A 144,179-nucleotide genomic window follows, 5' to 3' on the forward strand; every position below is an offset into this window, starting at 1 on the left:
AGTCAGTCAGTTAATTTCAGTCAGTCAGTTAATTTCAGTCAGTCAGTTAATTTCAGTCAGTCAGTCAGTCAGTTAATTTCAGTCAGTCAGTCAGTTAATTTCAGTCAGTCAGTTAATTTCAGTCAGTCAGTCAGTCAGTTAATTTCAGTCAGTCAGTCAGTTAATTTCAGTCAGTTAGTTAATGTCAGTTAGTCAGTTAATTTCAGTCAGTCAGTTAATTTCAGTCAGTCAGTCAGTTAATGTCAGTCAGTCAGTTAATTTCAGTCAGTCAGTCAGTCAGTTAATTTCAGTCAGTCAGTCAATTTCAGTCATTCAGTCAGTTAATTTCAGTCATTCAGTCAGTCAGTTAATTTCAGTCATTCAGTCAGTCAGTTAATTTCAGTCAGTCAGTCAGTCAGTTAATTTCAGTCATTCAGTCAGTCAGTCAGTTAATTTCAGTCAGTCAGTCAGTCAGTTAATTTCAGTCAGTCAGTCAGTTAATTTCAGTCAGTCAGTCAGTTAATGTCAGTCAGTCAGTTAATGTCAGTCAGTCAGTCAGTTAATTTCAGTCAGTCAGTTAATGTCAGACAGTCAGTTAATTTCAGTCAGTCAGTCAGTCAGTCAGTTAATGTCAGTCAGTTAATGTCAGTCAGACAGTCAGTTAATTTCAGTCAGTCAGTCAGTCAGTCAGTCAGTCAGTCAGTCAGTCAGTGACACATTCCCCCGCCTCCTCACCTCCTCCTTCCTCCTGTCTGAGTTGGGGAATGCTGGTTGGCTGAGCCGCTCTCCTCCTCCTCCAGCCGTGTGTCTTCTGCCTCTTCCTGGCCACTGGCCAGTAAGATCGCTTCTCTTTTTGGCCTATTGGGAAAGGGGTCTCACAACTTTCTTCCTGATTGGCTGGGAGGAGAGTCAGTGTGATAATAGGGAATATTCATTCTCTAGTGTCACAAAGTGGGTGGGGCTCAGGACGCAGTGCTCTGCCCCCGGGCCCACCCTTTTTTGAAGCCTATTAGAGCCTCTGGGCTCCAATCACATGCTTCAATTAAAAAAAAAAAAAAATCCCCCATTGGAATCCATGCATCCAGCGCCCAGCATGTAGATTAGTGATCCAGAGGGGGGGGGCGTCCCTGCGCCCCTAATGGACGGGCCGCCCCCGCTTCCGACCCCTCTGGGGGTTCAGAACGGTTTAAAGGGACGGCGGGGAAGGGATATAGATTGTAACATGGGACCTTAACCACTTAAACCCCGGAAGATTTTACCCCCTTCCTGACCAGGGCCTATTTTGCGATTCGGCACTGCATTAATTTAACGGACAACTGCGCGGTCGTGCGACGCTGTACCTAAACGAATTTGACGTCCTTTTTTTCCACACAAACAGAGCTTCTTTTTGGTGGTATTTGATCACCTGTGCGATTTTTACTTTTTGCGCTATAAACAAGAGACAATTTTGAAAAAATAACAATATTTTTCACATTTTTTTGTATGAAATTCCCAAGAAAAAAAAAATGTAAAAATTTAAATTTTTTAACATTTTAGGTCAATTTTTTTTTTTACCATATGTTTGAAAAAAAAAAAAAAAAATCGCAAAAAGCGTATTTTGATTAGTTTGCGCAAAAGTTATTGCGTTTACTAACAAAGGGAAAGATTTTTGTCATTTTTGTTGTTTTTTTTTTTAACGCATAATGGCGGCAATCTGCGATTTTTTTTTTTTTGCGGTACTGCGACATTGCGGTGGACAGATTGGACCCTTGACTGACATTTTTGACACTTTTGGGGGGACCAGTGACATTACTGCAGTAATCAGTGCTATACATATGCACTGTTACTGTAAAAATGACACTGGCAGGGAAGGGGGTTAACTTTTTTTTGAGAGGGAGGGGTTAAGTGTGTCCCTAGGGGCGTGTTTCTAACTGTGATTGGCTGTGGCTTGATGTGTAAGAACAGTGATCAACGGTCCTACATAGCAGAACCGTATGATCTCCATTCATACACAGGGGAGAATGACAGGCAATAGGAGAGACTGGTGTACAACAGTGTTAATTTCGTCGACTAAAACCGACTAAAACGTTTTCGTCGACTAACACAATTCAGATGACTAAAATACGACTAAAACTAAAATGGCATTTTAGTCAAAAGACTATAACTAAAACTAAATCGAAATTTGCTGCCAAAAATTAACACTGGTGCATGCTCAAAGCATAAATAATAACATATTCGATTTTTCACTCCAGGACCAGCAGTAGTATATAATGAGTTTGGAAATTGTAGAGAAATGCTTAAATAATGCATTACAAATTACAATTGAACACCCATTTGATTATAGATGACTAAAATGAGTTTTAGTCGACTAAAATGTAGGGCGTTTTAGTCGACTAAAATATACTGGAGTTTTAGTCGACTAAATACGACTAAAACTAAAACACTTGCAGAAGACTAAAATAGGACTAAAACTAAAATGCCATTTTAGTCCTAAGACTAAGACTAAAACTAAATTGAAATTTGCTGCCAAAATTAACACTGGTGTACAAGGGACTAGAGAAGTCAGAGAACAGCACTGGAGATCTTGAGGACATCGCCTGTCTAGGAAGGGATCTCGGTCGGTGGGGGACAAGCCCAGCAGGTACCGCATCTGAGGCCAGGAGGGCCATCAAGCTTTACTGGTCTTTGTGCCGTAAGGTAACTCAGACCCACTACATCTGGTACGCTCACATCTTACTTATCCTAAAAATCACTCGATCGGCTATTGGACCATAGGAGGATCCAGCACTGAGCACTTGCACTGAAGTGTAATCAACTTTCACCAAGTCACTCATGAACTTTTTATTGGACTCTAATTTGGCACTATTATGCACCTTTATGACACTTATGTGGAATTCTCTACCACAAGAGGTGGTTTCTGCGGGAAGTATGGTGGCTTTCAAAAGACTCTTAGACGTACATCTCAAGGATCAGAACATTAAGGGGTATGAGAGATGATTACAGCCACACACACCTACACAGGGGGAACTGGATGGACTATTGTCTTTATTCAACCTCACCTACTATGTAACTCACGGGTTCCACAGTTGACTCTGCACAGCCTGGTGGAGTGAACGGCTGCCTCTGAACCAAGGAGCTCCTGGGGGCGAGCTGACGAATCATGGATGATTTGGCTCTCCCTCATTGGTTGCCCGCACAGTACTGTCTCCATAGTGGAGCACTTCCACGTGCTTGTGGCGTTTCCCCCGGGTGTGACGAGCCCTGACTGCAGCTGTCATTTCCAAGTGCGCCGGCCATTGCCGGCTCCGTCCATCGATCTGGCATCCATTGGGTTTGCCGCCCTTCCCCAGGGGCTCCAGGGTTAGAAGCAGTCATAGGGTTTGCTGCCTGTCCCCAGGGTTAGAGGCAGCCGTTCACTCCACCAGGCTCAGCAGAGTCAACTCCGGCCAGGGGAAACGCCAGGAGCGAGTAGAAGTGCTCAACTATGGAGACAGTGCTGTGCGGTCAACCGAGAAAGAGCCAAATCATCTGTGATTCCTCAGCTTGCACCCCCCCAGGAGCTCCTTGGTTGGAGGCAGCCATTCATTCCATCAGGCTCAGCAGAGTCAACTCCAGCTGGGGGAAATGCCAGGAGTGGGCAGAAGTGCTCCACTACGGAGACAGTGCTGTGCGGGCAACCAACGAGGGAGAGCCAAAGCTCCGTCCATCGATCTGGCATCCATTGGGTTTGCCGGCCCTTCCCCAGGGGCTCCAGGGTTAGAAGCAGTCATAGGGTTTGCTGCCTGTCTCGAGGGTTAGAGGCAGCTGTTCACTCCACCAGGCTCAGCAGAGTCAACTCCGGCCAGGGGAAACGCCAGGAGCGAGTAGAAGTGCTCCACTATGGAGACAGTGCTGTGCGGTCAACCGAGAGAGAGCCAAATCATCTGCGATTCCTCAGCTTGCACCCCCCCAGGAGCTCCTTGGTTGGAGGCAGCCATTCATTCCATCAGGCTCAGCAGAGTCAACTCCAGCTGGGGGAAATGCCAGGAGTGGGCAGAAGTGCTCCACTACGGAGACAGTGCTGTGCGGGCAACCAACGAGGGAGAGCCAAAGCTCCGTCCATCGATCTGGCATCCATTGGGTTTGCCGGCCCTTCCCCAGGGGTTCCAGGGTTAGAAGCATTCATAGACTTTGCTGCCTGTCTCCAGGGTTAGAGGCAGCCGTTCACTCCACCAGGCTCAGCAGAGTCAACTCCGGCCAGGGGAAACGCCAGGAGCGAGTAGAAGTGCTCCACTATGGAGACAGTGCTGTGCGGTCCACCGAGAGAGAGCCAAATCATCTGTGATTCCTCAGCTTGCACCCCCCCAGGAGCTCCTTGGTTGGAGGCAGCCATTCATTCCATCAGGCTCAGCAGAGTCAACTCCAGCTGGGGGAAATGCCAGGAGTGGGCAGAAGTGCTCCACTACGGAGACAGTGCTGTGCGGGCAACCAACGAGGGAGAGCCAAAGCTCCGTCCATCGATCTGGCATCCATTGGGTTTGCTGGCCCTTCCCCAGGGGCTCCAGGGTTAGAAGCATTCATAGGGTTTGCTGCCTGTCCCCAGGGTTAGAGGCAGCCATTCACTCCACCAGGCTCAGCAGAGTCAACTCCGGCCAGGGGAAACGCCAGGAGCGAGTAGAAGTGCTCCACTATGGAGACAGTGCTGTGCGGTCCACCGAGAGAGAACCAAATCATCTGTGATTCCTCAGCTTGCCCCCCCCCCAGGAGCTCCTTGGTTGGAGGCAGCCATTCATTCCATCAGGCTAAGCAGAGTCAACTCCAGCTGGGGGAAATGCCAGGAGTGGGCAGAAGTGCTCCACTATGGAGACAGTACTGTGTGGGCAACCAACGAGGGAGAGCCAAAGCATCCGTCAATCATCAGCTCGCCCCCAGGAGCTTCTTGGTTGGAGACAGCCGTTCAGTCCACCACGCTCAGCTCTGGCCGGGGCAAACCCCAGGAGCGGGCAGAAGTGCTCCACTATGGAGACAGTACTGTGTGGGCAACCAATGAGAGAGAGCCAAATCATCCATGATTCGTCAGCTCGTCCCCTGGAGCTCTTTGGTTAGAGGCAGCTGTTCAGTCCACCAGGCTCAGCAGAGTCAACCGAGGGATACGCCAGAAGCGGACAGAAGTGCGCCATTTATGAGATAGTTCTGTGTGGGCAACCAATGAGGGAGAGCCAAATCATCTGTGATTCGTCAGCTCGCCCCCTGGAGCTCCTTGGTTGGAGACAGCCGTTCAGTCCACCAGGCTCAGCAGAGTCAACTAAGGAACCCGTGAGTCACGGCCTTTGACACCGTTCACCACAAACGCTTACTGTACAAACTAAGGAAGGTAGGTATGGACCATAAGGTGAATACCTGGATAGAGAACTGGCTCCAGGGGAGAGTCCAGAGGGGTGGTGATTAATGGGGAGTACTCAGATTGGGCGGGTGTGGAAAGTGGGGTCCCCCAAGGTTCTGTCCTGGGGCCAATTTATTCATAAATGATCTAGAGGAGGGGATATCAAGTAAAATCTCAGTATTTGCAGATGATACTAAATTAGGCATGCCAATATCTTCTATGCAGGATGTGGAAATCTTGCAAGCAGACCTGAACAAAATAACGGGGTGGGCAACTACATGGCAGATGAGGTTTAATGTTGAAAAATGTAAAGTAATGCACTTGGGGGCCAGAAACCAGAAAGCAAGCTACTCACTAGGGGGGGGGAACCTCTGGGTGAGTCTAGGATGGAAAAAGACCTGGGGGTACTGGTAGACAACAGGCTTGGAAGTGGCATGCAATGCCAAGCCGCTGCAAGCAAAGCCAACAGAATACTGGGATGTATAAAAAAGGGGATTCACTCCAGAAATAAAGAGATTATTCTCCCGCTCTACAAGACTCTGGTCCGGCCACATCTGGAGTATGCTGTCCAGTTCTGGGCACCGGTCCTCAGGAAGGATGTGCTGCAACTGGAGAGAGTCCAGAGAAGGGCAACAAAAATAATTAGGGGAATGGAGGACATCAGCTATGAGGAAAGACTACAAGCACTGAACTTATTCTCTCTGGAGAAGAGACGATTGAGGGGGGGGATATGATATCAATGTACAAATACTGTACTGGCGAACCTAGCATAAGGAACAAACTATTCAGAGAAAGGAGATACAATAAGACACGTGGCCACTCACTAAAACTAGAGGAAAGGCGGTTTAACCTTAAAATACGTAAGGAGTTCTTCACTGTAAGAGCGGTAAGGATGTGGAATTCTCTTCCACAAGCAGTGGTATCAGCAGGGAGCATTGATAGTTTAAAAAAACTATTAGATGGGCACCTTAAAGAGGTTGTAAACCTCAGAATTTTTTATTTATTTTTTTTAAAAGTACACCTGTAAGGCAAACACATAATGATCTAGTATGCATCGCATACTAGCTCATTATGATATACTTACCTTAGAACGAAGCCCCGAAGCGCTGACCGCTCACCTCTTCCATGGGTGACATGTTCTGTCACCCTTCTTCCGGGTTCACAGCATCCGGCCATTTGATTGGCTGGACCCGCAATTACGTCACTCGACGGTTACGACACGGGGCTCTGAAGGAACGGCACCAGCAGCCGTTCCTTTAGAGCGCATGCGCCAGTGATGTCACTGGCTGCATTTAAGGTAAATATCTCCTAAACGGTACATGTTTAGGAGATATTTACAGTACCTATAGGTAAGCCTCATCATAGGATCACCTATAGGTACAACTTGCAGAGGAGGGTTTACTTCCTCTTTAAAGACCGCGTTATAGGGGTATACAATGTACAACATACAGGGGGTATACAATGTACGGTTAACAGCAAACGCACACACTCATCATAGGTGGAACTGGATGGACTGATGTCTTTTTTCAACCTTTTTTTTTTCTTTACTTATTTTGTTTTAGAAGAAAATATACTCACCTTACTTCCTCTTCCTCCCTCTGCGGCCGCGGCCCGCGCCGTCACTTCCTGCTTGCATTGATTCCTGGGAGCTGAGCGTCATCGCTCCCAGGAATCAATGCGCCTGCACCGGCCCCACTCGTCAGTTCCATTGCAGGCGCAGCATTCCCTGCTAAACAGCTTCTGGGCATGCCTAGAAGCTGTGCAGGAATGACGTGCCTGCACCGGACATGACGAGCGGGGCCGGTGCAGAGCATTCTGGGACAAAGAGGATCGCGCTGGCTTCAGCTGCCCACACCTGAGATGGCAGCGTTGGACAAGACATTTTCAAGGTAAGTATTTCTTCTAAAAAAGGTATGTGCGACCCCAGGACAGTTCAGAGGCTATCCATTGTGGAATGTACTAGCCCTGACTGTCCCGGGGGTATTTTTATTAAAAAAAAACTTCCCGAGGGTGGAACTCCGCTTTAAGGCTACGTTTCCACTAATGCACCTACAAAGTCGCGCATTTTCAAGTGCGACTTGTTTGCGACTACTTCTGGGGACTTCAGTGCGACTACCTTCTATGAGGGACAAGTCGCACTGAAGTCGTTCAAAAGTAGTGCAAAAACCTTTTCTCAAGTCGCTGCGTCTTGAGTCGCAGCAGTTAGAACGGTCCTAATTGAAATGGATAGTTTTTGACTTGTCATACGACTTGACATGTGTAAAGATGCACTAGTGGAAACGGGGCCTTCGATAGAACTTTTTTTCTTCTCCTGGATCCTTCCTGTGAGATCTACAATCAACTGCCAGACTGGGCGAAGGGCTGGATTAATCTAGATCCAGTGGTCACCCCAGTCTGGCCAGTGCGCGCAGACCACAGCTTCGTGCTAGGTCGGCCGAGACATAGCCCCACTGGACAGGGGCTTGCCTGCTAGTTAAACGCATTGTGGGGGTCACATATGACCGAGCCTCGGCCTGAGTCGCAGCGTTCCTCATAGCCGACAAGCCCCCCCTTTTAAAGGTGAGGGGTTCTGTTTGGAGCGGTGTCCACCTGGGTTTTGGGGTGGATGTGGGACAGTCGGACCCCCATGTTTCCCTCCTTCCCATTAGGCACCCCCCTTTCATCTATCCCCCATCCTAACCATAACCCCACCCCCTTTGGCCAGAGTGCTCTTTCCTCTGGAAAAACTCCAGAAATTGCAGGCTGCAATTCGTCTCCTGCTGTCCAGCAGATGATCATCCCTTCGGACTTGCATGCGGGTGCTGGGCCTGATGGTGTCCACTATCGAGGTGGTTCGGTTTGCACAGTTCCATACGAGGTCCCCGTGACCGAGCCACAAACCTCTGCACCTTTCTGTTGAGCCGAGACGACAACAGATCCACCTCGGGATGCCCCACCGGAGACACAACTACAACCCTAAATAGTACACAATGAATGGAGGTCTTCTATTGTATACAACGGTCACGTGATCTGCTTTGATTGGACACAGCAATCACATGGTACCAGCAGTGGCCCCGTAGAGTGATCTGTCATTGGCTGTGAGCCGAGACGCCAACAGATCCACCTCGGGGATGCCCCACCGGAGACACAACCACAACCCTAAATAGTACACAATGAATGGAGGTCTTCCATTGTATACAATGGTCACGTGATCGGCTTTGATTGGACACAGCAATCACATGGTACCAGCAATGGCCCAGTAGTGATCTGTCATCGGCTGTGTCCAGTAGGTCAGTGGTCCTCGGGGCCCACTAACAGGCCAGATTTTAAGTATTACCTTGGGGAGATGCAGACTAGAATACTGCAATCACTGAGCAGCAAATGAGATCACCTGTGATGTAACTTAGTTATCTTGCAAACCTGGCCTGTTAGTGGGCCCCGAGGACCGGAGTTGAGGACCACTGCAGTAGGTGACCGATCACGGCATGGGCCCGCACAGGTGTATTCTGGGTAGGACGTCATACGACATCCATCAAGAACTGCTTCCTGCCCGGCCAATAGACAAATGATGGCAGTTAATTATGGTCGTTATTTTTCTTTGCTCACTCAGGGAGGTTGAATGCACAAAATGTGTAATTTTTACTCCTTTATGATAAGTTTAGCAGCACAGAAAGATGAGACAACACGTCATACAGATGGAGGACACACGTCATTGTCAGTATATTATCTGAGTGCTAAAGCAGCTTTTGCATTAAAAGAAAACAAGCGAGCCGTGCTGGATCTTCTGGTTCCATCGCAAGAATTCCACCACCAATGACCATCCAGCAGCAGGTCCGAGACGCGTTCTGTCCTCGGAGGAGATAAAATCTATAAAAATAACAGCGATTCTCCCAGACGTCTACACACAGACTGATCGCTTTAATCTCAGCATTGTAAAGAAGCGTACAATTCAATCAGGGACTTCTCTACACCCATGAAGCAGAAACACAATTAGAAGGCGACAGGAAGGCCCTGACCCGGAATGCCCAGAGGCGCGGTGGGCGGAGTTTGGCAGGGAGTTCTTAGTGGAGAAGGGACTGTTGTGCGTTCAATGGCGTGGGTTTGGAAGTCTTAGGGATTTTACGCCACAGCAGCTTTCTCAGCTTTCTCCTTGTAGGTCGCCATCATCTTCTTGATTTCTGCGATCGCTTTGCCAGGGTTGAGGCCCTGAAATGAATTTACAGGAAGAAGATTTTTAAAACAAGAGAGACAAAACCGGATCCAAATGATTGTCAGCATGGCATGGATCAATAAAGTGATTGATTTGTCAGCATGGCATGGATCAATAAAGGGATTGTAAAGTCTGTTTTTTTTTTTCCCTATAAAAATGACAAACCCGTCATACTTCCCTCCTCAGGGTTCCTCAAACTACGGCCCTACAGCTGTTTCAGAACTACACATCCCATGAGGCATTGTAAAACTCTGACATTCACAGACATGACTGGGCATGATGGGAATTGTAGTTCCTGAACAACTGGAGGGCCATAGTTTGACGGGGATGGATTTGCACAGAGCAGTCGGGATCCTCCTCTTTTTGGATCCCTCCTCTGTGATCCTGGTCTCCACCTCCGGTCGTGTGCCCCCACAGCTTGCTATGGGGGAACCCTGAGCTGAGTCAAAGCTCCGTGTCCCCCTGGCCCCTCTCTCTCTTGATTGGCTAGCTGACTTTGATTGTGTCTCAGCCAATCGGGAGAGAGAATCTCGGATGGCTGAGACACTCATGGACATCGCCGGACAGAGAGAGACCTCAGGTAAGTATTAGGGTGGCTGCTGCACACAGAAGGCTTTTTATCTTCATGCATAGAATGCACCTTCTGCCTTTATAATCACTTTAAATTGCGTTCTGAGATTTTATTCAAAGTGATCACACCACAGAGGAGGAGTACAAAGTTCAGGCCCACACAGGACCCTTTCACTAAGCAGGCTTTCGACACAATGCCTGACAAAGAGGTCCTGCATGATCGCTTTGATTAAAACCTTTGGAAGCTATGTGATGATCCAGAGCAGTGATCTCCAAACTGCAGCCTTTTGCTTGCACTTATCCAGCCCTTGGGGCACTATTCCTCCCACTGACACCAATGATGGGACACTATTCCTCCCACTGACACCAATGATGGGGCACTATTCCTCCCACTGACACCAATGATGGGACACTATTCCTCCCACTGACACCAATGATGGGGCACTATTCCTCCCACTGACACCAATGATGGGACACTATTCCTCCCACTGACACCAATGATGGGGCACTATTCCTCCCACTGACACCAATGATGGGGCACTATTCCTCCCACTGACACCAATGATGGGGCACTATTCCTCCCACTGACACCAATGATGGGGCACTATTCCTCCCACTGACACCAATGATGGGGCACTATTCCTCCCACTGACACCAATGATGGGGCACTATTCCTCCCACTGACCCCAATGATGGGGCACTATTCCTCCCACTGACCCCAATGATGGGGCACTATTCCTCCCACTGACCCCAATGATGGGGTACTATTCCTCCCACTGACCCCAATGATGGGGTACTATTCCTCCCACTGACCCCAATGATGGGGCACTATTCCTCCCACTGACCCCAATGATGGGGCACTATTCCTCCCACTGACCCCAATGATGGGGCACTATTCCTCCCACTGACCCCAATGATGGGGCACTATTCCTCCCACTGACACCACTGATGGGGCACTATTCCTCCCACTGATACCAAAAATGGGCACTATTTCTCCCACTGACACCAATGATGGGGCACTATTCCTCCCACTGACACCAATGATGGGGTACTATTCCTCCCACTGACACCAATGATGGGGTACTATTCCTCCCACTGATACCAATGATGGGGTACTATTCCTCCCACTGACACCAATGATGGGGTACTATTCCTCCCACTGACACCAATGATGGGGTACTATTCCTCCCACTGATAACAATGATGGAGCACTATTCCTCCCACTGACACCAATGATGGGGCACTATTCCTCCCACTGACACCAATGATGGGGCACTATTCCTCCCACTGACACCAATGATGGGGCACTATTCCTCCCACTGACACCAATGATGGGACACTATTCCTCCCACTGATAACAATGATGGAGCACTATTCCTCCCACTGACACCAATGATGGGGCACTATTCCTCCCACTGACACCAATGATGGGGCACTATTCCTCCCACTGACACCAACAATGTGGTACTACTCCTTACACTGACACCAAACAACGGGGATCTACTCCACCCACTGACATCAACAATTAGGCTCTCTCCAGTCCGGTCACATGATCTCTCCAGTGGCCATCTTTAGTGTAGAGGAGAGATCCCAGACAACGGCTGCAGTGCCTGGGCAATAACATCACCCATAGGCTTACTATGGGGCACAGATTGTCCGCTGTCCCTCCTCTACACTGAAGCTGGAAACCAATCATGTGACTGGACCAGCCAGGCCTTAGCATAGGCAAGCATAGACTTTTCCTTTACAGGGTAAGTTAGAATAGGCTTAGAACAGGGGTGACAGCAGGTTTAGGCTCAGCTAGGATTGGACTACTTCCACTTTAATCCCTCCCTCCCATATAAGATGGTGGCACATTGGGCAGTTACCTTGGGACACGTCCTGGTGCAGTTCATGATGGTGTGGCAGCGGTACAGCGAGAAGGGATCCTGCAGTTGTGCTAAGCGTTCTTCTGTGAATTCGTCTCTGGAATCGATCATCCAGCGGTAAGCCTGCGGGGAGAGATAGGAGAGTTCTGAGGATGAAGCATTGGCCTCTGAGGAATAGACAACCCAGGACACGAGGACCATCATTGTACTGAATAGGAAATAGGAATGAAGCACCATCACCCCAATATCATCCTGAGGTCTTTCCTACTTTATAGGAGATGAAGCAGGGAGAGAGGAGCCACTTATTACCTGCATGAGGACAGCCGGCCCCAGATACTTGTCCGCATTCCACCAGTAGCTGGGACAGCTGGTGCTGCAGCAAGCACACAGGATGCACTCATACAGTCCGTCCTAAAGAGACACACAGTGATAGATCAGCCAATGGTAAAATTTTCATACCCCAACATTTTACATCTTCATTGTCAGCCCAAACAGGTCACCAGGACAAATAGAGAGGACGATCCTCACTAATGGAGATAAAGCCTGCAATAAAACCTGACAAAATGTTCTACCCAGAGATAGGGAGGCAGACTAAGGCATGGGTGCCAAGGTGAGCCATTTGGCATGTGTGGGGGCTCAGACTGGCCCGCTGGAGGATTCTCTGGGTGGGGCCTGGCTCTTTACAGATAAATGGTCACTGCCATATGTTGTCATATATAATGCCTGCGCCCCCCCCCCCCCCCCATGCCAACAGCCTTCCCCCTTCATGACATTTCATAGAGGACCTTTAGTGTCAGCCCTCTTCCCAGTACCAGTGTAGATCTGCCTGCAGCTATCGCTGGATGAAGAAGGCCACCTGTTCACCTACCCTCTTCCTAGTGGAACTGTTCGATGCAACAGGTATGAATTGGGGGAGGTGTGCAGGAGCAGGAACCCGGCAGTGCTCCAAGGGGGTGAAGGCGCAGGAACCCGGCAGTGCTCTGAGGGGGGGTAAAGGCGCAGGAACCCGGCAGTGCTCCGAGGGGGGTGAAGGCGCAGGAACCCGGCAGTGCTCCGAGGGGGATGAAGGCGCAGGAACCCGGCAGTGCTCCGAGGGGGGTGAAGGCGCAGGAACCCGGCAGTGCTCCGAGGGGGTGAAGGCGCAGGAACCCGGCAGTGCTCCGAGGGGGGGTAAAGGCGCAGGAACCCGGCAGTGCTCCGAGGGGGGTGAAGGCGCAGGAACCCGGCAGTGCTCCGAGGGGGGTGAAGGCGCAGGAACCCGGCAGTGCTCCGAGGGGGGTGAAGGCGCAGGAACCCGGCAGTGCTCCGAGGGGGTGAAGGCGCAGGAACCCGGCAGTGCTCTGAGGGGGGTGAAGGCGCAGGAACCCGGCAGTGCTCCGAGGGGGGTGAAGGCGCAGGAACCCGGCAGTGCTCCGAGGGGGGTGAAGGCGCAGGAACCCGGCAGTGCTCCAAGGGGGTGAAGGCGCAGGAACCCGGCAGTGCTCCAAGGGGGTGAAGGCGCAGGAACCCGGCAGTGCTCTGAGGGGGGGTAAAGGCGCAGGAACCCGGCAGTGCTCCGAGGGGGGTGAAGGCGCAGGAACCCGGCAGTGCTCCGAGGGGGGTGAAGGCGCAGGAACCCGGCAGTGCTCCGAGGGGGGTGAAGGCGCAGGAACCCGGCAGTGCTCCGAGGGGGTGAAGGCGCAGGAACCCGGCAGTGCTCCGAGGGGGGGTAAAGGCGCAGGAACCCGGCAGTGCTCCGAGGGGGGTGAAGGCGCAGGAACCCGGCAGTGCTCCGAGGGGGGTGAAGGCGCAGGAACCCGGCAGTGCTCCGAGGGGGGTGAAGGCGCAGGAACCCGGCAGTGCTCCGAGGGGGGTGAAGGCGCAGGAACCCGGCAGTGCTCCGAGGGGGGTGAAGGCGCAGGAACCCGGCAGTGCTCCGAGGGGGGTGAAGGCGCAGGAACCCGGCAGTGCTCCGAGGGGGGTGAAGGCGCAGGAACCCGGCAGTGCTCCGAGGGGGGTGAAGGCGCAGGAACCCGGCAGTGCTCCGAGGGGGTGAAGGCGCAGGAACCCGGCAGTGCTCCGAGGGGGGGTAAAGGCGCAGGAACCCGGCAGTGCTCCGAGGGGGGTGAAGGCGCAGGAACCCGGCAGTGCTCCGAGGGGGGTGAAGGCGCAGGAACCCGGCAGTGCTCCGAGGGGGGTGAAGGCGCAGGAACCCGGCAGTGCTCCGAGGGGGGTGAAGGCGCAGGAACCCGGCAGTGCTCCGAGGGGGGTGAAGGCGCAGGAACCCGGCAGTGCTCCGAGGGGGGTGAAGGCGCAGGAACCCGGCAGTGCTCCGAGGGGGGTGAAGGCGCAGGAACCCGGCAGTGCTCTGAGGGGGGGTAAAGGCGCAGGAACCCGGCAGTGCTCTGAGGGGGGGTAAAGGCGCAGGAACCCGGCAGTGCTCCGAGGGGGGTGAAGGCGCAGGAACCCGGCAGTGCTCCGAGGGGGGTGAAGGCGCAGGAACCCGGCAGTGCTCCGAGGGGGGTGAAGGCGCAGGAACCCGGCAGTGCTCCGAGGGGGTGAAGGCGCAGGAACCCGGCAGTGCTCCGAGGGGGGGTAAAGGCGCAGGAACCCGGCAGTGCTCCGAGGGGGGTGAAGGCGCAGGAACCCGGCAGTGCTCCGAGGGGGGTGAAGGCGCAGGAACCCGGCAGTGCTCCGAGGGGGGTGAAGGCGCAGGAACCCGGCAGTGCTCCGAGGGGGGTGAAGGCGCAGGAACCCGGCAGTGCTCCGAGGGGGGTGAAGGCGCAGGAACCCGGCAGTGCTCCGAGGGGGGTGAAGGCGCAGGAACCCGGCAGTGCTCCGAGGGGGGTGAAGGCGCAGGAACCCGGCAGTGCTCCGAGGGGGGTGAAGGCGCAGGAACCCGGCAGTGCTCCGAGGGGGGGTGAAGGCGCAGGAAGCCGACAGTGCTCCGAGGAGGGGTGAAGGCGCAGGAAGCCGACAGTGCTCCGAGGGAGTGAAAGGCGCAGGAAGCCGACAGTGCTCCGAGGGAGTGAAGGCGCAGGAAGCCGACAGTGCTCCGAGGGAGTGAAGGCGCAGGAAGCCGACAGTGCTCCGAGGGAGTGAAGGCGCAGGAAGCCGACAGTGCTCCGAGGGAGTGAAGGCGCAGGAAGCCGACAGTGCTCCGAGGGAGTGAAGGCGCAGGAAGCCGACAGTGCTCCGAGGGAGTGAAGGCGCAGGAAGCCGACAGTGCTCCGAGGGAGTGAAGGCGCAGGAAGCCGACAGTGCTCCGAGGGAGTGAAGGCGCAGGAAGCCGACAGTGCTCCGAGGGAGTGAAGGCGCAGGAAGCCGACAGTGCTCCGAGGGAGTGAAGGCGCAGGAAGCCGACAGTGCTCCGAGGGAGTGAAGGCGCAGGAAGCCGACAGTGCTCCGAGGGAGTGAAGGCGCAGGAAGCCGACAGTGCTCCGAGGGAGTGAAGGCGCAGGAAGCCGACAGTGCTCCGAGGGAGTGAAGGCGCAGGAAGCCGACAGTGCTCCGAGGGAGTGAAGGCGCAGGAAGCCGACAGTGCTCCGAGGGAGTGAAGGCGCAGGAAGCCGACAGTGCTCCGAGGGAGTGAAGGCGCAGGTAGCCGACAGTGCTCCGAGGGGGTGAAGGCGCAGGAAGCCGACAGTGCTCCGAGGGGGTGAAGGCGCAGGAAGCCGACAGTGCTCCGAGGGGGTGAAGGCGCAGGAAGCAGACAGTGCTCCAAGGGGGTGAAGGCGCAGGAAGCCGACAGTGCTCCGAGGGGGTGAAGGCGCAGGAACGCGGCAGCGCTACGAGGGGTGAAGGTGCAGGAACTGGGACTGATCTGGAGGTATACGGCACACTATTGTTTACTGGCACACTGGTTGTCTAATGTTCGTACATTTCTGCTCTAGGTGAATAGGTTGCTGACCCCCAATTCTAACTCCCCATCCATTCCTTACAAAATCAAGAAGAAAAAAAAAATTAAAGACATTGTAACCATTTAAGGACAACATCCTCGATCAGAATAGAAGATATGTAAACTAGGGGACAATCTAATCCTTTAACATATAAAACAGCCAACATTATGGGGTCTTAGTGGAGTAATGGAGTATGAAAGTAGCAGGTCTGGGTGAATCCTCCTCCTTGTAGTACAGCGAGGAGGTCACTGAACTCACCAGTTTGTCACGGTCCTCTATGGACTGGTAGTACTGGGCCTTCCCCTGCTGGCTCTCATCCTTCTTCTTCAGATAAGGCTGAATGGATTTATACTGAGCGTAGAAGTTACTGAGATCCTGAAGAACAGAAGAAGTAGAAGATGAATGCTGACATCTACATAAGATCCCACCACCATATAGAGGAAGGGACCCCTTCCAGCATTACTTACAGGCACCAGGTCCTTCACCACGTACATGTGGGGGAGGGGGTAGATTTTGGAGACTTTGCTCAGGTTGGTGTCAATCTTTACAGTACAGGCCAGAGTGTTGCCGCCATTAATATTCATGGCGCAGGAGCCGCAGATACCTGGAACAGAGGGGACCGGAGAGCAGTTGACATAAGATGAAATATACACCACATACTGGGGCGTGCAAAATCTGGTGCAGCTGTGCATGGTAGCCAATCAGCTTCCAGGGTTTACGGTCACAGTTTTAACCCCTTCAATACCGGGTTCTTCTTCCCTCTTCCTGCCCAGGCCAATTTTCAGCGCGGTCATGCAGCACTGTACACATATGACATTTTCATGCCATCCATTGTGTACAACGGTCAGGAGATCTGCTGTGATTGGTCACAGCGATCACATGGTACTGGCAGTGGGCCGGTAGAGTGATCAGTCTGGGGACAGATCGCAGCCAGGGGTGCCTTCTGGCTGGACGTCATATGATGTCTTCCCAGAACAGCAGTGGTTGTACTATAGGCTGGGTGGGAAGGTGTTAACGAGCTGAAGTTAGAAGCTGATTGGCTCCCATGCACAGCTGCACCAGATTCCGAGTGCTCCAGTTTTAATAAATCTCTCCAGTTGTGCGGAGCTGCGTGATTCTCACCTTCTCTGCATGACCGGCGGAAGGTCAACGTGGGGTCCATCTCATTCTTTATCTTGATAAGGGCATCCAGGACCATAGGGCCACACCTGAGAGGGGGAAGGGACACAGTCAGCCTCTGAAACAGGATGGTAACAGAACATTATACAAAGGAACATCATATTTACAGGACTACATTACAAACACACCCATCCTCATTGATGGAGGCGGGGGGAGAAGGAAGGAAGGCTCATTGATGGAGGTGGGGGGAGAAGGAAGGCTCATTGATGGAGGCGGGGGGGGGGGGGGGAAAGTAAGGCTGATTCATGGAGGCGGGGGGGGGGGAGGAAGGCTCATTGATGGAGGCGGGGGGGGGGGGGGGAAGTAAGGCTCATTCATGGAGGCGGGGGGGGGGGGGGGGAGGAAGGCTCATTCATGTTCATGGAGGCGGGGGGGGAGGAAGGCTCATTCATGTTCATGGAGGCGGGGGGGGAGGAAGGCTCATTCATGTTCATGGAGGCGGGGGGGGAGGAAGGCTCATTCATGGAGGGGGGGGGGGGGGGAAGGCTCATTCATGGAGGCGGGGGGGAAGGAAGGCTCATTCATGGAGGCGGGGGGGGAAGGAAGGCTCATTCATGGAGGCAGGGGGGGAAGGAAGGCTCATTCATGGAGGCAGGGGGGGAAGGAAGGCTCATTCATGGAGGCAGGGGGGGAAGGAAGGCTCATTCATGGAGGGGGGGGGAGGAAGGAAGGCTCATTCATGGAGGGGGGGGGAGGGAGGAAGGCTCATTCATGGAGGGGGGGGGGAGGAAGGCTCATTCATGGAGGCGGGGGGGGGGAAGGAAGGCTCATTCATGGAGGCGGGGGGGAGAAGGAAGGCTCATTATGGAGGCGGGGGGGGGGAGAAGGAAGGCTCATTCATGGAGGCGGGGGGGGGAGAAGGAAGGCTCATTCATGGAGGCGGGGGGGGGGGAGAAAGCTCATTCATGGAGGCGGGGGGGGGGGGGAAGAAGGCTCATTCATGGAGGCGGGGGGGGGGGGGCTCATTCATGGAGGCGGGGGGGGGGGGAGGAAGGCTCATTCATGGAGGCGGGGGGGGGGGGGAAGGAAGGCTCATTCATGGAGGCGGGGGGGGGGGAAGGAAGGCTCATTCATGGAGGCGGGGGGGGGGGGGAAGGAAGGCTCATTCATGGAGGCGGGGGGGGGGGAAGGAAGGCTCATTCATGGAGGCAGGGGGGGGGGGGAAGGCTGATTGATTGGTGGCCGGGGAGGGAGGGGGGGGTGGAGGCTCATTGATGGAGGTGGGGAGGGGTGGCCATGCTGACCCATGTCCACAGACAAAAGCCCCTACAATGGGCACGCGAGTCTCAGAAGTTGACCACAGTTGAATTCAAGAATATTTTGAGGAACACAACAATAAGCTGGCGGTGTGGACTTGGCCTCCACCTTCCCAACTTTTTAAAGGATGGGGTAGTGAGGGCTTGGTCCAGGTGCCGCAGGGCACCCTCAGAGGTGTAGTGGAGTCCATGGCTGGACAGGTCAGGAGAGGGGGACCTTCCCAATGATAGGAGGGTGGGGTGATTGGTGTTATGTATTAGACACTTAGGGCCCAGGTAAGCCCGGTGTTGGGTGACACCTACGTATTCAGGTCCACCTCGTAAGTCTGCATGCGCGGTTTGTCTCCTGGCTTGTCGGGATCCCAGCGGTAGATTGCGAATTTCTTAATGCGGGCCGATGCTGCTGCAGCGGGCGCTGCGGCTGTCTGGGCACATCGGGTCACCTGAAAACAGAAATCACAGATTTACCCCAAAATGTCCCTTTGACCTTCCATGTTCTTTAAATACTTCCCATCAGTGGCGCACCGGGGCCGCCGCAGCATCCTGCGGCTGAACTGTGGCGACATCCAGACAATAAAACACACCAGGGAACGCCAATTGCAGCAAACCCCCCCCCCCAATTAAAACCAAGAATAAAATCACTGCACCCCCACAATATAATCTGTCCCCACCGGTCACTAATCTCTGACGGACAGCTTGGCCCGGGGGGGGGGGGGGGGGGGGAAGATAAGGGAAAAATAAAGATGAGATCCGCTACTGATCCGCTTTGCTGTCACTGTGCAGCAAAATCTTCACCACTTTCTGTGTACAGCGCATGTCATGTGATCAGCGCTGCGTTCATAGGGAACCCCGCCCCCCCCCCCCCGATATCCGTGTCACTCTGATAATAACCAACTTCAGGGCTGCAAAGGTTCAATAATTACTCTGCACTGACAGTGACTCCTCCCCTCCCCCACAATGAGATTATTATGCAGCGTCCCTGGAATTCGCAGTCCCAGCTCGTCGTGTGACTTTTGTCCCGTGGTCACCAGATGGGGGCGGAGCCAACATACCAAATCAGCGTCTAGAATGTGACAGAGGGAGCTCCGGACCAACACAGGAAATAGCAAGGAGGAATGTGTCAGATTATACCCCATTGTAGGAGAGGAGGGGGGATCCTCAGTGCTCGGTGGGGGGGGGGGGGGGGGGGGGGGGGGAATCTTCAGCACACCCCCTGCCCTGGGGGGGGGGATCCTCAGCACCCAAATAAGGGGGGGGGGTCATATACAGATTACTAATACCCCCATAGATAAGGGGGGGTCATATACAGAGTACTAATACCCCCCATAGATAAGGGGGGGTCATATACAGATTACCAATACCCCCCATAGATAAGGGGGGTCATATACAGATTACTAATACCCCCCCATAGATAAGGGGGGGTCATATACAGATTACTAATACCCCCCATAGATAAGGGGGGGTCATATACAGATTAATACCCCCCCATAGATAAGGGGGGGTCATATACAGATTACCAATACCCCCCATAGATAAGGGGGGGTCATATACAGATTAATACCCCCCCATAGATAAGGGGGGGTCATAGACAGATTACTAATACCCCCCATAGATAAGGGGGGTCATATACAGATTACTAATACCCCCCCATAGATAAGGGGGGGTCATATACAGATTACTAATACCCCCCATAGATAAGGGGGGGTCATATACAGAGTACTAATACCCCCATAGATAGGGGGGGTCATATACAGATTACTAATACCCCCCATAGATAGGGGGGGTCATATACAGATTACTAATACCCCCCATAGATAGGGGGGGTCATATACAGATTACTAATACCCCCCATAGATAGGGGGGGTCATATACAGATTACTAATACCCCCCCATAGATAAGGGGGGTCATATACAGATTACTAATACCCCCCATAGATAAGGGGGGTCATATACAGATTACTAATACCCCGCCATAGATAAGGGGGGTCATATACAGATTACTAATACCCCCCATAGATAAGGGGGGTCATATACAGATTACTAATACCCCCCATAGATAAGGGGGGGTCATATACAGATTACTAATACCCCCCATAGATAAGGGGGGGTCATATACAGATTACTAATACCCCCCATAGATAAGGGGGGTCATATACAGATTACTAATACCCCCCATAGATAAGGGGGGTCATATACAGATTACTAATACCCCCCATAGATAAGGGGGGTCATATACAGATTACTAATACCCCCCATAGATAAGGGGGGGTCATATACATATTACTAATACCCCCCATAGATAAGGGGGGGTCATATACATATTACTAATACCCCCCATAGATAAGGGGGGGTCATATACAGAGTACTAATACCCCCCATAGATAGGGGGGGTCATATACAGATTACTAATACCCCCCATAGATAGGGGGGGTCATATACAGATTACTAATACCCCGCCATAGATAAGGGGGGTCATATACAGATTACTAATACCCCCCATAGATAGGGGGGGTCATATACAGATTACTAATACCCCGCCATAGATAGGGGGGGTCATATACAGGGTACTAATACCCCGCCATAGATAAGGGGGGTCATATACAGATTACTAATACCCCCCATAGATAAGGGGGGTCATATACAGATTACTAATACCCCCCATAGATAAGGGGGGGTCATATACATATTACTAATACCCCCCATAGATAAGGGGGGGTCATATACATATTACTAATACCCCCCATAGATAAGGGGGGGTCATATACATATTACTAATACCCCCCATAGATAAGGGGGGGTCATATACAGAGTACTAATACCCCCCATAGATAGGGGGGGTCATATACAGATTACTAATACCCCCCATAGATAGGGGGGGTCATATACAGATTACTAATACCCCGCCATAGATAAGGGGGGTCATATACAGATTACTAATACCCCCCATAGATAGGGGGGGTCATATACAGATTACTAATACCCCGCCATAGATAAGGGGGGTCATATACAGATTACTAATACCCCGCCATAGATAGGGGGGGTCATATACAGATTACTAATACCCCCCATAGATAAGGGGGGGTCATATACAGATTACTAATACCCCCCATAGATAAGGGGGGGTCATATACAGATTACTAATACCCCGCCATAGATAGGGGGGGTCATATACAGATTACTAATACCCCCCATAGATAAGGGGGGTCATATACAGATTACTAATACCCCGCCATAGATAAGGGGGGGTCATATACAGATTACTAATACCCCCCATAGATAAGGGGGGTCATATACAGATTACTAATACCCCCCCATAGATAAGGGGGGGGGTCATATACAGGGTACTAATACCCCTCCCCCTATAGATAATGGGGGGGGTCATATACAGAGTATTATGGGGTATAAATGACAGCTCCTCTTCCCCTCCCCCTCTCTGACCTGTACGGTGCCCGCTGTCCTCAGCACGGAGCCGCTCCGTCTCAAGGAGAATACGACCGCCGCCGCCATCTTTCCCGGGACTCTCTGCGCTCCTCCCCGCTCCCAGCATGCCGCGCGGCCCGCCTACCATAGAGACGTGTGAAGGTCTGCGGGAGAAGCGAGGATAGAGCGACCGGCTCTGCTAGCCCCCGCCCCGTCTCTCTGGTTTGTTAAATAACCTGCCTGGTTGTCAAGGAGACGGAAAGTCATATGACGTGTCTGCGTGTTATGTATGTGGACTCTGGAGATGACGTGTATAGAGACCCGCCCACATCGGGAATTGCAGGGTAGCCATGGCAACAGGAAGCATCCACCCCACTAAGGTGAGGTGGAAGTCACTGCTCCCTTCATATAACAGAGGAGGACTCCTCTAACCTCCCACTGCATATGAGGGGAGAGAGAGAAGGGGTCTGTACTGGAGGTAGAAGGGCCTGTACTGGTGTTGGAAGGGGGAGGGGGTATCTGTACTGGAGGTAGGGGGGTCTGTACTGGTGTTGGAGGAGGGGGTACCTGTACTGGAGGTAGGGGGTCTGTACTGGTGTTGGGGGGGGGTATCTGTACTGGAGGAAGGGGGGTCTGTACTGGTGTTGGGGGGGTATCTGTATTGGAGGTAGGGGGGTCTGTACTGGTGTTGGAGGAGGGGGTATCTGTACTGGAGGTAGGGGGGGGGTCTGTACTGGTGTTGGAGGGGGGTATCTGTACTGGAGGAAGGGGGGTCTGTACTGGTGTTGGAGGAGGGGGTATCTGTACTGGAGGTAGGGGGGGGGGTCTGTACTGGTGTTGGAGGGGGGTATCTGTACTGGAGGTAGGGGGGTCTGTACTGGTGTTGGGGGGGGTATCTGTATTGGAGGTAGGGGGGTCTTTACTGGTGTTGGGGGGGGTATCTGTATTGGAGGTAGGGGGTCTTTACTGGTGTTGGAGGGGGGTATCTGTACTGGAGGTAGGGGGCCTGTACTGGTGTTGGGGGGGGGGGTATCTGTATTGGAGGTAGGGGGTCTGTACTGGTGTTGGGGGGGATATCTGTACTGGAGATAGGGGTCTGTACTGGTGTTGGAGGAGGGGGTATCTGTACTGGAGGTAGGGGGTCTGTACTGGTGTTGGGGGGGGGGGTATCTGTATTGGAGGTAGGGGGTCTGTACTGGTGTTGGGGGGGGATATCTGTACTGGAGATAGGGGTCTGTACTGGTGTTGGAGGAGGGGGTATCTGTACTGGAGGTAGGGGGTCTGTACTGGTGTTGGGGGGGGGGATATCTGTACTGGAGGTAGGGGGTCTGTACTGGTGTTGGGGGGGATATCTGTACTGGAGGTAGGGGGTCTGTACTGGTGTTGGAGGGGGGTATCTGTACTGGAGGTAGGGGGTCTGTACTGGTGTTGGAGGGGGGTATCTGTACTGGAGGAAGGGGGGGTCTGTACTGGTGTTGGAGGGGGGTATCTGTACTGGAGGAAGGGGGGTCTGTACTGGTGTTGGAGGAGGGGGTATCTGTACTGGAGGAAGGGGGGTCTGTACTGGTGTTGGAGGAGGGGGTATCTGTACTGGAGGTATGGGGTCTGTATTGGTGTTGGAGGAGGGGGTATCCGTACTGCAGGTATGGGGTCTGTATTGGTGTTGGAGGGGGGGATCTTTACTGGAGGTAGGGGGGTCTTTAATGGTTTTGGAGGGGGGATCTGTACTGGTGTTGGAGGGGGGTATCTGTACTGGAGGTAGGGGGTCTGTACTGGTGTTGGAAGGGGGAGGGGGTTCTGTACTGGAGGTAGGGGGGTCTGTACTGGTTTTGGAGGAGGGGGGTATCTGTATTGGAGGTAGGTGGGTCTGTACTTGTGTTGGGGGGGGTATCTGCATTGTATGTAGGCGGGTCTGTACTGGTGTTGGGGGGGGGGGGTATCTGTACTGGTGTTGGGGGGGGGTATCTGTACTGGAGGTAGGGGGGTCTGTACTGGTGTTGGAGGGGGGTATCTGTACTGGAGGAAGGGGGGTCTGTACTGGTGTTGGAGGGGGGTATCTGTACTGGAGGAAGGGGGGTCTGTACTGGTGTTGGAGGAGGGGGTATCTGTACTGGAGGTATGGGGTCTGTATTGGTGTTGGAGGGGGGTCTTTACTGGAGGTAGGGGGGTCTTTAATGGTTTTGGAGGGGGTATCTGTACTGGAGGTAGGGGGTCTGTACTGGTGTTGGAAGGGGGAGGGGGTTCTGTACTGGAGGTAGGGGGGTCTGTACTGGTGTTGGAGGAGGGGGGTCTGTACTTGTGTTGGGGGGGGGGGGTATCTGCATTGTATGTAGGCGGGTCTGTACTGGTGTTAGGGGGGTATCTATATTGGAGGTAGGGGGGTCTTTACTGGTGCTGGAGAGGGGGTATCTGTACTGGAGGTATGGGGTCTGTATTTGTGTTGGAGGGGGGTACCTTTACTGGAGGTAGGGGGGTCTTTAAAGGTTTTGGAGGGGGTATCTGTACTGGAGGTAGGGGGGGGGGTCTGTACTGGTGTTGGAGGGGGGTATCTGCACTGGAGGTAGGGGGGTCTGTACTGGTGTTGGAGGGGGGTATCTGTACTGGAGGTAGGGGGGTCTGTACTAGTGGAAGAGGGGTCTGTACTGGTGTTGGAGGGGGGTATCTGTACTGGAGGTATGGGTCTGTATTTGTGTTGGGGGGGGGGTATCTGTACTGGAGGTAGGGGGGTCTGTACTGGTGTTGGAGGGGGGGTATCTGTACTGGAGGTAGGGGGGGTCTGTACTGGTGTTGGAGGGGGGTATCTGTACTGGAGGTAGGGGGGTCTGTACTGGTGTTGGAGGAGGGGGTATCTGTACTGGAGGTGGGGGGGTCTGTACTGGTGTTGGAGGAGGGGGTATCTGTACTGGTGGTAGGTGGTCTGTATTGGTGTTGGAGGGGGGTATCTGTACTGGAGGTAGGGGGGTCTGTACTGGTTTTGGACTGGATGGGGGGGTATCTGTACTGGAGGTAGGGGGTCTGTACTGATGTTGAAGGGGGTATCTTTAATGGAGGTGGGGGGGGTCTTTACTGGTGTTGGAGTAGGGGGGGTCTGTACTGGTGTTGGAGGGGGGTATCTGTACTGGGGGTAGGGGGGTCTGTACGGATGTTGAAGGGGGTATCTTTACTGGAGGTGGGGGGGTCTGTACTGGAGGGGGGCATTACTAGCCATGTGACCAGAGAGAATTCAGGACCTCCCACGAAGAACACAGGGGCTATTCATGTAAGCTGAGAGAATTCAGGACCTCCCGCTCAGACCACACAAGGACTAGTCATGTGACAAGAAACAATTCAGGACCATCCCTGCAGCACCAGCTTTAAATAATTTCAGTGTGTGCACCTGCCTATCACAAATCTCACTGGATTTTTGGCAGGATCAACAGGTTTTTCGGTTTTAAATGGTGTGTATATATATATATATATATATATATATATATATATATATAAAACTACATTTCTCAGGAAAATAGGGGGGGGGGGGTAAAGATACTCTCCTGTTTTTTAAAGTGTTTTGTAAAATTTTATTGAAATTAATAAAAATTATAATAAAAAATAAATATATATATATATATATATATATATATGATATGTGTGTGTGTGTGTATATATATATATATATATATATATATATATATATATATACACACTGGTATTTGTGTGTGTGTGTGTGTATGTATATATATATATATATATATATATATATACACACACACATATCATATATATATATATATATATATTTATTTTTTTACTATAAATTTTATTAATTTCAATAAAATTTTACAAAACACTTTGAAAAAAAAAAAAAAGGAAAGTATCTTAGTATCTTTATCCCCCCCCCCCCCCCCCGCCTATTTTCCTGAGAAATTTAGTTGGTGTTGGAGGGGGTGTCAGGCTGAAGGATCAATGTTCCATATATGGTGGGATTGCCCCAAGATATTGATTAAGGATACAACATCCTAATTACAGATGAGAAAGTTGCGGATGACCCCTGGGGAGGTCTTTTTTCACAAAACTATCAGATCACAAAAAATTTACAAAAGTTCAATTGTTCCAAATCTGCTTAATGCTGCGAAGGGGACGATCCCAAAAAGATGCCTTGAAATTGAAGCCCCCCCCCCCCACTGTTAGGGAATGGTGTGGGAGAGTGGATTATATATAGGATATGGAATTCATGTGTAGCAGGGATGAAGAACGGCTTGATCATTTCTCGGTAAAGTGGAAAGACAACCAGAGACTACATACGATTATGGGGAAATTAGGGAAATCAGTATAAGTAGGACACATTGGAGACACATAGAAGTTGGGTAGGACACTGTGGTAGTCTGTGATATCAAAAGGGGAATAGAGGGGGGGGGGGGAAAGGGGGGGATAAAGATACTTTAAATTAGTGATCGACCGATATAATTTTTTTATTGCCGATACCGATATTTTGTGCATCAGATATACAGTCAGGTCCATAAATATTGGGACATCGACACAATTCTAATCTTTTTGGCTCTATACACAATGGATTTGAAATGAAACAAACAAGATGTGCTTTAACTGCAGACTTTCAGCTTTAATTTGAGGGTATTTACATCCAAATCAGGTGAAAGGTGTAGGAATTACAACAGTTTGTATATGTGCCTCCCTCTTTTTAAGGGACCAAAAGTAATGGGACAATTGGCTGCTCAGCTTTTCCATGGCCAGGTGTGTGTTATTCCCTCATTATCCCATTTACAAGGAGCAGATAAAAGGTCCAGAGCTCATTTCAAGTGTGTTATTTGCATTTGGAATCTGTTGCTGTCAACTCTCAATATGAGATCCAAAGAGCTGTCACTATCAGTGAAGCAAGCCATCATTAGGCTGAAAAAACAAAACAAACCCATCAGAGAGATAGCAAAAACATTAGATGTGGCCAAATCAACTGTTTGGAACATCCTTAAAAAGAAAGAACGCACCGGTGAGCTCAGCAACACCAAAAGACCCGGAAGACCACGGAAAACAACTGTGGTGGATGACCGAACAATTCTTTCCCTGGTGAAGAAAACACCCTTCACAACAGTTGGCCAGATCAAGAACACTCTCCAGGAGGTAGGTGTATGTGTGTCACCTTCACAACAGTTGGCCAGATCAAGATCACTCTCCAGGAGGTAGGTGTGTATGTGTGTCAAAGTCAACAATCAAGAGAAGACTTCACCAGAGTGAATACAGAGGGTTCACCACAAGATGTAAACCATTGGTGAGCCTCAAAAACAGGAAGGCCAGATTAGAGTTTGCCAAACAACATCTAAAAAAGCCTTCACAGTTCTGGAACAACATCCTATGGACAGATGAGACCAAGATCAACTTGTAGCAGAGTGATGGGAAGAGAAGAGTATGGAGAAGGAAAGGAACTGCTCATGATCCAAAGCATACCACCTCATCAGTGAAGCATGGTGGTGGTAGTGTCATGGCGTGGGCATGTATGGCTGCCAATGGAACTGGTTCTCTTGTATTTATTGATGATGTGACTGCTGACAAATGCAGCAGGATGAATTCTGAAGTGTTTCGGGGAATATTATCTGCTCATATTCAGCCAAATGCTTCAGAACTCATTGGACGGCGCAGATGGACAATGACCCGAAGCATACTGCGAAAGCAACCAAAGAGTTTAAGGGAAAGAAGTGGAATGTTATGCAATGGCCAAGTCAATCAAGTAGATATCTGCCGATATTTTCGGACATTTAAAATGTTTTTTTTATTTTTTACAGGTACTCTTGTGGAGGGATCTGGGGGTCTAAAAGACCCCAAACCCCTCCTCTGCACTTAAAAGCATTCAAAATGCCAAGTTTGGCTATTTTGTATGCTGTCATTTTTTTTAATTTGGCGCCGGATACCCGGAAGTGATGTCACTCATGACACCACTTCCAGGTTTTTACAAGGAGATCCGATCAGAGCCGAATGCGGCTTTGATCGGATCTTCGGCGGCCGTGCAGGCTGGTTGCCAGGTCTCCCGGGGGGACGGGAGACCCGGGCGAGCCGCAGAAGGCAGCGACGGGGGGGGGGGGGGGGGGACAGGGGACGGACGTCCCCTACCGCTCCTTGTAATGACAGCCGAGCGGCTTCTCAGCCACATCTGTTATCATTACAAGTCAGCCGACCGTCAGCTATGGACGCCGGTACCGGGGTGATGCCTCTAGCTGCAGGGATCACTCTGGTACAGCACTTTCCCAAAATATCGGCAATATCGGTAACCTCAGGGGCCGATTCAGGTATATCAGGGAAAGTGCAGATCGGCCCTCAATATATATATATATATATAAATCGGCCGATCCCTACTTTAAATGGTATATTTAACCCCCCCAAAAAAAAAAAATAAATCAGCAGGGGATTTTCAGTCTTGTAACACTTTTTGCACTCAGAACAATAAAGAGAAGACATCCGTATTATCCAACATTCCAAAGACTTTATTAATCTGGGTTAGTAATCAGACTTTACAAGGCAGGTTGGTGTTCCGGATGGGGGTGGCAGGAGATGAGGAAAACATTTTGGGACGACCAGGCTATGGAAATGGCCTCTTAGACCTGACTAAGGCAATTTGGAACATACGGGTGATATATACAGTACATAATGTATTCAGGTGACTGACGTCAACAGGTATTCGATCTCCTTCACACCCGAATACCAGGAGAGCCTATCACAGATATAGACTTCATATTCTGATGTGTTCTGAGAAAGTGAAGGGGGCGAAGGATTGACATGACAGATGAAAAACAAGTTACAAAATTTCAAGAAAACAGAAGTTTATGAAATAACAGAATATTAGTGTACAAAAAAATAGAATCGCATCCTTTTATAGGCAACAATACAAGTCCCAATTCATAAATAAAGAAGAAGAAAAATGGTAAATTGAGCGAGGATGGTAAAAATGTAAAAAGATGGAACTAAGAGGCTACAACTGAACCCCAACATCCACTCCTGCCATAGTACTGGGGTGGGGGGGGGGTGATCCCAATAACGTCCTTGTGCAACCTAAAGCATTAACAATACAGATACAAACAAGGACGCCTTATTCTGGAAAGGGGGTTATAATTTGTAGAAATAAACATCCACAATATATGGCCAAACTTTTGTGGATACCTGACCCTCACACCTATGGGAGTTTGTTGGACATCTCATTCCAAACCATCACCATCAATATGAGGTTGCCGCCTGCCCTTCCTGTGGCCATTCATAGGAAGCTGTCACACCTCCCATGGCTTTAAGGGACTCCACTGTTCTGGGAAGGCTTTCCACAAGATTTTTGGGATGTGTTTGTAGCCCATTTGTGCAGTCAGGATGTTGGATGACAAGACCTGGATCACTATTAAAGCTCCAATTCATCCAAAAAGTGGTGTTCAGTAAGTCAGAGCTCTGTGCAGGACACTCGAATTCCTGCACACCAAACTGGTCAAACCATGTCTTTATAGAGCTGGCACCACTCTTCTGTGAAGGCTTTCCTCAAAACTGTAGTGTGTGTCTGGGAATTTTTGCAGTAGGTTTGAGGTCAGTGTTCAGTAGGGTTGAGGTCAGGGCTCTGTACAGGACGCTCGGGTTCCTGCACACCAAACTGGTCACACCATGTCTTTACGGAGCTGGCTTTGTACACAGGGGGACAGTCATGCTGGAACAGAAAAGGGTCTTCACCAAACTGTTACCAGAAGGATGAAAGAGCACAATTGTCTACAATGTCTTTGTATGATGTAGTCCGGTTTTGTCCCATAAGTAGGCCAAACACTGTCCTGTCCCTTGGTGAGGCCATGTCTTTATGGAGCTGGCTTTGTATACAGGGAGGCAGTCATGGTGGAACAGAAAAGGGTCTTCACCAAACTTACCAGAAGGATGAAAGAGCACAATTGTCTACAATGTCTTTCTATGATGTAGTCCTGTCTTGTCCCATGAGTAGGCCAAACACTGTCCTGTCCCTTGGTGAGGCCAATCACTGTCTTGTCCCATAATGTGGGGAATCACTTTCCCTTCCTATGAGTAGGTCAATCACTGTTCTATCCCATGGGGAGGGCAACCACTGTCTTGTTCCACGATGCAAATGGCCATTTATATGGCGTTGTCCCCATCCTTGAATGGCCATTGATATGGAGTAGCCCCTCTCTTCCCATTGGCATGAATATGGTTTCCCTCCTGCCGCCCTTCCCACATACAATGACTTATTATAGAGTTGCCCCCTTTGGGTCTATAACATCCTGCAATCTACTAGGAAGACTCCACAAGATTTTGGCGTGTCTGTGGAATTTTGTGCCCATTTGTGAGGTCAGGATGTTGGATAAGAAGACCTGGCTCACCATTAAAGTTCATATTTATCCCAAAGGTGTTCAGTAAGGTTGAGGTCAGGGCTCTGTACAGAACACTCGAGTTTCTCCAAACCAAATTAGTCAAACCATGTCTTTACGGAGCAGGCTTTGTACCCAGGGGCACTGTCATGGTGGAAGAGAAAAGAGTCTTCACCAAACTGTTATCACAAGGTTGGAAGAGCACAATGGTCTACAACCGTGGTTCCCAACCTCAGTCCTCAAGTACCCCCAACAGGCCATGTTTTTATCATTTACATAAGAATATTGGTTATAATCACCAATTGACACTGCTTCAAAACATGACCTGTTGGGGTACTTGAGGACTGACATTGGGAACTCAAGCTCCTCCACACCAAACTGGTCACACCATGTCTTTATGAAGCTGGCTTTGTACACAGGGGCATCTTCACAGTGGAACACAAAAAAGTCTTCATCCAACTGTTACCACAAGGATGGAAGAGCACAATTGTCTACAATGTCTGAATTCAGATGTTTCCAGTGAAGGGTCCTGGTAATACCACATCATGCAAAGACATTGTACTCTTCCAACCTTGTGATAATAGAGCATTCGTGAAGTCAGGTACTGATGTTGAATGTGAAGACCTGGCTCACCATTAGAGTTCTAATTCATCCCAAAGGTGCTCAGTAGGGTTGAAGTCAGGGCTCTCTGAAGGCCCCACTCATGTTTTTCCATACCAAACTGGTCAAACCATGTCTTTATAGAGTTGGCACCACTCTTCTGTGAAGGCTTTCCTCAAAACTGTAGAGTGTGTCTGGGAATTTTTGCAGTAGGGTTGAGGTCAGTGTTCAGTAGGGATGAGGTCAGGGCTCTGTACAAAGCACTCGAGTTTCTCCACACCAAACTGGTCAAACCATGTCTTTATGGAGCTGTCTTTGTATACAGGGGCACAGTCATGGTGGAACAGAAAAGGTTCTTCACCAAACTGCTACCACAAGGTTTGAAGAGCACAATGGTCTACAATGTCTTTGTATAATGGAAAATTAACAGTGCCCTTCACTGGAGACACCTGATCTCCATCATTGGAGGGGGGCCATTTATAACTGGCCATATAGTGTACGTTTTTACTGCTGAGAGCTCAAATTGCTTTTAAAGGCCAGGAAATCTAAAACACAAAATATTGGCACGGATCAGTTATTACTTTTTATGCAGACACCAAAATCCAATACCCACAGTTCTTTCAATTTATATTTCAGATTTGTTGGTCCTATAACAAGGTGACATGTGGGACAGTGAACTTCAGGAAATCAGGAGGCCACAGGAGGAATAAACGGTTCAGATTTACGTACATAGGTGTGCTTGTTAGTATAAACCTTTATCAACAAATCCTTGCTTACATAACTCATATTTTATATTTACTGTATAGGCCGTCCTTTCGAATTCATAATGTAAATTGTGTTTCATGGTTTTGTGCTTATTCACATCTTAAAAAACAAAAGGTTCTTGCCTTGACTTTAATGTAGAAGTTATCGGAGGAAGGCCATGCCCAGTACGAAGGAGGAAAGTGATTTGATATACGAGCAACCTCTGAAACATCTGGGCAACAATGAAGGTGGCACCGTCTCTCAGCTGGTTTTCCAAATTATTTATTTACAGTTTAGAGAATCTATCAGGGGAGAGTGACATCATCATGTGTCCATACCAGGGGTCCCCAAACTCTCTAAACAAAAAAGGGCCAGTTTACTGTCCTACAGACTTTTGGGGGACCAGACTGTGCCCATTAGAGGTAGAACATGTTCCAGTATCAGTGGGAGTAAACAATGCACTATTTTTGGTATAGAATTGTGCCCTATGATTGGGTAGGAAGAATCATGCCCAATTTTGGTGTCACTGGGAGGAATTGTGCCCCATCGTTGGTGCTACTGGGAGGAATTGTGCCCCATCGTTGGTGCTACTGGGAGGAATTGTGCCCCTTCATTGGTGTCAAGAGAATGAAATATTGCCCCAAGGGCCTAATAAAAGCAAGGAAAGGGCCACATCTGACCCCTGGGCCACAGTTTGGAGATCACTGGTCTATACAATAGCTGTAGCATCTGAGTGGCTCTTGGATTCTGGTATCTGCTTTCTTGATTAGTGGCCCCACAACACAGGGATTGGGATTAGCAGTATTTTGCAGTCCTGATATTAGAGGGCTTCACTGCACACCGGATTGCAGGAGAGGACAGATGGGGAAATGTAGCTTCGCTCTCAATTGCCACTCTGTGGCTCTTCCATCTGCCACCACTTGAAGCTGAACGGCTTCCGGCGTACATTGGTGCCACAGTGCACCTCACCAAGTTTCTTGTGGTAGGACACTACATCATCAATGAAGGTGCAGGTCAGGTTCAGTGGCTTGAGCTGGTCGATGACATAGTCCTCCAGGCAGCAGGTCTCCTTGATGACTGGACCGTATGGCTTAGGAATTCCCAGCATCTTTCCCAGGACGATCATATTAACCTAAAGGAAAGCAAAAACAAAGGTGAAAGAGGAGCAAAGCATAAAGGCTAAAATATTTCTCATTCCATTACAATATATAGTCAAATGTTTGTAGATATCTGGCCATTACGTCTATATAAGCTTGTTGGGCAACCTATTCCGAAACCATTGCCATTAATATGGAGTTGTCCCCCTTTGAGGCTCCGCTCTTCTGGGAAGACTTTCTACAATATTTTGGAGGGTGGCTGTGGACCTTTGTTCCCATTTGTGAGGTCAGAAGCTGATGCTAGATGAGAAGAACTGGCTCACAATCCGTGTTCTAATTCATCCCAAAGGTGTTCAGTAGGGTTGAGTTCATGGTGGAATCAATCGAGAGACCTATACAGAGCCCTGACCTGAACCCTACTAAAAACCTTTGAGATGAATTGGAATGCCAATTGTGAGCCCAGGTCTTCTCATCCAAAATCAGTATCTGATTCACAATGCATCCCAAAGGTGTTCAATAGGGATGAGGTCAGGGCTCTGTGCAGGACACTCGAGTTCATCCAATCCAAACTGGTCAAACCATGTCTTTATGAAGCCAACCCCACTCTTCTGGAAATGTCTCATGAATCATTTTGGAGTGTGTCTGAGGGAATTTGTGACTATTCAGCCTAAAGAGAGGTGAGGTCATGTTGGTTGAGAAGACCTGGCTCACAACCCAATTCATCCTAAAGGTGATCAATAGGGATGGGGTCGGGGCTCTGTGCAGGACACTTGAGTTCCTCCACACCAAACTGGTCACACCATGTCTTTATGGAGCTGGTGTTGTACACAGGGGCACAGTCATGGTGGAACAGAAAAGAGTCTTCACCAAACTGTTACCACAAGGTTGGAAGAGCACAATTTATACAAAAAGGACAATAAACATCTGCGCTCAGACAAAAACCCTAATACACAAATAAGCAGCAAGATACAATTTGTTGATTACAAACTAAACCATAATAAAATAATTAGCAGCACTGGAAAAAAAATATATATAAATAAAAAATATAAATAATATATTTTATATATATATATATATATATAAATATATAAAAATAAATATATATATAAAAATAAATATATATAAATATATAAAAATAAATATATATCTATATCTATATATATATATATATATATATATATATATATATATATATATATATATATATATAAAAATAAATATATATATATATATAAATATATATATATATATATATGTATATATAAAATAAACTTCATGCAAAGTCCATTCTAAAAAGGATGTCTGAATATAAAAGTCCCCGCGCCAACTTCGAAGTGAGAAATGAATACACACAGCACCACAGTGATGGGGCAAATCAGAGGAAGTAGACCCTCAACTTTTATCTTCAGACATCCTTTTTAGAATGGACTTTGCATGGAGGAGCACAATTGTCCACAACAATGGTTCCCAAACTCAGTCCTCAAGTACCCTCAACAGGTTATGGTTTGGGAATTTCCATTAGATAAAATCTCTCAAATACCAAGCCATTGGCATTGATCGAAAACATGACCTGATTGGGGAATTTAAGGACTGAAATTGGGAACTCAAATTTCTCCACACTAAACTAGTAAAAACATGTCTTTATGGAGTTGCCCCCCTTCTCCCCAAAACCATTAATATGGATTTGCCCCCTACGTGACTATAACATCCCCCCACTTTTCTGGACCTTCCAGAAGAATTTGGAGGGCGTCTGTGGGAATTTGTCCTATCTGTGAGATCAGGTAATGATGTTGGGTGAGAAGACCTAGCTTGCATGTTGGGCCTCACATTGGGCGCCAAAAAAAAAAAAAATGACCTGGTTGATCAGCGTTCTACCTCATTCCATAGGTGTTCAGAAGGGTTGCGGTCAGGATTCTGTACAGGACACTTGTGGCACTTTTCCACTGCAAGTACCGGCTCGGCTCGGCTCCACTCGGCCCTGTTTGGTTTTCCACTGCTAGGTACGGTGTTGTAACGGTTCGGTACGGTTTGATATGGTTTGCTTTTCCACTAAAGTAGTACTAAAGTTAAGTGGGTGGGATAACAACGATTCTGACCAATCAGTGGCTAGTAGTGACTGCATGCAAAGGATTGTGGGACATGGTACCGGTATGGTACCTCTTGGAACCACAATCGAGGTGGTACTGTTTTAGAGAGCCGTACCGTTCGGTTCCATGTAGTGGAAAAGCGCCACCGTACCAAACCGTTCCTACACCGTACCATGCGGTACCAGCAGTGGAAAAGCACAAAAGTGAGCCGAACCGTTCGGTTCCATGCAGTGGAAAAGCCCCATTGGGTTCCTCCACACCAAACTGGAAAAACTATGTCTCCAATGGGAGCTTGTTGGACATCCCATTCCAAACCATCACCATCAATATGAGGTTGCCGCCTGCCCTTCCTGTGGCCATTCATAGAAAGCTGTCACACTGTCTCCACTGTTCTGGGAAGGCTTTCCACAAGATTTTCGGATGTGCCTGTGGAAGTTTTCAGCCCATTTGTGCGGTCGGGATGTTGGATGACAAGACCTGGATCACCAATAAAGTTCCAATTCATCCAAAATTGGTGTTCAGTAGGGATAAAGTCAGGGCTCTGTGCAGGACACTTGAGTTCCTGCACAGCAAACTGGTCACACCATGTCTTTATGGAGCTGGCTTTGTACACAGGGGGACAGTCATGCTGGAACAGAAAAGGGTCTTCACCAAACTGTTACCAGAAGGATGAAAGAGCACAATTGTCTACAATGTCTTTGTATGATGTCGTTCTGTTTTGTCCCATAAATAGGCCAAACACTGTCCTGTCCCTTGGTGAGGCCATGTCTTTATGGAGCTGGCTTTGTATACAGGGGGGGCAGTCATGGTGGAATAGAAAAGGGTCTTCACCAAACTTTACCAGAAGGATGAAAGAGCACAATTGTCTACATCGTCTTTGTATGATGTAGTCCTGTCTTGTCCCATGAGTAGGCCAAACACTGTCCTGTCCCATAATGTGGCCAATCACTGTTCCATCCCATGATGAGGGCAACCACTGTCTTGTTCCACGATGCAAATGGCCATTATATGGCGTTGTCCCCATCCTTGAATGGCCATAGATATGGAGTAGCCCCTCTCTTCCCATTGGCATTAATATGGTTTCCCTCCTGCCCCCCTTCCCACATACAATGACTATTATTATAGAGTTGCCCCTTTTGGGTCTATAACATCCTGCACTCTACAAAGTTGTTAGAGCACATTTGCCTACAATGTCTTTTACCGGGACCCTTGACTGGAGACACCAGACCCCCCATCATTTGAAGGCGGTTCACATATTTTTGGTCATATAGTGGATCTTTGTCACTAATTCCACTATGACAGCACCAGTCACCATCTTTAGTGGCTGAACCTACAATCAACCAACGAGACATCTAAGAAGAAGATACAGATACAAGTAAAGTTGATGCCAGCGAGGTCGCATTGAGCCAGGCAGAGACTGGACTAACCATATTGGGGAAAAACGCGGTAGCCTGTCCATCCTGCAGTTTGAACAAAGCTGGAATATCGATAATGTCATCTTCTGTCAGACCGAGCTCCTTCTTCAGGATATCACGATTCCAATCGATGCAGTGCTGCCGAGGGACAAACAATAAATAACGACCCAATCCATATATATTAACATGAACTGCTACTTTTATCCATACTAGCCATAGGTTCACTTCAATTTAATCAACCTACCTTGTACTCCTCCCACCCATCCACTGCAAGACCACTCTACAAATATATAATACTTCTAGGGTGCTGTATGAGGGGACCATGTGCTGCTTTTTCGGCCACCCCACAGTTCAGAAATCACAGCTTAACCACTTCTGGACCGGAAGGATTTGCCCCCTTAATGACCAGGCCATTTTTTGCGATTTGGCACTGCGTTACTTTAATGGACAATTGCGCAGTCGTGCGAATCTGTACCCAAATAAAATTGATGCCCTTTTTTTCCGCACAAATAGAGATTTTTTATGGTGGTATTTGATCACCTCTGCAATTTTTATTTTTTGCGCTATAAACAAAAATAGAGCGGCAATTCTGGAAAAAAACAATATTTTTCATATTCTGCTATATAACATTCCCAAAAAAAAAAATTTAAAAATCAAATTTTTTCAACATTTGTCGTTTGCTACATATTTCTGGTAAAAAAAAAAAAAAATCGCAATAAGCGTATTTTGATTGGTTTTCGCACAAGGTATTGCGTCTACTAACTACGGGAAAGATTTTACTAGTAATGGCGGCGATCTGCGATTTTTATCAGGACTGCAACATTGTGGCGGACAGATCAGACCCCTAACTGACATTTTTGACACTTTTGGGGGGACCAGTGACATTACTACAGTAATCAGTGCTAAAAATATGCGCTGTCACTGTAATAATGACACTGGCAGGGAAGGGGTTAACCCAGGGATGATCAAAGGGTTAAATGTGTACCTGGGGGCGCGTTTCTAACTGTATGGGGGCGGGGCTTGTGAAATGACCATAGAGACATGTGTTCCTATATAGAAGGATCACAGGCACTCTGTGATCATTCCAGGGAGAAGAACGGTCAGCTGTGTTCACAACATCCGACCGTCCTTCTCTCTCAGCGGGGAGCGATTGCGGGTGACCGGCAGCAATCAGAGCCACCTGCCCTGTGCATCGGAGTCCCCGCTGCCGAGCGGGGGCGGGAGCGGGCACGCTCGCCCCCTTTTCTGCAGGCGCGCGACCGACGTATACCTACGGCGGTTCACGCAGGAGGGCCAGCCTGCCGCAGTATTTCTGCAGTGGGCGGTCCAAAAGCGGAACTAAACCCATCAATTTAACAGTTTCAAAAAACAGTTACATCACAGCGCCCTGCCGCAGTACTTCTCTGATGTAAGCAGTGGGCGGGCTCTTGGGAGGAGTTAACCCATCGATTTAACAGTTTAAAAAAAAACAGTTACATCACAGCGCCCTGCCGCAGTACTCCTCTGATGCAAGTAGTGGGCGGGCTCTTGGGAGGAGCTATGCAAAATAAAAATTAAAATGCCCTCAAGCCTAGCTGTCCCTGGTCCGCCCCCTTCATTTATTGGATTTCATTTATTTTAATGTCAAGAGTCTCCTTGTGACCCCCCTGATGCAAGCAGTGGGCGGGCTCTTGGGAGGAGTTAACCCATTGATTTAAAACAGTTACATCACCGGCTCCTGCCGCAGTACTCCTCTGATGCAAGCAGTGGGCGGGCTCTTGGGAGGAGTTAACCCATTGATTTATCAGTTTCAAAAACAGTTACATCACAGCGTCCTTCCGCAGTACTCCTCTGATGCAAGCAGTGGGCGGGCTCTTGGGAGGAGTTATGCAAAAAAAAAAATGCCCTCAAGCCTGACTGTCCCTGGTCCGCCCCTTTCATTTATTGGATTTCATTAGAGCCTCCTTGTGCAACCCCAATGCAGTTTCCGATAATAACTCCCCCCCCCCTCCCCCCCACGTATTCTGGTATCCTCTGTACCTGGATAATGTACGGGAATTACTTCCACATTCCTCACCTGAGCGTATCCATTCTCCTTCACTATGATATCCGTGGACAGGATTTTGGTGACCGTCCACCTCTTGGTTTCAAATCCTGCAATGATAATCGGACATTCAATTTAATTGTATGAATCTACATTTACAGATTCCTAATCCATTTAGACACGGAGCTGCGCCCCCCCCCCCCCCATCTCTACTCATTGGCTAACTGACTTTGATTGACAGCAGCGGGACCCAATGACGGCCCTGCTGTGTCTTAGCCAAGGAGGAGGGGAGTCCGGGACGACTTGGACAGCTGTGGACATCGCTGGATTGAGAGGTGGCTCAGGTAAGTATTAGAGGGGCTGCTACACACAGAAGGTTTTTTTTTATCTTATAGCATAGAATGCAAAACCTTCTGACTTTACAACCCCTCTTACTTTTGTATACTTAATTCCTGTTATGTTTTGTATGTTTTTTAATCATTGGATCAATAACGGTGCATCTCAAAAAATGTGAATCTTATAAAAAAAAAAAAAAGAAGAAGATGGAGCTGCGTCTGTCGATAGACGATCGAGAAATTAACTTTTTGATGATATTCTAATTTATCGAGAAGCACCTGTATAAGTGATTATGCTGGCCATGCTGGGGGTAATTGCGTTCGGCTGCGTTTTCACCTTTACTGGCAATCCCACCCACTGACCCCTTGTTATGATTAAGCGCAATGCCGTGTGAAACGCGTTAACATCGCGCGATTCCTGTGCAGTTCCATCCGTCTACTTTACAATAAAGAAGCATTTTGTGGCATCCTGTTGTGGCATGCGCCGGTCTTCTCCTGGTTTCTTCAAAGCCTATCAAGGCGGGGCTGGCAGCGCCACCCACAGCTCAGATCTTAGATTGTAAGCTCTAACGAGCCGGGCCCTCCGATTCCTCCTGTATTAAAGTGTATTTGTACTGTCTACCCTCAAGTTGTAAAGCGCTGCGTAAACTGTTGGCGCTGTATAAATCCTATATAATAATAGTATTTTGACCAATTCACGGGAACCGCCATGTATGACCAGTCTAATAGGGGAGCGAATTAATAGATAGATTGCCATGTAAGTGACGCCACGTACCCTGGAGAATGGCCACGTCTCCGTGTCCTTCCTGCTTCTTGTCCTGCAGGATTCGGAAACAAGTGGCCGGACTGGCCAGGAGAAGGCAGAAGCCCTGGAAGATGAAGAGAGAAGAGACCCCCATCAACTTTCCCAGAGACCCCCACCGACCGACAAAATACAAACCACCCCATGCAGGTTCAAATGACAACTGGGATCCCAAAAGGCCTAATCTGATTGGTTGCTGTGGGACAATACAGACAGTTCTCACTGCGTGCGTTTGGACAAGTGTGGTGGCTTCTATGAACTAAGGAGCAGTTCAGGTGATACTCAAAACAGCCACCTGGTGGCAGCGTTACACAGCCTGGAGAGTTAAACCGTTCCTTTATAAGCCACACCGATTCCAACAGCACCCAGTTCAGCCTGAAACATTCTCATTCCGTGTTACAAGACCCGTGTGTAACATGATGTGCAATGCTCTGCAGTGTTCTGTATGTATGATGTGCAATGCTCTGTGGGATTCTGTATGTATGATGTGCAATGCTCTGCGGGATTCTGTATTGAATGATGTGCAGTGCTCTGTATGTATGATGTCACGTGCAATGCTCTGCAGTGCTCTGTATGTATGATGTGCAATGCTCTGCGGTATTCTGCATTGAATGATGTGCAGTGCTCTGTATGTATGATGTGCAATGCTCTGCGGTATTCTGTATTGAATGATGTGCAGTGCTCTGTATGTATGTATGATGTGCAATGCTCTGCAGTGCTCTGTATGTATGTATGATGTGCAATGCTCTGCAGTGCTCTGTATGTATGTATGATGTGCAATGCTCTGCAGTGCTCTGGATGAAGGATGTGCAATGCTCTGCAGTGCTCAGTATGAATGATGTGCAATGCTCTGCAGTGTTCCATATGCATGCTGTGCAATGCTCAGTATGAATGATGTGCGATGTTCTGCAGTGCTCTGTATGTAGCATGATGTGCAATGCTTTGCAGTGCTCAGTATGAATGATGTGCAATGCTCTGCAGTGCTCAGTATGAATGATGTGCAATGCTCTGCAGTGCTCTGTATGTATGATGTGCAACGCTTTGCAGTGTTCTGTGTGCATGATGTGCAATGCTCTGCTGTATTCTGTGTTGAATGATGTGCAATGCTCTGTGGTCTTCTGTAAAAATGATATGCAATGCTCTGCAATGTTTCGTATAACGGATGTGAAATGCTCTGCAGTGTTCCTGTATGAATGATTTAAAATGCTCTGCAGTGTTCTGTATAAATGCTGTGAAATGCTTTGCAGTGTTCTGTATAAATTGCAATCTACAGTGTTCTTATGAATGATGTGAAATGTGCTGCTGTATTTTGCACAAATGATATGCAATGCTCTGCAATGTTCCGTATCAATGATGTGAAATACTCTGATACTCATATATTCAGTTCTGTTACACATTTTAAAGACGTCCCTCCAACTCCCGCAGGACACAACTGGCGTGGTGGACTTACCTTCTGATTCGGCGCTGGCACAAAAGTCAAGAACTCGTCCACGTGACCCACAAGCAGCCAATCACTGAAGAGCTCGATGGGTGGCTGAACCCGCTGGGCTTGCAGGAAATCTCTCACCACTTTGGTCATCCGTCTACCGGAGGTGCTGCACAGCGCAATAAAAACAATTTACCGGAAACAATCAGCAAACACCTTTCCTGCTTCTCTGAATAATATAACGGAATTGGGCAAACTAAGACCTAAAATGTGCCACTGCGCCCCATCAGTCAGCCAAAACCCCGCCTCTGAGTTCACCATCAGTCAGCCGAAACCCCTCCTCTGAGTTCCCCATCAGCCGAAACCCCTCCTCTGAGTTCACCATCAGTCAGCCGAAACCCCGTCTCCGAGTGCCACATCAGTCAGCTGAAACCCTGCCTCCAAGTGCCCCATCAGTCAGCTAAAACCCCGCCTCTGAGTTCCCCAACAGTTAGCCGGGAAACCCTCCTCTGACAGCCCCATCAGTCAGCCGAAACCCCTCCTCCGAGTGCCCCATCAGTCAGCCAAAACCCCGCCTCCGAGTGCCCCATCAGTCAGCCAAAACCCCGCCTCCGAGTGCCCCATCAGTCAGCCAAAACCCCGCCTCCGAGTGCCCCATCAGTCAGCCAAAACCCCGCCTCCGAGTGCCCCATCAGTCAGCCAAAACCCCTCCTCCGAGTGCCCCATCAGTCAGCCAAAACCCTGCCTCCGAGTGCCCCATCAGTCAGCCAAAACCCCTCCTCCGAGTGCCCCATCAGTCAGCCAAAACCCCGCCTCCGAGTGCCCCATCAGTCAGCCAAAACCCCGCCTCCGAGTGCCCCATCAGTCAGCCAAAACCCCGCCTCCGAGTGCCCCATCAGTCAGCCAAAACCCCGCCTCCGAGTGCCCCATCAGTCAGCCAAAACCCCTCCTCCGAGTGCCCCATCAGTCAGCCAAAACCCCTCCTCCGAGTGCCCCATCAGTCAGCCAAAACCCTGCCTCCGAGTGCCCCCTTAGTCAGCCAAAACTCCGCCTCCGAGTGCCCCATCAGTCAGCCGTAACCTCGCCTCTGAGTTCCCCATTAGTCAACCAGAACCCCCCCCCCCTCCGAGTACCCCATCAGTCAGCCAAAAACCCCGCCTCTGAGATCCCCATCAGTGAGCCGGAACCCTGCCTCCAAGTGCCACATCAGTCAGCCAAAACCGCCACATTGATGCAGTAATTCATGCAAAAGGAGCCCCGACCAAGTATTAAGTGCATCCTATACTGTACAGCAGGGATCCTCAAACTACGGCCCTCCAGCTGTTGCGGAACTACATGTTCCATGAGGCATTGTAAAACTCTGTCATTCACAGACATGACTAGGCATGATGGGAAATGTAGTTCTTGAACAACTGGAGGGCCAGTTGAAGACCCGTGGTTTAGGTGGACGGCCATGTCTTGGTAGGGGCCCGGCCGGTCAGTTTAGATGGACGGCCATGTCTTGGTAGGGTTGCAGTTGTGCCATACTCTTTCCCATTTTCCCATGATGGATTGAACAGCGCTCAGTGAGATGGTCAAAGCTTGGGAGATTTTTTTATAACCTAACCCTGCTTTACACTTCTCCACAACTTTATCCCTGACCTGTCTGGTGTGTTCCTTGGCCTTCATGATGCTGTTCGTTCACCAAGGTTCTCTAACAAACCTCTGAGGGCTTCACAGAACAGCTGTATTTATACTGAGATTAAATGATACACAGGTGGACTCTATTTACTAAATTAGATGACTTCTGAAGGCAATTGGTTCCACTAGATTTTAGTTAGGGGTATCGGAGTAAAGGGGGCTTTAACCTTCTCCACAACTTTATCTCTGACCTGACTTTACCACCACTTGTAATCTACAATATTTTTAGTGGGGTTGGGATGGTCAAACTGTTTTAGATAGAAATTGTAGGTGTATTAGAATGGGACGTTGCCAGTGTAGGGGGGTTATGTCATATACGGTCCATACCGGTGTGCTTTGCGCACATGATATGTGTGTGTTGGCAGCACCTCTGGCGGGGGGGGGGGGGTATTCTAGGGTTTCCGAAGGGATGAGCTAAGCGCGGAGACCCTCGCAAATAACTATGCCCGCTCAGCAATGTGCCTCCATTGCCTCAAGGTGTTTACTGCCGTTTATGTGACAGCTGAGGATCTAGAATTACTCGGAGCCCGTCCACCCCACCGAGACAAGAGAGGGGACGCAGAGGACACGTTATATTCAGCGGTATACCTCTATCTCCCTAAACACCATCATGTCATCATTCGGGGGCCGGCTCACACTACTGGCTGTGTGGTAAACCCGCGTCTCCTGTGCATCTGGCAAACGCGGGTTGTGGTCACCAAAACGCAAGGGAATCGCTGTACCACGCCATTTGGTGTGGCGTGATTTAAAAAAATTGTGCCTACCGTACTATTTGCATGTTCCCGCACATATGGCAGCCCACTAAAAATATTGGGCTGTTGAAACACACAGGAGCACACAAATTTTTGCACGATCGGATGCACCCTTAACCACCCTGGCGGTCTGATTATGTCCAGATTTCTGTGCTAAAAGCGATACATTGTTTTGCATGGAAATCTGTTGTTTTATAATTTTAAAACTCACCTTCCCCTGCGATCCCCCACCGTCCTCCCGCCATCCTCCCGCCATCCTCCAGCCATCCTCCAGCCATCCTCCAGCCATCCTCCAGCCATCCTCCAGCCATCCTCCCACCCAGTGTTAATTTCGTCGACTAAAACCGACTAAAGCGTTTTCGTCGACTAAATTAACACAATTTTAGTCTACTAAAATACGACTAAAACTAAAACAATTCAGAGGACAAACATACGACTAAAACTAAAACAATTCAGAGGACTAAAATACGACTAACACAATTCAGATGACTAAAATACGACTAAAACTAAAATGGCATTTTAGTCTTAAGACTAAAATACGACTAAAACTAAAATGGCATTTTAGTCAAAAGACTATAACTAAAACTAAAATCGAAATTTGCTGCCAAAATTAACACTGGTGCATGCTCAAAGCATAAATAATAACCTATTCGATTTTTCACTCCAGGACCAGCAGTAGTATATAATGAGTTTGGAAATTGTAGAGAAATGCTTAAATAATGCATTACAAATTACAATTGAACTACACCCATTCGATTATAGATGACTAAAATGTACTGGAGTTTTAGTCGACTAAATACGACTAAAACTAAAACACTTGCAGAAGACTAAAATGGGACTAAAACTAAAATGCCATTTTGGTCCTAAGACTAAAACTAAATTGAAATTTGCTGCCAAAAGTAACACTGCTCCCACCGCCCTCCCGCCATCCCCCCGACATCCTGCCGCGCTGTGCTCTGCAGATGTCGGCACCTGTCTTTCGGTTCCCTTCCCTGCGAGCGTTGTGACGCAGGGGGTGGAACTGCCGGCAATATCAAAAATTTAAATACACCAAATGAGATGATAGAAAGTTGTGATTGGATTACACTGTATCATCCCATCTCACCACAGGATTTCACCTGGTGACTTTTCCAGTGCCCTGCCTGTGCTTTTCCAGTTCTTTGTACCTGGAAAATAGAGAACGACCATGGCGTCCAAAAAGCATTCCTTTTTACGCAAAAGTGCTTTTAGACGAACTGGAAAACAGCGACAGCGGAACGGAGTTACTTGAAGAACTGAGCGATAGCGATTGGTGGGAAAATTGGTCATCAGGTATGGAAAGTGAGGACAGCGAGGATTCTGATGTCTCTTTCTGGCACATCGCTCCGTTGGAAATTCTGAAGAATCATTTGATATTCTTCCCAAATTCCACATCTATGTGCCAGAAAGAGACATCAGAATCGTCGCTGTCCTCACTTTCCATACCTGATGACCAATTTTCCCACCAATCGCTATCGCTCAGTTCTTCAAGTATCTCCGTTTCACTGTCGCTGTTTTCCAGTTCGTCTAAAAGCGCTTTGGCGCAAAAAGAACGCTTTTTGGACGCCATGGCCGTTCTCTATTTTCCAGGCACAAAGAACTGGAAAAGCGCAGGCAGGACACTGGAAATGTCACCAGGTGAAATCCTGTGGTGAGATGGGATGATGCAGTGTAATCCCATCACAACTTTCTATTATCTCATTTGGTGTATTTACATTTTTGAAATTGCCGCCGGTTCCACCCCCTGCGTCACAACGCTTGCAGGGAAGGGAACTGGAAGACAAGTGCCGGCATCGGCCGAGCACAAAGCAGGAGGATGGAGGACAGCGGGAAGATGGCTGGAGGACGACTGGAGGACAGCGGGAGGACAGCGGGAGGACGGCTGGAGGACAGCGGGAGGATGGCTGGAGGACGGCTGGAGGACAGCGGGAGGACGGCTGGAGACAGCGGGAGGATGGCGGGGGATCGCAGGGAAGGGGAGTGTGATTCCCGGGGTAATCCCAACTGTGGCTCGGGGGTTACCGCTTTTGGTACTGAAAATGAACCCCGAGCCACACTCAGGAATACCGCCAGGGAGGTAAAGGAACAATTCAGTTAAATGACAAAAGTGACCCAGGGAACACAGCCAATCTGCACTCTCTAAATCAGCTAAAAAATAAATGTGTATGGGTGCTTCCGTGGATCTAAGCGGGCGGCGTGTAGGTCTCTGCACCTGGGCAGCACTTGAGAGAAGAAGCTGCTTTAGGAACAATGGAAAAAGAAGCAAGGCGCCTCTAAGTGCAGTAACTCAGATATTTATTGCCAAATAAACACTCATAAATAATCAAGCTGTGACAAATAAAAGAGAACTGAAGTGATCCAGGATGCCACCTGAAATCTGCAGGGCCACTGCTCTGGTGTGCAGATTCCAGTTGGCATCCTGGATCACTTCAGCTCTCTTATTTGTCACAGCTTGCTTATTTGTGAGTGTTTATTTGGCAATAAATATTTGAGTTACTGCACTTAGAGGCGCCTTGCTTCTTTTTTCCACTCTCTAAATCAGCACCTTTTATGACACCCACTGATTTGTATACAATTTTTGGGCAATCTTTAGGCATTTTGCCAAGGCACCCCTGAAGTAACCTGAAGGCACCCCAGTTGAAAAAGGCTGCTCTAAATCACCACCGTGGAATGAAGGAAAGAAAACTGCTGGATTCCCCCATCAACACAGTCAGTGTTGATGGGGGGGCTCCCCACAGTCAGTGTTGATGGGGGGGGGCTCCCCATAGTCAGTGTTGATGGGGAGATGGGGAGGGGCTCCCCACAGTCAATGTTGATGAGGGGGATCCCTCCCACAGCGCTACGGTGTTCTGCCAGCAGGGAGCTTTCCCCACCGGCAGAACTTAATAAGCACAGCTGATGGATATAGACGCCTGCGATGATCAGGCGACCAAAAAAACCCATACAGGCTGGTTGTACTGAAGTTGGTAGATGGATCGACCAGCCTGCCCATCGATGGACAGACATTCGGCTGGTTCCTGCTGAACCAGATGAATCTTGATCCGTCTATGGCTTAAGGAGTGCAGATGGTGGACCACCACAATTTGCCGACATGAGAACCAAAATAATCGGTGAAATCCTTACGTGGGAAAGCTGCTTCCGATCAGAATTCGTCCCAGTGGATAATTCTTGCCGCGGACGGTCACCGGCGGGCTCACTTCCAGATTCCCAAACGAGTCCAGGCTGGTCACCTCGTCAGCATCCGCCACTTTTGTCACATAGCCGAAATCTGGTCCCTGAAAAAAAGAAGAGATGGCGTGGATCAGGATCTCTGTTGTTGCCATGTGACTGTCATTTTCAAATCTAGGGATAGTAAAGAATTGAGCCTTTTTTAAGACTGGAGGAAATAAAAAAAAAAGTATCCATAGTCGTACCAAAAATAACATTTATTGGTAATAAATATTTCCTAATTTACGACAGAAAATACTATATGGTGTTTTCTGTTGGTTGAATTGGACAGGCTCCTTTTTTTTTTTCTACCTACTGTATGTAACATCAGATTCCTTATAGCCACACTATTATCGTTACTTGTTACAGCTCTACAGCGCATCCGGAAAGTACTCACAGCGCTTCACTTCTTCCACATTTTATTATGTTACAGCCTTATTCCAAAATGGATTCAATTCATTATTTTCCTCAAAACTCTACAAACAATCCCCCATAATGACAACGTGAGAGAAGTTTGTTTGAAATCTTTGCAAATTTATTAAAAATAAAAAAGGAAAAAAAAATCCCATGTACATAAGTATTCACACCCTTTGCCATGTACATAAGTATTCACACCCTTTGCTCAATACTTTGGTGAAGCTCCTTTGGCACCAATTACAGCCTCCAGTATTTCTGAGTAAGATGCTACAAGCTTGGCACTCCTATTTTTGGGCAGTTTCTCCCAATCTTCCTTGCAGGACCTCTCAAGCTCCATCAGGTTGGATGGAGGAGGGTCGGTGCTCAGCCATTTTCAGATCTCTCCAGAGATGTCCAATCGGGTTCAAGTCTGGGCTCTGGCTGGGCAACTCATGGACATTCACAGAGTTGTCCCGTAGCCACTCCTTTGTTATCTTGGCTGTGTGCTTAGGGTCAGCCAAGATAGGTTCATCAAAATTAAAAGAAAGAAATGCTTGAAATCTCTCACTCTGTGTGTAACGCATCTATATAAAATATATGAGTTTCACTTTTTAAATGAATTACTGAAATAAACTTTTTGATGATATTCTAATTTTAGGAGCTGCACCTGTAAAATACAAATTGAGTATTGATAACATTTTAACATGGACCTCGAAGGTTGACGCAACACCCCCCAACCAGAGCTGTGATGGCGGGAGAGAGGAGATCGGATTTTCGGTACCTTTACCCCGGTACTGCGACCCCCACATACAGGACGATGACAGGAGGCGGTAAAACGAGACGCGGCCTGGGAATAGGAGCAGAAAGATCCATCATGCGCTGATTACTGCGACCGGCGTGACAGCTGCTAAGCTCCGCTGTACTTGGCGTGCCGGAATGTGTTGCCTCTTGGCCGCGCACCCGAGCTGACCTTCTAGAACAAATTGTGATTAATCGACTGGCATCCTCCAATAAAATCACAAGACAACCTGCAAAATGCCCGGGAAACCTGCCCAGAAAGTTCACAGCTACTGAAGTCGGCACATTATGACCGGCGCGACACATGGCAGACGTGAAAGAGACGTCTTCACACACCTGACAGACTCGCCAATTAAAGAGACGCACGATTGGTCCGAGAACTCCAGAAGAAGGAACATTCACTTAGCACCCGGTTCAATTCACTAAACCAACATGCCTGCTTTTGGGCTCCATTCACGCCTGCGCATTTTTGTACATGCGTGCAAAATTGCACTAATGTTTGTGGTGTCATTCGTGTTTAATTGCACCCCAAACTCAACAAGCTGAACATAAAAAAAAGAGCAAAACATGCTGGAAAAACCACGCAAGTTTCAACGGGGCAAAAAAAAGTTACATCGGCTACTTTGCCGCGTTTGTCACGCGTAGGGTAGCCCCTTGAAATAATTGGGCTGCCCTTTGTATGTTACACAAATTACATGAACATAAAAACGTGCTGAAAATGCAAGGTGTAAATGGGTCTAAAGCCAGGGGCGTAACTACAGGGGTTGGAGGGGTTGCCATTGCAACCGGGCCCCATGCTCCAGGGGGCCTGTGCGGCTCCCCTGTACACCTGGATAGGAGGGGCGGCGGGGGCAGCATGTAGAGAAATCACTGTCCTCCTTTTTCTCCCTGTAGCTGCAGGAGGAAAATGGAGGAGATTGGTTCCTCTGTATGCTGCCCCCGTCACTCCTCCTATCCAGTTCACTTGTGTTCTGCTGTCTCTGGGCCCCTGTGTGCTCCCCTGGTCCCCCCCTCCCCCCCCCCCCCCCCCGACTGTGCTCCCTCCCCTCTCCTGCCGGCTTCTGCAGGGGATGTGCCACAGTAGAGAACCAGGAAGGGGTCAGTAAATGTAATTTATCAGCTCCTTCCTTTTCTGAATGGACAGAGTCATAGTCAGTGACATTGTAAAAAAATTAAAAAAAAATTAATGATAAAAAAATAATACAATTAAAATACCAGAAAATAAAAACTACTGACACTTGCAACTGGGCCCTGGCATTCCACCACCGTGGAGAGGCCCCAAGATGGCAGGAAGGGGGCCCACTGCAGAACTTGTGAAAAGGTCCCGCTGCGGGACCGTAATAAAGGGCCCACCGCAACGAGAGTAAAGGCACACAAAGCAGCTATTCCCACCCCTCCCCTTTGCTGCCTATTCAGAGAAGCCTTTGTATTTTGTGAATGAGTTCACATGATACAAAGGCTTTTGTGATTGGGCAGTGGGATGGGGAGGGGCAGGCATAGCAGAGACATTTATAGCTGGATTCCTGTAACTTTGTAAAAAGTGAAGGCACACGATGAGTTAAGTCCAAAGAGGTGCCTGACATCTCCTGAACTTTTCTCTATTATGTATAGCTCTGCTGAATCATACACTGACAGAGAGAAGCACGCAAAGCAGCTATTTCTTCCCCTCTCCCTTTTGCTGCCCATTCAGAGAAGCCTTTGTATTTCGTGAATGAGTTCACATGATACAAAGGCTTCTGTGATTGGGCAGGCATAGCAGTCCAAAAAGGGTCAAGACATCTCCTAAACTTATCTCTATTATTTATATCTGGCAGGTTTTTGGCTCTGCTGAATCATACATGGACAGAGAAAAGAGAGGCACACGCAAAGCAGCTATTCCCACCCCTCCCCTCTGCTGCCTATTCAGAGAAGCCTTTGTATTTTGTGAATGAGTTAACATAATACAAAGGCTTCTGTGATTGGGCAGGGGGATGGGAAGGGGCAGGCATAGCAGAGACATGTATAGCTAAATTCAAGGAACTTTGTAAAAAGTGAAGGAATCCTATGAGTTAGGTCAAAAGAGGTGCATGAGATCTCCTGAACTTTTCTCTATTATTTATATCTGACAGTTTTATGGCTGAATCATACATGGACAGAGAAAAGAGAGGCACACAAAGCAGCTATTCCCACCCCTCCCCTCTGCTGCCTATTCAGAGAAGCCTTTGTATTTTTGTGAATGAGTTAACATAATACAAAGGCTTCTGTGATTGGGCAGGGGGATAGGCTGGGGCAGGCATAGCAGCTGCACCAACTCTAATGCAGAAGATAAAGCATCAGCATTGGGCTACTGGAAATACAGCCAAAGCAGTATTCTAGGAGTAAAATTAAACTCACAGATGTAAATAAATAAAGATAAGCCCAGGGGGTGTCATGCACCTCCTTGGACTGAACTCACAGTGTGCCTTCTGTTTGTGTATTTATCATATGAATCTACATTTATGATTGCACACATTGCCTGCATAGATTCCCCCCTCCCCCCTCTGTCCCCCTGGAACACAATCTTACGTCACGGTTACTGAAATACAAGAAAATCGCCTTCTGTCTAAATATCCGTGGAGATCTGCATTGAGATTCAAATATTTTTTTTTTTAATCGGCTGCATTCACACATGCTTCTATTTAAAACACGCGGATCAGCAAGTCTTACTTCAATTTACACCTCGCTCAATCAGCACAGCTGCCCGTCACAGAGATTATCTGACAGATCTACAGTACCGGCGACCCTCAGATGTGACGGCCGGGGCGCGGGACCGATGGCAAAGTGACACCGCGCCATAACGATCACAGAGCGTGGAGTCATTCCAGAGAGCGAGGAGGGATAAAGTAACAACGGAGATGGAAACAGATTATCTCCATCCACTCAGATACATAGTGATCAGTCCGAGCCGGGAACACCGAGTGCTGACATCATCAGGAGGATTCTCACTTCCAACACTACGACTATCTCTACTGAATGGATGTCACCGCTCTCTAGTGAATGGACAGGCTGCATTCTCAGTGATGTCACCGCTCTCTAGTGATTGGATAGGCTGCATTCTCAGTGATGTCACCGCTCTCTAGTGAATGGACAGGCTGCATTCTAAGTGATGTCACCGCTCTCTAGTGAATGGACAGGCTGCATTCTCAGTGATGTCACCGCTCTCTTGTTGAATGGATAGGCTGCATTCTCAGTGATGTCACCGCTCTCTTGTTGAATGGACAGGCTGCATTCTAAGTGATGTCACCGCTCTCTAATGAATGGACAGGCTGCATTCTCAGTGATGTCACCGCTCTCTTGTTGAATGGATAGGCTGCATTCTCAGTGATGTCACTGCTCGCTAGGGAATGGATAGGCTGCATTCTCAGTGATGTCACCGCTCTCTAGTGAATGGATAGGCTGCATTCTCAGTGATGTCACCGCTCTCTAGTGAATGGATAGGTTGCATTCTCAGTGATGTCACCGCTCTCTAGTGAATGGATAGGCTGCATTCTTAGTGATGTCACCGCTCTCTAGTGAATGGATAGGCTGCATTCTCAGTGATGTCACCGGTCTCTAGTGAATATATAGGCCGCATTTTCAGTGATGTCACCGCTCTCTAGTGATTGGATAGGCTGCAATCTCAGTGAGGTCACCACTCGCTAGTGGAGATCTAACCACTAGGCTTCAAGGTTGTTAAACTTACCAGAAGTTGCCGTATGGGAAAGTCTTTCAGTCCTCTGTCTCTCGGTGAATCCAACACGACTGGAAAACTTTTATGTGGAGCATGAATGTACCCAAACTCCATCTCATCCTGTATATGAAACATACGGAGATTATTAAATCTGATATAACAATTCTTTACACCTCCATGATTCCATCTGACCATATATAGAATATATTGGGTGTGAAAACAATAGTACAACAACCAAAAGCAGTCGTATTACCAAAAGTATAAAGACATTTCTGGAGAACTTGACACTGGAGATACGAAGGACATGTGAGAGATAAACACTTCTTCACTAGATGAAAGCTGAAATCAGGCTTGCATGGGAGTGGCTGCTCTGTAAATAGTTGGGTGGAAGGGGGAGGTATTCAGATGGGCTCACGGAAGGAGCAGAGCTCAGAGTGACATCAGTATGGTAGTGTGTGACTAGTGGTCCATAAACAAACAGAAAACAGGGCAGTGACACAGAACTGAAGACTCTGGAAAGTGTTGGCACCCTATTTATGATCGGCAATGACAGAGCTTAGCAGTGGTGGGAGATACAAGAAGAACTCCCAATATAAATCTACTTCTGGAAATCTACTTATTGCACCAACCTGCATCCAGCGATCGCCGCGGTTGACATACTCAAAGCAGATCTGGACCTTGAGGTTGGCATCACTCACTAGATTGTTGATTGCCTTCAGGAAGAGGTAATTTTCTTTAACACTGTTGAAGGATAACAGAATAAATATCAAGGCCTTTTTCAAACCAGATTGAGCCAATCAGGGCCATAATGGAATGGGTCTCCCAGTGCCATGATGGTATGGGTCCCCCCCAGTGCCATAATGGTATGGGTCCCCCCCAGTGCCATAATGGTATGGTCCCCCCCAGTGCCATAATGGTATGGTCCCCCCAGTGCCATAATGGTATGGTCCCCCCAGTGCCATAATGGTATGGTCCCCCCAGTGCCATAATGGTATGGTCCCCCCAGTGCCATAATGGTATGGTTCCCCCCAGTGCCATAAGAGTATGGACCTCCCAGAGCTATAATGCCATCAGTCCCCTCCAGAGTCACGATGCCATCGGTCCCCTCCAGGGTCACGATGCCATCGGTCCCCTCCAGAGTCACGATGCCATCGGTCCCCTCCAGGGTCACGATGCCATCGGTCCCCTCCAGGGTCACGATGCCATCGGTCCCCCAAGGGTTATGATGGTATGGGTCCCCTGCCTCAGGGTCATGATGCTTTTGGTCCCTCCATGGCCATGATTGTATGGTTCCTCCCCAGGGCCATGACGGTATGGGTCCTCCCCAGGGCCATGACGGTATGGGTCCTCCCCAGGGCCATGACGGTATGGGTCCTCCCCAGGGCCATGACGGTATGGGTCCTCCCCAGGGCCATGACGGTATGGGTCCTCCCCAGGGCCATGACGGTATGGGTCCTCCCCAGGGCCATGACGGTATGGGTCCTCCCCAGGGCCATGACGGTATGGGTCCTCCCCAGGGCCATGACGGTATGGGTCCTCCCCAGGGCCATGACGGTATGGGTCCTCCCCAGGGCCATGACGGTATGGGTCCTCCCCAGGGTCATGACGGTATGGGTCCTCCCCAGGGTCATGACGGTATGGGTCCTCCCCAGGGTCATGACGGTATGGGTCCTCCCCAGGGTCATGACGGTATGGGATTTCAGTGTCTTTTTGAATTGTTAATGGTACAAATTTCTCATTTTAGGCTCATCGCTAGCCATAATCCTCTGATTCCAGGCAAATATTACTCTGTGATATTGAGAACCCAAAAGGGGACAGATACCTCCCTACAGCCACCAGATCATCAAAGTCACAAGTCCCCCTGCCACCCACAATACCTGCAGACGTAAACCTCAATAGGATCCAGAGTGTTGGGAGTGATTATGAGGGGAGAGATCCGAAATGCCACGGAGTCTGTGAATATTGGGGTTTCGGGAATGCCCTGGAATACAATGAAATCAAAGAGTGAGATATTTTCATTTAAATCCCCAGCTGATACATAGTCAACTTGCAAAAACTGAGATTAGCAACCGAATCCCTAAATTGTGAAATGATGACCTCTGAAAAAAAGTCTCAGCACATCAAATCTAAAGTGAACTCTGTCTAGTGGACATATTCATATGAACTTGTATATACATTTTTAGTAACAGAGTGCCTTTAACCAACGTGTAGCGCTAGTGGTACTCCAAAACCACCCCTAGGCTTTGATCATTGACTGAATATCCTAACATTTTAAGGATCCAAAAGTGATTTGATGTCTCACTTTAATATCACAGATCTTCCCAGTGGGGACAAAGAGCTTGTGGTCTACACAGGCAAAACCAGGAGGACCTCATTCTTTGGGAGACCTTCCGAGACAAGGTCCACCAAATGACTAGGTGGGGTTCCCCTATTCGGTAGAATGCTTCTTCCAATGGTTGTAATTGGGAAGAATTCCCGCACCCCCTTTACAGATTGCTAAAAAGAGAATTGGTGACAGTGACTACTTATCTGAGAGGCAAAAATTGTTTATTACTCAAGAAACCCCTAGTAACCTCTAAAGAAGCCCTAGGGTTCCACTGTGCCCTGGTTGAGAAAGGCTGAGTTAGATGTTAACTACCAAAACACAAAACATAAGTACTAGGTGGGGTTCCCCCAAAGGGAGACTCCATGGGAGTGGGAAGACCTGACCATAAGGCCATGTTCCTCTTAGCCAAGTCTTTCAGGGCAAGTCTGAGGACCTACACCCTACTAATTGTGAGGAGTTTATTATATCTACAGCTCACAGTACATTATCCTGGTGGTCAGTGGGAAGAATGCTGCTTGCAATTGTGGTTATTGGGAAGTCTACACAGTCGAAACCCAGGAGGACCTCATTCTTGTGGTCTACACAGCTGAAACCAGGAGGACCTCATTCTTTGGGTGACCTTCCGAGACAAGGTTCACCAAAGGACTAGGTGGGGTTCCCATATTAGGTAGAATGCTTCTTCCAATGGTGGTAATTGGGAAGAATTCCCCCACCCCCTTTACAAATTGCTAAAAAGATCATTGGTGACAGTGACTACTTATCTGAGAGGCAAAAATTGTTTATTACTCAAGAAACCCCTAGAAACCTTTAAAGAAGCCCTAGGGTTCCACTTTACCCTGGTTGAGAAAGGCTGAGTTAGATGTTAACTACCAAAACATAAGTACTAGGTGGGGTTCCCCCAAAGGGAGACTCCATGGGAGTGGGAAGACCTGACCATAAGGCCATTTGTCATCTCACCCAAATTTTTCAGGGCAAGTCTGAGGACCTACACCCTACTAATTGTGAGGAGTTTATTATATCTACAGCTCACAGTACATTATCTTGGTGGTCAGGGGGAGGAATACTGATTGCAACTGTGGTTATTGGGAAGAATCCCCTCCTTAAAAGATAGTTAAAAAGATCACTGGAGACAGTGATTACTTATCCAAGAGGCAAAATAATTCATTGCTCAAGGAACCCTTAGCATCCTCTGGAGGGGCCTTAGAGTTCTACTACACCATGGTTGAGAAAGGCTAAGTGAAATGGTAACATATCAAAATTGGCAAAATTAAGCCAACTCAACGTGGAGCGCCCCTTTAAAACCCTTCTCGAATTTCCTGTCCTCTGTGTAAGCAAGGGAGCCTGGGAAGTGACAGCGCCGGCCATCATAGCTGGCACTCAGCAGGCACGCTGATTATACTGTTAGCACGGAGAGCCGTCTTTAAACAGACATGAAATCAAAGCCGAGACAGCCGCGAAGAGCGAGATCCGTTTACCAGACTTGACCCGCTGCTGAGAGGGGTCTAAATTAGGAACGGGAGACAGGAAAGGGCAAAGCACAAAATCCGAACTGGAAAGGGACAATTGGAATATAAAAAAACATATCTAAGCTAAATCTCACAATACAACTAGAGAATACATTTCTCTATCGATATGCAGCTATAATCAGAACTATTCCAACATGGAGTATACTGTATCTCCCTATTACATTTGCAAGATTGGCTTCCCGTCTAGTAGCTTTTCATTAGCAGGGCTGCACTGGGCTCCTTGGTTTAAATCTCAGCCAGGTCACTATCAGCATGGAGCTTGCATGTTCTCCCCATGCTTGTGTGGGTTGTCTCCAGGGAGTCCAGTTTGCTCCCAAACTCCAAAGACAAGTTGATTGGGTAATTGGCTCCTGTATAAATTAGCCCTAGTATGTATGCACATATTGGCCAAGTACATCACATTCTAAATGAGGATTCCTAGCCTGAGCAATTTGAGAAGGGCTGAGGAAAGACCTGGCGACCTACTTCATAGAAAAAAAAAAAAAAAAAGGAAGAAGGGGGGTAGGTGCAGGCCCTTAGAATCGTTAAGAATTGAATACGAGATATATATATATATATATATATATATATATATATATATATATATATAAAATAACGCTTCTGATGACGTCTTAACGACGAAACACGTAGAGCTTCACTACGTCACTTCTGCATTAGGACATCACTTGACAAAAGAAAATCAATCCATCTACAATAATAAAAAAAAATTACAATATAGCATATAACACTTAATCACTAACAAAATATACCAGAGCAATAAAACTCTGTTTTAGCCTATGGAACTTATATAAAAATTGTTCAGAAGTCCATATGTTTCATAGGTTGATACAGAGTTTGATCGTTCAGGTATATTTTTTTAGTGATTAAGTGTTACATATTATATGGTCATTTTTTTTATCATTGTAAATGGATTGATCTTCTTTTGTCACGTAATGTCCTAATGTAACCACAGTCCTGAAGAAGCAGAACACCCTCAAAACTCGTTAACTGGCGTTTGCGTTGGGATACATCTGGTCACAATGTGTATCCCGACTATTTTTTTTTATAACTGCCTATTTAATACTTTTCTGGGGTAATCATCGTTGAAACTCCCACTTTACTTTCTTTGGTTTTGATTATATTTTTGGGATGAAAACGCCAGGAAATTATTCATGAAATATTTCCAGTGGCCTCCACATATTTAGTTGAACGAATACACACAAACACAGTCCCAATCAGTCACACAAGGGAATGTTCTCCTACTTGTCAAGTACATAGATTTACAACCTGATGGACAATCGTGACGAATAAGTCTCATGTGTTGTCACTTCCGTTCTTACCTCCACCTGAGTCTCCAGCAGGCTGGCCTTTATGGATATCAGACCATTGAAACCCTCATCTGGGAAGCGGAGACCTTCCACAAAGAACTCCAGCTCTCGAGTCCCCGTGTAGCGGGTCTTGTAGAATAACTTCTGCCTGCCCAAGACATGTGTGTACACCTTACCTAGAGAGGGAGCAAGTCACAGGCATCAGGGTGGAGCACACATATATTGGCACTGATGGTAAACCTCAACACTAGACCTCATCCTATCCCTGCTCTGCCTTCTAATATTTTATTTTCTATCCCCTAAAGCAATGGTTCTCAACCACTCAGCTGTGGTATCCCTCATTTTAGGTCTCCAGCGAGCCACTGACTTCCCATAGTGCCATTCAACCCCCCATAGTGGCCTGCCCTAGCTTACTGCAGAGCCCCACAGTGCCCTCCAGTCTCCCACATTGCCCCTGCAAAATCCTGAGCCTATTGGATCTCTTCCAGAAACCTCTTCCCCAACAGGGCCACCAAGTCTCCTGCAGAGTTCCCAAACCCCCTCCAGAACTATTATCCCCCAACCAGTGACATCCAGCTCCCTCCAGAGACCTGAACCCCAACAGAGCCATCAAGTCTGCTGCAGAGTCCCCAACCCACCTCCAGAACCTTGATCTCCCCCACTAGTGACATTCAGCCCCATACAGAGACCCAGTCCCCACAGTTGCCCCCAGATCCTTCCAGAAACCTCATGCCCAACAGAGCCACCAAGCCTTCTGCCAAGTCCCCAAACCCCCTCCAGAACCTTCATCCCCCCCACCAGTGACATCCAGCCCCATCCAGAGAGCCCATCCCCCACAGTTGCCCCCAGATCTTTCCAGAAACCTCATGCCCTACAGAGCCACCAAGCCTTCTGCCAAGTCCACAAACCCCCTTCAGAACCTTCATTCCCCCACCAGTGACATCCAGCCCCATCCAGAGATCTCACCCCCCACAGTTGCCCCCAATACTCCTCTAGCAACCTCACCCCCAACATGGCCACTAAGTCTGCTGCAGAGTTCCTTAACCCCCCCCCCCCCAAGAACCTTCATCCCCCCAACAGTGACATCCAGCCCCACCCAGAGACCCTATCCCCCACAGTTGCCCCCAGCGACCTGAATACTAACAGGGCCACCAAGTCTGCTGCAGAGTCCCTAAACCCCCTCTAAAAACTTTCTTCTCCCTTCTCCCTCCCCCCCCCCCCACCACACACACACACACACCAGTGACACCCAGCCCCATCTAGGGCCTTCCATAATTTCAAAATACTGTACATTTTTATTTAATGAGAACAAACTTTATTTTTACAGATGGGGCATGGAAGGTTTTGGAAGAATTTACCAGGCCCAGGTCTCAGTAGGGTTGGGAATCACTCCTCTAAAGTACACCAAATACTGTATCTAATAAACATGCCAACAAAGATGCAAATTATTAAACCCGATAAAAATGTAGCTGTGGGCAATGAGGCAATTTTACATTCCTTGGTTACATTTTCTTGACCATGTGACAGATCAATGGAAGGGTCCGCTCACCCATAATGGAGAAACCCCCAGACAGTTTCTAACCCCTCTCAGGGACACTATGAGATATGCTGTCCAGAATACTAATAGTTAACCAGCCAGCAAGGATTAGAGATCTGATACCTCTTGTTTAGTCTAATGTAGTTTCCCTAAGCTGAGACATTCGCGGGTGATACACAATGTACTAATAGTTCATTACTTCGGATTTTGCGACAGGCGCGATTTCGCTAATGGACAGGCTAATATACATTCCTGGCCAAGGGCTCGTTACATGCCAGGCAGCCTTATGTTGTAAGGATCTCGGGTGTCCGCTGCCGTACTAATGAAATGTCCGCAGGCTCTTGAGGTGGATCAGGTTTAGAGGATTCGGCATTTGAGGAGAAGCTGCTTCAAGAGGTTGAAAATTTGTCATTGTCAGTGGGGCACTTTGAGTGTAAGCCGGAGAGGACAGCTGAGTCCAAACCTCTGACACGGCGCTTCTGAATTCAGATCTTACGCGTCCCGCCACCGTACAGACAGGAAGGCCAATGGAGAGCAGAACGAGTTACATTTAATGATATGCTCAACAAAAAAAACTTTACCAAGTTAATCTGAATGTTTTGTAAGGTCATCATAAACCTTGTTTGGCATCTTTTTATATTATTAAATATATATTAATTCTTAGTACTATACATACAGAACACCAATCAGCAAGAACAGAATGATCAACCACCATAACCCACTGGGCCATGGACTCCATCAGACCTCTGAAGGTATGCGGTGATATCTGGCACCAAGTCCTCACTAACAGATCCTTTAAGTCCTGTAAGTTGGGAAGTGGGGCTTCCATGGATTGGACTTTCCAGCACATCCCACAGATGCTCGATCGAAAGCAGCTCTGGAGAATTTGGAGGCCAAATCAACACCTCAGTCATCCTTGTGTTCCTCAAACACTCCTGAATTCATCAGACCAGACCACCTTCTTCCATTGCTCCATTCTCCAGTTATGATGCTCCTGTGCCCATTGTTGGCATTTTTGGCTGTGAACACGGGTCAGCGTGGCCACACTGACCCACCTGCTTCCCCATACACAACAAACATTTGACATTTAGGCAGGATAGAGGGGACAGTGTCAGGGAGGCCGGTCCTGGTCTAGAACATTCCAATAAGCATGCCCTGTTGTGTGATGTTGGAGAAACCAGTCAAGGACCAGCATTACTGGAGCAGAGCGCCGTCTCTAGTTGCCAGGAGAAGAACTCCTCCAGTGAGGGCAGGAGCGAGGCTAAGGGTAAGGAAAGACCGATTCTGGTGGTAGGGGACTCAATTATTATAGGGACAGAGAGGGCAATCTATCACAAAGACCGTAAGCGCCAAACTGTATGTTGTTTACGGGGTGCTCGTGTTCGGCACATCACAGATCTGGTGGACAGATTATTGGGTGGGGCTGGGGAGGACCCACCTTTCATGGTACACGTGGGTACCATTAACATAGTTAGAGGAAGATGGAGAGTCCTAAAAAAATTATTTCAGGGACTTAGGAGCTAAACTGAGGAGTAGGACAAGGTAGGATTCTCAGAAATACTACCGGTACCTCGAGGCATCAGGAGATTTGGGAAGTTAACATGTGGCTGAGGAGCTGGCATAGAAAGGAGGGTGCAGCTCTGATGGGAGAGAAGATGGCCGAAAAGTTAGAGGGGCTTTTAAACTAGGTGATGGGGGGGTCCAGATGTAGAGCTAACCAGCGGGGAGTAAGGTTCAGCCGGCAATATTGGGGGCATTAACGGTAGGGTGACCAGAATTCCAAAGCCCAAGGTAAGTAAGTTGACAAATCCAAATTGCGGCCTCATAACATCTAACAAGGATATAGTATGCAACTGGACAAAATTACAAGGTTTGTATACCAAAGTCTGGCTAACAAGATGGAAGAACTTGTTATGGGACATAGGGAGAAAGGTTAGCTGCTAACGTATGAGGAGGAGTTTGATTTTATGGGAATTTCAGGGATTTGGTTTGACGGCTCTTATGATTGGGTGGCAACCATTCAGGAGTATTCCCTTTATCGCAGAAATAGGGAGTGTAAAAAAGGGGGAGGGGCATGCCTGTAAATCAAGAATGATGTGCATGTGAATATGAGGGAAGATATCACTAATGGAGCTAGGGAGGAGGTGGAATCCTTATGGGTAGAGCGTCAAAAGGAGGAAACTAAGGGGAAAGTAATACTGGGTGCAAATTACAGGCCCCCTAACCAGAGGGAGGAGGGGGAAGCGGACCTCCTATAACAGCTTGGAATGGCGGCAAGGATGGGAAATGTCATAATGGGGGATTTTAACCACTTTACCACCGGAGGATTTTGCTGTCTTACGTCCAGGCCACTTTTTGCGATTCGGCACTGTGCGATTTTAACTGACAATTGCGTGGTCATGCGACGCCGTACCCAAACAAAATTTACGTCCTTTTTTTCCCACAAACAGAGCTTTCTTTTGGTGGTATTTGATCACCTATGCCATTTTAACTTTTTGCGCTATAAACAAAAAAAGAGCGTAAATTTTGAAAAAATAACAATATTTTTCACATTTTTCTATATGAAATTTCCCCCCCCCCCCCCCCCCCCCAAAAAATGTAAAAAAAAATCAAAATTTTTTTACATTTTTGGCCAATTTGTTTTCTGCTACCTATGTTTGGTAAAAAAAAAATCACAATAAGCGTATTTTGATTGGTTTGCGCAAAAGTTATTGCGTTTACTAAGGGAAAGAATTCTGTCATTTTTGGTGGGTTTTTTTTTAACGAGTAATGGCGACCTGCGATTTTTTTTGCGGGACTGCGCCATTGCGGCGGACAGATCGGACCCTTGACTGACATTTTTGACACTTTTGGGGGTACCAGTGACATTACTGCAGTAATCAGTGCTATACATATGCACTGTTACTGTAAAAATGACACTGGCAGGGAAGGGGTTAATTTTATTGGAGAGGGAGGGGTTAATGTACGCCTGGTGCTTACTAACATGTGTGGGGGGAGGTGACTGAGTGACACAGGGACAGATCGCAGGTTCAGCTATGCTGAACCCTGCAATCTGTCACTGTCTGTCACTTAGGAGATCCGCCCGCTTTGTTTACACAAGCGGGCGGATCTCCAAACTCGATTCCCCGACGATCGGGGAAGAGCAGCGGCGATCGCCGCTGCTCCTCCCCTGGCCCGACTCCCGCTGTGACTGAATACAGCGGGAGCGAGCCTCCGGCGGCGTGCGAGCGCCGCCCACAAGGGGAGGAGTCCAGCGACGTAGGTCGACGTCGCTGGACGTGAACGAGCCACTGTGCCGCAGTAGAGGCACAGTGAGCGGGGGTAAAGTGGTTAATTATCCAGACAGACTGGGCAGATGGAACCGCCCATTCGTCTAAGGCTCGCCATTTACTAATTATTTTGTAGGGCAATTTAAAGGGTCAGATGGTGAACACACCAACAAGAAACAAGTTACTAGAACTTCTGATTACAAATAATACAGACCTGATTGAGGATTGAGGATATAGAAATACGGGGCAACTTAAGAAACAGTGACCACAGGTCAATTTGTTTCAGTATAAAATCAAGGAAATAGGAAACACAAGGGTAATACAAGGACACAATTTCAAAAGAGCCAACTTCCCTAAACTGCGCTCTTTGCTAGACAATAGTAAATGGGAAAGAATCCTAGGAACAAAGAACACGGAGACAAAAAATGGGACTGCTTTAGGAACAAAAAAAAAAAAAAAATAGGTATTGGCCAGTGCATTCCAGCAGGGAATACGTTTGAAAGAGCTAAAATAAACCCTGGGTGGCTAAACTCCAACATAAAGAAAATGCATATAAAAACAAAAGAAAAGGCCTTCAAAAAATACTGGCTGAGGGGGTCATTGTCGGCATTCCAACATTACAAAGAATGCAATAAAAAAAATGTAAAAGAGCAATCAAGGCAACTAAGATAGAACACGAAAGGAACATAACGGAAAAGAGTAAAAAAAAAAACCCCTAAGAAATTCTTTAGGTATATATATAGTAAGAAAGTGATCCTAAAACATATTGGTCCCATATAGGATGATAAAGGGAAATTGGCTATAAAGGACAGAGAGAAGACAAAAAGGTACAGTATTGTTAATGTTAGTAACACATCACAGTAAGCACCCTCATGGTTGACAGAAGACAGACTCAGAAAAAGACTTGAAAAACTTAACATAAAAAGTCACCAAGACCAGATGGCTTACACCCGAGAGTCCTTAAAGCGGAGTTCCACCCTCGTTATACATTTTTTTATAAAAATACCCCCGGGACAGTCAGGGCTAGCACATTCCACAATGGCTAGCCTCTGATCTGTCCCGGGTTGCACTTACCTTTCAGGAGAAATACTTACCTTGAAATTGTCTTGTCCAGCGCTGCCATCTCAGGTGTGGGCAGCTTGAAGCCAGCGCGATCCTCTTCCGCGTCCTCTTCGGTCCTCTTCCTTCTTCTTTGGTCCCACGATGCACTGCACCGGCCCCGACGTCACTTCCGGGTCTCGCGCGTCATCCCTCCACAGCTTCTGGGCATGCCCAGAAGCTGTTTAGAAGGGAATGACGCGCGCGCACCGGAAGTGACGTCGGGGCCGGTGCAGGCGCAATGATTCCTGGGAGCTATGACGTTCAGCTCCCAGGAATCATTGCAAAAACCAGGAAGTGACGAATCGCCGTGGCCGCCGAGGGGAGGAAGAAGGAAGTAAGGTGAGTATATTTTCTCTAAAAGGTAAGTGAAAAAAAAAAAAAATTGCGATTATCCATTTGTTTTTCAGGTGACCGGGAGCAAGAAGATGGAGGTAAGTATAAATTTCGGGTGGAACTCCGCTTTAAGGAACTCAGCCAGGTGATAGCCAAACCATTGTCCCTAATTTTTATGGACAGTCTACTGATGGGAATGGTACCAGCTGATTGGAGAAATGCAAACGTGGCACCAGTATTTAAAAAAAGGCCTGAGAGATATCCCGGGGAACGACAGGCCGGTTAGCCTAACATCAATAGTCTGCAAGCTATTAGAGGGGATGATAAGGGACTATATATAAGATTTTAGAAATAAAAACTGTATCATTAGTATTAATCAGCATGGATTCATGAAGAATTGTTCTGGCCAGACCAATCTATTAACCTTCTATGAAGAAGTGAGCTGCCATCTAGATAAAGGAAGGCCTGTGGATAAATAAATAAATACATTCCTGGCATGCCGGGAATGTGGTGAAATTTTCTTGTGCTCTCAACCAAACTGTCAAACTATTAAATGGCCGTTGTCATAACTGATCACATGTGCAGCACCTTGCCCAATGCAGATCAAACAGAAGCGAAGATGGCACCTTGGCTGAAAAGGATAGGAGGGTTTAGTTCCGCTTTAAAGCAAAATACATTTGGATCTAAAAGTTCATGCTTAGCGGAAAGCTTATGGGACAGAGAAATGAGAGTGGCCATTGCTGGCCTTCTTTTTAAAATGCTACTTGTCTGGCTATTTCCATCTTCAGCTCTTTCTGATTCACAGATCTGGAACAGGCATGCAGGTCATGAAGTCCGAGAGCCCCAAGTCTATATACCTGTTCCAGGACAGAGACTGAAAATATTTAACCCATTGGATCTGCATGAGGGTCAGGCAACTGGCATTTTCAGGTAAGGAGGTCAAAAAAAAAAAAGACAATTGGTGGAATGACATGATGTGACATACTGTGCAGATAGAAGACTCCCAAGCTCTGTGCATCCGTGGCGGAGACGTGAATCATCAGATGATACCCCGTAGGCAGTTTCTCGGGTCCTTTGATCCGGAGGACCATCTTGGACATGTCCAGGAGATCTGTGGACACAGATGGTCAGAGTTCACTCCTGGACAATGCAGAAAAAGGGAGTGAGGAGATCCTCCAATTACCTGTCTTGGAAAGCAGAAGATTATCATCTCCGTCTATTGTGCGGGAAACAAAGCTGTCCTTATCGCAGTTCACCAGCAGGATGGCCCCCTGACCGTTAGGGCCCCACGTCCACGAGGCCTAACCAGGAGAAGATCAGAGAACTTCATTAAACCTACAGCATACTATCTGGCTACATCAAAATCTCCACCTATATGAGAACACCACCCATGATGTATCTATGTTTTGTACATTGTAAATCGCACCCTTTTTTCCCCTGACACAATTGAGATAAGCCTAAAAAGTATACTCATCCATCACCAATAATGTCACCGTATGTGCTAAAGTGATCACTAAGAAAGGTGAGGAACATTCTGTGCCTGCTTGGATCAATATTTTCTCGAAGATCAGTATTTTTTCTCAAAGCCAAGAGCAGAATTTATAGAATGAAGGCATTACCATATCTACACCAGAGTGTGCCAAACAGGGTTCCTCAGGAGGTTGCTAGGCAAGGTCGTCATTTTCCACCAACCACCAATCCAAGCAGTAGTTTCTACACCAACCACCCATGCAAGAAAGTAATTGTCCTCCAGATGCCAATGTAAGTGGTCACTTCTATTCTGACCACCAATGCAAAGGAGGTAATTTTCCCCCAACCACCAATGTAAGTGGTCATTTCTAACCCAACTACCAATGCAAGAAGGAAATTATCCTCAAGATGTCAATGGAGTTGCTTCTACCCTGACCACCAATGCAAGGAGGTAATTTTCCCCCAACCACTAATGTAAGTGGTCATTTCTACATCAACCGTCAATGCAAGAAGGTGTTTATCCTCTAGACCCCAAAGTTGGTGGTAACTTCTACCCTGACCCCCCCAATGCAAAGTGGTGCCAAACAGGGTTCCTCAGGAGACTGCTAGGCAAGGAGGTAATCTTCCACCAGCCACCAAAGTAGGTGGTAATTTCTACACCAACCACCAATGCAAGAAGGTACTTATTCTCAAGACCTCAAGGTAAGCGGTTACTCCTATCCTGACCCCCAATGCAAGGAGGTGCCAAACAGGGTTCCTTCAAGAGGTTGCCAGGCAAGGAGGTAATTTTCCACCAAAGGCTAATGTAAACGGTAATTTCTACACCAACCACCAATGCAAGAAGGTAACTATCCTCTAGCCCCCAATATAAGCGATCACTTCTACCTTCGATCTATGTATGGCCAGATTTTAAACAGAAGGTTTTTATTAGACAAAGCAGCATTACAAGAGAAACAATTGCAGGCTTAAAACATAGTGCAAGACAATAGTTCTTTGAATAAAAAGGAGAAGGGAAAAGTTTTGCATGGTGGCAAGCTCCAAGTTACACCATACCTAGTAGGAGTCCAACCATTACATACTCAGTATACAGTATGTTAGATCATATATTGCTCTTAACCATCCTATATCCCCCAAGATTCCGATATGTAGGTCAAAGGATAGAGAGATATGGAGGGGGTAAGGTGCATGGTGGCAAGCCCCAAGTTACACCATACCTAGTAGGAGTCCAACCATTAGATACTCAGTATACAGTATTTTAGATCATAGAATGCGCTTAACCATCCTATATCCCCCAAGATTCCGCTATGTGGGTCAAAGGATGGAGAGATATGGAGGGGGTAAGGTGCATGGTGGCAAGCCCCAAGTTACACCATACCTAGTAGGAGTCCAACCATTGGATACTCAGTATACAGTATGTTAGATAATAGAATGCGCTTAACCATCCTATATCCCCCAAGATTCTGCTATGTAGGTCAAAGGATGAAGAGATATGGAGGGGGTAAGGTGCATAGTGGCAAGCCCCAAGTTAGACCATACCTAGTAGGAGTCCAACCATTAGATACTCAGTATATAGTATGTTAGATCATAGAATGCGCTTAACCATCCTAAATCCCCCAAGATTCTGCTATGTAGGAGTTCAAAGGATGGAGAGATATGGAGGGGGTAAGGTGCATGCAGGTGGGGGGGGGGGAGGGGGGACAGAAACAGAGGAGGAGCAGGAAGAGAAGGGAAGGGGTCTGGGGAACATAGAAGAGGGAGGAGGAGGGCGAGAGTACTGGGGGACAAAACGGGGAGGGAGAGCATAGGCAGGAGACAGGGAACCAGACCACCGGGTAGCCCTGGGACATCATTAGGATGACCGGAACCACCACTCAGCTACCATAGTTAACCCTCTGCATCTATCCATTTGGAACCAATTTTATCAAATTTCCTCGGACCACTGTCGACTCTGGTATGTAATTCTATACAGGGGTAAAGCTGAATTGACTGCATTCATGTATGGCCAGATTTAGATAAATGATCACTCTATGTACCATGAACTGTAGGTGTAATCCTTTTTAACAGGGGTTCTCAAGGGTTAGCAGTAAAAAGGTTGAGAAATGCTGACCTACAAAATAAACTGATCCAAAATCAAATGAACCCATAGTGGGCGCAATCAAACATTGTGTTCACAAATTTGCCAGAAATGTTTTGAAAAATAAGGAAAATGGAGCTGGTGACCCTATATTGGACCCAGAAATTATTCTTTGGTAACAAGGTCTGTCCCGACGGTTCCCACAAGTGTGGATAATTATACGTAGTACAATGCAGCCATTCTGTGCAAATGTCATCTTTAAGTCATCAATGATGTGAGGAGCCGTCAAAGCACATTTTACCTTATGTGGATTATTCTGCTCTACGACTCCATCGCGATCAGCGTCAACATCCAGGGACATCCCTGCCAGACAAAAACAGCACAAGACACAAAAATGTCAGAAGGATGAAAACGGAATGAGAGCTCATGGGGGGGGTGACACACAGCCTGACCTGAGCGCGAGGACCATGGAATATAGAATACAACGTAATAGAATATCGTTATATAAAAATACCAATAATGCAATAAAACCGATAGCATATCGATAATGGAAAGAGCAACATTGTCATTAAAAATAATCTGCTTATTTTTTTTTTTGTCCCACGATGTCCAGAGATTTTAGGGACTCCAGCAACACATACTGATTGGCACACTAATGCAATCTTTTCAATGGTATGGCGCGCAAATTATAGCATTCAGATCACAAGTAATAAAAGTAATGCAGTGCTGGTAGTGGATAAGTAAATATGTCACAAAGACTTACAAATCAAAATGTGCAAAAAAAAAAATAAAAAATCTGAATATATATTAAATATATATTAAGGTGCATTATAAATAAACAGTATTGCTGTTCATTAAAGTGCAAAATACCAATTCGTATATAATAAATAAATAAAAAAATAAATAAAGTCCATCTAATTCAAAGAAAATCGATAAATCTCTGTAGAAAAAGTCCACCAAAGCGCAAGGTGCAGAATCTCCTCAAGTGGAATTATATTCACTTTGCTGTGTATTGCCACCACTGATATGTGAGGTAGGAGGGAGGCTTACCAGATATATAGGACCCAATAGAGAAGGGGTGTCCAAACTATGGCCCTCCAGCTGTTCAGGAACTACAATTCCCATCATGCCTAGTCATATCTGTGAATGTCAAAGATTTACAATGCCTCATGGGACGGAGCTTACACTCTTTAGGTCACTCACGCATATAGAGAATAATAATTGTCCTCATGTCGTTAATGCTGGAATGCCTTCAGTGCTCAAAAACCACCTCCAAGTACATCACATCGCCCATATATGGAAATCAGTGGATATCCTCTTAAAATCACAGCCGGGATGTCCTTCATACAATCTCATGAAACAAAAAGGCTCACATAGTGTGTACCAATAAAGGAACTATTTATTTTAAAAGTAGGAATACTTACAGTATTCAATGGGAAAAAGCACTTGTACAACTATATAAAATCCAGGACAAAATGAACGCAACACCTGTAGCTGATCCGACGCGTTTCGTCTCACAAGACATCATCTGGTTCACATATCACTACCAGGGATTTTCCCCATCACAAATGGTTGGGTTTTTTTGGTGCACTAATAACCTGTGCTATTTTAATGGTGTGTTGCGGATAGTTTATTTGGCCAAATTATGGAAATAATTTTTTTAATTATTTTAAAAATTATTTTATCATTTAAAAAAAAAATATGGAGCTCTATGGTAACAGGAAAAAATTGACCCTTTAAAGTAAAGACAAGTTTTGCATTTGACTACATGTTAAGATCCTTCCGGTTTATTCTAATATTTCCTGAAATGTTTTTCTTCGCTCACAGTAGGTTTACTTTTTTTTTTTTATTGGGAACGGAGCTGTATACAAGAAATCATTTTTTTTAATTAATCTCAAAATAGTTTTTGCAGGACTTTATTAGTCCTGCAAAAACTATTTTTGAGATTAAATTAAATAGAAATAACCAACCTTTACTTAAATTTAATTTAAAAACAATCTAACCCGAACAATAACTTTATTTGTAGCCCTAGTTTGAATTATAGACTACAATTAAAGAAATATAATTATCATAAAGCCAGAAGCCATCTTGATTGGCTATTGCAGGGATTCTCAACCAGGGGTCCTCCTGAGGTTGCTAGGGGTTGAGCAATGGGCAATTTCTGCCTCTCCGATAAGTTCCCAATGACACCATTGTTCCTTTTAGCGATCTGTAAGGGGGGTAATTCTTCCCAATGATGACAAGAGTAAGGAGCATTCTTCCCACTAATGTGTCATGAGTTGTAGATATTTAATTTCTAGCAGGGGTTCCCCGAGACCAGAAATTTATTTCAAGGGTTCCTCTGTGTTGAAAAGGTTGAGAAAGGCTGGGCTATTGTATGGTCCTCTGACCGGAGCTGTGACCCCAAAGACATAGGAGATTACCATGGTCTGGGCTGAAGGTTTCTAATTTATCATAGGGGTGTAAGGGCAACATTTTAAAGCAGCGCCCAGATAACAGATGTAAGGTGGCAGCGTCTCTCAATGCAATCGTGAAGATTCCGAATGTCATTTTGAGACTCATACTAGAAACGCAACAGCTGCGGTGGGATCTTCACAGCGCACTCCGGAAGGATGACATCTTTAACAGGACAATAAGAGTTATATTGCAGCATGCGGTAATGCAAACTACAGCCTCCTAGAGCTCAATAATCGCCAAAAATAGAAGCTAATTTCTGTCATTTTTGTCGTTTCTTCGCAGTGACACTCTGCGTAGGGATCCGTAACACACACACACATGACCCAGAAGCCGGGGTTTAGGAGAACATCACGGGTGTCAAGTTATCCGAGACAATCCCAAACCTCCAAGGCTGAGGCTCTTCTCAGGTGACGACGGGTGGGGGGGGGGGGGGGGGGAATACTTATCTATCCCTCCATAGAGGATAACTCCAACATCCAAGCACACAAAAGCTCAAAGATGAAGCCTGGAGATTTATGGCTCTTGTGTGAAGTCAAAGCATATATAGATTATCATATCACTAGAGGGATCACAGGGAGGAGGAAGAAGGACCCAATTCCTATATATAGATCTTTATATCATTATCATGACTGGGTGACTAAAATAATAGACGGTGGAGGTGCAGTAGACATTGCATATCTAGATTTTAGTAAGGCTTTTGACACTGTCCCACATAGAAGACTTATCAATAAACTGCAGTCATTGAGCATGGACTCCCATATTGTTGAGTGGATTAGGCAGTGGCTGAGTGACAGACAACAGAGGGTTGTAGTCAATGGAGAACATTCAGAACAAGGTCATGTTACCAGTGGGGTACCTCAGGGATCTGTACTGGGACCAATTTTGTTTAATATCTTCATAAGTGATATTGCAAAAGGCCTCGATGGTAAGGTTTGTCTTTTTGCTGATGACACAAAGATATGTAACAGGGTTGATGTTCCTGGAGGGAAACGCCAAATGGAAAAGGATTTAGGAAAACTAGAAGAATGGTCAGAACTCTGGCAACTGAAATTTAATGTGGATAAGTGCAAGATAATGCACCTGGGGCGTAAAAACCCAAGGGCAGAATATAGAATATTTGACACAGTCCTGACCTCAGTATCTGAGGAAAGGGATTTAGGAGTAATTATTTCAGAAGACTTAAAGGTGGGAAGACAATGTAATAGAGCAGCACGAAATGCCAGCAGAATGCTTGGATGTATAGGGAGAGGTATAAGCAGTAGAAAGAGAGAAGTGCTTATGCCGCTGTACAGAACACTGGTGAGACCTCACTTGGAGTATTGTGCGCAGTACTGGAGGCCATATCTCCAGAAGGATATAGATACTCTAGAGAGAGTTCAGAGAAGAGCTACTAAACTAGTACATGGATTGCAGGAAAAAACTTACCAGGAAAGGATAAAGGACCTTAACATGTATAGCTTGGAAGAAAGAAGAGACAGAGGGGATATGATAGAAACATTTAAATACATAAAGGGAATCAACTCGGTAAAGGAGGAGAGCATATTTAAAAGAAGAAAAACTACCACAAGAGGACACAGTTTTAAATTAGAGGGGCAAAGGTTTAAAAGTAATATGAGGAAGTATTACTTTACTGAGAGAGTAGTGGATGCATGGAATAACCTTCCTGCAGAAGTGGTAGCTGCAAATACAGTGAAGGAGTTTAAGCATGCATGGGATAGGCATAAGGCTATCCTTCATACAAGATAGGGCCAGGGACTATTCATAGGATTCAGATATATTGGGCAGACTAGATGGGCCAAATGGTTCTTATCTGCCGACACATTCTATGTTTCTATGTTTCTATGTTTCTATTACATGGGTCACCAGCAGGAGGTCCTGATTACTCCATATAGATCTTTATATCACTAGAGGGTGACCAGCAGGAGGAAAGATAACCTGATTCCTCTATATAGATCTTTATATCACTAAAGGGGTCACCAGCAGGAGGAAGGAGATCCTGATTCCTCTATATAGATCTTTATATCACTAAAGGGATTACCAGCAGAAGGAAGGAGATCCTGGTTCCTCTATATAGATCTTCATACGACTAGAGGGGTCACCAGCAGGAGGAAGAAGGTCCTGATTCCTCTATATAGATCTTTATATCACTAAAGGGGTCACCAGCAGGAGGAAGGAGATCCTGATTCCTCTATATAGATCTTTATATCACTAAAGGGGTCACCAGCAGGAGGAAGGAGATCCTGATTCCTCTATATAGATCTTTATATCACTAGAGGGGTCACCAGCAGGAGGAAGGAGGTCCTGGTTCCTCTATATATATTTTTATATCACTAGAGGGTGACCAGCAGGAGGAAGGAGGTCCTAATTACTCTATATAGATCTTCATACCACTAGAATAGGGGTGGGGAACCTACGGCCCGCGGGCCATATGAGGCCCCCAAAATCATTTGGTCCGGCCCCCCGTGCTGCTTGGTCTGTCTGTCGCAGCTGAGCTGTCAGAAAGGAGCCAATGTTTCTTGTATAGTTCCGGGTCCTTTCTGTCTGAGTGAGTCACAGGTGGAGTGATATCAAATGCACTTCGCCTGTGAGGAGACTGACCGAGATACAGGAACCTCTATCTTCCTCCAGCGCGGCGCCGCTCCTGAGTCTTTAGCCAGCATTTCCCACCAGCTGTACCCACAGCAGTACCAGCCAGCACTGCCAGCCTGAGCCAGCAGTACCCACAGCAGTACCAGCCAGCACTACCAGCCTGAGCCAGCAGTACCCACAGCAGTACTAGCCAGCACTGCCAGCCTGAGGCAGCAGTACCCACAGCACATCAGTTATTTTTAAAACTTACCATGGCAAAGGGTTGACTGCGCTCCAGACTGACAGAAAACCTGGAAAACCAGTTGCGAGTAGCAACATCATCAATACCAGCTAACATCACACACCTCACCAAAGAGATGCAGTTCCAGCCATCACATTAGGGGTGAGTTATTAAATGTTTGACCAAATAGAACAGGCTAATTTTTAAGTTTATAATTTTTTACGGCCCCCAAATTATGTTATAAATATCCAAATGGCCCTTGGCAGAAAAAAGGTTCCCCGCCCCTGCACTAGAAGGATCACCAGCAAGAGGGAAGGAGATCCTGATTCCTCTATATATATATATATATATATATATATATATATATATATATATATATATAGAACTTTATATCACTAGAGGGGTCCCCAGCAGGAGGAAGGAGGTCCTGATGCCGCTATATAGATCTTTATATCACTGGAGGGATTACCAGCAGGAGGAAGGAGATCCTGATTCCTCTATATAGATCTTTATATCACTGAGGGGTCACCAGCAGGAAGAAGAAGGTCCCGGATTTCACTATATAGATCTTTATAGGACTAGAGGGATTACAAGCAGGAGGGAGGAGGGCCTGATTCCTCTATATAGATCTTTATATCACTAGAGGGTGACCAGCAGGAGGAAGGAGGTTCTGATACCTCTATATAGATCTTCATATCACTAGAGGGGTCCCCAGCAGTAAGAAGAAGGTCCTGATTTCACTATATAGATCTTTATATCACTAGAGGGATTTCCAGCAGGAGGGAGGAGGTTCTGATTCCTCTATATAGAGCTTTATATGACTAGAGGGGTCCCCAGCAGGAGGAAGGAGATCCTGGTTCCTCTATATAGATCTTTATATCACTAGAGGGTTCGCTGGGAGGAGAAAGAAGGTCCTGGTTCCTATATAGAACGTTATATCATTAAGGGGATCCCCAGCAGGAGGAAGTAAATCCTTATTCCTCTATATAGATCTTTATATCACTAGAGGGATCACCAGAAGGAGGAAGGAGGTCCTGATTCATCTATATAGATCTTTAATTAGACCTCATTTAGAATACTGTGTCCAGTTTTGGAGACACAACTGACATATTGATAAGATAGAACGAGTCCAGAGATTGGCAACAAAAATGATGAAATGTCTGAGGAATAAAACATATCAGGATAGACTTCGGGAAATTCATACGTACAGTCTGGAGGAAAGAAGGGAAAGGATGGACATGACTGGATCCTTTAAATCCATGAAGGATAAGGTTAGGGAGGGCAGAATTTTCAGTATAAAGCCAAGATCAAGAACACAAAGACATGACCTCAAACTAGCAGGAGGAAAGTTCAAATCGAACCTTAGAGAGTGTTATATTTGGGAAAAGAGTAGTTGATATTTAGAACAGACAGCAGTAAGTGAATTTTAATATGCTTGGAAATGCAGAAGGTTTGGAAAAGGAAGAGATCCCCTGAAGAAAGGATCTAAGTTATCCAAGAAAGCTTGCATCTAAAACTCAAGTGAGCCAATAAAAAGGGACGACAAACTCAAAACCTGCTGCATTAATCAATGGCCAAACATGGTGCAATACTCTACTACTAACAAACAAAAAACTATATACAGACGAAAAGGCAGGTGACCTTGATCTTGGCTTGCCGTAAAGTCCCCGCAGTTATGTTCCCACCACGGTGCCTTCTTACAGTGAACTATCAATCAGCCAGAACTGCACTGTCACAGCTGACCAGGAATATCCTGGGATTCTCTGTCCTGCTAGAATGTAGAGGAGGGTTTGCACGGTATGACATGAGGCCTATATCTGAGAAGGGACCTCAAGGACACTGACCTGGGGGGTCCTGACAAATAGCATATGTACAGAATTCTGCCCTTGATTTATATAGTGCTGACCCTGGCTGGAACCACCTCTGTGCTTCTCAGCAATTCCCCTCTATCATCCAGGCAGAGGGGGCTAGTAAAGTGGAATGCTTTATCACAAGACGGTGATAAAAAAAAATAAGAAGCAAAAAGGGTTCTTTTTTTACAACCCAAGTCTAATGAAAGCTCAAAATCAAAGTTCTAGGAGTCCAAAATGTTTTAATTTTAACATTGGTTCATAGCAAAAAAAAATATAAAATATCTAAAGGCTCTTCCTTTTCTTCAGGGCTATAAAACAGATACAGCAATGACCGTCGAAAGAAGAATTCTTATATTGATTCAGTCCACATTAAAACTATTCCTGTGTCTGTTTTATAGCCCTCAAATACAGGGAGATCTTTGAGCCCCTGGAACGCGTTGGCTGATTTATGTTGTTTTCTTGATATGAATAAATACCAATTTTACAAGATTTTGACCTCCGATTTGGTGCTCTTATTAGGCATCGTATATGTGGATCTTCAATTCTGGGACCTCACTTGAAGAGATATCCTATTTTTGTTGAGAGTAGGCTCACCGAAGGATTTTAGAGGGAAAAATCTACCAGTTGGCCTCGAAAATGTATTCTGCTTCATAAACTGCCCATCTATGTGAGAGCATCTGGCTATTTATATATAGGATGATATCTAATAATTTATATCTACTCGATATCTAATAATCTATCCATTAATTTATCTATCCATTAATTTATCTATCCATCTATCCATCTATCCATCTATCCATCTATCAACTCATCCACCAACCCATTAATCTATTCATTCATCAAACTATCCAGCAATCCATCCACCAACCCACCCATCAATCCATCCACCAACCCACCCATCAACCCATTCACCAATCCATCCACCAACACACCCATCAATCCATTCACCAACCCACCCATCAACCCATTCACCAATCCATCCACCAACACACCCATCAATCCATCCACCAACACACCCATCAATCCATTCACCAACCCACCCATCAACCCATCCACCAACCCACCCATTAACCCATTCAGCAACCCACACATCAACCCATTCAGCAACCCGCCCATCAACCCATTCACCAATCCATTCAACAACCAATTCCCCAATCCATCCCCCAACCCACCCATCAACCCATTCACCAATCCATCCACCAACCCACCCATCAATCCATTCACCAACCCACCCATCAACCCATCCACCAATCTATCCACTAACCCACCCATCAACCCATCCACCAACCCCTTCACCAATCTATTCACTAACCCACCCATCCACCAACCCACCAATCAACCCCTTCAACAATCTATCCACTAACCCACCCATCAACCCATCCACCAACCCACCCATCAACCCCTTCACCAATCTCTCCACGAACCCACCCATCAATCTATTCTCCAACCCACCCATCAACCCCTTCACCAATCTATCCACCAACCCACCCATCAACCCATTCACCAATCCATCCACCAACCCACCAATCAATCCATTCACTAACCCACCCATCAACCCATCCACCAACCCCTTCACCAATCTATCCACTAACTCACCCATCCACCAACCCACCCACCCACCAACCCCTTCACCAATCTATCCACTAATTTAAATATGGGGGTGTGTGGCGCGCTTCAGAAGTGGAAAAAAGTTAAAACTATTAATTGTGGTTAAAATATAATAAATGTGTAGTGTAAAAAAATTGCTGTTGTTACACAATTCCTTATCCTTGTGATTGTGGATATGTTGAACTTCAATCAAACCGAAATTTAAATAAATAAATAAATATAAAGTGTTAAATCAGGTATTCCAAACTATAAAGTGCTGGGTGCTTTCAATCTTCAATAAATACATATCATACCAACAAAGTCTTTAAACTCATTTAAATTAATAAAGTGCAATATCAGTGAATGTCCGTTTTTTCCATCCACCACAGAAAAATATATTCAGCTGTGTATCTTCAACTTAAATCACAAAGTGCTTCCGTGCAAAAAAAAGGTGCTGTGACTTGTTCCCCCACCAGGTGTCACTTCTAGGTGCTCTAAACTCTCACCTTAATGGAGTATATAAATCGCCTGTGTATATATATTTGACCCCCGGTTGGGTGATCAACGGCTTGTGTGTCCTGGCTCCAGAGTCCTATTCGTGGTCCCGGGATACCTCTCAGGGTCCGTATTGGGGTATAAGGGGTCCTTAACTCCTAGCACGACCTCGGGGCTCATCAAAACACAGAGGGCCATCATGGTGCAGTATTTAAAACCAGTTTATTCATAAAAAAAACGATTGCACTTACATTTAATCAACTTGTTATAGTTGATTAAATGGAGGAGGCCGCCAAAAAACCGGAAGTGACGTTACAGACCGGAGCCAAGTTCTCCCAACGCTATTCAGATTGTCTCTACGCCTATAACAAGTTGATTAAATGTAAGTGCAATTGTTTTTTTTATGAATAAACTGGTTTTAAATACTGCACCATGATGGCCCTCTGTGTTTGATGAGCCCCGAGGTCGTGCTAGGAGTTAAGGACCCCTTAGGACAAAAGCACCCCAATACAGACCCTGAGAGGTATCCCGGGACCACGAATAGGGCTCTGGAGACAGGACACACAAGCCGTTGATCACCCAACCGGGGGTCAAATATATATACACAGGCGATTTATATACTCCATTAAGGTTAGAGTTTAGAGCACCTAGAAAGGTTCCAATAGACTACGATCAAAATCTCTTGGGAAAAATGTAACTTATCCATCTACCCACCCATCCACTCCATCTACCCACCCATCCACTCCGTCTACCCACCCATCCACTCCATCTACCCACCCATCCACTCCATCTACCCACCCATCCACTCCATCTACCCACCCATCCACTCCATCTACCCACCCATCCACTCCGTCTACCCACCCATCCGATCCGTCTACCCCCCCATCCGATCCATCTACCCCCCCATCCGATCCATCTACCCCCCCATCCGATCCATCTACCCACCCATCCACTCCATCTACGCACCCATCCACTCCATCTACCCACCCATCCACTCCATCTACCGATCCATCCACTCCATCTACCCACCCATCCACTCCATCTACCCACCCATCCACTCCATCTACCAACCCATCCACTCCATCTACCCACCCATCCACTCCATCTACCCACCCATCCACTCGATCTACTCCATCTACTCATCCATCCACTCACCCACCCATCAACTCATCCATCTTCACATCTATCCATCTACTCCATCTATCTATGATAGAAATGAATCTTGTTCAGTTAAGTGAAATGAGTTGATAACTCACCGACTGCTGTGAGGTACACTCCAGATTTCTCCACAGGAGTGTCTGCCCCCTTTCCATAGTAGGCAAAGGTTATCTGGAAAAGACAAGCGGAAGAAAATCATTGCAGTCTCGTCATCCCAGTGTGACCATTAGAAGAGGAGAAATCAGGGCGTAGACCGACCCAATAATTCCTTCTTATTCTGCCCTCTTGCACATTCGTCATATGTTTTAAACATCCCAGATCTCTGTGGATTGAAGGTTTGTGTGGAGATTGAATGCCTAGGCCAGTGATGGCAAACCTTGGCACCCCAGATGTTTTAGAACTACATTTCCCATGATGCTCGTGCTCCCTGCAATGTAGCTGAGCATCATGGGAAATGTAGTTCCAAAATAACTGGGGTGCCAGTGTTTGCCATTACTGGCCTAGGGGTTCGACATGGAAGGACCATAGACCTGAACAGTGGTGAGCGTCTGTATGCGGGTATACAGTGGTACTAACTTACACTCACTTATAGCGTATGGATTTATACCCCCCCCCCCCACCCCTGAGAGATGCCAGTGGATAAACCAGCCAACCAGATGCCACCCAAATCTAAACTATCAGTTTTGAGTGAAACAAATCCAGTAATTCAGGAAGTGGCAATTAAAATCAACCTCCAGACAATCCTACCTTGCCATCGTTGATCTCCGCGCTGGGCTGCGTCATGTGTAACTCCAACACGGTCTTGCTAGACAGCGCCCACAGCTTCTCTCCATTGACCACCTTCTGCTTGGAGGCATCGCTGTTGAGAATCTCGGTCTCGATGTTGGGGCTGTGCCGCATGCTGAACCATTTGCAGTCTGCCGGAGAGCCGCTGGAGGGAGGAGAGAGAGGACATTGAGGCGACCCATTGTCATAAGCAGAGCTCCGACTGTCGGTGCTTGGAAATGGGTAACAAGCATTCACTGTGGAATGTACCATTGGGTCACAGTCTTGGGGGTGAGGAGGCTGAAGGAAAACACGCACAGAGGGCAGCACTGCACTGCTCTAGGATTAGAGGTACTATATGCAGCCCGTTCATTCTGATGTCAGACCTCAATCAGAGCACTTCAGGAATATTCATCAAACGCTGGGCTGAAGAGAGTCACAGTTATTTTTTGGTTTTTGCCTTTCACCTAAAGACACTCTAGCACAATTTAAAAAAAAAAAGCAAAATGTGGTACCTTTTATTTAGGGTTTAAAATGTTTTTTTTCTATTTTTTCCTTTGATGACCAAAATTAATTGACACCTAAAATACTGGGTTTAACATTATTAGCCCTCAGCTGAAGTGTTACATCCAAATCACCAAAGGAATGGCTTCACCAGAGAGGATTAAAGTTATGGAATAAAAGTGCGTGAGGCTGGTATAGGCGCTACCTAAATGTGACCCGTGGGTCAAAAATGTGGGGTGCAATCTAGTGCAAATGATAAATGGTGCAAAGAATGTGAGTACTTCTCACAGTGCTGCCCCACTACATATATACTAGAGTGATATTGTGGGGCAGCACTGTGAGAAGTACTCACATTCTTTGCACCATTTATCATTTGCACTAGATTGCACCCCACATTTTTGACCCACGGGTCACATTTAGGTAGCGCCATACCAGCCTCACGCACTTTTATTTCTGTCTCACCCTTGCACCTCAGGGGTCGGTTGGTGGCAGCTTACACCTATTATATGGGTATCGAATATCCTCTATATATTTTATTTTAACTTCATAGCGCTGGTCACCTTCTTTTTGTTATAAAGTTATGGAATGGCCCAGACCTGAATCCCATTGAAAATCTGTGGGCAGATCTGAAGAGGGCTGTGCACAGGAGATGCTCTCACAATCTGACAGATTTGGAGTGTTTTTGCAAAGAGCGGGCAAATATTGCCAAGTCAAGATGCGCCATGCTGATAAGACTCATACCCAAAAAGACTGAGTGCTGGGATAAAATCAAAAGGTGCTTCAACAAAGTATTAGTTTAAGGGTGTACACACTTATGCAACCATATGATTTTATTTTATTTATTTATTTTTACTTACCTCCACCTAAACGATTTCAGTTTGTTGTTCAACTGGGTTGTATGGTTTATAGGTCACATTAAAAAGGTGCAAAAAGTTCTGAAAATATTTATCTTGATCTCATTTTTTTTGTCATTTTAACAGGGGTGTGTAGACTTTTTATATCCACTGTAGGTAATAAGGTGAAGCTGCATTCACTTTGAATACTCAATCACAATTGAGGGAAATTAAAAAATTGTGTTTGTAAAAGATTATACAAAAATAGAATTGTGCTTGTATGTGATTGGATGACTGAAGTGAACACAGCTGCACCTCATTTGATATGTGATTGGCTCCTTCAGTCAGCCCCCACTCACTTTTTTTTTTATGTTTGGTTGCATCTGAATTAATGTCGTCTGTGACTTGTGCTGCGTTTTTGTATGTTGAATAAAATCCTTGTAGAAATGTCATAGAAAACAGCTGCATGAGGATGTGAAGATCCCTTCCTAGAGTGATCCCACGTGGAACATTTCCATCTCTATACAGCAGCTGCCTGCAGAGGGAATTCGGAGAAAGCGTCACCTCTCGTCCCCTTATACCCGAGACCACCAGATTAACAACCAACAAGAAGAGATTGACACGCGCCCATTCCCTGCTCCGCGTACAGCCTGGCTAAAACTGGCCACCTTTCCTAATGTGATCCCATCCGTCCGTCCGTCTGTAACAGTACTCTGCCTGACGACATCAACACTGGGAATTGCATCGCAGTTTTCTTATGTAATTTTGAGTTATTTTTATTTTTGAATTATATTTTTATTTTTCGGATTGTATTTTTCTATTAACTTGTGGTTGCATATTTTCATATAGACATTTTACTCTGGTCCTACTCCTTATACAAATGCCTATTATATCCACATACAATCTGTATCCCAAGTGCAGTTTATAACAAAGTTTAGGAACTTCTGAGCATTTGTATTCATTTATACATTGATGATAATTTATTGGATCCATTTGTATCCTTCTATATATTAATGATATTTTACTGGATCAATTTGTATCCTTCTAAATTGATGTAATTTTACTGGATCCATTTATATCCTTCTATACATTGATCTTTTACTGGATCCATTTATATCCTTCTATACATTAATTAAATTTTACTGTATCCATTTGTACCCTTCTATACATTGATCTTTTACTGGATCCATTTATATCCTTCTATACATTAATTAAATTTTACTGGATCCATTTGTATCCTTCTATACAGTGATGTCATTTTCCTGGGTCCATATATATCCTTCTATACATTGATGACATTTTACTGGATCCATTTATATCCTTCTATTTGTTGATGATATTTTACTGGATCCATTTATACATTGGTAATATTTTACTGGATCCATTTATATCCATTTATACATTGGTAATATTTTACTGGATCCATTTATATCCTTCTATACATTAATCTTTTACTGGATCCATTTATATCCTTCTATACATTAATGATATTTTACTGGATCCATTTGTACCCTTCTGTACATTAATCTTTTACTGGATCCATTTGTATCCTTCTATACATTGATGTCATTTTCTTGGATCCATATATATCCTTCTATACATTGATGATATTTTACGGGATCCATTTGTATCCTTCTATACATTGATTTCATTTTACTGGATCCATTTATATCCTTCTATACATTGGTAAAATCTTACTGGATCCATTTGTATCTTTCTATACAGTGATGTCATTTTCCTGGATCCATATATATCCTTCTATACATTGATGATATTTTACTGGATCCATTTATATCCTTCTATAAATTGAGGATATTTTACTGGATCCATTTGTATCCTTCTATACATTGATGATATTTTACTGGATCCATATATATCCTTCTATACATTGATGATATTTTACTGGATCCATTTATATCCTTCTATAAATTGAGGATATTTTACTGGATCCATTTGTATCCTTCTATACATTGATGATATTTTACTGGATCCATATATATCCTTCTATACATTGATGATATTTTACTGGATCCATTTATATCCTTCTATAAATTGAGGATATTTTACTGGATCCATTTGTATCCTTCTATACATTGATGATATTTTACTGGATCCATATATATCCTTCTATACATTGATGATATTTTACTGGATCCATTTATATCCTTCTATAAATTGAGGATATTTTACTGGATCCATTTGTATCCTTCTATACATTGATGTAATTTTACTGGATCCATTTATATCCTTCTATACATTGGTAATATCTTAGTGCAGAGATTCCCAAACTACGGCCCTGCAGCTGTTGCAGAACTACACATCCCATGAGGCATTGTAAAACTCTGACATTCACATACATGACTAGGCATGATGGGAATTGTAGTTCCTGAACAACTGGAGGGCCGTAGTTTGGGAATCCCTGTCTTAGTGGATCCATTTGTATCTTTCTACACATTGGTGATATTTTACTGGATCCATTTATATCCTTCTACACATTGGTGATATTTTACTGGAACCATTTGTATCCTTCTATACATTAATGATATTTTTCTGAATCCATTTGTATCCTTCTATACAGTGATGTCATTTTACTGGATCTATATATATCCTTCTATACATTAATATTTTACTGGATCCATATATATCCTTCTATACATTGGTAACATTTTACTGGATCCATTTATATTCTTCTATTTATTAATGATATTTTACCGGATCTATTTGCATCCTTCTATACATTGATTATATTTTACAGGATCCATTCATCTTTCATTGTCTATTTTTCCTATCCGAGATCCATTTCCATGTATAAATTATTTATCATTGTACACCGTAATTTTGAGCTACCCATCAGTTTCTTTTAATGTTTCCCTGTATACTAACCCGGATGAATGGGAGGCATTTCCCCGAAACGCGTTGGCTTTTCTGATCTGTGAGCCAACAACTTAATTAAACTTCCTAAATAGAAAAACGGCAAATGTGCCGAACCTTTATACTGAGCGTGCCTCTACACTCATCTAATATTATCCCAGGAATTGCAGGGAGGACCGCTAATGGTCCCTGTGGGAAATGTGATGCCAAGGAAGTATATATAGTATACTATACTACAGCCTGATGTATAGGCAAACATTGCATCTGAAGAGCAAACAAGAGACAAAGGAAACACGGCTAGGACTATCCTGCAAGGGGATAAAGCCAAAAAAGTGTCATGGCTGACACCTTGTTCCCACAATCCCCTGCTTCAGGAAAGAATAGCGCAGTAAGCACCCAACGCTATTTAGCCGCCATTTACACCTAGTCGGCCGCCAATCACACCCAGAAGACCAAAGTATGAATGATGGGGAGCGATGCGTGCAAGCCCAAATCTCAGCTTAATCTGCGAGTCGGCATCAGATGTTCTAGAATGTCTGTGAGACCTGAAGGAATGCATTGCGACAGCAGCGACGACGTACAGAGACCCGTCTCATGTATCCAAGAGAACCAGAATTCATAAATCACAGAGATCCCCCTTCAAGGGAAGACATGCCATCCCCTCCGAGGGAAAGAAACTTCTACCCCATTATCCAGAAAATTATCTGCAACAGAGTAACCATGTATGACACATAGCTCTGACATATACCGCAGCGCTGTACAAACACTGAGCCAGTCACATCAGTCTCTGTACCAGAGGAGCTTACACTCTAATGTCCCCTCCCCCCACAGTCACATCAGTCTCTGTACCAGAGGAGCTTACACTCTAATGTCCCCTCCCCCCACAGTCACATACTATTATTATTATACATTTATATAGCTCTGGGCACAGCGGGGGGCACAGACCCGGGAACCCAGCACAGGGATGGTGGGAACCCCTCATAATGGGCACAGACCCGGGAACCCAGCACAGGGATGATGGGAACCCCTCAAAATGGGCACAGCGGGGGCACAGACCCGGGAACCCAGCACAGGGATGGTGGGAACCCCTCACCTGGCTGTGATCTGTTTATGACTTGTGGCCCCTTGTATAATTTCTATATCCGGTACGGAGGGATGGACGCCGGCCAGACGCGGATTATATACATTAACAGCTGGCGGAGGCGAGAAGATTGTGGCTGAAGTCATTCGGCAGCGAATTGTTCGCTCAGTGCGATGGAGTCATGATAATAAAAAGGGGTCCGCACCACGCCGGGGGGGGGGGGGGATTTTATGAATGCCGTGACCTTCATAATAAAGAAAGCGGAGTAACTCTAGACAGATAATATGATATCCTGCACCACGCTCATCGCTCCCATTCATGTATATTTTATACAGAGTTCTCAGGACCAGGAGAGACACCAATCATCTTCTCATCTCTGCTATTCCTCTGCAAACCACAACCAACCCTCCGCCACTACCAGTCCTCCGCCAGCCACTACCAGTCCTCCGCCAGCCACTACCAGTCCTCCGCCAGCCACTACCAGTCCTCCGCCAGCCACTACCAGTCCTCCGTCAGCCACTACCAGTCCTCCGCCAGCCACTACCAGTCCTCCGCCAGCCACTACCAGTCCTCCGCCAGCCACTACCAGTCCTCCGCCAGCCACTACCAGTCCTCCGCCAGCCACTACCAGTCCTCCGTCAGCCACAACCAGTCCTCCGCCAGCCACTACCAGTCCTCCGTCAGCCACTACCAGTCCTCCGTCAGCCACTACCAGTCCTCCGCCAGCCACTACCAGTCCTCCGCCAGCCACTACCAGTCCTCCGTCAGCCACTACCAGTCCTCCGTCAGCCACTACCAGTCCTCCGTCAGCCACTACCACTCCTCCGCCAGCCACAACCAATCCTCCGCCAGCCACAACCAATCCTCCGCCAGCCACAACCAATCCTCCGCCAGCCACAACCACTCCTCCGCCAGCCACAACCACTCCTCCGCCAGCCACAACCAATCCTCCGCCAGCCACAACCAATCCTCCGCCAGCCACAACCACTCCTCCGCCAGCCACAACCACTCCTCCGCCAGCCACAACCACTCCTCCGCCAGCCACAACCACTCCTCCGCCAGCCACAACCACTCCTCCACCAGCCACAACCAATCCTCCGCCGGCCACAACCACTCCTCCGCCAGCCACAACCACTCCTCCGCCAGCCACAACCAATCCTTCGCCACAACCAATCCTCCGCCACAACCACTCCTCCGCCAGCCACAACCAACCCTCCGCCAGCCACAACCAACCCTCAGCCAGCCACAACCAGTCCTCAGCCAGCCACAACCAGTCCTCAGCCAGCCACAACCAGTCCTCAGCCAGCCACAACCAGTCCTCAGCCAGCCACAACCAGTCCTCAGCCAGCCACAACCAGTCCTCAGCCAGCCACAACCAGTCCTCAGCCAGCCACAACCAATCCTCCGCCAACCACAACCAATCCTCCCCCAACCACAACCAATCCTCCCCCAACCACAACCAATCCTCCGCCAGCCACTACCAATCCTCTGCCACAACCAGTCCTCCGCCAGCCACAACCAATTCTCCGCCAGCCACAACCAGTCCTCCGCCAGCCACAACCAGTCCTCCGCCAGCCACAACCAATTCTCCGCCAGCCACAACCAATTCTCCGCCAGCCACAACCAATTCTCCGCCAGCCACAACCAATTCTCCGCCAGCCACAACCACTCCTCCGCCAGCCACAACCACTCCTCCGCCACTACAAGTCCTCTGCCACTACCAGTCCTCCACCAGCCACAACCAATCCTCCGCCACTACCAATCCTCCGCCACTACCAATCCTCCGCCACGGATGAAGATCTGAGGAATCGCAGGAGAAAAAAATGGCCAGCAGCTGGAAGCAGCTGGAAAAATGGCCAGCAGCTGGAAAATTTCTGCTATGGTCTGAGCTGCTGAAATGAGCGCTGGAAAGGGCTTAGAAAATGAGACAGAAAAGATGGGAGATGCCAAAAAAATTACATAAGCAGAATCAATGATTTCAAACAAGTCTGGATGAAGAAGCACAGGAGGCACAGTAGACAGCAGCATTGCCAGTAACACACCTCCTGTATTGGGGAGCCCCCTTACACTGGATGAAGAAGCACAGGAGGCACAGTAGACAGCAGCATTGCCAGTAACACACCTCCTGTATTGGGGAGCCCCCTTACACTGGATGAAGAAGCACAGGAGGCACAGTAGACAGCAGCATTGCCAGTAACACACCTCCTGTATTGGGGAGCCCCCTTACACTGGATGAAGAAGCACAGGAGGCACAGTAGACAGCAGCATTGCCAGTAACACACCTCCTGTATTGGGGAAGCCCCCTTACACTGGATGAAGAAGCACAGGGGGCACAGCAGACAGCAGCATTGGCAGTAACACACCACCTGTATTAGAGCACTCCCATTCTGGATGAAGGAGCACAGGTGGCACAGCAGACAGCAGCATTGCCATAGATACACTAACAAACCAAAGCCAAACTCAAGCTCACACTTTATAATCAGTTACAGCAGTTTTTATTTTGGGAAAAGTTTTACATGAATAAATAAAAGCTGATCATTGCAAGCACTTCTGTCAGTGATAAATGGTTTGTCTAATTCTTGTAACTGCTACATCTGCAGGAGAGCTTGTGCTTTTGAAAAACAACAGACTTGCTGGCTGGATCACCAAGTGTAAATAAAGGAAAAAAAGCCTAAAAAAAAAAAAGAAAATGAATGCAGCCGTCACATCTAAGAACTGGTAAACTGCAATATAAGAAATTTTTGCTCCTGGGATTATTACGGCTTGAACATCCTCCTGCAGCCGATATCTGATCTGTGCAAACATTTTCAAAAGTTCATTTATACACACAGGATGCACACATTGCACAAGAGCTGCTCAGGAAGCGTCGGTGTATTCTGCGCAGGATGTGAGGGCGCTGCATGCCGACCGTTACTGACAACATTACATGGTGCAATATCCCTCACCAAATTCTGAGTCACAACCCACAATAGGGGAGTAATAAACCCAAAACCAAAAAATGACAACTTACCAATCATTAGATTTCTTTTTTAGCACCCCCCCCCCCCCTCTGCACCACCTGTACTAGTGAAAAACTACTCTGGATGAAGGAGAACAGGAAGCACAGCAGACAGCAGCATTGTTAGTCTGGCGGTCAGGGCGGTGTTGGATGGACTAGCAGATTTAAATACACTAGCCAATTGAAGCTGAACTCCCGCTCACACTTTATAATCAGTTACAGGAACAGTTTTTTCCCCCCTTTGGGATAAAGATTTTATATTAATAACCGCTGATAATTTTATACACCCCTGCCAGTGGTAAATGGTTTGTCTCATCCATGTAAACTGATACATTCTGCTAGAAAGCTTGCGCTTTTGAGAAAAAAAAAAAAAAACACTTACTGGCAGGATCACTAGATGAAAAAAACAAATAAAGAAAAAAGGCCTAAAAAAGAAAATTAATGCGGCCGTCGTCTCTAAGAACTGGTATGTTGCAATAAAATACATTTTTGCTTTTGGGTTTAATACTGCTTTAATATTAGGTTTTAATATTTACATTTTTAACATTATTATTTTCATTATTTTTTTTATTACGTTTTTCACATTATTATTTTTATTATTTTATTTTTAACATTATTATATTATACATTATTATTTATTATTTTTATAATAATAATAATAACATTTGTTATTATTTTGTTGCTATTATTTTTATTATTTTTTATCATTATTTTATTTTTAACATTATTATGTATATTATTATTCTATTTAACATTATTTTTATATTTACTTCCTTCCTTCCTATACATCCTTCCATCCATTCCTTCAACCATCCATGTCTCCATCTATCCACTCCCCCAACCATCCATCCTCCCGCTCCCCCAACCATCCATGTCTCCATCTATCCTTCCACTCCCCCATCCATCCATCCATCCTTCCACCCCCCAACCATCCATCCTTCCACTCCCCCATCCATCCATGTCTCCATCCATCCTTCCACTCCCCCATCCATCCTTCCATTCCCCAATCCATCCATCTCTCCATCCATGTCTCCATCCATCCTTCCACTCCCCCATCCATCCATGTCTCCATCCATCCTTCCACTCCCCCATCCATCCTTCCATTCCCCAATCCATCCATCTCTCCATCCATGTCTCCATCCATCCTTCCACTCCCCCATCCATCCATGTCTCCATCCATCCTTCCACTCCCCCATCCATCCTTCCATTCCCCAATCCATCCATCTCTCCATCCATGTCTCCATCCATCCTTCCACTCCCCCATCCATCCATGTCTCCATCCATCCTTCCACTCCCCCCAACCATCCATCCTCCCACTCCCCCAACCAGCCATGTCTCCATCCATCCTTCCACTCCCCCATCCATCCATGTCTCCATCCATCCTTCCACTCCCCCATCCATCCATGTCTCCATCCATCCTTCCACTCCCCCCAACCATCCATCCTCCCACTCCCCAACCATCCATGTCTCCATCCATCCTTCCACTCCCCCATCCATCCATGTCTCCATCCATCCTTCCACTCCCCCATCCATCCATGTCTCCATCCATCCTTCCACTCCCCCATCCATCCATGTCTCCATCCATCCTTCCACTCCCCCCAACCATCCATCCTTCCACTCCCCAAACCATCCATGTCTCCATCCATCCTTCCACTCCCCCATCCATCCATGTCTCCATCCATCCTTCCACCCCCCCATCCATCCATGTCTCCATCCATCCTTCCACTCCCCCCAACCATCCATCCTTCCACTCCCCCCAACCATCTATGTCTCCATCCATCCTTCCACTCCCCCCCCCCCCCAACCATCCATCCTTCCACTCCCCCAACCATCCATGTCTCCATCCATCCATCCACTCCCCCAACCATCCATGTCTCCATCCATCCACCCACTCCTCCAACCATCCACTCCCCCAACCATCCATGTCTCCAGCCATCCTTCTACTCCCCCATCCATCCATGTCTCCATCCATCCTTCCACTCCCCCATCCTTCCACTCCCCCATCCATCCATCTCTCCATCCATCCTTCCACTCCCCCAACCATCCATGTCTCCATCCATCCTTCCACTCCTCCATCCATCCATGTCTCCATCCATCCTTCCATTCCCCAATCCATCCATCTCTCCATCCATGTCTCCATCCATCCTTCCACTCCTCCCATCCATCCATGTCTCCATACATCCTTCCACTCCCCCATCCATCCATCTCTCCATCCATCCTTCCACTCCTCCATCCTTCCACTCCCCCAACCATCCATCCATCCTTTCACTCCTCCGTCCATCCTTCCATCCATCCTTCAACTCCATCCATCCATCCACTCCCCCATCCATATATCCATATTTTATTTTGTTGAGCAATCACTTTGAACCCCCTCCAGCATTTCTGGCTGCAGCCACCTTGAGTAAGGGCAGATGATTCATGTAGCATTTCCTGTAATCCATCTTCCCTTAGCTCAGGCATGCAGAGCGGAGAGTATGCTTAGCTGAGAAAACCTCTCCTCCGCTCCTGAAGACCCCTGGGATGTATAACATAATTTAAGTAACTAGGAAGTAACTGAAGAAATGTAAAAAAAAAAAAGTTTAACACAATGAAATAAGATCTACTTTCCCATCTATTTACCAATGCTGGCAGCATAAGGGTTCAGAACAGTCAATGTTGGTAAGAAGAGTGACTTTGTTAGGCACTTCCTGTTCTAGGGTGACACCGCTCTGTCCCTGTCTACCAATTGCACTCCTGCGTTGTCACACCGGCTTCTGTTGAGATTACAGATTTTTACTATTCTCTGGAGCAAATGCACTTGTTGAGTACACAGTCTATTTGCCTTTAGGAAATCCCCCCCATGCATGTATATGGTGAAAGGAACGCACAACGCCTGACCCCCCCCCCCCCCTCCATGCTCTGTATACAGTGAAAGGAAAGCACAGCACAGACAAGCTACTCAGCAGACTGGAATAACTTTCTGATCTGATCCGGAGACCGGACTCTGCTGAGCAGACATTCCCACAGCTGCCTGCGATTACCGCGACACCAAAACGCCAACGCACAATTCCACAGCCCCTGGACCAGGCTGCCAGGGCATGCTGGGACTTGTAGTTCAACTGCAGCTTCAACACAGGTATCGCACATTTAATTACATCTCAAATGCAAGAAAATGGGAAAAGATCCAAAAAAAAAAAAAAAAAACAGCAAAACGCACCGAGAAGGTACCAGTGCGGAGGGGGCCTGGAGACAATGGGGGGTCATTCACTAAAGGCAAATAGTCCGTTCAGTTTGCATCCTGGTTCACACTGATACAAACACAGCGAATCCTGTGCGTTTCCCGCACGCAACGGCGTCCATGATATCTTTTGTGGGTGTCAATGTTAGATTAACGACACTCCAAACAGCTCGCAAAACGCAGTGCGATCGCCAGAATCCGATGCGATGCGATTCAGGTGCAGGGAAATAAGAAGGGTCCTGCGCCATTTTGGTGCAGATGTGATTTAAGCTTTACAAAATGTACGGCTCAAATCGCACCGCATAGACACCGCATGTGATCCCAGGCTGCAAGGGAATTTTCCCTTTGCTCAGTGAATGGGAGGAAAATTCACTTTGCAAAGCATACCCAATCATTTGCAAGCAAATAAAAAAATATAAAAACACTGTAATTTTGCTGGAACACGATTGGATAAAAGTTAGAACCTCATTCACCAAGCTTAGGAAGGAATCCCTTACAAAGCGCATGGCCTATTTGCCTTTTGTATAGCTGGCCATACAATTTTTTTTTTTTTTCTGTTCAGTTAGCCTGCAGACTAAACAAGAAAAGAAATCTTCCACATTTCTCCATCCACACTAGACAAATTTCCCATTGCAGCTGTCAGAATATCCAAACAGCAACTGCACGCCGCTGTTTGGCCAACAAATTTCCACCTGGCTCATTCAAGTTTTCAATTGAAGGACGTGGAATGGAGGGGGAGTGGAGTGGAGGGGGGTGGAGGTGGAGCGGGGAGTGTAGGTGGAGTGCAGGTGGAGTGGGGTGGAGCGGGGAGTGGAGGTGGGGTGGAGCGGGGAGTGGGAGCGGGGAGTGGAGGTGGAGCGGGGAGTGGAGGTGGAGGGGGAGTGGAGGTGGAGGGGCAGTGGAGGTGGAGCGGGCAGTGGAGGTGGAGGGGGCAGTGGAGGTGGAGGGGGCAGTGGAGGGGGAGTGGAGAGTGGAGTTGGAGCGGGGAGTGGAGTTGGAGCGGGGAGTGGAGTTGGAGCGGGGAGTGGAGTTGGAGCGGGGAGTGGAGTGGAGTTGGAGCGGGGAGTGGAGTGGAGTTGGCGCGGGGAGTGGAGTGGAGTTGGCGCGGGGAGTGGAGTGGAGTTGGCGCGGGGAGTGGAGTGGAGTTGGCGCGGGGAGTGGAGTGAAGTTGGCGCGGGGAGTGGAGTGAAGTTGGCGCGGGGAGTGGAGTGGAGTTGGAGCGGGGAGTGGAGGTGGAGCGAGAGAGTGGGGTGGAGTGGAGTTAGGTGGGACAGAGTCACACATGTAGCAAATCTGCTCATCTATGGCCAGCTTCATTCAACCGCAATGCCAATTCTGAGGTCCATCTTTGTGTTCATAAATGGCAGCCGCTATATGGTGGAAGCAGAGCTGCGACATGAGGGGTGACATGCACAGACACACTGAGGACCCCAAATGTATTCATGAAATCCCCAATCAGCCTTCCATAAAAAAGTCAGCAAATCCAACCAGTGCCGGATTTCCAGGATCACCCTGGTTCACCCCCCCCCCCCCCCCGTCATATCAGACATTCCCAACATGGCAGCACGAGGAAAATGAAACGTCCGTCACATTTTATAGAAGATACAAACTGTACAATGGAGGAATCTGGAATGTTTTTTTCAGAATTTGCAGAGAAAATGCTAAAAAAAATTCATTCCTGACCCCGAACTGTCATTTACAATATAAATTATATTTTATTACTAAACTGAGAGATTTATACATTGAGATACTTTCTATATTGTTACATTATATATGTATGCATTATATTTCTACATCATGTGGATACTTTATATATTGTTATATATTTACACATTGATTTAACAATATTTAAATAAAGTATCCATGTATAAAAAGGTATAAATAATATACAAATAAATTATAACTTAAAAAAAAGTATCAATGTATAAATATATAACATAACATTATATAAGGTATTGTATATTGTATAAAATATATAATGTAACAATATCTACTGTAAATAAAGTATAAATATATAAATAATCTCACAATATACAAATAAAGTGCAACTTAAAATGTATAAGGCTCCTTTCACACTTGTGCGACTTGGGAACCCGACTTGTGAGACCCCAAGTCGCAGGACAGATTCAGTGTATTTCTATGAGAGCCGTTCCTACTGACACTACAGAAGTCGCTGCGACTTCAGAAATGGTTCCTGCACTACTTTGGTGTGACTTTTGGTTCAAAGAATGTAAAGTCAGATCAAAGTCGCACTGTAAAGTTTCAATCCAAGTTGCCCGACTTTGTCGTCTCACAAGTGTGAAAGGAGCCCTAATGGAATGTATAAATATATAATATACTGTAACAATGTATAAAGTATCTATTCTATAAATCAAATATAGAACATAACAATATATAAAGTGTTCTATATTTATATATTGGATTTATAGAATAGATACTTTATACATTGTTACAGTATATTATATATTTATACATTCGATTAGGGCTCCTTTCACACTTGTGAGACGACAAAGTCGGGCAACTTTATTTGTATATTGTGAGATTATTTATATATTTATAAATTGATACTTTATTTACAGTACATATTGTTACATGATATATTTATACAATATATAATACTTTATATAATGTTATGTTCTATATTTATACATTAGATACTTTGTATATTGTTACTATTTATTTATTTTATACATTCAGTTTATACATTTTAAATTATACTTTATTTGTATATTGTGTGATTATTTATATATTTATTCCTTATACATTGATACTTTATTTACAGTATATAGTACATATATTTATACAATACTTTATATAATGTTATGCTCTATATTTGTACATTAGATACATTGTACATTGTTAATATATTATATATTTATTTCTACATTTTAAGTTATACTTTATTTATATATTGTTGGACTATATATATATATATATATATATATACACATATATATATATATATATATACACACACACAGTACACCTTTTACATGGATATTTTATTTATATATTGTACAGTGTAGGACGTCACTCGGACCGATTCCGAGCTGGTAAAATATGGTAAAATGTGTGGCCTCAGCCAGTGTCGTTCCGGCCACACCCCCCTGACCCGTTTCACCCCGATATGTTTTATGAACAATGCAATTGCCAGCAATAGGGTGCGACTTGTCATGCGATTTGACCTGTCGGATCAGATGACCCGGTCGCTTCGATGTGAATGAGGACTTATTGTCAAAGCTTAGTCGCAGTTCACACTTGTGTGCTGAGAATTCGCAGCCTGTTCATGCGAACCGCTGCGGTTGTGTATGTTAAATTAACAACACCCTGAAATCAGTTCATAAAACACACTGCGATTTGCAGAATTGGATAGCTTGGGTGTTAACCCATGCTGGTGCGGCAAAAAAAAGGGTCCTGTGCAATTTTGGTGCAGATTCGGTGTGGTTTGAGCCATACAGAATAATGGCTCAAATCGCACTGCTGAAGAATCGCATGTGATGGGAACAGGAATGCGGTGCGATTGTTGTTCAGAACCACATGCGGTTCCTGCATCGCATGGTGTGAGCCGGCACCTACATGAACAAGGTGAAGTTAGAAGCCGATTGGCTGCCATGCACAGCTGCACCAGATTCTGGGTCCGCCCGTTTTAGTAGGTAAGGCCGGGTTCACACTTATGCGAATTGGATGCGGAATTTTCCCCAACATACAGAGGAAAATCAATTGGGGGGGGGGCAGGTTTAAGGGGTGCAGGCTGTGCGGAGCAGTGGGCTGTACAGGGTGTTTGTGGGGGTGCCATTATGGGTGGAGGAGTGTTTTTGGTATTTTGGGGTGCGCCAATGAGGGGTGACATGTCAGGAAACAATGAGAAGTGGAGAAAAGCATGCCCCTCCCCCCTCAGCTGAGACACTTTCTGGGGTGCACTCATTAAAGGGGGGGCTTGGTGTTGAGAACAATGCATACATTAAGGGGGTCCAGTATGGAGAAAATGGGGGGGGGGCAGTAAAAAAAAAAAGAGGGGATGTGCACATAACTGGGGTACAGAGTGTTGGGGTACAGGGGAGAGGTGCACACATTATTGGAGTACACAGGGGGGAAGGTTGCACACACATTATTGGAGTACAGAAGGGGGTGCACACATTATTGGGGTACAGAAGGGGAGGGTGTACATTATTGGGGGTACAGGAGGGGAGGGTGTACATTATTGGGGGTACAGGAGGGGAGGGTGCACATTATTGGGGGTACATGAGGGGAGGGTGTACATTATTGGGGGTACAGGAGGGGAGGATGTACACATGATTGGGGTACAGGAGGGGTAGATGCATTACTGGGATGCAGGAGGGGGGTGCACACATTATTGGGGTACAGGAGGGGGGAGGGTAGGCACATTACTGGGGTACAGGAGGGTAGACATTACTGGGGTACAGGGGGAGGTAGGAACATTATTGGGATACAGGAGGGGGGGGAGAGTAGGCACATTTATTGGGGTACAGGAGGGGGTAGACATTATTGGGTACAGGAGGGGGAAGGTGTACACATTATTGGGGTACAGGAGGGGGTAGTTACATTATTGGGGAACAGGAGGGGGGAGGTGTACACATTGGGGTACGGGGGGAGGTGGACACATTATTGGGGTACGGGAGGGGTACACATTATTGGGGTATGGGAGAAGAGGGGGTACACATTATTGGGGTATGGGAGAAGAGGGTGTACACATTATTGGGGTACAGGAGGGGGTAGTCACATTATTGGGGTACAGGAGGGGGGTGTACACATTATTGGGGTACAAGGAGGGGGAGGTGTACACATTATTGGGGTACAGAAGGGAGAGGGTGTACATTATTGGGGTAAAGGAGGGGGTGTACACATTATTGGGGTACAAGGAGGGGGGAGGTGTACAAATTATTGGGGTACAGAAGGGGTGTACACGTTATTGGGGTACAGAAGGGGGAGGGTGTACATTATTGGGGTACAGAAGAGGGTGTACACATTGGGGAACAAGGAAGGGAAGGTGTACACATTATTGGGGTACAGGAGGGGGGAGGGTGGACATTATTGGGGTACAGAAGAGGGTGTACACATTGGGGTACAAGGAAGGGGAGGTGTACACATTATTGGGGTACAGGAGGGTAGACACATTATTGGGGTACAGGAGGGGGGAGGTGTACACATTATTGGGGTACAGGAGGGGGGAGGTGTACACATTATTGGGGTACAGAAGGGGGATGGTGTACATTATTGGGGTACAAGGAGGGGGAGGTGTACACATTATTGGGGTACAGAAGGGAGAGGGTGTACATTATTGGGGTACAGAAGGGGGTGTACACATTATTGGGGTACAGGAGGGGGTAGTTACATTATTGGGGAACAGGAGGGGGGAGGTGTACACATTGGGGTACGGGGGGAGGTGGACACATTATTGGGGTACGGGAGGGGGTACACATTATTGGGGTATGGGAGAAGAGGGGGTACACATTATTGGGGTATGGGAGAAGAGGGTGTACACATTATTGGGGTACAGGAGGGGGTAGTCACATTATTGGGGTACAGGAGGGGGGTGTACACATTATTGGGGTACAAGGAGGGGGGAGGTGTACACATTATTGGGGTACAGAAGGGAGAGGGTGTACATTATTGGGGTAAAGGAGGGGGTGTACACATTATTGGGGTACAAGGAGGGGGGAGGTGTACAAATTATTGGGGTACAGAAGGGGTGTACACGTTATTGGGGTACAGAAGGGGGAGGGTGTACATTATTGGGGTACAGAAGAGGGTGTACACATTGGGGAACAAGGAAGGGAAGGTGTACACATTATTGGGGTACAGGAGGGGGGAGGGTGGACATTATTGGGGTACAGAAGAGGGTGTACACATTGGGGTACAAGGAAGGGGAGGTGTACACATTATTGGGGTACAGGAGGGTAGACGCATTATTGGGGTACAGGAGGGGGGAGGTGTACACATTATTGGGGTACAGGAGGGGGGAGGTGTACACATTATTGGGGTACAGAAGGGGGATGGTGTACATTATTGGGGTACAAGGAGGGGGAGGTGTACACATTATTGGGGTACAGAAGGGGGATGGTGTACATTATTGGGGTACAAGGAGGGGGAGGTGTACACATTATTGGGGTACAGAAGGGAGAGGGTGTACATTATTGGGGTACAGGAGGGGGGAGGTGTACACATTATTGGGGTACAGGAGGGGGAGGTGTACACATTATTGGGGTACAGAAGGGGGTGTACACATTATTGGGGTACAGGAGGGGGTAGTTACATTATTGGGGAACAGGAGGGGGGAGGTGTACACATTGGGGTACGGGGGGAGGTGGACACATTATTGGGGTACGGGAGGGGGTACACATTATTGGGGTATGGGAGAAGAGGGGGTACACATTATTGGGGTATGGGAGAAGAGGGTGTACACATTATTGGGGTACAGGAGGGGGTAGTCACATTATTGGGGTACAGGAGGGGGGTGTACACATTATTGGGGTACAAGGAGGGGGGAGGTGTACACATTATTGGGGTACAGAAGGGAGAGGGTGTACATTATTGGGGTAAAGGAGGGGGTGTACACATTATTGGGGTACAAGGAGGGGGGAGGTGTACAAATTATTGGGGTACAGAAGGGGTGTACACGTTATTGGGGTACAGAAGGGGGAGGGTGTACATTATTGGGGTACAGAAGAGGGTGTACACATTGGGGAACAAGGAAGGGAAGGTGTACACATTATTGGGGTACAGGAGGGGGGAGGGTGGACATTATTGGGGTACAGAAGAGGGTGTACACATTGGGGTACAAGGAAGGGGAGGTGTACACATTATTGGGGTACAGGAGGGTAGACACATTATTGGGGTACAGGAGGGGGGAGGTGTACACATTATTGGGGTACAGGAGGGGGGGAGGTGTACACATTATTGGGGTACAGAAGGGGGATGGTGTACATTATTGGGGTACAAGGAGGGGGAGGTGTACACATTATTGGGGTACAGAAGGGGGATGGTGTACATTATTGGGGTACAAGGAGGGGGAGGTGTACACATTATTGGGGTACAGAAGGGAGAGGGTGTACATTATTGGGGTACAGGAGGGGGGAGGTGTACACATTATTGGGGTACAGGAGGGGGAGGTGTACACATTATTGGGGTACAGAAGGGAGAGGGTGTACATTATTGGGGTACAGAAGGGGGATGGTGTATATTATTGGGGTACAGAAGGGGGAGGGTGTACATTATTGGGGTACAGGAGGGGGGAGGGGTGTAAGCTCACCCATTGACATCTATGATGATCCGGGTCCCCAGCACACACACGGCCTCCAGCCGCCGCCCTCTCTCCACTCGCAGTGTCCGGCTCTCCATCCTCCGATCTCTCTGCACCTGACAGCCCGGAGCTCCGGACACCATCCTGACCACACCCACCCCGGGGAGGGGGCGGAGCGTGACACGCGCAGGAGGGAGGAGAGAGGCGGGGCTGGGGAGCCCTAACTATAGAATCTCCCTGTATGGAGAGGAGAGGTGAGCTGAGCACACATCACACTACAACTCCCAGCATCTTCATAGAGAATGGGGGTGTCACCATCCTTCCCCTCTACAGGGGGCACTACAACTCCCAGCATGTATACCACCTGCATACAGCATGGGGGTGTCACCATCCCTCCCCTCTACAGGGGGCACTACAACTCCCAGCATGTATACCACCTGCATAGAGCATGGGGGTGTCACCATCCCTCCCCTCTACAGGGGGCACTACAACTCCCAGCATGTATACCTCCTGCATAGAGCATGGGGGTGTCACCATCCCTCCCCTCTGTGGGGGGGGGGGGCACTACAACTCCCAGCATGTATACCACCTGCATACAGCATGGGGGTGTCACCATCCCTCCCCTCTACAGGGGGCACTACAACTCCCAGCATGTATACCACCTGCATAGAGCATGGAGATGTCACTACCCCTCCCCTCTACAGGGGGCACTACAACTCCCAGCATGTATACCACCTGCATAGAGCATGGGGGTGTCACCATCCCTCCCCTCTAAAGGGAGCACTACAACTCCCAGCATGTATACCACCTGCAAGGAGCATGGGGTGTCACCATCCCTCCCCTCTGCGGGGTGCACTACAACTCCCAGCATGTATACCACCTGCATAGGGCTTGGGGGTGTCACCATCCCTCCCCTCTACAGGGGGCACTACAACTCCCAGCATGTATACCACCTGCAAGGAGCATGGGGTGTCACCATCCCTCCCCTCTACAGGGGGCACTACAACTCCCAGCATGTATACTGCCTGCATAGAGCATAGGGGTGTCACCATCCTTCCCCTCTACAGGGGGCACTACAACTCCCAGCATGTATATTGCCTGCATAGAGCATGGGGGTGTCACAATCCCTCCCCTCTACAGGGGGCACTACAACTCCCAGCATTTCCTATGTAATGGGAGGGATTAGAGTTAAGTGTTATTTGTATTAACCACAGCAGCCAATCAGCAGTTATCTCTCTGCATTGCTGTCAGTAGAATAAAAACTACAACTCCCAGCATGTCCTGTGTAATGGGAGGATTCAGAGATGGGTGTTAATTGCTTTAACAATAGCGGCCAATCGGCTGTTAGTAAAAAAATTAAAAAACTACAAATCTCTGCATGTATCAGACCTCCTGGCAGGCACAGCAGCCAATCAGATTGCATTTTATGTCAGTCCAGAGCAGTAGAAACAACAAAAGCTGACTTCTGATTGGCTGCCATGCATTGTTGTAATCGGTTATTCCCTCCCCCACACCACCCCACCCCAACCAGTCCCTGGCATTGGCTGCATCCCCATTTATTTTATTTCAGGTACTTATATAGCGCCGTCAATTTACGCAGCGCTTTACATATACATTGCACATTCACATCAGTCCCTGCCCCAAGGAGCTTACAATCCCCAGCAGACAGAGCATCCATCATCAGGGGACGATCGGCTGACGCACGCTGCGCCGTGATTTCTTCTGTCCGATAGTAAATATTAAAGGGTCACGCCACCCTGAATTTGTATTTCAGTTATAGGCGGAGTCTGGTGGGCGGAGTCCAGAGAAGCAGCCATCCTTGTGTTTCCAGCATGGAATGAAGGAATTTAGCGCGTGCAATTACTGAGGACGGTCTGACCGAACGGGGGCAGCGAGAATAATAATGGCGTCCTTTGTTCTGACGCATAAATGACCGATGATAATAAATTCCACCCTCATCACTGCAAATCTTCAGAGATACCAGGCTCCGCCTCCTCCGACATTCCGAAATCCGATGACAAAAATAAGTTACTTTGTTATAAAATGCGTGAAAGTGGAATCATCGTCATCACCGGCACCAGAGCGCTATGACATCATTCATTATCATGTATTGCACAGTGTAAGGACCTGAATGTGACCCGGGATCAGTCCCTGTACAGCAGAGCTCAGGCTGGGAGAGGGAGAGGCTGCACAAAGAGCCAATCAGTTCATCTGATGAAAAGCAACATGCTGATAGGAGGGGAGAGCAGAGTGATTGAGAAATGGGCTCATCACTGTGCTCCTTCATTTAGTGTCCAGTGACAGGCCAGGAAAACCTGGGCTCACAGCAAGTAGGTGGAAGGATGCTGTTCATCAACCTGAAGACATCTAGTGCAGAGTGACCGAGAAAGGGGCTCATCACTGCGCTCCTTCATTCAGTGTCCAGTGACAGGCCAGGAAGACCTGGGCTCACAGCAAGTAGGTTGAAGGATGCTGTTCATCAAACTGAAGACATCTAGTGGCAGAAATGAGTACTGCAGAGGGGAAATTTGGATTAAGGGTGAATAAAGCAGCAAAAGCTGTCATTCAATTTACCTTGTTTTTGCAACAAATTTCACCCGCGTCATTTCTTCAGAGACGCCAGGCTCCGCCTCCTCTGACATTGCAGTGCAATCTGATGACAAGCTACTTTGTTTCAAAATGTGTGAAAGTGGAATTATCGGCATAACCGGCACCATAGTGCTCTGATATTCACTATTAAGCAGTGTGAGGACTTTAATGCAGGGGTGGGCAGAAGGGGGCGGTTGCCCTGGGCGCAATGGTTAGTTGAAAGGAGGGGAGTGGCCCTGACCCTATCCTTAAGGGAAGAGGGGGTGCAGTTTGGCATCTTTGCCCTTGGCGCAGGATGACCTTGTCCCACCACTGCTTTAATGTGACCTGGTATCTGTCCCTGTACAGCAGAGCTCACACTGGGCGAGATAGAAGCAGCATAAGCAGCCAATCGCTGACAAGGGGAACACTGATAGGAGGAAAGAGCAGAGTGATTGAGACATGAGCTAATCATTGTGTTCCTTCTCTTTTCAGTGTCCAATCACAGGTCTGGGACAGGTCCAGGAAGACCTGGTCTCAGAGGAAGTGGGTGGAATGATGCAGGTCATCCAGTGGCGGATACAAGTACTGCAGGGGAAATGGAAAACCAAGGGGGCGGGTCCTAAAATATCAGCCACTTATCATTGAATTTTATCTCTGGAATGATCGTCTCTCTGATTTATATAATGGAGGAAATTGGGGACAATCCAGAGCTGCAGAAAAAGAGGAAAAAACAACAGATAAAGATTTAATTATAAAATAAATAATTATAATAATAAATATTTATTATTTATAAATAATAAAAAAAAATAATCCGGAATATTGTATCTAAAGAAAAAACAATTTTAGGATTGGATGGAGGGGGAAGGGTTACAAAGTCTGATATTTTCTGTCTGTGTTATCGGAGAAATTTCCTCAGATCTGTCTTTTAAGACAATGAGAGCTCAGATCCCCCCCCCCCCCCCAACCGTACCAACCAGAGACGCCTCAGACTACGCACACAGCTGTTCTGGCAGAAGAACTGACTGTCCCCAATGTGACCGAGATCCAATCACCAGAAACATGTGAGATAGATAGATAGATAGATAGATAGATAGATAGATAGATAGATAGATAGATAGATAGATAGATAGATAGATAGATAGATAGATAGATAGATAGATAGATAGATAGATAGATAGATAGATAGATAGATAGATAGATAGATAGATAGATAGATAGATAGATAGATAGATAGATAGATAGATAGATAGATAGATAGATAGATAGATAGATAGATAGATAGATAGATAGATAAGTAAGTATCTTTTTATAAAAAGAGCCCCCCCCCCCTTTTTTTTCCTATATATATATAAGAAACAAATAAGTTTATCTTGGTCTCATCAGAGCACAGGAGATGGTTCCAGTAATCCATGTCCTTAGTCTGCTTGTCTTTGGCAAACTGTTTGCAGGATTTCTTGTGCATCATCTTTAGAAGAGGCTTCCTTCTGGGACGACAGCCATGCAGACCAATTTGATGCAGTGTGCGGCGTATGGTCTGAGCACTGACAGGCTGACCCCTCCCCCACCCCTTCAACCTCTGCAGCAATGCTGGCAGCACTCATACATCTATTTCCCAAAGACAACCTCTGGATATGATGCTGAGCACGGCACTCAACTTCTATGGTGGACCATGGCGAGGCCTGTTCTGAGTGGAACCTGTCCTGTTATACCGCTGTATGGTCTTGGCCACCGTGCTGCAGCTCAGTTTCAGGGTCTTGGCAATCTTTTTATAGCCTAGGCCATCTTTATGTAGAGCAACAATTCTTTTTTTCAGATCCTCAGAGAGTTCTTTGCCATGAGGTGCCATGTTGAACTTCCAGTGACCAGTATGAGAGAGTGAGAGCGATAACACCAAATGTAACACACCTGCTCCCCATTCACACCTGAGACCTTGTAACACTAATGAGTCACATGACACCGGGGAGGGAAAATGGCTAATTGGGCCCAATTTGGATATTGTCACTTAGGGGTGTACTCACTTTTGTTGCCAGCGGTTTAGACATTAATGGCTGTGTGTTGAGTTATTTTGAGGGGACAGCAAATTTACACTGTTATACAAGCTGTACACTCACTACTTTACATTGTAGCAAAGTCTCATTTCTTCAGTGTTGTAATAAAATATTTACAAAATGGGAGGGGTGTACTTACTTTTGTGAGATACTGTAGATAGATAGATAGATAGATAGACTAATCTATCAGTCATTGACATAATTAGTCGGGTCATTTATTACTGTGACTGTTGTGGATCAGCAGCTTTATCCTCCCGCAGGACAATCATGTGACCATACCGCCCCTCCCCCGCGGTCTCATATACAGGGGATTGTGGGAAAAGGGGCGGGCCCTTCCACCGCTCCATCCCCCTATAGGACACATGAACTAGTTTCTTGCAATGATTTTATTTCTCTCCGATAAATGAACTTTCCAGCAGATGGAAATATTGGAATTTGGAATATTCCCCCCGATCAGGCTGATCTGTCGCTGTGCAGATTCCGATGATTGGGTGACAACGTATCCACAAATACCAGGACAAGACACGGCTGGTAGATGAGGTGACGGGACTTTCCGGTCCTATAATTCTCCTATGATGAGGCCTGAAGCCGTCATTCATCACCGATATCCAATCATTATTCCCCTCTCAGGTATCTGGACGACCTTCTCCCCGCGGGGTCGGGTGACTCGTATACCGTGCGATACGTTCCCGATGGTGATATCTGCCCATCTAATATTCCTCATCACCATCTGTTAGTTCAATGACCTTCACAAGAGGAAAATCTGAGAAATACGGACAATGGGGGGACGGTATAACATTTCCGCAGGATGAGAACTGGGCAGTTTATGTGATTTGCCGGTTTGTGTTTTATATAGACTTGTGTCGTTTTTTGGTAGATCTCTGTTATCTTGGTGCTGTGTATTTTGGGGGGAAATTGACTTCAGCTGCACAGAGTGTTTTAGGAGGACAGATTTGACGTAAGAAGAGGATTGGAAGGAAATCAGGAACAAAGTATTCATCCTTTACTAACAATTTGTTACATTCTACCTTTTTGTTTTAAATGTGGAAAGAAATGGTTAGAACCCCTGTCAGCTTTTCTTTTTTGTTGGTGGGTTTCCATTTGGGAGATTTTCCTTCACTTCCTGTCTTGGAGACAAAACAGGAAGTATGAGGAAACTCTCCAAAACTGAGGGAAATCCGGGGCCCAGGATGACCTGGACCTGGAAGAAGAGGGTTGAATGATGCTGGTCGTCAACCTGAGGACATCTAGTGGAGGGGAAATATCTGGAATGTGACTATTGCAGCAAAAGCTGGTTTTGTTATCTTACCTTCTAATGGGCTGTTTTATTCTCTGGATTTCCCTCCACTTCCTGCCTCCAGATTTTCCTCCACACCCTGTCTCCAGATTTTCTTCCACATTCTGTCTCCGGATTTCCTTCCACATCCTGTCTCTGGATTTGCATCCACTTCCTGTCTCTCGATTTTTCTCCACTTCTTGTCTACGGATTTCCCTCCACTTCCTGTCTACGGATTTCCCTCTACTTCCTCTTTACAGATTTTCATTCACTTCCTTTCTCTGAATTTCCCTCCACTTCCTGTTTCTGGATTTCCCTCCACTTCTTTTCTCTGGATTTCCCTTTACTTCCTGTCTCTAGATTTCCCTCCATTCCTGACTTTTGATTTCTCTCCATTTCCTGTCTCTTGATTTCCCTTTACTTCCTGTCTCTTGATTTCCTTCCATTCCTGTCTCTGGATTTCCCTCCACTTCCTATCTCTGGATTTCCCTTCACTTCCTTTCTCCGGATTTCCCTCCACTTCCTGTATCTGGATTTCCCTTTACTTCTTGTCTCTTGATTTCCTTCCATTCCTGTCTCTGGATTTCCTTCCACTTCCTGTCTCCGGATCTCCCTCTACTTCCTGTCTCTGGATTTCATGCTACTTTTTGAGTCTGAATTTCCCACTATTGCCTTTCTCCGGATTTCCCTCCACTTCCTGTCTCCAGATCTCCCTCTACTTCCTGTCTCCGGATTTCCTGCACTTCCTGTCTCTGGATTTCATGCTACTTCCTGTGTCTGAATTTCCCGCTATTGCCTTTCTCCGGATTTCCCTCCACTTTCTGTCTCCAGATTTCCCTCCACTTCCTGTCTCTGGATTTCCATTCACTTTATTTTCCTTCCCTTCTTGTTTTGGGGACAAAACAGGAAGTGAAAGGAATCTCTCCAAATTGAGAGAAATCCCCTCTTATGGTGGCCACACATGCTTCAATAAATGATCAATTTATTTTCCAATCAGTCTCTTCAAATAGGAGAAATGTATCTATGCTAGACAACCTATTCAATCGATTTGATATACACTGACAAGTGAATTTGATCAATAGTTAGGATAGGATCAGAAGATATAGATCCCATCTCTGGTTCCGCCATGTAATCTCATCTGATAAACTGAAATACGATCAAATTTGTTAACAAAGTATCTGAGTGATGCCAATCGCTGCAAAATGATCAATAACTTTCCACCCTGGCCAATTGCCTCAGTTTCATCGAATTCGATCTAAATTAATCAGAAGGGAAGATTTTGCTATTACATTTTTTACCAATCCTATAATTTCAATCAAATCTCATATCAATCCAATTTAAATTTGAGGCTTGTGTGGTCAACCTTAGACAGCTGTCACCAGAACTCAGCACAGGGATGGAAGGAACCCCTCATAATGGGCACAGCGGGTGTACAGACCCGGGAACTCAGCACAGGGATGGTGGGAACCCCTCATAATGGGCACAGCGGGGGTACAGACCCGGGAACTCAGCACAGGGATGGGGGGAACCCCTCATAATGGGCACAGTGGGTGTACAGACCCGGGAACTCAGCACAGGGATGGTGGGAACCCCTCATAATGGGCACAGCGGGGGTACAGACCCAGGAACTCAGCACAGGGATGGAGGGAACTCCTCATAATGGGCACAGTGGGTGTACAGACCCAGGAACTCAGCACAGGGATGATGGGAACCCCTCATAATGGGCACAGCAGGTGTACAGACCCAGGAACTCAGCACAGGGATGGAGGGAACCCCTCATAATGGGCACAGCGGGTGTACAGACCCGGGAACTCAGCACAGGGATGGGGGGAACCCCTCATAATGGGCACAGCGGGTGTACAGACCCGGGAACTCAGCACAGGGATGGGGGGAACCCTTCATAATGGGCACAGCAGGTGTACAGACCCGGGAACTCAGCACAGGGATGGGGGAACCCCTCATAATGGGCACAGCGGGTGTACAGACCCGGGAACTCAGCACAGGGATGGGGGAACCCCTCATAATGGGCACAGCGGGTGTACAGACCCGGGAACTGGTCAATAGACAGATATAAGAAGGTTGAACTCTCCATCGTCCACCAATACCTGAAAGCATTGAATATTTGGTTGGGCACACATAGGACTCTTCTCTCCTGATCTTCGGATCCCTTGCCTCGCTCTCATTCATTAGCGTTTGTCCGGATTACACTAATAGCCCTTCGGAGGCAGCAGGTGAAGCGGGCAGCTGACACCTATTTGTCTCCCCGGCCGGCCACATATCCCAACGATGAAAGGCCGTCCATACAGGGCTGTGCCGTGGCATCCCGCCAGCTGTTTCTGCCGAGCGCGCCAAATGACAATACTAAACTTCAGCCATGAAATGTTAAAAGGAGATTTTGTGCTGAGCCCGGCTTTAGATGGACAATCATTTGTCATGCTCTTGGTTACCCTCCAGATGTCCGGTGACAGGGTGCTGGGGGGTATTTTAGGCAGAGGGCCATTGGTGATCAGCTTTGTGTCCTTTGGTCAGTTTTTTACATTTGTCATGAAGAAAATCGAATACACTATATTGTCAAAAGTATTGGGACACCTTCCTTTACACACACATGAACTTTAATGGCATCCCAGTCTTAGTCCGTAGGGTTCAATATTGAGTCGGCCCACCCTTTGCAGCTATAACAGCTTCAACTTTTCTGGGAAGGCCGTCCACAAGGTTTAGGAGTGTCTATGGGAATATTTCACCATTCTTCCAGAAGCACATTTATGAGGCCAGGCTCGTAGTCTCCACTCTAATTCATCCCAAAGGTGTTCTTTCGGGTTGAGGTCAGGACTCTGTGCAGACCAGTCAAGTTCCTCCACCCCAAACTCGCTCATCCATGTCTTTATGGACCTTGCTTTGTGCAGTGGTGTGCAGTCATGGTGGAATAGGAAGGGGCCACCCCCAAACTGTTCCTACACAGTTGGGAGCACAAAATTGTCCAAAATGTCCTGATATGCTAACGCCTTAATAGTTCCCTTCACTGGAACTATGGGGCCAAGCCCAGCCACTGAAAAACAATCCCACACCATAATCTCCCCCTCCACCAAATGATTTGGACCAGTGCACAAAGGAAGGTCCATAAAGACATGGATGAGGGAGTTTGGGGTGGTGGAACTTGACTGGCCTGCACAGAGTCCTGACCTCAACCTGATAGAACACCTTTGGGATGAATTAGAGTGGAGACTGCAAGCTCATGTTCAAGTTTATGTGTGTGTAAAGGCAGGCATCCCAATACTTTTGACAATATAGTGTATGTGCCATCTGCTGACCTTGAAAGTCAAAAATGGCCAATATGTGGGTCGGTTATTGGTAAGCATATCCAGTAATGGAGATGAGTGGTATCGGTGAAGTTGATTCTGCCATGGAGTCACCGATTATTCCTTTGCCAAATGTTTTAAATTAGGCTCACAATTAGTCATGAGTAAGCTTTTTTTTCAGCAGGAAAACGGGCACTTCGTTGGGGTGTGCTGGAAGGTGTACTTAAGCTGCCTGCGGAGATCTATTGTTACCTGGTTGGGGGGTCTATTTTTATTAGGTACGTATTAGGGAGTCAATTGTTGCTGGTTGGGATCTACCATTGAGGGAGGGATCTATTGTTGCTGGCTGATGGAGAATCTAGTGATACTGGCTGCCGGGAGATCTGCTGTATAGTTGCTGGCAGCAGTCTATTGTTGTTGGGGTGGATCTATTGTTGTTAGGCGTATTTTGTTGCTGGGGTCTATTGTTGCTGTGGGGATATATTGTTGCTGGGGGGGGGGGTCTTTTGCAGCTGGGGGAATCTGTTGTTGCTGCAAAGATCTATTGTTGCTGGATGCAGATGATCTATTTTACTGCTTTTCTTGTTGTTACCAATTCCATACAAAATTAATTAGCACCACCAAATGATACTTGATTCTGTAATCTTTAAAAATGGTGGTACTGGGAGGTGGAACCAATGGAACATTTCTGGGAGGGGGGTCGGGGATAGTACTGGTAAAGGGGTTGGAGCCAAGAGACGGTTCTCAGGAGTGGGTAGAGGGTGGAACCAAGGGACAAGTTCTGGGAGGTGGGTAGGGGGTGGTACTGGGAGGTGGAGAGGGGGTGGAACAAAGAGATGTTGCTTGGAGATGGGTAGGGGGTGGAACCAAGAGAACATTTTTGAGAGGTGGGTAGGGGATGGACTAAGAGACACTGCTCGGAGGTGGGTAGGGGGTGGAACCAAAAGAAAATTTGCGGGAGTGGAGTAGGGGGTGGTACTGGGATGTGGAGAGGGGGTGGAACCAAGAGACGGTGCTCGGAGGTGGGTAGGGGGTGGAACCAAGGACAATTTTCTGGTAGATGGGTAGGGGGTGGTACTAGGAGGTGGAGAGAGGGTGGAACCAAGAGAAGGTGCTGGGAGGTGGGTAGTGGGTAGAACAAAGGGACAATGCTCGAAGGTGGGTAGGGGGTGGAACCAAGGGAAAATTTCTGGTAGGTGGACAGGGGTGGTACTGGGAGGTAGAAAGGGGGTGGAAACAAGAGACGGTGCTCGGAGGTGGGTAGTGGGTGGAACCAAGGGACAATGCTCAAAGGTTGGTAGGGGGTGGAATGAAGGGAACATTTCTGGGAAGTGAGTAGGGGGTGGAATCAAGAGACGGTGCTCGAAGGTGGGTGGGAGGTGGAAACAAGGGACAATGCTCGAAGGTGGGTAGGGGGTTGAACCAAGGGAAAAATTCTGGAAGGTGGGTAGGTGGTGGTACTGGGAGGTGGAGAGGGGGTGGAATCAAGAGACAGTGCTCAGAGGTGGGTAGTGGGTGGAACCAAGGGACAATGCTCAAAGGGGGGTAGGGGTGGAACCAAGGGAAAATTTCTGGAAGGTGGGTAGTGGGTGGTACTAGGAGGTGGAGAGAGGGTGGAACCAATAGACGGAGCTTGGAGGTGGGTAGTGGGTGAAACCAAGGGACAATGCTCAAAGGTTGGTAGGGGGTGGAACAAAGGAAACATTTCTGGGAGGTAGGTAGGGGGAGGAGAGGAGGTGGAATCAAGAGAGACTGTGCTTGAATGTGGGTGGGAGGTGGAACCAAGGGAACATTTCTGGGGAGTGTGTAAGGGGTGGTACTGGAAGGTGGAGAGGGGGTGGAACCAAGAGATGGTGCTCAGAGGTGGGTAGTGGGTGGAACCAAGGGAAAATTTCTGGAAGGTGGGTAGGGGGCGGTGCTAGAAGGTGAAGTGGGTCTGGAACCAAGAGACGGTGCTCGGAGATGGGTAGGGGGTGGAACCAAGGGACAATGCTCGAAGGTGGGTAGGGAGTGGATCCAAGGGAAAATTTCTGGGAGATTGGTAGGGGGTGGTACTGGGTGGTGGAGAGGGGGTGGAACCAAGAGACGGTGCTCGAAGGTGGGTAGGGGGTGGAACCAAGAAACAATGCTCGAAGGTGGGTAGGGGGTGGAACCAAGGGAAAACTTCTGGGAGGTTGGTAGGGGGTGCTACTGGGAGGTGGAGATGGGGTGGAACCAAGAGACGTGCTCGAAGGTGGGTAGCGGGTGGAACCAAAGGACAATGCTTGACTGTGGGTAGGGGGTGGAACCAAGGGAAAATTTCTGGGAGGTTAGTAGGGGGTGATACTGGGAGTGGAACCAAGAGACTGTGCTTGGAGGTGGGTAGAGGGTGGAACCAAGGGACAATGCTTGAAGGTGGGTAGGGGGGCAGAGACAAGGGTTGACTTGGAAAGGAGGAGAACCTACACCTATTCTATGAGAAGAAAAAGCCCTTAGCACTTCTGCCTTACAGCACTAGGGTCTTTGGTTTTAATCCGGTCCAGGACACCACCAGCTTGGAGTTTGTATGTTCTCCCTGTGCTTGCATTGGTTTCCGAAGACTTGCTGGTAGGTTAATGGGCCCTAGTGTATGTATGTGAGTTGTGTTGTATATTGTCTGGCTTGTACATCCATGTGAAGGGCTGAACTAGCCCATGTGCAGACAGTAAGCGATTCCCAAAGCCGGAACCACCACTTCCCGATAATGGATTGCCGTGCGTCACAACAGCCGCCGCCTTCGGTATAGAGTGAAAGGATGGGAGCAACAAGCTGACGAGAGATTCGCATAGATATGAATCTTATTGGTCTATCACGAGTAGATATCGGTTTATGACCACTGGTCAGCCACATCGAAGGCGGCGTTCCTTGCGTTCACACCCGTCGCGGTTATCTCGTTCTGTTACGCTCACCTCCGCGAACCGATGACAGCACAATATCACTTAGCACTTAGCAAGTCCTCCGGCCCGCTGTCATCAGTTGGGTCAGAGCCTGGAGGGGGAAGGGCGCTGATTGGCTGTGGTGCGTCGGGACGGCACGCGGCGAAAATCACAGGTCAGCACTTCTCGCAGAAGAGCTAGTTTTGCCCGGCTGCCAGACGGCCCCCAAGTCACGTCTCCAAATCCCAGCACAGATGGGACATCGCCGATCTTGTCAACACCCAAATCTCCCCTAATTACCTCAAAGAAGCAGCTCTGAAATCCAGACAGCCGTCCAAGCGGCCGGGAAAATCAGCCCCGCGTCACGAACTCTTATTGTCCCACGAAGGATACATGACCTGCGCCACAGAAGACCTGGCAACGGTCCTGTATAAGGAGAACAAATTTCCTTTTTATTACAGTTACCTTTATTCTATTCCCCGCACCCGCCGTGCAAACTGCGATTTATGATTGATAGAAATATGAGCGACCGCAAAAATGTGATTCCTCATCAAATGAATTATCAAACAGATATTTCCCTTCTCTGTCTGCAGATCTTAAAATAAAAAAAACAATATAATCAATGGGCACCTCCAATCAATTCTCTGACAATTAGCTCAGAGTTTACATAGGAAGTGATCAATTCCTCCTCCTGCAGTTTTATCTCCTCCATCCCATGTCCTCCTCCTGCAATCTCACCTCCTCCATCCCATGTCCTCCTCCTGCAGTATTATATCCTCCATCCCATGTCCTCCTCCTGCAGTATCACCTCCTCCATCCCATGTCCTCTTCCTGCAGTCTCATCTCCTCCATCCCATGTCCTCCTCCTGCAGTATTATATCCTCCATCCCATGTCCTCCTCCTGCAGTATCATCTCCTCCATCCCATGTCCTCCTCCTGCAGTATCATCTCCTCCATCCCATGTCCTCTTCCTGCAGTCTCATCTCCTCCATCCCATGTCCTCCTCCTGCAGTATCATCTCCTCCATCCCATGTCCTCCTCCTGCAGTATCATCTCCTCCATCCCATGTCCTCTTCCTGCAGTCTCATCTCCTCCATCCCATGTCCTCCTCCTGCAGTATCATCTCCTCCATCCCATGTCCTCCTCCTGCAGTATCATCTCCTCCATCCCATGTCCTCCTCCTGCAGTCTCATCTCCTCCACCCCATGTCCTCCTCCTGCAGTCTCATCTCCTCCATCCCATGTCCTCCTCCTGCAGTATCATCTCCTCCATCCCATGTCCTCCTCCTGCAGTCTCATCTCCTCCATCCCATGTCCTCCTCCTGCAGTCTCATCTCCTCCATCCCATGTCCTCCTCCTGCAGTCTCATCTCCTCCATCCCATGTCCTCCTCCTGCAGTATCATCTCCTCCATCCCATGTCCTCCTCCTGCAGTCTCATCTCCTCCACCCCATGTCTTCCTCCTGCAGTCTCATCTCCTCCACCCCATGTCTTCCTCCTGCAGTCTCATCTCCTCCATCCCATGTCCTCCTCCTGCAGTATCATCTCCTCCATCCCTAGTCCTCCTCCTGCAGTATCATCTCCTCCATCCCATGTCCTCCTCCTGCAGTATCATCTCCTCCATCTCATGTCCTCCTCCTGCAGTATCATCTCCTCCATCTCATGTCCTCCTCCTGCAGTATCATCTCCTCCATCCCATGTCCTCCTCCTGCAGTCTCATCTCCTCCACCCCATGTCTTCCTCCTGCAGTCTCATCTCCTCCATCTCATGTCCTCCTCCTGCAGTATCATCTCCTCCATCCCATGTCCTCCTCCTGCAGTATCATCTCCTCCATCCCATGTCCTCCTCCTGCAGTCTCATCTCCTCCACCCCATGTCTTCCTCCTGCAGTCTCATCTCCTCCATCTCATGTCCTCCTCCTGCAGTATCATCTCCTCCATCCCATGTCCTCCTCCTGCAGTCTCATCTCCTCCATCCCATGTCCTCCTCCTGCAGTCTCATCTCCTCCACCCCATGTCCTCCTCCTGCAGTCTCATCTCCTCCACCCCATGTCTTCCTCCTGCAGTCTCATCTCCTCCATCTCATGTCCTCCTCCTGCAGTATCATCTCCTCCATCCCATGTCCTCCTCCTGCAGTCTCATCTCCTCCATCCCATGTCCTCCTCCTGCAGTCTCATCTCCTCCACCCCATGTCCTCCTCCTGCAGTCTCATCTCCTCCACCCCATGTCTTCCTCCTGCAGTCTCATCTCCTCCATCTCATGTCCTCCTCCTGCAGTATCATCTCCTCCATCCCATGTCCTCCTCCTGCAGTCTCATCTCCTCCATCCCATGTCCTCCTCCTGCAGTCTCATCTCCTCCACCCCATGTCCTCCTCCTGCAGTCTCATCTCCTCCACCCCATGTCTTCCTCCTGCAGTCTCATCTCCTCCATCCCATGTCCTCCTCCTGCTAATATATGACATTAAAAATAATAACTAATAGTATAATAATGTTCCTGTAGTCAGCAGTTTTGATACATTGTATTATTTTAGCGTTTTGACAAGATGGCGACCAACGTTCAGTGGATGAAGATATCTCCGGGTGATGAATGGAGGTCAGTAGGAGCTACTGGAAGTCTGTGGTGATGGACTGAAGGTTCCGGGTGTTGATAGTCTGGAGCCACAGAACAAAGTCCTCACCAACCCCGAGCAATACGTCTCCCCTCCACTCCTCACCAGAAATTTCAGAATGTTCTCCCAGCACAGACGGATATTCCACCCCATGCTGAGCTTTCCACACGCTGCTGCCTGTCACCGGCCACAGCCGGCTGAGATTTCCTGGGTGACACGAGGACTGACCGAGGAGCTCATTCTAATAACATCAGCATCCTCATAATACCTGGAGGGACAACCATGCTCATATAAATACACTGAAAAAAATTTAATAACTCCACCAAAAATACAACATTTCATTCTAGTTTGAGAAATGACGAACGCAGAAAGTCTCCGCCCCTCCCACAATGGCGAAATTTCCTGCAGTAGTTTGTGTCTCTGCCCCTCCCACAATGGGGAGATTTCTCTCCAGTAGTTTGTGTCTCCGCCCCTCCTACAATGGGGAGATCTCCCTGCAGTAGTTAGTGTCTCTGCCCCTCCCACAATGGGGAGATTTCCTGCAGTAGTATGGTTCTCGGCCCCTCCCACAATGGGGAGATTTCCTGCAGTAGTTTGTGTCTCTGCCCCTCCCACAATGGGGAGATTTCCTGCAGTAGTTTGTGTCTCTGCCCCTCCCACAATGGTGATATTTCCTGCAGTAGTTTGTGTCTCTGCCCCTCCCACAATGGGGAGATTTATCTCCAGTAGCTTGTGTCTCTGCCCCTCCCACAATGGTGAGATTTCCTGCAGTAGTTTGTGTCTCTGCCCCTCCCACAATGGGGAGATCTCCCTGCAGTAGTTTATGTCTCTGCCCCTTCCACAATGGGGAGATCTCCCTGCAGTAGTTTATGTCTCTGCCCCTTCCACAATGGGGAGATCTCCCTGCAGTAGTTTGTGTCTCTGCCCCTCCCACAATGGGGAGATCTCCCTGCAGTAGTTTGTGTCTCTGCCCCTCCCACAATGGGGAGATCTCCCTGCAGTAGTTTGTGTCTCTGCTCCTCCCACAAAAGGGAGTTTTCCTGCAGTACTTTGTGTCTATGCCCCTCCCACAATGGTGAGGTTTCCAGCAGTAGTTTGTGTCTCTGCCCTTCCCACAATGGTGAGATCTCCCTGCAGTAGTTTGTGTCTCTGCCCCTCCCACAATGGGGAGATTTCCCTGCAGTAGTTTATGTCTCTGCCCCTTCCACAATGGGGAGATCTCCCTGCAGTAGTTTGTGTCTCTGCCCCTCCCACAATGGGGAGATCTCCCTGCAGTAGTTTGTGTCTCTGCCCCTCCCACAATGGGGAGATCTCCCTGCAGTAGTTTGTGTCTCTGCCCCTCCCACAATGGGGAGATTTATCTCCAGTAGCTTGTGTCTCTGCCCCTTCCACAATGGGGAGATCTCCCTGCAGTAGTTTATGTCTCTGCCCCTTCCACAATGGGGAGATTTCCTGCAGTAGTTTGTGCCTCTGCCCCTCCCACAATAGGGAGATTTCCTGCAGTAGTTTATGTCTCTGCCCCTTCCACAATGGGGAGATTTCCTGCAGTAGTTTGTGTCTCTGCCCCTCCCACAATAGGGAGATTTCCTGCAGTAGTTTATGTCTCTGCCCCTTCCACAATGGGGAGATTTCCTGCAGTAGTTTGTGCCTCTGCCCCTCCCACAATGGGGAGATTTCCTGCAGTAGTTTATGTCTCTGCCCCTTCCACAATGGGGAGATTTCCTGCAGTAGTTTGTGTCTCTGCCCCTCCCACAATGGGGAGATCTCCCTGCAGTAGTTTGTGTCTCTGCTCCTCCCACAAAAGGGAGGTTTCCTGCAGTACTTTGTGTCTATGCCCCTCCCACAATGGTGAGGTTTCCAGCAGTAGTTTGTGTCTCTGCCCCTCCCACAATGGTGAGATATCATGCAGTAGTTTGTGTCTCTGCCCCTCCCACAATGGTGAGATATCATGCAGTAGTTTGTGTCTCTGCCCCTCCCAAAATAGTGAGATTTTCTGTGTGTCTCTGCCCCTCCCATAATGGTGATATTTCTTGCAGTAGTTTGTGTCTCTGCCCCTCCCACGATGGGGAGATCTCCCTGCAGTAATTTGTATCTCAGCGCTGGAACCTCTGAGACATAAAATAAGAAGCCAGTGTGAGAATTAGCTTAAGAATAATCTCGTAAAATGTATTATTATTTTTGGGTGGAGTCGTCCTTTAACTGCCAATGATGAAACCAATCTGTTACATTGTTCTAGTGCCCGATCTTCCAATGGCCATAAGAGAACTGAGATGTCCCTGGGTGCCACAGGAGCTAATTAAATACGCCCTGAATGTCCCTGGATGGGGCCCAAACGGCCCTTGAAAATGGAGGATGATGGATGAGCCTCTCTCTTCTCAAATTCGTGCTTTGGACACGTTGAGCAGGACAGCGCGATCCCAGGAACGCCACCGCCGTCTGAGATTTTCCTCTTCTGCTCTTTGCAAATCTCCCAAAGCGTGCTCAGGGCATGCCGAAGGGTTAATGTCATGGCCACTTTCGTAACGCCCTTGGCAGGAATCGCAGGGATCACAGCAGCACATTGCAGCCTCTCACTTTTAACTTGTCCCCGAAGAGCTTTGCTGAGAAACAACAAGGTGCCAAGACGCTGGGCTGCATTTCCCACGCCGGATCGCTTACACAGATAACATTTCTGTTTACAAAACCCTTCAGCTTGGAATGACAATGTCACCGAGGAGCACGGGGACAGGGAACCGAGTCCGAGATTATACCGGGGGGGGTTCTCCTCGAAGAAAGACGCCCCGGGGTGGTTACTATAGGAAGTCACCCATTAACACCAGCAGGTCACCATAGTGTTTATGGACTTGTCTTTTCCAAGATTAGCGCCGCGCTTTGGCAATGGTCAACGGGAGCTTGCAATCTGTGTGCGGCGGTTCCGAATCACCGGCCGGTACATTTTTTGGAGCGAAAAAGCGAAGTTTAAATCTCAAAATGTATTCCATTTATGAAAGCTGAGCCTAAAAAGTAGAACATTTATGCTAACAATTGGGCAATTGGAAGATTCCGCCATGTTGGTTAAATGCTTTGTCAATGTGGTCTGAGGTGGTAAGCGGGGTCCCCCAAGGCTCAGTCCTGGGACCAACCTTGTTCAATTTATTCATAAACAGCATTGAGGACGGGATCAGAAGTTCAATAGCAGTTTTTGCAGATGACACAAAATTGGGCGGGGCAATAACTGCACAGCATGAAGCAGATATCCTACAGAATGACCTGGACAAAATAACGGAGTGGGCAACGGCATGGCAAATGAGGTTTAACGTGGAGAAGTGTAAGGTTTTGCACTTGGGGACTAAAGACATAAAAGCACAATACACGTTAGGAGGGGAACCCTTGGGGGAATCAAAAATGGAGAAAGATCTGGGAGTCTTGGTAGAGGATAGACTAAGCAATAGCATGCAATGTCAGGTGGCAGCTGCCAAAGCCAGCAGAATATTAGCATGCATAAAGAAAGGGATGTATTCCAGAGATAAGACTATAATCCTTCCACTTTATAAAACTCTGGTCCGACTGCATCTGGAGTATTCTGTCCAGTTCTGGTCGCCAGTCCTCAGGAGGGATGTGTTGGAGCTGGAGAGAGTCCAGAGAAGGACCTTAACTATGAGGAGCGTCTGCAATCGCTTGATTTATTCTCCCTGGAGAAGAGACGCCTGAGAGGGGACATGATAGCAATTTATAAATATCTCAATGGTGATCTCAGCATAGAAAAAAAGCTATTCAGTCGAAGGGATTGCATGAGGACTTAAAGCGGAGTTCCACCCGAAATTTATACTTACCTCCATCTTCTCGCTCCCGGTCACCTGAAAAACAAATGGATAATCGCAATTTTTTTTTTTTTTTCACTTACCTTTTAGAGAAAATATACTCACCTTACTTCCTTCTTCCTCCCCTCGGCGGCCACGGCGATTCGTCACTTCCTGGCTTTTGCAATGATTCCTGGGAGCTGAACGTCATCGCTCCCAGGAATCATTGCGCCTGCACCGGCCCCGACGTCAGTTCCGGGGAGCGCGCGTCATTCCCTTCTAAACAGCTTCTGGGCATGCCCAGAAGCTGTGGAGGGATGACGCGCGCGTCAATATTTACATTTAACCACTAGATCCTTTTTCAGCATATGTTTTTATCCCGTCATTTGTTGAGCAATCATGTCTTTTTGTTCTGTTCATGTGTAGTAATGATTTTTATGCACAGAATGATTTATTATATTGTGGCCTCTTTGCTCTTGTGATGGTGATTTGGCACTGATCTGCTTGGGGTTTGGTATCGATCGATACACACCTTAAATAGACCTTTGCTTTGTATGTGTGTTGGGGGTGAACAAGCATGACTTTACGTGTGAAACGTGCCTACCTTTTTGTATTCTGTATTGACTGTCCGTTGGTTTATTAAAGATGCATGATTATATCTGTTGGAGTGCGGCCATTTTTGTTGGTATTTTCACCTTCCAGCAGGACAACGACCCGAAACATCCAGCCAGAGCTACAATGGAATGGTTTACAATTCAGGCATGTCCAACCTGCGGCTCGAGGGCCGCATGCAGCCCAGAACCACAGGCAATGCGGCCCACTGCCCCCTGACAATTATTTGCTGGGGAGGAAGGAAGTTGAGTCGGGGGAACGGCCACAGTGGCTTCCAACTAACTGTAGGCAGAGGCTGCCTCGGAGCCTCTGTCAATGATGGACAGCACATTGGTGACATCTATCATAGGAGCCGGTCCAGGAGTCAGGACTTCGTATGACAGCGGTCGCCGGATAAGCGGGAGATCCCTGCTCTGTGTGATCCAGCGGCTCTCCTCTCTGTTTATTGCAGAATGCATTGGATGGGCACGCACTGGTGAGGCTACATTGGATGGGCACTGATCAGGCTGCATTGGATGGGCATGCACTTGTGAGGCTGTACTGGATGGGCACTGATCAGACTGCATTGGATGGGCACACACTGGTGAAGCTGCATTGGATGGGCATGCACTAGTGAGGCTGCATTAGATAGGCATGCACTGGTGAGGCTGCATTGGGTGGGCACTGGTGAGGTTGCATTGAATGGGCACTGATCAGGCTGCATTGGATGGGTACTGATCAGGCTGCATTGGATGGGCATGCACTGACGGGGCTGCATTGGATGGGCACTGATCAGGCTGCATTGGATGGGTACTGATCAGGCTGCATTGGATGGGCATGCACTGACGGGGCTGCATTGGATGGGCACTGATCAGGCTGCATTGGATGGGCACTGATCTGGCTGCATTGGATGGGTACTGATCAGGCTGCATTGGATGGGCATGCACTGATGGGGCTGCATTGGATGGGTACTGATCAGGCTGCATTGGATGGGCACGCACTGGTGAGGCGGCACGGGAAGGGCACGGCGGCGTTTTATTATTTATATACCTTAACTGCAGTATATATTTTATATGCGGCCTGAGAAAATTTCTCTACACTCAATGTGGCCCAGAGAAGCCAAAAGGTTGGACACCCATGGTTTACATCAAAGCATATTCATGTGTTAGAATGGCCCAGTCACAGTCCAGACCTAAATCCCATTGAGAATCTGCGGGAAGACTTGAAAATTGCTGTTCACAGACGCTCTCCATCCAATCTGACAGAGCTTGAGATATTTTGCTAAGAAGAATGGGCAGAAATGTCCTCTCTAGATGTGCAAAGCTGGTAGAGACATCCCCAAAAAGACTTGCAGCTGTAATTGCAGGGAAAGGCGCTTCTACAAAGTATGGACTCCGGGGGGGGGGGGGGGGGGGTGAATACAAATGCAGCCACAATTTTCACAGATTTATTTTATTAAAAAGTTTGAAGAAAATCGTATCATTTTCCTTCTACTTTTTTCACAATGATGTGACACTTCTTTATGTTGGTCTATCACATAAAATACGTTCACATTTTTGGTTGTAACATGATAAAATTTGGAACATTTCAAGGGGTGTGAATACTTTTTAAAGGCTCTGTATACTGTAGCTTTAAGCATTTTCTTTCTCTGCAGGCAATGCAAAATTTATGGCAGCAAAGTCAAAGAGCTGGGAGTATCAAAGATAAATACAGGAAAAACATGCAGCTTTTAATTACCAGTGCCAATGCAGCCAACAACCCAATAAAAATGGTAGCGGCCACCTTCCCCATTGTGCAAACATTATAAATATTTTGTTGCTGAAGCTTAAGAAATGCTGAGAAATGACCCTTCTATGTAATATGGGCTGTAAATGGCTGCTAAGCGCGAGGAAAGCTCCTTTTTAAATGTTTTTTTTTTTTTTATTAAACATTTTAAAATATTTTAACTTTTATTATAATTATTAATTAAAAAAAATAAAAAAAAGAAACAAAGCCATTTCATCATAATGACATTCTTGTAGAGTTCGTTCTTACACACATTATAAATATTCTGCTGCTGAAGCCCAAGAAACGCAGTGAAATGACCCATTCAACTTGAGCTGGTGGATGTTATGGCACTTTTCCACTGCAAGTACCGGCTCGGCTCTACTCGGCCCTGCTTGGCCCTGCTTGGCCCGGTTTGCTTTTCCACTGCTGGTAACGCATGGTACGGTGTTGGAACGGTTCGGTACGGTACGGTATGGTTTGCTTTTCCACTAAAGTAGTACTAATGTTAAGTGGGTGGGATAACAACGGGGTCGCTAGTAGTGACTGCATGCAAAGGATTGTGGGATATGGTACCGGGTATGGTACCTCTTGGAACCACAATCGAGGTGGTACTGTTTTTGAGAGCCGTACCGTTCGGTTCCATGCAGTGGAAAAGCGCCACAGCACCGTACCGAACCGTTCCTATACCGTACCATGCGGTACCAGCAGTGGAAAAGCACAAAAGCGAGCCGAACCATTCGGTTCCATGCAGCGGAAAAGCGCCATTAGAGACCTTGCGCTCCTCCACCTTCCATTTGAGGATCCCCACAGATGCTCAATAGGGTTTAGGTCTGGAGACATGCTTGGCCAGTCCATCACTTTTACCCTCAGCTTCTTTAGCAAGGCAGTGGTCGTCTTGGAGGTGTTTGGGGTTATCATGTTGGAATACTGCCCTGCGGCCCAGTCTCTGAAGGGAGGGGATCATGCTCTGCTATAGTATGTCACAGTACATGTTGGCATTCATGGTTCCCTCAATGATCTGTAGCTCCCCAGTGCTGGCAGCACTCATGCAGCCCCAGACCATGACACTCCCACCACCATGCCTGACTGTAGGGAAGACACACTTGTCTTTGTACCAGAGGCGGACTGACCATTCGGGGATTAGGGCACTGCCCGAGGGCCCAGGGTCAGTAGGGGGCCCCATGAGCGGCTACACACTACAAAAAGAAGCCAGGAACTTCCATGCAGGCTATGCTGTGGTAGATATTTAAATTTCCAATCTATGTGGCTGAGCTGCAATTTGTAGGTGGGGCTTTGTGTGGCTTGAGTGTGGACACAGGGGGCCCCATGATCTCTGATTGCCCGGGGGCCCCATGAGTTGTCAGTCCACCCCTGCTTTGTACTCCTCACCTGGTTGCCGCCACACACGCCTGACACCATCTGAACCAAATAAGTTTATCTTGGTCTCATCAGAGCACAGGAGATGGTTCCAGTCAGGGCCGGATTAAGAGCATAATGGGCTTGGTGCTGAGCATTTTGAAGGGCCTTAAGGGCCGTGCCTTGGCATGCACCCAGAGGAGGAAGGGTGCAGCCATGCATGCCTAATTCAACATGGGATGCTGTCTCTGAAGCCCATAAACACATCCATGCATCGGCAACTGTCCCTCCTTGTCCGGCCTTCGTGCTGTGTGGGGAGGTTCTGAGGGAGCTGCCTGGGGAAGCGAGCATAGAAGCCAGACTTCTGTGTTTACAAGTGACAGAAGAGCGGTAACAGTGAATATGGCCAACCCGGGGCCCAGTGGCGTCGGCAGGGGGGGGCTGACCGGGGCTTCACCCCCGAGTGTGCCCCCAAAAAGCCCCGGGTCTCGTGTGGATCGTTTTTAATTAATAGCCCCAAGTGTCAAACATGCTCCTCCTTCCTTCGGCTCTCAGCTCACCTCAGCGCTGCAGTCAGAAGAAGACGGAGGGGGGTGGAGGCGGAGCCAATGCAATCCTCCTCCTCTCCTCATGTGACAGCAGAAGAGGTTCTCGGAGCGGAGGAGGATTTCAAATTCCTCTCCTTGCCGCCTAGCATTGGCTCCGCCTCCACCCCCTCCGTCTTCTGGCTGCAGCGCTGAGGTGAGCTGAGAGCCGAAGTAAGTAAAGCAGGGGGGGGGGGCGAAGAAGAAGAATGTGAGTGCCGGGGGGGGGGGAGAAAAAGGAGAATGTGAGTGCCGGGGGGGGGGGGGAGAAAAAGAAGAATGTGAGTGCCGGGGGGGGGGGGAGAAAAAGAAGAATGTGAGTGCCGGAGTGGGGAGAAAAAGAAGAATGTGAGTGCCGGGGGGGGGAGAAAAAGAAGAATGTGAGTGCCGGGGAGGGGGGGAGAAGGAGAATGTGAGTTCCGGGGGGGAGGAAGAAGGTGAGTGCCTGAGGGGGGGGAGGAAGAAGGTGAGTGCCTGAGGGGGGGGGGGAGAAGGTTAGTGCCTGAGGGGGGGGAGGGGGAAAAAGGTGAGTGCCTGAGGGGGGGGAGGAAGAAGGTGAGTGCCTGAGGGGGGGGAGGAAGAAGGTGAGTGCCTGAGGGGGGGGGGAGAAGGTTAGTGCCTGAGGGGGGAGGAGGAAGAAGGTGAGTGCCTGAGGGGGGGGGGAAGAAGGTTAGTGCCTGAGGGGGGAGGAGGAAGAAGGTGAGTGCCTGAGGGGGGGGGAGAAGGTTAGTGCCTGAGGGGGGGGAGGGGGAAGAAGGTTAGTGCCTGAGGGGGGGGAGAAGGTTAGTGCCTGAGGGGGGGAGGGGGAAGAAGGTTAGTGCCTGAGGGGGGGGGGAGGTTAGTGCCTGAGGGGGGGAGGGGGAAGAAGGTTAGTGCCTGAGGGGGGGAGGGAGGAGGAAGAAGGTGAATGCCCAAAAGGGGGGGGGGGAAGGGAGGAGGACGAAGGTGAGTGCCTGAGCAAGTCTCCCTGTGTGACTGGATAGGAGGGGCATCCTTGGAATCCATCCACATAAGGTTGTAAAAGACCCCCAATCAGTGGCGGCCGGTGTACAGAGGGAGCATGGAGTTCAATGGGATTTTTTTTGGCATCACCTGATTAGAGCCAGAGGCTCTAATAGGGCGATGCAAAGGGTGGACCCGGGGCGCAGAGCAGTGCGTCCCGATCCCACCCATTGTCTGACAATAGCGAATGAAAATTCGCTATTGTCACACCGATCCTCCTCCTGGCCAATCAGGAAGCCGGTCTAATACGCGCTTCTTGATTGGCCGCAAGGCAAACCAATTGCCATTAGCCGAGGAGGAGGCAGAAGCGAAAGGACTCGTGGAGACGCGCCGCCGGTCACCGGGACCGAGAAGAAGCCGCCCGCCACCGCTGCTGCTCCAGGTAGTTAAGGGGGCACACATGCTGATCTCTGCATTGGGGGAATGGTATGCTGATCTCTGCATTGGGGGAATGGTATGCTGGTCTCTGCATTGGGGGAATAGTATGCTGATCTCTGCATTGGGGGAATGGTACGCTGGTCTCTGCATTGAAGGGGGCATGTACGCTGGTCACTACATTGGAGGCACGCACGCTGATCTCTGCATTGGAGCATGTACGCTGATCTCTGCATTGGGGGCATGTACGCTGGTCACTGCATTGAAGGGGGCATGTACACTGGCCACTCTGCATTGAAAGGGGGCACACTATACCTTAATTACTGAAGGCCCCTTTCACACTTTTGCAACCTCAAAGTCACGCAATTTTTTACAGCGTTTTTTGTCGCAAAGCAATACCTATTACATCTTTCTGTTTGCGCCCCCCCCCCCACAAAAAAAAATTTTGAGCACCAGCCGCCACTGTCCCAAATATACCACATATTAATCTGCAAGTGTTCACAGATATGTATAGGTCAGAGTATTTAACTGACAAAGAATGATGTGCCATAGAACTGCTGATGTTGATGTATTTTTCTGCTCTGTATCTAATAAATGCATACTTTACACCCCCCTTTCCAGTACCCCCCAGAGCTCTTCAGCCCCCCCCCCCCCCACCACCAGTGCTCTTTAGCCCCCCCTCCCCCAGGGCTCTTCAGCTCCCCACAGTGCTTTACAGCTCCCCCCCATGCTCTCTGACTCCCCCAGTGCTCTCCACCCCCCTGTGCTGCCTGGCTCCCCCCTCAGTGATCTACAGCCCCCCCCCCAGTGCTCTTCAGTTCCCCCCCCCTCCCCCGTACTCTGTCCCCCTGGTTTTCCCTGCCCCCCCTGATCTCCACCCCCTTGCTTTCTAACCCCCCTGCAATGCTTTCCAACCCCCCCCCCCTATTTCTTTCCAGTGCCCCCCCCCCATGCCCTTCAGCTCTTCCTGTGCTCTCCAGCCTCCCTAGTGCTCTTCTATCTTCTATCATGTCTGCAGTCTCTGACCATCCCCTGTATCATGTCCGCAGTCTCTGACCATCTCCTGTATCATGTCTGCAGTCTGACCATTTCTTGTATCATGTCTGCAGTCTGACTATTTCTTGTATCATGTCTGCAGTCTCTGACCATCTCCTGTATCATGTCTGCAGTCTCTGACCATCTCCTGTATCATGTCTGCAGTCTCTGACCATCTCCTGTATCATGTCTGCAGTCTCTGACCATCTCCTGTATCATGTCTGCAGTCTCTGACCATCTCCTGTATCATGTCTGCAGTCTCTGACCATCTCCTGTATCATGTCTGCAGTCTCTGACCATCTCCTGTATCATGTCCGCAGTCTTTGACCATCTCTTGCATCATGTATGCGGTCTCTGACCATCTACTGTATCATGCCTGCAGTCTCTGACCATCTACTGTATCATGTCTGCAGTCTCTGACCGTCTCCTGTATCATGTCTGCAGTCTCTGATCATCTCCTGTATCATGTCTGCAGTCTGACCATCTCTTGTATCATGTCCTCAGTCTCTGATCATCTCCTGTATCATGTCTGCAGTCTCTGACCATCTCCTGTATCATGTTTGTAGTCTCTGACCATCTCTTGTATCATGTCTGCAGTCTCTGACCATCTCCTGTATCATGTCTGCAGTCTGACCATCTCTTGTACCATGTCCGCAGTCTCTGACCCTCTCCTGTATCATGTCCGCAGTCTCTGACCATCTCCTGTAGGATGTCTCCAATCTCTTACTCAAATTTAAACACATTGCTAATAGTATCAGCGATCTGTTTATGCCAAAGGTAGGACTGTGCAGGGAAGGCAGAGAGTGCAAAAGGGGACACTGATTAGAGAGATGGGGGGCTGTGAAATGTTTGCAATAAATATTCTTGAAAACATTACAAATTTTTTTGGGTGTTTGTACATTTTTAAGTTTGAGGGGTGCCAGATTTAGGATCCGCCCCGGGTGCCAAATGCTCTAGGTACACCACTGCACAGATGGCTGTGGGTGAGTGACGGAGGGCTGATTTTTGAAACCTTAGCCCATATTAGCCTTTTAACTTAATTTACTGAAGCTGTACAAAGGCACCCTAAACCCTGTGGCAACCAATTAGAATTCATCTTTTGCTAGTGTGATGTCAGATAAGTAAATGCTGATCAGTTACTCTGGGTTGCCGCATTTTGCACTTAAAATTTTGCTTTGTGCACGGTTTCTTGAACAAGCCCTTGATGTTCAACTTTCCCAGGAAGTCATAGAGGAGCTGACTCACCATTTTCTGGTTACGGCTACTTTGGAAAGATTTGGTGTTAGTGCTTCATCTAGACTACTGGGAAATCATTTCTCTTGTGTGTTGTGGATGTTCTGGGACCTCTGCTATTTCCAATATGGCTGAAGAAGTTCTATAGGAGCCTCCAGAAAGGCTTCTACATGGGGCACCCTGATTGCCATAATTGGTGTTCTTAATTGCTTTATGGGAAGAGTTACAAGTAAAAGTGGAGATTAGAAAGTTGACAGATTAACATGCGTGTGGTCACATTTTATAACATTTTATGGTGGGGCATTGGGCAGGGTTGAGTGGGGAGCGGCATTGGGGTGGAGCTTGGGCGGGGCTTACTTTGAAATGTGGGAGGGGTTATCAAATTTACCTTCGGGCTGAAGCCCCTGGTCTTTTTCTCACCTAGCAACGCCCCTGCCGGGGCCTATATAAAGGTAGGGGCCTGAAGCTGCAGCTCCAATAGCCCCTACGTTAATCTGGCCCTGGTTCCAGTAATCCATGTCCTTAGTCTGCTTGTCTTCAGCAAACTGTTTGCGGGATTTCTTGTGCATCATCTTTAGAAGAGGCTTCCTTCTGGGATGACAGCCATGCAGACCAATTTGATGCAGTGTGCGGCGTATGGTCTGAGCACTGACAGGCTGACCCCTCCCCCACCCCTTCAACCTCTGCAGCAATGCTGGCAGCACTCATACATCTATTTCCCAAAGACAACCTCTGGATATGACGCTGAGTACGTGCACTCAACTTCTTTGGTCCTGCTCTGAGTGGAACCTGTCCTGTTAAACCACTGTATGGTCTTGGCCACCTTCTTATAGCCTAGGCCATCTTTATGTAGAGCAACAATTCTTTTTTTCAGATCCTCAGAGAGTTCTTTGCCATGAGGTGCCATGTTGAACTTCCAGTGGCCAGTATGAGGGAGCGAGAGCGATAACACCAAATTTAACACACCTGCTCCCCATTCACACCTGAGACCTTGTAACACTAACGAGTCACATGACACCGGGGAGGGAAAATGGCTAATTGGGCCCAATTTGGACATTGTCACTTAGGGGTGTACTCACTTTTGTTACCAGCGGTATAGACATTAAAGGCTGTGTGTTGAGTTATTTTGAGGGGACAGCAAATTTACACTGTTAGGGCTCTTTCACACGGGTGGTCCGATCAGATCTGCCTGTCAGTTTTTTAGGCGGATCTGATCGGATCCTCCATGCAGCTCTATGGGGCAGCGATGTCAGCAGAGACACCTCGCTGAGCAGCACGGATCCGCCTACGGAGGCGGACCGTGTGAAAGAGCCCATATACAAGCTGTACACTCACTACTTTACATTGTAGCAAAGTCTCATTTCTTCAGTGTTGTCACATGAAAAGATAGAATAAAATATTTACATAAATGTGAAGGGTGTGCACACTTTTGTACTGAGTGTACGCATGCGCGCGTTCATGTGCGTACGTGCGTAAAATTTGCAGACCCGTGCGGCTAAACGGATATTTTTTGTGTAGGCGCAGCTGTGTGTTTGGGCTCATTGATTACCATAGCGCTGCATTTAGATGCGCACAAAACTGTCTATTTTTTCGGCCCCATGAATGATACGCTAAAGGTGAAACGGTTTAGAATCCGCGTCTCCCATGAAGCAAAGCATCAATTTTAAATATTCCCCCGGCGTGGTCTCTCACATACGATAGATACGCTTTGTGTCACAAATGATCTCTTTAAAAAGCCATTTAGCGAGGAAAGCGTTTGACCTTCGCCCCCTCCGGTAACCCGATCTGCCGCCGCTTACACATTGCGATGTATTTTGCACGATATGTGGAGCAAAGGGCGCACAATTAAATGTACACAGACTGACGAGCCCGGAATTGGCTAATCCCGCACTTCTCCTAATGACATTCCGGCGTTGAGAGACGCAGGAACGCGGCGCAGTGGAATGGCACGATCTCACTTTACACCGCTAATTCGCCACTCATCGTCCGGACACAATGTTAATGAGCCTTTCTTTTCCTGGCTCACTGAAAAAATAAGAGGGGGTTGGGGGGGGGGGGGGGGGGTCTATTTAAAAGGCAAAGAGATTGATGTGACACAACCAGCGGATGAAATCACAGAATGCCAAAAATGAATAGAAAACTCCCCTGAATATTTTGCAACTTTAACTGTCCCTATGTTGTAAACGGCCCTCTAAGTTACAGCAGAACCCCAGGTGCAAATAAGATAATAATGAAAAGCCCTGCAGTACTTTTTTCTGCCACTAGATGTCAGCCTGGTGACCGGCATCATTCAAGCCACTTTCTTTGAGCCCAGGTCATCCCAGCCTGTAACTGGACAGTAAGAGGAGAAGCAGCACAGCAATGACCTCATCCCTCTGTCACTCTTCTCTTTCCTCCTATCAGCATGCTCCTTGTCAGCACATTAATGATTGCCCCATACAAGGACAGCAATTCTCTGATACCAGGACAAATTCAAGTACTTACACTGACACTGCTTGTGTTTATAATACATATAGTGAGTTATTAGGGCTTGTTTATACCTGCATCACCCACTGAAGAGTGATCTTCCACTGACACCAATGATGGGGCACTACTTCCCCCACTGACACCAATGATGGGGCACTATTCCTCCCACTGACACCAATGATGGGGCACTATTCTTCCCACTGACACCAATGATGGGGCACTATTCCTCCCACTGATACCAATGATGGGGCACTATTCTTCCCACTGACACCAATGATGGGGCACTCTTCCTCCCACTGACACCAATGATGGGGCACAATTCCTCCCACTGATACCAATGATGGGGCACTACTTCCCCCACTGACACCAATGATGGGGCACTATTCCTCCCACTGATACCAATGATGGGGCACTATTCTTCCCACTGACACCAATGATGGGGCACTCTTCCTCCCACTGACACCAATGATGGGGCACTATTCTTCCCACTGACACCAATGATGGGGCACTCTTCCTCCCACTGACACCAATGATGGGGCACAATTCCTCCCACTGATACCAATGATGGGGCACTACTTCCCCCACTGACACCAATGATGGGGCACTATTCCTCCCACTGATACCAATGATGGGGCACTATTCTTCCCACTGACACCAATGATGGGGCACTCTTCCTTCCACTGACGCCAATGAAGAAGCACTATTCTTCCTACTGACACCAAAGATGGGGCACTATTCTTCCCACTGACGCCAATGATGGGGCACTATTCCTCCCACTGACATCAATGATGGGGCCCTATTCCCCCGGTGCAAAAAACTATGAAAGGCCCCAGTGACCCTAAGCCTGGGCCCTTCCCTCAGAGCCCGGTGGCGGAACATCAGGGCCCGATCGCAAGTGCAACCTTTGTGACCCTGGTAGTTCCACCACTGGTGCCTCCAACCCAGCAATACCTATCCGAGTGCCATGTCCACAGCTACTAATGGATGCAGGAAATGAACCTTACTCTGCTTGCTCTCTGTCTCGCAGGGACCCCTCTATATCTCTCACCTGTGACTCCCAAGCTAGGTCCCTAGATACTCTGTGCCGCAGGACCGGCCCCAGTATGTGGGGAGTTGGCTGCTAGGAAAGGGGACAAGCACAAACACCCCCTCACTACCAGGGTAGCCGGCACCCTATACCAAGTCACCCAGTTCCTGGCTGGTTGGTTGCCTATGCAATGACAGACGTACAGTTGTCCCTAGCAATGGCAATATAGGCTACACTAGATAGAAAACTACACGCTGGACTAAAATGTACCATATCTCCTCAAACAGTCCCCTGGTGACAAGCCCAGTTCTTTAGATACTCACCACTTTAGGAGAGACTTCAGGCCAGGCATTCATGACACCATCATTGATTGACTGAAATCTCTCTCTATACTGAGGTTACTAAAGAAGGGGGGATGAAGGGTTAGTTTGTAAGCAGGTGCCGTGCTTTCAAGGTGTTCAATGTTTTTCGGCACTCCCTGGGGAAATGGGAACCTGGGGACTTGCTGCTTTTTTTGGGTACGTAAGCCGGACTGATGACTTTTTGAGGATCACGGACAACTTTGGATTCTATGCACTCTTTGCGACCTTCTGTGGATTATTTTGCCTTTAAAAGACTTCAAGGACTCTTGGCTGCTATTCAGGTATGATTACCCTACAGGCTCGGCGGCACCTCTGTACGGGACTGGATGTGAGAAGTTACCTTGCAAGGACTGTTCCTGTATGTTTGCCTTTCTTCAGTAAAGTTACCGTTAACAGATAAATGCCTGGTCTGAAGATTCTCTTTTAAAAGAGAGAGCTTGTAAGGCAACCTCCCACTTCCAGTCCTGTACAGAGGTACAAAAGCAAATTATCCAAAGGAGGTAGCAAAGAGACCATAGAGTCCAAAATTGTCCGTGATCCTCTAAAGGCCATCAGTACTGGTTAGGCACCCAAAATGTGAAGCAAGACCCCAAGTTCCCAATCCCACAGGGGACCCAGACCGGCCCCAGGCTGGGGCACAGTCCAGCAGCATAACAGCATACATCTTGGCAGTGTTCCAGCGGGGTGAGCTCCTTTCTGGGGTACAAAAGAGTCCTTGTTAATATGGGATGACCTGTAGGGGGATTCTAGGATTTTGGCAGTAAAACTTGGCCAGCAATGTTAACCCTTTTCTCTTGGACCCATCTACCTAGCATACGTATGTCAAACACAAAGCCCATAGGCCGAATCTGGCTCACCAGGCCTTGTTATGTAGTCCTTTCACCCCTGCACTCTGTACGTAGCACAATCCTGAATGCTGCACTCTGTACGTAGTGCACTCCCGAACTCTACAAGCAGCACAATGTCCTGAACTCTGCACTCTGTACGTAACACAATCCTAATTGCTGCACTCTGTATGTAGTGCACTCCTGAACTCTGCACTCTATATACAGTGCACTTCTAAACTCTGTACGCAGCACACTCCTGAACTCAGCATTCTGTACACAGTGCACTCCTGAACTCTGCACACTCTGTACAAAGTGCATTCCTGAACTCTGCAATCTGTACGCAGTGCACTCCTGAGCTCTGCACTCCTTACTCAGTGCACTCCTGAACTCTGTACACAGTGCACTCCTGAACTCTGCACACTCTGTACGCAGTGCACTCCTGAACTCTGCAATCTGTACACAGTGCACTCCTGAACTCTGAACTCCATACACAGTGCACTCCTGAACTTTGCACTCTGTACGCAGCCTACTCCTGAACTCTGTACACAGCACACTCCTGAACTCTGTACATAGTGCGCTCCTAAACTCTGCACTCGGTACACAGTGCACTCCTGAACTCTGCTCTCTGTACATAGTGCACTCCTGAACTCTGCTCTCTGTACATAGTGCACTCCTGAACTCTGCTTTCTGTACATAGTGCATGCCTGAACTCTGCTCTCTGTAAATAGTGCACCCCTGAACTCTGCTCTCTGTACATAGTGCACTCCTGAGCTCTGCAATCTGTACATAGTGCACTCCTGAACTCTGCTCTCTGTACATAGTGCACTCCTGAACTCTGCAATCTGTACTCAGTGCACTCCTGAACTCTGCTCTCTGTACATAGTGCACTCCTGAACTCTGCAATCTGTACTCTGCACTCCTGAACTCTGCTCTCTGTACATAGTGCACTCCTGAACTCTGCAATCTGTACTCAGTGCACTCCTGAACTCTGCTCTCTGTACATAGTGCACTCATGAACCCTGCAATATCTCTGCTTTCTGTACATAGTGCACTCCTGAATTCTGCTCTCTGTACATAGTTCACTCCTGAACACTGCAATCTGTATTCAGTGCACTTCTGAACTCTGCTCTCTGTACATAGTGCACTCCTGAACTCTGCAATCTGTACTCAGTGCACTCCTAAACTCTGCTCTCTGTACATAGTGCACTCCTGAACTCTGCTCTCTGTACATAGTGCACTCCTGAACTCTGCTCTCTGTACATAGTGCACTCCTGAACTCTGCAATGTGTACATAGTGCACTCCTGAACTCTGCTCTCTGTACATAGTGCACTCCTGAACTCTGCAATGTGTACATAGTGCACTCCTGAACTCTGCACTCTGTACATAGTGCACTCCTGAACTCTGCTCTCTTTACATATCTCTCTATATCATTTAGTGGCGGTTCACACACATGCAATGCCGGAACCCTGCGATTCCACTGCATGTTCCCGCATTGCACTCAACTCGCAGGCAGTTCACACTACCGTATGCGAATCGCTGGGGGTGTCAATACAAGGTTAACGAAACCCCCAGATCAGTTCGCATATCGCAGTGCGAACTGTCAGTTCAGACATGAATCGGATTGCACCCATGTGCAGTGCCAGGACAAGGTCATCTAGTGCTCAGGGCGAATATGCCAATTTGCCCCTCCCCCACAAAGTATATGAGCATTATGTGTCTGCAAAAAATCACCCCCCCCCCCCCCCATAAAAAAACTGAGCACTAATCTGCATGCCTTACTCAAATCCTCTCATTCCACATATGCTCCCAACATGATTCGACCCCCCAAAAAAAAAAGGTTCCCCTTCCTAGCACCAATCCTCTACCCACACTCCAAATCCCCCCTCCCTGCACAAATTTCCCTCCCCCATCCTAGCACAGATTCTCCCCTCTCCCCCAAATTTTCCCACCTAACACAAATGCCCCCTAATCATCCCTACTAGCACAAATCCCCTCGACCCCCCCCCCCCCTATATTACTTTTCCTAGCACAAACCCCCAAATCTCCAATCCTAGCACAAATCCTCTTCCCCCATCTTCCCTTCTCAATACAACCCCCCCCCCCCCAAATCATCACTTCTAGCACACCTCCTTAAATTTTCCCTCCTAGAACAATTTCTAGAACTTCCTGCCACCCCCCCCTAATTACCCCTCCCAATTCAAATCCCCTCCCCCCCAAAATCATCACTCCTAGCACACCTCCCCAAATTTTCCCACCTAGAACAATTTCTAGAACTACCTGCCACCCCCCTAATTACCCTTTCCAATACAGCCCCTCCCCCCCATCATTACTCCTAGCACACCTCCCCAAATTTTCCCTCCTAGAACAATTTCTAAAACTTCCTGCCACCCCAAACCCCCCCCCCCCCCGGCCTAATTACCCCTCCCAACACAAATCCCCTCCCTCCAATCTCCTTGGGGTGCCTCCAAACCTCACATGATATCACAGTGCCCAGGGAAACAGTCCCTCCTGCCCACCCCCTTGTCCCGGCCCTGCCCATACGATCCGATTCTGGTGCGGACCAAAAAAAGGGTCCTGCGCGACTTTGGTCCGAATGTGATGCGAATTTAGCCATGCAATCTGTATGGCTGAAATCGCAATGCACAGACATTGCATGTGAATTTAGGGGTGACGGAAGATCTATGACGCGTGTGACGAGCCCCTTCTGGGATTTTTGAACGTTGGATCTATAATATTTTAGGCGGGGGTGGAGGGGGCCCCAATCAGTGAATTTCAGTGACTTTCCTAATGCTGAGTGGGCAGAGATAAGATGGCAGCAGAGCTGCGGGAGAAGCACCTCGTATTTCAATGCAGATGGTGACTTCACCGCGCCGGGGTGCAGATGGCGGGACGATGATGGAGGAATTAATCCTCCTGCTATTTTCAAGCCACCAAAGAATTTTTTAAAGTTTAGAGCGGCTTCTGCGGATCAGCGGCTAACGGGCGGAGCGCGGCGGAGGCATTTCTAATATATATATATATATATACAGTGTGTGACGCCGTATTCCCAAAACTCGCCCTGCCTGCGTTTCCCAAGAATTGAATGAAAACCGCTACAAGGAAAATGTTTTCTCTGGAGGAAAGAAACTTACCGGGGGGGGGGGGGGGGGGCAACCCAAACCTTTCCCCCAACACCTTCTCCATAATGTGGAAAAAAATCAATGACTGGGGTTGGGGGGGGGGGGGGTCCAAATATAAAGGGGCGCAGACACAAACTACTGCAGGGAAATCTCACCATTGTGGGAGGGGCAGAGACACAAACTACTGCAGGGAAAGCTCCCCATTGTGGGAGGGGCAGAGACACAAACTACTGCAGGGAAAGCTCCCCATTGTGGGAGGGGCAAAGACACAAACTACTGAAGGAAGTCTCATTATTGTGGGAGGGGCAGAGACACAAACTACTGCAGGAAATCTCACCATCGTGGGAGGGGCAGAGACACAAACTACTGCAGGGAAATCACACCATTGTGGGAGGGGCAGAGACACGAACTACTGCAGGGAAATCACACCATCGTGGGAGGGGCAGAGACACAAACTACTGCAGGGAAATCTCACCATTGTGGGAGGGGCAGAGACACAAACTACTGCAGGGAAAGCTCCCCATTGTGGGAGGGGCAGAGACACAAACTACTGCAGGGAAAGCTCCCCATTGTGGGAGGGGCAAAGACACAAACTACTGAAGGAAGTCTCATTATTGTGGGAGGGGCAGAGACACAAACTACTGAAGGAAGTCTCATTATTGTGGGAGGGGCAGAGACACAAACTACTGCAGGAAATCTCACCATTGTGGGAGGGGCAGAGACACAAACTACTGCAGGGAAATCACACCATTGTGGGAGGGGCAGAGACACGAACTACTGCAGGGAAATCACACCATTGTGGGAGGGGCAGGGGCAGAGACACAAACTACTGCAGGAAATCACACCATTGTGGGAGGGGCAGAGACACAAACCATTGCAGAGAAATGTCATCATTGTGGGAGGGGCAGAGACACAAACTACTGCAGAGAAATTTCATCATTGTGGGAGGGGCAGAGACACAAACTACTGCAGAGAAATGTCATCATTGTGGGAGGGGCAGAGACACAAACTACTGCAGGAAGTCTCACCATTGTGGGAGGGGCAGAGACACAAACTACTGCAGGGAAATCTCCCCATTGTGGGAGGGGCAGAGAAATAAGTACTGCAGGAAGTCTCACCATTGTGGGAGGGGCAGAGAAACAAACTACTGCAGGGAAATCTCCCCATTGTGGGAGGGGCAGAGAAATAAGTACTGCAGGAAATCTCACCATTGTGGGAGGGACAGACACAAACTACTGCAGATAAAACTCACCATTGTGGGAGGGGCAGAGACTCACATGAAATCTCACTATTGTGGGAGGGGCAGAGACACAAACTACTGCAGGGAAATCTCATGATTGTGGGAGGAGCAGAGACACAAACTACTGCAGATAAATCTCACTATTGTGGGAGGAGCAGAGACACAAACTACTGCAGATAAATCTCACTATTGTGGGAGGAGCAGAGACACAAACTACTGCAGGGAAATCTCAACATTGGGGGAGGGGCAGAGACACAAACTACTGCAGGGAAATCTCAACATTGTGGGAGGGGCAGAGACACAAACTACTGCAGATATATCTCACTATTGTGGGAGGAGCAGAGACACAAACTACTGCAGGGAAATCTCATGATTGTGGGAGGGGCAGAGACACAAACTACTGGGGGAAATCTCACCAAATTTGGAGGTGACTCTCGCAGGATTTATGCATGAATACTATACAAGGACAGGACGTTTCCTTTAACTGATGTGATTGCAGTAACTGTAATGGAGTTGCCATGGGTTACCACAGTCTGTAGAAGATCACATATTCATCTGGGAAGGTTCGGCTCACCTTTTAGGGGTGTAAATTTATTGTCAGTTCTCGTTAGCGCTCGGTGAGATCACACGCCATAAAGAGGAGGATGAAGGATGAGTTTATCGTGTTCTGAGCAGCATTTAGGGGAATTATCTCGGGAAGGGACACAGGAAATCCTCTTAGCGTTAATGAAGTTGAGCGCGCCGTTGATCCGTCGGATTGAGGCATTAATTCGATGAGTGACACCGTAATGACGGGGCTAAAAGAGCACAGCCGGCCGGCCGTGAGCTGACATTGGGCCAGCGGCTCACAATAATTGGACGCCTGTCACAGGTGGATTGTCACCGGGGCTCATAAAACAATTGTGTGCTCCATTCAGAATGATGACATTTAAAGGGTCAGTCCATTTAAAAACTGACATTATTGTTTTGGGAGATGCCGGAGAATTGTTTCTAAATATTTTGCATGTGTGCGACCCCGGCCAACCCGTGCTGCGATTGGAAAAAGCACAAGTTTGGCAGCAGATTTCAGCCAATGACTTCGCTCGAAACCTGCTGATTGGTCCAATCACACACACAGAGTTCTGTGTTTTACAAACACACAGAGCTCTCTGTACAGAGAACAGCGATCTGGCTGTTCCTTCTCCCTGAAAAGCAGGGAGTCAGGTGCAGGACCTGCTGAAGAAGCTTATTAGAGAATGTAAACGCCCACAGGTGGGAGGAGCCGCGATTCAGGGTGTTGTTTCGTTTCAGGCTGGAGAGCTGATGATATGCTTTTATATCACATACAGTGAGGGAAAAAGTATTTGACCCCCCTGCTGATTTTGTACGTTTACCCACTAACAAAGAAATGATCAGTCTATAATTTTATTGGTCGGTTTATTTTACCAGTGAGAGACAGAATAATAACAAAAATATCCAGAAAAACGCATTTCAAAAAAGTTATAAATTGATTTTGCATTTTAATGAGTGAAATAAGTATTTGATCCCCTATCAATCAGCAAGATTTCCGCCTCCCCGGTGTCTTCTATACAGGTAACAAGCTGAGATTAGGAGGACTCTCTTATAGGGAGTGCTCCTATTCTCAGCTTGTTACCTGGATAAAGGACACCTGTCCACAGAAGCAACCAATCAGATTCCAATCTCTCCACCATGGCCAAGACCAAAGAAAATTGCCGCGATTTTACCACGATTTTTCCCGCAATTTTGCAGCGATTTTGACTGGATTTGAAGCAATGCCTATCTATGTCTATGGACCTCAAAACTCATCAATGTTTGACCAAAGTAATGCAGAGACTACTTTGAAGTTGTTGCAACTTGAAGTAACACAAATATGAACTCATTGCCTCTGCACTGCTGGAGGACTCTGCTCCTTCCTCTATAACTCTCCTCTCCTGAAATACTCTGCACTGCTGGAGGACTCTGCTCCTTCCTCTATAACTTTCCTCTCCTGAAATACTCTGCATTGCTGGAGGACTCTGCTTCTTCCTCTATAACTCTCCTCTCCTGAAATACTCTGCACTGCTGGAGGACTCTGATTCTTCCTCTATAACTCTCCTCTCCTGAAATACTCTGCTCTGCTGGAGGACTCTGCTCCTTCCTCTATAACTCTCCTCTCCTGAAATACTCTGCACTGCTGGAGGACTCTGCTCCTTCCTCTTTAACTCTGCTCTCCTGAAATACTCTGCACTGCTGGAGGACTCTGCTTCTTCCTCTATAACTCTCCTCTCCTGAAATACTCTGCACTGCTGGAGGACTCTGCTCCTTCCTCTATAACTCTCCTCTCCTGAAATACTCTGCACTGCTGGAGGACTCTGATTCTTCCTCTATAACTCTCCTCTCCTGAAATACTCTGCACTGCTGGAGGACTCTGCTCCTTCCTCTATAACTCTCCTGAAATACTCTGCACTGCTGGAGGACTCTGCTCCTTCCTCTATAACTCTCCTCTCCTGAAATACTCTGCACTGCTGGAGGACTCTGCTCCTTCCTCTTTAACTCTGCTCTCCTGAAATACTCTGCTCTGCTGGAGGACTCTGCTCCTTCCTCTATAACTCTCCTCTCCTGAAATACTCTGCACTGCTGGAGGACTCTGCTTCTTCCTCTATAACTCTCCTCTCCTTAAATACTCTGCACTGCTGGAGGACTCTGCTCCTTCCTCTATAACTCTCCTCTCCTGAAATACTCTGCACTGCTGGAGGACTCTGATTCTTCCTCTATAACTCTCCTCTCCTGAAATACTCTGCACTGCTGGAGGACTCTGCTCCTTCCTCTATAACTCTCCTGAAATACTCTGCACTGCTGGAGGACTCTGCTCCTTCCTCTATAACTCTCCTCTCCTGAAATACTCTGCTCTACTGGAGGACTCTGCTCCTTCCTCTATAACTCTCCTGAAATACTCTGCACTGCTGGAGGACTCTGCTCCTTCCTCTATAACTCTCCTCTCCTGAAATACTCTGCACTGCTGGAGGACTCTGCTCCTTCCTCTTTAACTCTGCTCTCCTGAAATACTCTGCATTGCTGGAGGACTCTGCTCCTTACTCTATAACTCTCCTCTCCTGAAATACTCTGCACTGCTGGAGGACTCTGCTCCTTCCTCTATAACTCTCCTCTCCTGAAATACTCTGCTCTGCTGGAGGACTCTGCTCCTTCCTCTATAACTCTTGTCTCCTGAAATACTCTGCACTGCTGTATGACTCTGCTCCTTCCTCTATAACTCTCCTCTCCTGAAATACTCTGCACTGCTGGATGACTCTGCTCCTTCCTCTATCACTCTCCTCTCCTGAAATACTTTGCACTGCTGGAGGACTCTGCTCCTTCCTCTATAACTCTCCTCTCCTGAAATACTCTGCTCTGCTGGAGGACTCTGCTCCTTCCTCTACTCTCCTCTCCTGAAATACTCTGCACTGCTGGAGGACTCTGCTCCTTCCTCTATAACTCTCCTCTCCTGAAATACTCTGCTCTGCTGGAGGACTCTGCTCCTTCCTCTACTCTCCTCTCCTAAAATACTCTGCTCTGCTGGAGGACTCTGCTCCTTCTTCTATAACTCTCCTCTCCTGAAATACTCTGCACTGCTGGAGGACTCTGCTTCTTCCTCTATAACTCTCCTCTCCTGAAATACTCTGCTCTGCTGGAGGACTCTGCTCCTTCCTCTATCCCCCCCCGTGTCCTCCTCTCCCGTCCTCTATACTCAGACAATGTCACATTCTTGCCTGGCTTCGTCTTCCATACATTTATTGTACACATTTGATCCTCAGAGTTCTGCATTCCTGTGATATTCTATCCCTCAGGACGTTCCGGGCTTCTACAGGGGCCCCCAGAAGCCCCCCCGGGGGTCTCCCATAAAACTTCTATTATCAGTACATAGGAGGGATTTGCTTTGAAGTTTTAGCCTCTCTCATCTGTATTATTGGAGTGCCGCATGCCTGGGATGGTCTGCCGCTGGCATCATAGAGCCCCGAGCACCGAGCGCGCTTCACATCTACGCCGAGATCTCCGAGTTCTGCAACATTCCGCAACAATGGAGAAAATTATCGTTACTTTCTACCTTTCTGCTGCTACTGCTGAATATCCTGCAGTGGATAAAAAAGCAGTTCTGGCATTTTCTACAGCATAATCTATTCTAATCTATACTCTATAGCAGTGATGGTGAACCTTGGCACCCCAGATGTTTGGAACTACATTTCCCATGATGCTCATGCACTCTGCAGTGTAGTTGAGCATCATGGGAAATGTAGTTCCAAAACATCTGGGGTGCCAAGGTTCACCATCACTGCTATACAGGAGTCCAGGAGATGACTCCACCAGATACCACCACTAACGATGGCCATTAACCAGTAGATTTCTGAATGAACGCTCGCATGAAAATTTTTAGATCGTTCGATGAGTTGATGAATGCGGTTGGGGAGTACTTCCACGTTACCAGGGTTTGCAATCACCTGCATTGCAGAGGAATACTGGGTTCAAGCAGAGCAGCTTCTCTTCTGCCTTCCTGGATGAGAGTTTAGTGTGAGAAACTCTTCACTGATCGTCATGTTATCTCTCACACACCAGCAATAAGTCTAGGTGCACATCTATGTGGTTGCAGTTGATGCATTTTTCAGGCATGTCTTGCGATAGTAAAAAGTGGTGCAGTGCTTTCCAAATAACAAAAAAGTCCACATCCAGAGAGAGAGTTCTAGTGGAAAGCAAAGAGGGTGTCTTCAATCCTTATGTGAGGACCACCGACACCCAATCACAAAGCCTCTTACCATATATCATAGATCCTCACTACAAAGGTCTATGGAAGCAGTGCTATATACATCAGGCAAAGGTGATAGTGGAATCCTCCAATACTCCTCTAGCGATCCTCTCCGCGGACATAATCTCATGTGGAGACGTCATATGGTGGCGAAACGCGTAGGGCAGAGTTGATGACGTATGACGCTGGTACGTGCTGTCCATCTTGTTGGCTTGAAACACTGGATAGATATACTCAGGTGCGCTGGAGTTTTACAACTAATATGTGAGTGGATCTTTTATTTATAATAAATTGGATTATTACGTCTACACCATGAGGAGTGTTTCATTTATCTCCACATGAGATGTTATGTCCACAGAGACTCCAGCGTACCTGAATATATCTATCCAGTGTTTCAAGCCAACAAGATGACCGCCATATCACAGCATGTACCAGCGTCATAGGTCATAGACTCCTCCCTACGTGTTTCGTCATCATATGACGTTTCCACATGAGATGTTATGTCCGTGGAGAGGATCGCTAGAGGAGCATTGGAGGATTCCCCTATCACCTTTGCCTGATGTATATAGCACCGCTTCCATAGACCTTTGTAGTGAGGATCTATGATATATGTTAAGAGGCTGTGTGATTGGGTCTCTGTGGTGGTCCTCACATAAAGACTGAAGACACGCTCTATGCTTTCCACTGGGACTTTTGTTTTTTGAATAGCACTGCACCACTTTTTACTAACAAAAAAGTCCACATCTAGAGAGAGATTCCCAGTGGAAAGCATAGAGCGTGTCTTCAATGGAGGACCACCACTGACACCCAATCACACAGCCTCTTACCATATATCATAGACTACACTACAAAGGTCTATGGAAGCAGTGCTATATACACCAGGCAAAGGTGATAGTGGAATCCTCCAATGCTCCTCTAGCGATCCTCTCCGCGGACATAATCTCACGTGGAGACGTCATATGGTGGCGAAACGCATAGGGAGGAGTCAATGATGTATGACGCTGGTACATGCTATCCATCTTGTTGGCTTGAAACACTGGATAGATATACTCAGATACGCTGGAGTTTTTCAACTAATATGTGAGTGGATGTTTTATTTATAATAAATTGGATCATTATGTCTACAGCATGAGGAGTGTTTTATTTATCTCCACATGAGATGTTATGTCCGCAGAGACTCCAGCGTATCTGAGTATATCTATCCAGTGTTTCAAGCCGACAAGATGGCCACCATATCACAGCATGTACCAGTGTCATACGTCATCGACTCCAACTCTACGCATTTCAGCAACATATGACATCTCCACATGAGATGTTATGTCCGCAGAGACTCCAGCGTATCTGAGTATATCTATCCAGTGTTTCAAGCCAACAAGATGGCCACCATATCACAGCATGTACCAGTGTCATACGTCATCGACTCCAACCCTACGCGTCTCGTCAACATATGACATCTCCACATGAGATGTTATGTCCGTGGAGAGGATCGCTGGAGGAGCATTGCAGGATTCCCCTATCACCTTTGCCTGATGTATATAGCACCGCTTCCATAGACCTTTATAGTGAGGGTCTATGACATATGGTAAGAGGCTGTGTGATTGGGTGTCGGTGGTAGTCCTCACATAAGGGTTGAAGACATGCTCTATGCTTACCACTGGGACTCTCTCTCTGGATGTGGACTCTTTTGTTATTTGAATAGCATTGCACCACTTTTTACTAACAAAAAAGTCCAAATCCAGAGAGAGAGTCCTAGTGGAAAGCATTAGGACATACAATCCTTATGTGAGGACCACCACCGACACCCAATCACACAGCCTCTTACCATATGTCATAGACCCTCACTACAAAGGTCCATGGAAGCGGTGCTATATACATCAGGCAAAGGTGATAGTGGAATCCTCCAATACTCCTCTAGCAATCCTCTCCGCCGACATAACATCTCATGTGGAGACGTCATATGATGGCAAAACGCGTAGGGTGGAGTCAATGACGTACGGCGCTGGTACATGCTTGGATATGGTGGCCATCTTGTTGGCTTGAAAAAACTGGATAGATATACTCAGATATGCTGGAGTCTCTGCAGACATACCATCTCATACGAGATAAATCAAACACTCCTCATGGTGTAGACGTAATAATCCAATTTATTATATATAAAAGATCCACTCACATATTAGTTGTAAAACTCCAGCGTACTGCCGGGGACCATCTCTATGGTAAACTGCCACTGCCAGCCGATTCATTTTTAAGCTCTCCAATCACACAGGCGAGCCGGTAGAAGCACTGAAAGGCGGCAGAAGGGGGGAGGGGGCGTGCCCTCCCACCGCTTGTAAAAACAATCAAGAGGCCGAACAGCCACTGTGATTGTTTTACTCTGCAGGAATTGCCAGCAGAAAAAGAAGATATCTGAATGATGCCTGCAGCTGTACCCATCATCCCGATATCCCCACTCAAAATCCAATGACGTCGTTGAGCGGGAAGTGCTTAACAACCGATGAGTCATTAGCTGAATATAAAAAAAAGAATTGCTGGCAAAATAATTATTGAAAAAAACTGCATGGGGTCCTCCCCAAATCCATACCAGACCTTAATCTGAGCATGCAGCTTGGCAGCTCAGGAAAGGGAGGGGACGAGTAAGTGCCCCCCCCCTACTGAACCATTCCAGGCCACATGCCCTCAACTCCTTTAAAATGGGGGGTGCTTTAGGGCAGATGGGGGCTCTGCTCTCCCCCCACCCCAAAGCACCTTGTCCCCATGTTTATGGGGACAAGGGCCTTTTCCCCACAACCTTGGACGGTGGTTTTGGGAGTCTGCGGGTGGAGGGCTTATTGGAATCTGAAAGCCCCCAGATCCTGTACCCCCCCATGTGAACACTTGCTTTTTTTTGTGCGACTCCATTGAAGTATATTACACGCAGAACGCAATCTGCTGCGGCTGAAAAAAGTCCAGACCCAGCAGCGGCTGAAAAAAGCACAGATGTGAAAGCGTCCCATAGGAAGCCAAGTTAGGGGGACTGTAGTGCGTTTCTGAAAAACTGAAAATTAACAAAAAAACGCAAAGGTGCGAACGTAGGGTAAATGAACGAAGACTGCAGACAACAGCAACAAACCGGTCCCGGGTGTATTCAGCCCAATCCCTGGAACTCAGAGCGCCGACCTCATCATCCTGGGGACTCTATTTCAGGAAGGCGCACGGTCTATAAATACATCTCACAGACCCCCTAATACCCCGATTATCACTTCATTATCAGAGGGGCACTTTGGAAGAGCCGGGCCCTGTCATCGGAGGCGTTGTGATGGATGCCCCTCGCCCACCTGCTGTCACCCCCCTGCAGATGATGGAGATGTCTATATAGCGGACAGACCCAGTAGGGTCGTATTTCCTGTATATATAATAGGAGAAAATAAGAACAACAAAATATAAACTTAAATCAGTAACAATGTCCACACATCGGATACAATGTCACCGAATACAAAGTGCAGCAAGTGGGGTAATGAGAGTTTAATGGGAATCGCGAGCTACAGTACACAGAACACCATATATGTATACAGAACACTATATACATATACCTATATAAAATTATATATACTATATATGTATATATATATATATATATATATATATATATATATACATACATACATATATATATATATATATATATATATATATAGATAGATAAATCTATCTATATATATATATATATATATATATATATATATATATATATATATACACATACATATATGTATATATACACACACACATATATATATATATATATATATACACACACTGTATTTATATAAGAAAATATCCATATATAGAACACATATATATATATATATATATATACATAGAGTACACAGAACACTATATACATATACCTATATAAAATTATGTATACTATATATATATGTATATAAAACACAATATACATATACAGATATATATATATATATATATATATATATATGAAATGATATATACTATTTATATATATATATATATATATATATATATATATATATATATATATATATACAGTATGTGTATATATATATATATATACAGTATATATATGAAAATATCCATATATAGAACACAATATTCATATATATGCATAAAGTACACAGGACAGCATATACTGTATGTATAGAGCACACAATATACATATACAGAGCCACATATACATGTCAACATATAAAATACCATATATATATATATATACATATATAGAACACCATATACAGAGCACCATATATACTGCATATAGATATATAGAACATAAAATAAATAAATAATACTATATATTAAGTGCAGGAATAGGTCCTATCATTACAAGGACTGGTTGGCGACTGATCAATGTACTATTGTCCCAGCTTTACAATGCTGCCACCTTGTGGTAGCCCCCAGGGTTGCCAGCATCACTGAGTGTATTAGCATCCTAGCATTGCAATGCTGCAAACTTGCTCTTTTTTTGTTATTTTTTTATGGAGAGTTAGTACTTTTTTATGCCAGGTACTCGCTCCCATTTTCTAAATTCTCACTGAAAGCTTTGTTTGCTAAATGCTTACAGTACATCAGTTGCTCTGTGGCCAGACTCTGAGCCCTGTGTGCACCAACATGTGAATGGGCCCCTTACACTGTCCTAATATTCCAAAGACTGAACACCTGTCCATTATTTCTTGGTACAAGGCCATACATTACTCTATGCAGCGTTGGTAATTTATTTTTTTTTTTTTATCTAGTGGATAAATCTCTTATAGAAAATATCAAGTCCCCGTCCCCTGGGTCCTAGAATTGGCAGGACCTTAGGACACACAATGGTTAATAAGACCGGCTACACATGTTACAATCTGATTTTATCCTCAGTGGATGTTGGTGGCTCCCAGGTTGGAGTAATCATTGCTTGGACCCTCTGAGCACAAGTCAGTTCCTCTAACAAACACCTCTAAGGAGAGCCCAACTATCAAGCCTATAAAGGCAATAAATAGACAGCTATAAAAATATGTGGGCAAAAAAACAGTAAATTGTACAAATACGTTGGCAATGGATGGGCAATCTTTATAATACATGGACAAATGAAGGAGCAACCATTAGAATTCAAAGGTAACAAACGGGCAATTGAAGAAATACATGGTCATCAGATAGGAAATAGTACAAGTAATTGGGCATCAAAGGGGCAAGCATTAAAAACTTGGGTAAAGGGAGGGGCAATTGTGACAACACTTGGGCAACAAACAGGCAGTTGTAAAATATGTGGACAAAAAAATTGTAAATTGTAAAAATACATGGGGGATGGATGGGCAATCTTTACAATACATGGACAAATGAAGGAGCAACCATTATAATACAAAGGTAACAAACAGGCAATTGAAGAAATACATGGTCATCAGATAGGAAATTATACAAGTAAAGGGGAGAGTATTACCAAAGAGGGCAAATTAAGGGGCAATTGTTACGAAACATGGGCAACAAACAGGCAGTTGTAAAAATACGTGGGCAAAAAAAACAGTAAATTGTACAAATATGTTGGCAATGGATGGGCAATCTTTACAATACATGGACAGATGAAGGGGCAACCATTAGAATGCAAAGGTAACAAACAGGCAATTGAAGAAATACATGGTCAACAGATAGGAAATTATACAAGTAATTGGGCAACAAAGGGGCAAGCATTAGAAACTTGGGTAAAGGGAGCGGCAATTGTGACAACACTTGGGCAACAAACAGGCAGCTGTAAAAATATGTGGACAACAAAATAGGAAATTGTACAAATATGTGGGTGATGGATGGGCAATCTTTACAATACATGGACAAATAAATGAGCAACCATGAAAATACAAAGGTAACAAAAAGGCAATTGAAGAAATAAATTGTCAACAGATAGGAAAGTATACATGTAAAGGGGCCAGCATTACCAAAGTGGGCAAATGAAGGGGCAATTGTGGCAATATATGGGCAACAAATAGGCAGTTATAAAAATATGTGGGAAAAAATAGTACATTTTACAAATTTATGGGTGATGGATGGGCAATCTTTAATACAAAGGTAAAAAACAGGCAATTTAGAGAATACATGGTCAACCGATAGGAAATTATACAAGTAAATGGGCAACAAAGGGGCAAGCATTAACAAAAGTGGGCAAATGAAGGGGCAATTGTGACAATACATGGGCAACAAACAGGCAGTTGTATAGATGCGTGGGCAAAAAAATTGTAAATTGTACAAATAAGTTGGCGATGGATGGGCAATCTTTATAATACATGGACAAATAAAGGAGCAACCATTAGAATACAAAGGTAACAAACAGACAATTGAAGAAATACGTGGTCAACAGATAGGAAATTGTATAAGTAATTGGGCAACAAAGGGGCAAGCATTAAAAACTTGGGTAAAGGGAGGGGCAATTGTGACAACACTTGGGCAACAAACAGGCAGCTGTAAAAATATGTGGACAACAAAATAGGAAATTGTACAAATATGTGGGTGATGGATGGGCAATCTTTACAATACATGGACAAATGAAGGAGCAACCGTTATAATACAAAGGTAACAAAAAGGCAATTGAAGAAATACATGGTCAACAGATAGGAAATTATACAAGTAAAGGGGCAAGCATTACCAAAGTGGGCAAATGAAGGGGCAATTGTGGCAATACATAGGCAACAAATAGGCAGTGGTAAAAATATGTGGGGAAAAAAATAGTAAATTGTACAAATACGTGGGTGATTGATGGGCAATCTTTACAATACATGGACAAATAAAGGAGCAACCGTGACAATATAAAGTTAACAAACAGGCAATTGAAGAAATACATGGTGAACAGATAGGAAATTATACAAGTAAATGGGCAACAAAGGGGCAAGCATTAACAAAAGTGGGCAAATTAAGGGGCAATTGTGACAATACATAGGCAACAAACAGGCAGTTGTAAAGATACGTGGGCAAAAAAACAGGAAATTGTACAAATAAGTTGGGAACGGATGGGCATTCGTTAAAATACAAAAGACAAATGAAGGGGCCACCAACACAATAGAAAGTCAGCAAACAGCAGAGGCGTAACTAGAACCTTCAGGGCCCCGATGCAAGAAACCATGAAGGGCCCCCCAGACCCCTGGCCGGGGCCCTTCCCTTCAAGCCCGGGGCTCTTCCCACTGATCCTGGGGCTCTTTACTCTCGTTGCATGGCCTTTTATTATGGTCCCGCAGCAGGATCCTTTCACAAGTTCTGCAGTGGGCCCCCTTCCTGCAATCTTGGGGCCTCCCCACAGTGGTGCAATGCCAGGGCCCGGTCGCAAGTGTGACCTTTGAGATCCTGGAAGTTCACCCACTGGTTTGCTACCGGGCCCCCTGGAGCATGGGGCCCGGTAGCAATTGCAACCCCTGCAACACCTGTAGTTACGCCCCTGGCAAACAGGCAATTGTAGGAATACACGGGCAGCAAATAGGAAATTGTATGAATATGTGGACAACAATTGGGCGAGCAATATAACACAGGGGCTGGTGAAGGGGGGCAATCGCAACAATATAAAGGCAATAAACAGGCAGCTGTAAAAATATGTGGGCACCAAAAACAAATAGAAAATCATACTAATATGTGGGCAATGGATGGGCAATCTTTACTTTACATGAAGGGGCAACTATGACAATACAGAGGCAACAAACGGGTAAGTGTAGAAATATGAGGGCAACAAATGGAAAATTATAGAAATAGGTGGGCAACAGTTGAGCAATCATTATAATGGGCGAAATGAAGAATTGAAGTATTGAAGCCGGGGGATCAGCATGACAGTCAGGCAGCACGCATTCTCTGAAGGAGGTGACTAATTTGCAGCCTTCATATTTCTGGCATGACAGGTTCCCTTTAAATCTTCCATCTGGACCCATCGCAGCCATGGAGGCTCGGTGCCTGCGGTAACAGAGGGGTTAATCTCACTGGTTGTCAGTTCCCCGCAGACATCGCATGCCTGGGATCGGTGACACATAATGAAGGAGGAAGTTGGTTTCTTCCGTCAGCACTTTGAATACGACTCTGAACA

General features: G+C 47.3%; 2 protein-coding genes across 2 annotated transcripts; both read right to left on the reverse strand.

Annotated features, from left to right (window-relative positions):
• Window positions 1–8,989: 8,989 nt before the first annotated feature.
• Window positions 8,990–21,856, reverse strand: SDHB (succinate dehydrogenase complex iron sulfur subunit B). Its single transcript, XM_082274607.1, has 8 exons — window positions 21,699–21,856; window positions 18,564–18,703; window positions 16,948–17,033; window positions 16,293–16,429; window positions 16,084–16,200; window positions 12,257–12,358; window positions 11,948–12,070; window positions 8,990–9,505 (listed from the first exon to the last, which is right to left on the reverse strand). Exons 1-8 carry the CDS (start codon window positions 21,765–21,767, stop codon window positions 9,419–9,421), a joined length of 861 nt encoding a protein of 286 aa, XP_082130733.1. The 5' UTR covers window positions 21,768–21,856; the 3' UTR covers window positions 8,990–9,418.
• A 10,099-nt stretch (window positions 21,857–31,955) lies between these two features.
• Window positions 31,956–96,079, reverse strand: PADI2 (peptidyl arginine deiminase 2). The gene is made up of 16 exons (XM_082274562.1): window positions 95,917–96,079; window positions 77,125–77,308; window positions 76,476–76,548; window positions 66,320–66,381; window positions 63,658–63,775; window positions 63,460–63,585; window positions 56,247–56,410; window positions 52,953–53,056; window positions 51,705–51,816; window positions 51,088–51,195; window positions 46,110–46,261; window positions 40,561–40,705; window positions 39,084–39,177; window positions 38,007–38,083; window positions 35,963–36,088; window positions 31,956–32,483 (listed from the first exon to the last, which is right to left on the reverse strand). Exons 1-16 carry the CDS (start codon window positions 96,048–96,050, stop codon window positions 32,235–32,237), a joined length of 2,028 nt encoding a protein of 675 aa, XP_082130688.1. The 5' UTR covers window positions 96,051–96,079; the 3' UTR covers window positions 31,956–32,234.
• Window positions 96,080–144,179: the final 48,100 nt, after the last annotated feature.

The sequence above is a fragment of the Pelophylax lessonae genome, assembly GCF_965119305.1.
Source record: "Pelophylax lessonae genome assembly, chromosome: 12".
Lineage (NCBI taxonomy): Eukaryota > Metazoa > Chordata > Amphibia > Anura > Ranidae > Pelophylax > Pelophylax lessonae.

Coding starts and splice junctions, on each gene's coding strand:
- SDHB (XM_082274607.1), bottom strand. CDS start 21,767: ATGGCGGCGGCGGTCGTATTCTCCTTGAGACGGAGCGGCTCCGTGCTG. Junction 18,704..21,698: donor GGACAGCGGGCACCGTACAG/GTCAGAGAGGGG, acceptor TTCTGTTTTCAG/GTGACCCGATGTGCCCAGAC. Junction 17,034..18,563: donor TACGAGGTGGACCTGAATAC/GTAGGTGTCACC, acceptor TCCCCCTCTCAG/GTGTGGCCCTATGGTCCTGG.
- PADI2 (XM_082274562.1), bottom strand. CDS start 96,050: ATGGTGTCCGGAGCTCCGGGCTGTCAGGTGCAGAGAGATCGGAGGATG. Junction 46,262..51,087: donor TTCCCATACGGCAACTTCTG/GTAAGTTTAACA, acceptor TCTTTTTTTCAG/GGACCAGATTTCGGCTATGT. Junction 38,084..39,083: donor AGACGTGGCCATTCTCCAGG/GTACGTGGCGTC, acceptor TTATCATTGCAG/GATTTGAAACCAAGAGGTGG.